At 42.9% G+C, this 137993-nt stretch overlaps 1 protein-coding gene across 5 annotated transcripts; it reads left to right on the plus strand.

Annotated features, from left to right (window-relative positions):
* Positions 1-48658: 48658 nt before the first annotated feature.
* Positions 48659-99081, plus strand: MRPS9 (mitochondrial ribosomal protein S9). 5 transcript variants are annotated; one of them, XM_045006519.1, is made up of 12 exons: positions 49406-49460; positions 50880-50911; positions 54630-54809; positions 66606-66668; positions 66746-66776; positions 71169-71248; positions 85734-85819; positions 90736-90811; positions 93131-93299; positions 94414-94522; positions 95359-95528; positions 98869-99081. In XM_045006519.1, the coding sequence occupies exons 1-12, from the start codon at positions 49421-49423 to the stop codon at positions 98958-98960; spliced, it is 1128 nt and encodes a 375-aa protein (XP_044862454.1). In that variant the 5' UTR covers positions 49406-49420; the 3' UTR covers positions 98961-99081. The 5 variants fall into 5 exon arrangements, with proteins under 5 accessions (XP_044862446.1, XP_044862454.1, XP_044862429.1 ...); XM_045006500.1 differs by lacking the exon at positions 49406-49460 and adding an exon at positions 49709-49778; XM_045006526.1 differs by lacking the exon at positions 49406-49460 and adding an exon at positions 50359-50380.
* The last annotated feature ends 38912 nt before the right edge of the window (positions 99082-137993 follow it).

Here is a 137993-nt window from a genome sequence, read left to right on the forward strand (position 1 = left end):
CCACGCACCCTCTCACCACACTGAGTAGGGTGACCAGGCAGCAAATGTGACAAATCGGGGTGGGGGTGTCCTTATAAAAGTGGGACTGTCCTTATAAAAAATTGGGACTGTCCTTATAAAAGTGGGACATCTGGTCACCCTAACACTGGGTCCCTCGCAGTAAAGCACCATTGGCCACACTACCTGCCTGGCTTCTGCAGGCTGCAGGACCCTAGATGGGGAGCAGTGTTGAAAATCTAACACATCCCTATGCTTATTACAGTGTTTCTCAAACTGGGGTCGCCGCTTGTGCAGGGAAAGCCCCTGGTGGGCCAGGCCGGTTTGTTTACCTTCCCCATCCGCAGGTCCGGCCTATCGCAGCTCCCACTGGCCGCGGTTCACCACTGCAGGCCAATGGAGGCTGCTGGAAGCAGCAGCCAGTAAGTCCCTTGGCCCATGCTGCTTCCAGCAGCCTCCATTGGCCTGCAGTGGTGAACCGCGGCCAGTGGGAGCTGCGATAGGCCAGACCTGCGGACGGGGCAGGTAAACAAACCGTCCAAGCCCGCCAGGGGCTTTCCCTACACAAGCAGCGACCCCAGTTTGAGAAACACTGTTCTTGACAGTGACTTCTTTCCAGCGGCAATTAAATGCTAGTATCGGTCTGTTAAATTTAGTAGCAATTTCAGCTGTAAGCCGCATCAAGTCAAGGACAGTTTCAGTCTCAGGGCAGTTTTTATTTCATGTTTTGAAACTGAGAGTGACTTCTATTCGAGATCAGCTTTTGTTGAAATAAGAAGGCTGCCTCTCTGTGGCCCCAATCCTGCAATCTGCTCTGTACACATGTACCCTTATTCTTACACAGAGTCCCATTGAAGTCTATAGTGCTTAGCATGGGTATTGGGGTCCCTCCACACAGATCAGACAGCAGGATCTCTGTGTGTGTGTGTCTGTCTGTCTATCTGTCTGTGTGTACGCGCGTGTGCGCCACAAAGTTTGGATCCAGGTCTGATCTTCCTGAAGTTCAGACCTGTACTTTTAGTTTGAGCCTTATAGACAGAGGAGCCAGCTAAAAGGTTCAGATCTGGATTGGAACTTCCTCAAAATTCAGAGGTGTTTGAATCTGGGGTGTTGGTTCAGGTCTGTCACTAAATTGTGTGTGTGCACACACATGTTTGCACATATGCATTTCACACACACACATGCAAAAAAGGGCTTCCCTGAACTTCTTTCTTTAAGAATCAATTTTACATTACCAGGTAAATTCTCTTTCAACTCTATTTGCATGGAGCAATAGTGACATTCTGTGGCCAATTAGATTTATGGCAGCTCATTTTTTCCCCATAAATACCTCAGGGTATAAGTATCCCATGATAATCTTCTGTTTTGCTTTGGATTTCTATCATGATTTGGCAGAAAGAAAAAAAGCATGTCTGATAATTTTTCTAATGTGGCATAAAATCGTTAGGGATTTCTTTAACCATAAATTTCAGACAAGTTCAAATGTTTTTGTACTGATTTTTTAAAAATTACAAAGTTTGATTGTAATGTAAATAACCAAAGGCATGAAAAGTATTTCATTATAGTATAATACACTGTTTAGATTTTGCTGTAGTTGGCTCAGCCTACTGTAGAAGAGGCTGAGGAATACATGTTCTGACCCAATAAAAAATAAAAAAGAGTGTTGTTCAAAACAGAACAGTGGGGTTTTTAGGCATTTACACACACCAACAACCCTAAACTGAACGCATTTTGTTGTAAACATGATATTGCACTTGACAGTTTCCAGTGGTAAAACACCAGATAATCCATATTGAAGAGATGCAAAGAAACAGTGTTTAAGGAGCAGAGCTAATCACCCGGGTATCTACAAAAGGGCCAAGGGGGAAAAGAATTGTCAGTGGCTTAGAGTCATAACTCAGCTCAGACATACACGGTACTAAAAGCAACTTGCTCTGTTTAAACAGTAGAGAGCAGCCATTGGAGTTTATGTTGTTCCTCTGTTTATTAAAAACGGATGGGAGCACTTGACAGAAAAATCAAACTTCTGGTCATGGCTCATTAATCTCTGTTGTATCTGTCAGATATGTGCATCTAGAGTTTCAACGAAGCTCTAGAATTGAGATAACTGCTGTGCTTTGCTATTTTCCCTAATTTTGAATGGGGAGAAATGCTGCCAATCTCCCACAGTGAGAGAGGAGCAAAAGGGGCTTTTTATTACCCTACTGCAATGGACATTTCTAAGCTATATACTTGGGACCTGAATTTCAGAGGCAGTGAGAACCGAAAACACCTATTCATTTCAACTGGAGATTTGGCTGCTCAGCCCCTCTGAAAATCAGGTTGAAAATCTGTAAAATCAAAGTGCAAAATCAAAAGTTGTAATCAAAGTGCAACACTGTTGGTGCTAATGTCCAGATTCATTACCAGATTCAGTTCCTGCATACAATAGTGTTAATCGTTAATAGTTCCACACAGGACAATGGAGCGACATCAGTGTAAAACCAGCATAACTGAGATCAGAAATGGGTTCAGAAAGTCTAAAATGAATATGATATGAAAAACTTCATTACAGATGGTATGGGGATCTAATGTCCTGGATATGCAGATTTTGCATGTAGTTCTATATGCCTCACATTTTTAAACAGAATATTACTGTCACACTATTTGGAGAGGCAAGATGGGCATGAGCCTGGAATTCATTCAGTTTCCTGCTCCGGGATGACCTTGGCAAGTCACAAAAGATGTGTCTACACTGGAGCCAGAAGTGTAATTTCAAGATCGAGGAGACACCCCCACTCTAGCTCTGATGGAGCTAGACTGCTATAAATGGCATGAGTGATGGGAGAGGATAGCCACTTGGGTACATAGCTAGGATCTTGGAGAGTATTGCACTTGAGGCAGCCCGCCTCTTATGTCACCACAGCTACACTTCTAGTTTTAGCTTGCCAGGTCAATCAGAGCTAGCACACTTTTTTGTATTTGAGCTGGAAATTACACCTGCAAGATCCAGAGTAGACATACCCTTAGTCTCTCAGTTTCCCATCTATAAAATAGGAATTATAATGCCTCCCTACCTCACACAGATGTTATGAGGATAGATACAGTAAAAGAGTGTGCAATGCTCACATACTACAGTGTTGGGGGCCTGTCACCTGCTACGTGGTGTGCTACACTGCCTGGCCCATTCGGATTGTCCCTTACTCACAGTATACCCACAGTCTGTTTCTTTTCCCTATGTGTATTTTTAATCTTTAGATTCCTGCTGTGCAGAACATAGAACAGGCATGTGTCAGAAGGACTCTTCCACCCAGCTTTCTCTGCCAGGTCCAGCTCTTCCTCCAAGCAAGCCCACTTCCCCACATCCTATTCCTGACAATTATATATCTTCCCTCATCGAGCCAATTACCTCACTAGCCCAATCATTGCCCCCAGTATCAACAATCTCACCATAACAAGTGAATTGCCTCCAGTTAAGCCTATAATCTTCTGTTACCCCATTGCCTAGGTGACCAGGGTGCTACAGCTAGCACTCTGTCACGGGGCCCTATTATCTAAGAGATTCAGATTGTTAAATGTTATTCAAGAATCAGTCCAATGCAAATTCTTATTTGTGCTTGGCACAATTATTGTTAGCATTAATATTGCAGCATATGTGTGCACACCCCTTAACCAAGTACTAAGAAGCCAGAATTCTGCCTTCTGGATCTTACAATATAAATGATAGATTAAATATACAACCTATAGCTCATGAGTAGCACCCTACCAAATTCATGGCATGAAAAATGTATCACAGACCATGAAATCTGGTCTGCTCCCAGTGAAATCTGGTCTTTTGTGTGCTTTTACCCTACACTCTACAGATTTCACGGGGGAGATCAGCGTTTCTCAAACTGGGGGTCCTGACCCAAAAGGGAGTTGCAGGGGGGTCACAAGGTTATTTTAAGGGGGTCGCAGTATTGCCACCCTTACTTCTGCACTGCCTTCAGAGCTGGGTAGCCAGAGGGCGGCAGCTGTTAGCCAGGCACCAGCTCTGAAGGCAGTGCCCCACCAGCAGCAGTGCAGAAGTAAGGGGTGGCAATACCATACCATGCCACCCTTACTTCTGCGCTACTGCCTTCAGAGTCAGCAGCTGCCACTCTCTGGCCGCTTAGCTGAGGGCCCAACTCTGAAGGCAGCACCGCAGAAGTAAGGGTGGCAATACCATACTATGTCATCCTTACTTCTGCGCTGCTGCTGGCAGAGGCTCTGCCTTCAGAGCTGGGCTCCCGGGCAGCAGCCGCTGCTCTTCAGCTGCCCAGCTCTGAAGGCAGCGCCACCGACAGCAGCAGCACAGATGTAATTGTAGCAGTACCGCAAATCCCACTATAATAACCTTGCGGACCTCCCCACACACACACAAAATTCCTTTTAGGGTCAGGACCCTACAATTACAACACTGTGAAATTTCAGATTTAAATAGCTGAAATCATTACATTTACAATTTTTAAAATCCTATGATCGTGAAATTGACCAAAATGGACCGTGAATTTGATAGGGCCCTACTCATGAGCAGAGTTTATATTGATAAGCTCAGGACACACCCACCCCACATTCCCCCCAGTTGCCATATCAAGGTTGGGAATAATATCTTAGTTTTCTCTTTGAAAATAATAAACCATGTGCACACAGTCCAGCACAAGTGGTGGAATCCATTCAAGAGAAGCCCAAGACTGGACTAGCAGGGATGTTGTAAGTCTAAAGGTGATGCATTAGCAGAGCAGTGTGGGGAAGTTTGCACATTGGCTCCCCCTTAGTATTCCTTGCTCTTCTTCCTTGCCTTCAATAATACTCTCCTCACTTTGTTATTTTTTTTAACATTTATCATTGTGGATATTTTCAGAGATAGGGAAACTAACTGTCAGTCGCTTTGAGGAACAGACACAGTGTTTAATTAGGTTGGGATAATTGTCAGTATATTTGTTTTCAAAGTCAGAACACAAACGGTTATATGTTGTCTGTTCTATTTTGAGCATTACCACTGAAAGTCAGCAAAGGGACAGAACAGGGAATCTTGGCCCTAGAGAAACCTTTTAATCGTGGTAACATCAGCAGGGTTGCTGGTTTCTTTTTAAGTTAAGAAGTTTTGGACTGAATTTTCAAAAAGCACAAATATATACATAGTAAGAAAAATAACAAAAGAAACTTAATGTTTCATAGTACAGAGCAGATTCTCAGATACACCTGATTTATACCACAAAGGATCTGTCGCCACATATGTAAAAAACATAAATTATATGGGTGGGATTTTCCAAAATGCTCATTGTTTGCCCAATTCTGCTTTCCTGGAAGTTAAGGAGACTTTTACCATAGATTTCAATGGGAGCAGAGTTTGGCCATTGCTGAGCAATTTGGAAAATCTCACCTTGTAAAAATATTTGTTTTACAACATTATTTATATAACTGCACATATTAAGAAATAGACCATCTTATTGTATCTGGAAGCTTATATTGTTTCACAAATATATCCTAAAAGACAATGAATCCAGTAATCTAAGAAATCTGTATATTATTGGGAGGGGTCCTTCCAATGCTGAAAGATAAGTCTAATTGCAGCTGATATTAAAATATTTATAATTGTTCTTATTAATGTGCATTAATCTGAATGTTATGCCTCTTGATTTGTTAATTAATGAAGACATAGCACCACATCTTCAGCTGGTATAAATCAGTATGGCGATACTAAAGTTAATACGGCTACACCAACTTACACCAGCTAAGGATCTGATCTAGAGTCAATATTGATTTGTTTTATGGTAAAATTTTCAAAAGTGTTCAGGTGCCTAAAGATGCAGATAGACACCTAGTGCTGTGGTCCCCAAACTTTTTAAGTTATACCCTCACTGCCCAATGTAATCTGCCCAAACCCCTGGCCTTGGGAGCTGTGGTTGGGAGTGAGGCCATTATCAGGGCCGGGGCTGGAGCTGGAGCTGGAGCCTTGGCTATCGTTGGGAGCCAGAATTGGAGTGGTGGCCAGGGCTGGGGCTGGGAGTTGGGAGCCGGGCCATAGTTGGTAGCCAGGGGCTGAGGCAGGAGCCAGACATGCGGATGGAGCCAGGAGTGGGACCAGGCCGTGGCCAAGAGCCAGGAGGCACGGATGGGCCGGGAGCCAGGGGCTGTGGCTGGGGGCGTGTCTGAGGCTGGAAGACTGGGGCTGAGGCCATTGCCAGGTCCAGGAGCAGAGCCACGGCCAGAGCCAGGAGCCAGAAGCGGAGCTGCAACTGAGCCACAGTTGGGGTCGGGAGCTGGGGCTGATGCTGGAGGTGGAGCTGAAGGCAGGGCCAGAGCAGAGCTGGGGGCAGAGCCAGGGCCGGCTCCAGACCCCAGCGCGCCAAGCGCATGCTTGGGGCGGTGTGCCGCGGGAGGGCAGCAGGCAGCTCCGGTGGACCTTCCGCAGACGTGCCGCAGAGGTCCACCGGAGCTGCAGGACCGGCGACTGCCAGAGCGCCCCCCGCGGAGTGCCACCCTGCTTGGGGCGGTGCAATTCCTAGAGCCGCCCCTGGTCAGAGCAGGGCTGGGTGGCACTCCCTTCCTGCCCCCCGTGGGGGCTGGCCCAGGCCACACACAAACATTCCTCTCTGCGTCCCCCAGGGAAGTGCACCCCACAGTTTGGGGACCACGGGACCAGTGGGATTTTCCAAAGTGCCTGAGCTGCCTAGGTAACTCCCATTGACATTGCTCAACATGTGAACTTCTACTTGATGTTGTTGCTTTAATATTTAGATACCAAAGTGATAAGTACCCAAGTATTACTACTGTTAGGTGATAATATAATAGCAGGATAAGGATAGCTGTCCAAACAGTGTGGGACACCAGTTCATCTTTAGCTGAGTGACAGTCAGAAAGACTGAATAGGCCATGCAGCCTTCATAGAGCTCTCCCATTATCTGACAGCTCTGAAATGAACTTGTCAGCCAGTAAGTGGAGACAGGAGGCCATCTGGATAAGAAATTCCATATGCTGATCAGGGAGGGATGGCACAGGGTAAAGCCTGCACAAGTCTTCTATGTACATGGGAGCTGGTTGTGGTGCTCCTAGAGCTGGCAATTAATGTCCAAGAGGTGCAGATTTGTGTGTTTGCTTTGTTTTGTTAAAATTAATGGATGAGGTGTCCATACCTGAACAGAGTGATGCAGCCTGACCCTCTCCCGGATATGCATTCTGCCATCAGAAGCAAGCACTAGCAGGCATCAGATCACCATGTGTTTGATTTGTATCAGTTCCTAATTTTATAAGTAGGCAGAATATTAGAATGCTTAGGGTTCAATTGTACCTGGCTTTTCATGCATGTGGAAGAGGTGAGGGCACAATGAGTCTACCACTGTGATAGTGTTTGCACTCCTGGAGCTCAAGAATTGCTCCATTCTGCACCTTCAATTCTTTGTTCCAAACCTCTGTTTCTGACATTAGCTGAACAAGGCACTTTCTCTCACTACAGAATATATCAAGGGCAGGACCATAGTTAGTGCCTTTGTGAGATGTGATTGATAATGACAGAATGGATGAGCAGTAAAACAGTGTTCTCTTTCTTGGAAGCACAAACTAGTGGTGCTATGCATTGCTTCTGTTTTCAGCAGATGATTACGGTACCAGATGTCTAATACAACCAGCTAGCTGCATCTGGATGCAAGAGTTTTGCTGTTGTGAGCTGATCTTTAATACATTCCAGATATCTTTTAGCTCTTTACCTCTTGTTACTGCTCAATATATTTCCTGTTGAAGCTACCCTGGGACTTGCCCAAACATACCTTAGACATATTTACTGAGGATTATTAAATTGAACATAAGCCTAACAACTATATATGTTATACTGAAAGTCAGCTCTTATGAGCTGATGCAAAAGCCCTCTGAAATCAATGCAAAGATTCTCATTGATTTATATGGGCTTTGGACCATACTGGATTTTCCCCAATGCCCCTATCCGTTGTGGCTGAGATGAAGCATACATTGGATGAAACTGATTTTGGAAGATGACATACAGGGGTGTCAACCTGTCTCCTTGGATATAAGAATGGGGTTTTGGTATTAACTGGAGCTGTTTCCTGTGAAAGGAGAGGTGTTCAGCTAACAGTGGGATACTTGGCTGAGGATGTGACCTGAACACTGGCAGGAAAAGGGGGAACAGAGATACCCGTGTAAAAAATACCTTTTGCTCTATACGATTTTGAGGTATTTGAAACAATACTTTGCAACAAGGCTTGGGACCTAGCTAGAAATGTTTGTGTAGTATTTGGAAATGTGTATTTTAACCCATCTTTCATTTGAAAATTTTCACTTTCTTTTTCTGTAATTTTGCCAGTAAAACCTGCCTTAACTTGAGAATCAGCTAAAATTGAATTTTGTAAACTGTTGTGGGAGTCAGTGACTGACAAGTGCCTAGGAGGGAAGTGGAATGTTGACTCTGTGAGGGGCAGGAACTAAATCGTGGGTGATGATTTGTGTACAAGAGTAGGGATGCCAACTTTCCAATTGCACGAGGCCCTGCCCCTACCCCACCCCTTAGCTGAGGCCCCCCCATTGCTCGCTCTTCCCCACCATCACTCACTTTCACTGGGCTAGGGCAGGGGGTTGGGGTGAGGGAGGGGGTGAGGGCTCTGGCTGGGGGTGCAGGCTCTGGGGTGGGGCTAGGGATGAGTGGTTTGGGTGCAGGAGGAAGCTCCGGGCTGGGGCCAAGGGATTTGGAGTGTGGGAGGGGGCTCAAGGCTGGGTAAGGGGGTTGGGGTGCAGGAGAGGATGCAGGCTCCAGCTCAGGGTGATGGCTTGGGTGGGGCTGGGGATGAGGGATTTGGAGTGCAGGAGTGGGATCCAGGCTGGGGCCAAGGGGTTTGGAGTGTGGGAGAGGGCTCAGGGCTGGGGCAGGAGGTTGGGGTGTGGGAGGGGGTGCAGGGGCTGGGAGGGAGTTAGGGTGCAGGAAGGGGTTCTGACCTGAGGCAGGGGGTTAGACGTGCAGGCTCCAGCCAGGCGGTGCTTACCTCAGGGGGCTCCCACTCAGTGGCGCAGCAGGGCTAAGGCAGGTGCAAGTGCAGCTATAATGCTGAGTGACTCATAACAGGGATGAATAGAGAATAAAATTACTATGACCTTTGTCTTTAACCCTTCTTGAATGTTGCTTATTTGAACGGTGGCAACAGTAACATTTGTCTTGAAAGCAGTCTAGTGGGCAGGAATGCACACTTCCAGTAATTCCTCACAGGCGGTGAAACCTGTTGACAATTTACTATTAGATACTGAATGACACTGGAGCTGTATGTATGCAGTGCTGTTGTAGCCATGTCAGTCCCAGGCTGTTAGAAAGACAAGGTGGATGAGGTAATATCTTTTACTGGACCAACTTCTGTAGGCGAAAGAGACATGTTTTTGAGCCACACAGAGCTCTTCTTCAGGTCTGGGTCTCAAAATCTTGTCTCTCTCACCTACACAAGTTGGTCTAATAAATGATATTACCTCACCCTCCTTGTCACTGCAGCTGTACGGTCAGACTGGTGCACCTGCCAGAGCATTGCCTGAGTGATAAAAGGAACACTTGTCAAAAACTATTTGTTGGGGAGGTTTTGTTTCATCTTTCTCCAGCATGTTGGCTTTACAATAATATTTGGCCAAAAATTCAACTGAAAATTTTATCGAAAGTTTGCTCTTTTCTATATTTCTCAAATTATGGCTTTGTGGCTTAAATATTCAAGGCCTGAGTCTCTGCTCAGGCACAGTGGAGTCAAGGGGGGAGGACGGTGAGGGGCTGGTTGCAACTCCCTTATTCTCAATGCCTTGGTACTAGTACGAATTAAGGCTACAGAGAACGGCTTTAATTATCACTGACATAAGTTCCCTCAGAAACCTTAAAACAGTGGAGAATCAGGCCTAGTGGCAACTCACTCCCATTCCTTCTCCCCTCCTCTTCCATTCCCTGCCAGTCTCCATCCCAAAGCTCTGCTCCCCTTCCTCCGGTTATACCAGCAGCATGTGGATCCCACCACAGGAGGTAGCAGAGCTGGTGCAGGAGACAGCAGAGCTGCCTCCGCCCACTTTATGCCAGCAGAATTTCCCTGTACACAGAAGCATCCTCTGACTACTTTAGGTTCCAGAAAATCAGTCCCCATAGTGGAGCTGTTATTATGGTTATTATTATTTAGTATTTGTATTACCATAGCACCTGTGAACCCTAGTCATGGACCTCATTTGGCTAGGCACTGCACACACAGAACAGAAAGACAGACCCTGCCCCAATCTAAGTATAAGACAAGAGACAACCAATGGACACAGTAGGACAAAGGAGCACAGGGAAACAATGAGACAAGATTGGTCAGCATGAAAGACAATGGTCTCAACACACCAGCAACCTAACCTTTGTCAATTTTTTTATAGGCGTCACAGCAGAGAAGAGTTTTAAGGGGGAAGCTGAAGGAGGATAATGGGTTAGTTTTTCAGATGTTTACATAGAGCTCCTCCCAAGCATATGGGACAGCATGGAAGAAAGCACAAGTGTGCCTGTCTGAAAATTTAACAAGTAGGCAACAGAGGCTGGTGTGGAGAGATCAGAGGCAGGAGTTGACTTCTCAACAGCAAATGAGAGATGATAGGTAGGGTGTGAATAGGCCATGAAGGGGCTTGAAAGTGAAGACAAGTAGCTTGGATTTGATACAATAGAGAAGGGGAAGCAAGTGCAGAGATGCAAAAAAGAGGGGAGGCATGGTCAAAGCGACAGACTAGGAAACCGATCTTTGCAGCAACAGAATGGATATCAGCAGTACTCTGCTCTGCTCAGTGTACTCTGCTAAATCTCTTACTGTGCAATTTCTAGAATTTTTGTAAATAAAAAGAAATTTAATACAAATTCACAGGTAATGTTTAAGGTTGGAGCATCTACGGCAACTACAAATAATTTAATTTAGTGGAGGACTGTAAATGACACAGTGAGTGATATTAGAGAGACAAGGTGGGTGAGGTAATATCTTTTATTGGACCAACCTCTGTTGGTGAGAGAGACGAGCTTTCAGCCACACAGAGCTGAAGAAGAGCTCCGCGTGGCTCCAAAGCTCGTCTCTCTCCCTATTAGAAGTTGATCCAATAAAAGATATTACCTCATCCACCTTGTTTCTAATATCCTGGAACTGAGATGGCTACACATACTCTACATACAATGAGTGATAGTTAAGCAAACAGGCATTACAATATAATATATACTGCATCTATATTCACGTTCTAAGATGAAGTGATGAATTCGGGGGTAATCGACCCCTGAATGAGGAGAATAGGTATATTCCTTTCTCTTGATGGTGGATGGGTGCACCAAATCTAAAATAAGTGTATTATCCTTTTTATAATCAATTATAATAACACACCTTAACTGATTAGAATTAAATCACTCTTTTCTCAAGATTAAATATTTTCTACTTTCTCTTGGGTATTTAACATTAAGCATCATTTTAATTAACACCTGCATAAACGCCATACTAATAAGTATCAGTATAGAACACGGTCAGTTTTCACAGTGGAGAGAGGTAAATAGTGAAGTCCCCCAAGAGTCTGTACTGTACTGGGACCTGAGCTGTTCAATATATTCATAAATGATCTGGAAAAGGGGGTGAACGGTGAGATGGCAAAATTTGCAGAGGATACAAAATTAGTTAAGACAGTTAAATCCTAAACCGACTGGAAAGAGTAACAAAGGGATCTCAAGTAACTGAGTGACTGGGCAAGAAAATGGCAGATGAAATTCAATGTTGATAAGTGCAAAGTAATGCACATTGGAAACCATAATCCCAACTATACATACAAAATAATAAATTAGCTGTTACCACTGAAGAAAGAGATCTTGGAGTCATCATGGATAATTCTCTGAAAACATCTGCTCAATGTGCAGCAGCAGTCAAAAAGCTACCAGAATATTAGGGATCATTAGGACAGAAAATATCATAATGCCACTATATAAATCCATAGTATCCCCACACCTTAAATACTTCATGAAGTTCTGGTCACCCCATCTCAAAAAAGGTATATTAGAATTGTAAAAAACACAAAGAAGGGCAACAAAAATGATTACAGGTGTGAACAGAGGTTAAAAAGACTGAGCAGAGGTTACAAAGACGGGGACTGTTCAGCTTAGAGACGACTAAGGGGGGATGTGATAGAGGTCTATAAAATCATTAATGGTGTGGAGAAAATGAATCAGGAAGGGTTATTTACCCCTTCACATAACATAGGAACCTGGGGTCACCCAATAAAATTAATAGGCATCAGGTTTAAAACAAACATAAGGAAGTATTTCTTCACATAATACACAGTCAACCTGTTGAACTCATTGCCAGGTGATGCTGTGAAGACCAAAAGTATAATTAGGTTAAAAAAAGAACTAGATAAATACCTGGAGATAGCTCCATCAATAGCTATTAGCCAAGATGGTCAGGGATACAACCCCATGGTCAAGGTGTCCCTAGACTTCTGACTGCCAGAAGCTGGCTCTGGACAACAGGGAATGGATCACTCAACAATTGTTCTATTCTGTTCATTCCCTCTGAAGCATCTGGCACTGGCCACTGTCGGAAGACATAACACTGGGCTAGATAGACCATTAATCTGACCCAATATGGCCATTCTTATGTTCTAAGTTAACATTTTCCAAAACATTAACATTTTATCGAAAACACCTGTAAAAACCAGCTTGGACTAAAGTATGTTGACTTTGGGGTTATGCCCTAATTTATCTCCACCTTGCCTCTGAATTGTCTCACTTCACTTTAGTCATATTTTACCAGCTGTCACTTGACTATTTTCAAGACTATTTTTAAAAAATAGATTTTTGGGCATAATTACATGTCAACACATTTCTATATAGACATAAGCAAGCATCATCTCTATAGGCTACAACGTTAAAGGGCCTTATTTACAGTATATGCTTAAATTTCAGAGCTAAAATTTTGCGTTTGTTCATACACCAATGGTATTTTAAACAATTTAATTTAATTAATTAAGAAGTCTGAGCAAGAACAGCTCAACTGCTTTCTCTTGTAGAGTGTAAAAAGACAAAAAATGAAACAAAACCACTTTTCCATTACAAAAACAAGTGTTTGTAAACTCTTATTGCGAATGTCTAATTTCTCAGTGGTTTGGAGTAGGAATTTGACATTTGACATATCTGTAGATCTCAGATATGCCTTTCGGTAACGCTATGTAAATCCATTTTGATTTAGTTAATTATAAGGGTTTAAATAATACTGTGCTTGCGTTCTGTTTTTTGTTATACTATAAACATATTTTTACTAACAGTCTCCCAGTATCTGATTGGCATTGTGCATACATGCATACATAAGTTGACTGGTAACTCTCACTTGGCATATGCTCTAAATATTTTGCTGGCTTTGCACATGTGTGTATAAGAAATGTGAGAGCAATTCTGGTTCTAACGTGTGGGTGGATGTGAATTAAGATCTGAGAGGCTACATATTTTATATTTGCTTGTGTGCTTAGCTATGCACACATGAAACCCTAACTTTTGAAAGGCTGGCTCGTAATGAGTGTGTTTCTGTAATGGATAATAATAGTAGTCCACAAACATAAATGTAATAAATATAAAACATACTAGTTGTGGAGCACAGCCCAGTTAAAATATTGCTCCTGAAATGTTATCTTTGGAATTTTCTGATCTGTTGTAATTTTAACTATGCAATCTTAACATTGTGTTAAAAGAGTTCTTAATGTAACATGACTGTAGGGGTATTTTCTTTCATTTTCACTGTTAACCCCTAAATGCCATCTTGGATTCCCATGAACAAAAACTTGGAATCCATATTGGGCATCCTTCTTCCCCATCCCCTTTAGTTTTGGGGCCTTTTCTCATCCAAAGGCGGGAAACTGGCAGGTCACCTGACTGTTAGTCTCCCCAGCCACTGGGACAATATATAAAACCTTCGCTCCAGTCAGGAGGGGCTGCCCATCTCGAAGGTAGCGTGTGCTGCTGCTGCTGTTCTAGGGAATAGCTAGTGCTGCTGTCTGTGTGATAGGTAGGCCATAGCACCATACTAGGGCTGTTGGGAGGGTTACTTATCTTGCACGCATGGACAGCCTGTCATCTGCTTTCCTGATTCTTCATCCACCCATGATGGCGCAGGGAAAGAAGATCTACAAAGGAGAGAACAGAGTCATCTACCTGTCCTGAGGCCCTGCTTCTAGTACCTGTCGGTTGACATCTGGATCCGGAGTCCAACCAGTTGTAATGGTGTAACTGTCCATCAAGCTGCAAGAGATGGTAAAGAAGCAACATCTTGTTCTTTGCTAGGCCTGATCTCTGTTTTATCTTGGGTCAGGGCTTCAAGCCTTTATCCTGTTACAGCCAAAGCCTGTTTATATTTGATCCCCTTCCCTATTACAATTGGAAGTCCTTAGTGTTTTACCGGTGTTACTCACCTTGTTTTACCTACTTGTTTAACTGTTGCCTGTTAATAAATCTGTTCCTTGCTTTGCACCTTATCTGTTTGTCAGTTTTCCTTGGGGTAAAACAAACCCGTTGATAGATGCGGGGTAGGGAGGCAAATCTCAGACTGGTTCCCCAGGCCAAGATATAAATCCAGTCAACAGGACAGCCTTGGGTATTTCAGCAGCAGCAGGGATAAAATCTAAGACTTTTGGATCTAAAAATGTGACCCTCTACTACCTGAGCTAAAAGAGGCAGTTCTGTGGGCTTACATAAATCTCTGTGATTAACATATCCTTTTGCATTTAATATAACTACTCATATCCTTCTTTTCACTTAGAACAGAAACACCAACAGACGTGGATGAGGGCAGATTTAGAGACTGCATTGCTTATTGTAATTGAAAGAGAGAGAGAGAGAACTTTTTTGGCATTAAGGAGGGCAAAATGGCTTTTACAGTGATGTTTTAATGGGCCCACAGTGTCTTGAACTGCACTCAGACATATTTGTAAATATTTTTTAAAGGGAGAAGAACTTTTTTGGCTGTTCTGTTGCCCTATTTTTCTAGCAATGAGCTTTGTTGTCAATAGCAATGGGGCATCCACATTAGTATTGGTGTAAGGAAAAGGAGAAGCTTTCTTTAAAGAGAGGAAGGGACATGTTGAGCTAATCTGGAATAAAAGGTTGTGAATGTAACTTAGAAAACATTTAACTGATATTCAGTTTATGACATCTAAATTATTATACTAATAAAAGTAAATTGTATTTTGATTGTGACTGAATGAGAAACATATCATATATATGAGGTATAATCAGTATGATCACATGCTGATCCCAGGACAACCTCATCCCAACATGTTACAAAATTACAAATAACATATAGTGCATGCTATTCTTCATAGTAATTTAAATGTCAGTTTGCTAAACGAACTTGAAGACAAATTTGCACTCCTTGAATGCAGAATCATTCCAATATTAATTTCTACTTTTTCCACTACTCAGAAGATAATTTTATACAAGAATCAGAAATACTCAGATCAAACAGACTCCTTAATGCTGCTGTCAGCTTCTGATTTTCATGAGAACCAAATTCTACCAGAAATAAAACAAAAGCTGCTGATTGTTTTACATAACTATTTCTAAAGTGCCATACTCTGCTATCTGTGTACCACATGCAACAATTACTTCTCTGCTTCTCCCAGAATATATTGTTTACTTGCAGGATTATGGTGGTAAACAGTTGTAGGAGATATTGCCATTTAACAGCCTTCTTTATTGGGGTAGACTGGGCCCCTAAACTATTTTGGGTGCTCGCCCCTTGCCTGGACCCTCTAGACTGCTGGTACCCCACCCTGCATGTGGGCCGGGGTCCCCAGATTATTCACTGGTTTTCACTGCCTGGTACCCCACCCTGTCTGAAGGCCTGGGTTCCCAGACTATACCTGGCTCTACCCTGCCTGAGGGTTGGGCTCTAGACTGTTGGTTCCCTGCCCTGTCTGAGGACTTGGGGCCCTGGACCACTCACTGATTGACCCCACCGGAGGGATTGAGCCCCAAGACTGCTAATTTCCCCCTTGTCTAAAACTGTTATTCCAGGGACATGACAGGGAGATTGACAGCAAGGGAGGGCAACACATGCCTACATCTTTACAGTGTGCAAATGTATCTGACCACCTCAGCCCCCTGACCTAAATCAGAGTCAATCAAAATCCCACTGGAGGTGGAGGCCAGGATATTGAAGTCTGTCTGTTTTGTTTCTCAAAAGAAAGCCCATTTGATATTTTAAATTCCCCTTTATCAGACACAAGTTTTGGGGAGTCTGTTGCTAACCCCCTATACAGTTTGAGAGTCTGTTTTTAACCCCTATGCAGTTTTGAAGACAACTCTTGCTTTCAGTCAAGTAACTCTAAATACAGGTCCCAAAAATGTATAAATAAATAAGTGGCCTGACTTTTGAAGGCCAACAGGAAGTGTAGGATTCAGCATCTTCAAAAATCAGGACACTTATTTTGGTGTCTAAATATGGTCTTTGGCACCTAAGTTTGACATTTTTGTCCCCAGTGTTTAGAGTTACTTGATTGAAAGGTGCCCAGATTTAGGCACCCAAGTTTGAAAATGTTGACCTGGGCTTTTCATCTACCTCATTAGTGAGTTGGCAGGTTACAGCTTGTTAATCCCTCCAGCAGATTTCCATCACAGGCATTTATTTAAAGAAAGATATTTGTTTAATATAGTTAGACTGCGGGAGAAACATTCAGCTTCCAGTTGATCAGAACAACTTCATAAACTGCCACTCAGAACAGAGGACAAAGATAATATCCCAAGAACATGCAGCCATTGCGCAGCTAGCAGAGCTCACCCAGCATCCTAAATATCATTTTCTTATTAAGCAGATAGGCTAGAAAAATTGCATCTTGTTAAACCACTCTAGTTAAATCATTGAAAACCCCTAAAGTAGGGCTTGTCTTCAATTCAATGTCAACTTGTGTTATAATTCCACTGTTGCCCCTAACTCAAGTCCCAACCATACTAAAAAACCCTAAACTCAAATGTAATGGTGTTCTTTACCTTGGGTTGGTTGGCCTAACAGATAGTATAGGCTAAAGCTTGAGTTAGTACAACTTGTTAGCTGTTAACATGACCTCTCCATAGTGTGGATGCAGGCTAGCTCCTTGGGAGTGCCTCTAGTCTTCCAATGCCTTCCCACATTTTCCGCCCACTCTGTTTAGAGTGGACAGATAAGTTCTCCCACATTTTATGGGAAAGCATTCAAAAAGTGGCTCAGCTTACTGCAGTGCCAAGGACCATGGAATATGCCCCCAGAAGTCTTAGTGACACACCTGAGTGCAATGTTAAGCCTGGTCTACACTACATGTTTAAACCGGTTTAAGGAGCGTAAAACCGATTTAACGCCACACCCGTCCACACTAAGAGGCCCTTTATATCGATATAAAGGGCTCTTTAAACCGGTTTCTGTACTCCTCCCTAACGAGAGGAGTAGCGCTAGTATCGGTATTACCATATCGGATTAGGGTTAGTGTGGCCACAGATCGACGGTATTGGCCTCCGGGTGGTATCCCACAGTGCACCACTGACCGCTCTGGACAGCAATCTGAACTCGGATGCAGTGGCCAGGTAGACAGGAAAAGCCCCGTGAACTTTTGAATATTTCCTGTTTGCCCAGCGTGGAGCTCCGATCAGCACGTGTGGCGAGGTAGTTAAAAATCAAAATAAAGAAAGAGCTCCAGCATGGACCATGCGGATGTGATTGCTGTAAGGGCAGGCAAATCTGTTCTATCAGCACTCCGTTACAGAAGACGAAATTCAAAATCATTTTTAAAAAATCTCCAGACAGACGCCATAGTAGGGACTCAGCGCACTGCTGCGTGACAAGCGTAACGGAAAGCCAAATAATCAAATGGACGCTCATGGACTGGAGGACTCAAGCTATCCCACAGTTCTTGCAGTCTCCAAAAAGCATTTGCATTCTTGGCTGAGCTCCAAATGCTTCTAGGGTCAAACACAATGTCCGCGGTGGGTCAGGGCATAGCTTGGCAATTTACGCACCCCCCCACCCACCCCCAGAAGTGAAAGGGAAAACAATCCTCTCTTGACTCTTTTACATGTCACCCTATCTTTAATGAATGCTGCAGATAGACACGATGCTGCAGCACTCAACACCAACATCCTTGCTCCCCCCCCCGCCATGGGTGGCTGATGGTGCAATAAGACTGATATCCATTGTCATCATCAGCCTATTGGCACATGGGGCAGTGCAAAAGGACTGGTAACCATGCCGATTAGCATCCGTGAGGTCGATCAAGGGCGCATGGCCCTAATTTTTCCTGGTAGATGGTGCAGTATGGCTGGTAACTGTCCTCATCATAGCAAGAGGGGGCAGAGCTCCATCAGCCCCCACCCTTCATGTGTAAAGAAAAGATTCAATTGCCCCTGGACTAGCAGCGGGATGCTGGGCTCCTCTCCTCCACACTGCTTAATGTCCTGTCTGGACTATCATAGCAGCTGGAGGCTGCCTTCCACTCATTTCTCACTAACAAGTCACTGTGTCTTATTCCTGCATTCTTTATTACTTCATCACACAAGTGGGGGGACAATGCTACGGAAGCCCAGGAAGACTGGGGGAAGAACGGAATCAACAGGTGGGGTTGTTGCAGGAGCACCCCCTGTGAATAGCATACAGCTCATAATTTCTGCGGGATCTGACACAGAGCAGCTGTGCTCTCTGGTTCTATGATACAGTGGTTCTCTAGTACACTTGCCCATATTCTAGGCAGGACTGATTCTATTTTTAGATACCAAAAAGGAGGGATTGACTCAGGGAGTCATTCCCAATTTTGGCTTTTGCGCCCCTGGCTGATCTCAGCCAGGGGCACTTATGACAGCAGCAAATGGTGCAGTGCAAAAGGACTGGTAACCATGATCATCTTATTACCAATTTATGGTATGGTAGATGGTACAGTATGGCTGATAACCATCTCTGCTGTCATGCAAAAGCAAAAGCATGCTGCTGTGTAGCGCTGCTGAATCGCCTCTGTGAGCGGCATCTAGTACACATATGGTGACAGTCACAAAAGGCAAAACAGGCTCCAGGATTGCCATGCTATGGCATCTGCCAGGGCAATCCAGGGAAAAAAAGCACAAAATGCTTGTCTGCCGTTGCTTTCCCAGAGGAAGGAGTGACTGACGACATTTACCCATAACCACCCGCGACAATGATTTTTGCCCCATCAGGCACTGGGATCTCAACCCGGAAATTCCAAGGGGCGGGGGAGGCTGCGGGAACTATGGGATAGCTACGGAATAGCTACCCACAGTGCAACGCTCCAGAAATCGAGGCTAGTCTCGGACCGCGGATGCACACCACCGATTTAATGTGTTTAGTGTGGCCGCACGCACTCGATTTTATACAATCTGTTTTGCTAAACCGGTTTATGTAAATTCGGAATAATCCCGTAGTGTAGACGTACCCTTAGTGAGGAATCAACTGCTCAAGTGTTATTTCACAGTGTGACTACTCTCACTCAAGCTAGGCAAACTGGAGAGGAGTAACTCAAGTTAACTGCAGTGAAGACATATCATAGATTCACTGAAGCCAGTTTTATCCTTGTTTAAATTGGTTTACCTTGGGTCAATAAATTACTAATTTAAAATAAACTGATTTAACCAAGGGTTGAACCAGATTTCATGAGGTTTTTGTACTTCGTTCCTTAGATGAACTGGTGAAACTTTTCTTTTAAAATAGACAAGGCCAAATTTATATCACAGCAGTAAATATTAACATGGTAGCATAGCTGTGGGATCATAGACCCTTTAACTCCTTAGGTTCTTATTTCTTGTGCTTTTACATTACATTACCTTATGCAATTGAGTGTCACTAACCCTACAACAAGTGGAACAATAAAATCACAGAAATATTGAGCACTTATTTGTCTGTAATTGGATTACTCTGGTGGACAAAAGATTGTGTACATCCTCCCTTCCGTCTAGAATTAAAATAATAGCTTGTAAATAAATAAGTAAATTAATTACAAGTTATTAAAACAAGGCAGTTTAACCCAATAAACCATTAGTTACATTTTAAATTCAAAGATGTACCATTGAAGAGAGGAAGGCCATTTCTCTCCTTTCACTGGTGTAGTAGCAGCTTTTGAAGGTGATTAACTGTTGTATGCTCTAAGATTTAAAGGATTTTTTAAAGGCATTTTATTGGGAGGATTCCTGATTTAAAGAGGTACTTCAGGAAGTAATCAGCTGTTTTACTGTCCTGTTGAGGTAGTTATTACTCTGCCAGTGTAAGCTCAAATAATATCTGTATCACTATAAGCAATGTAATAGTATACCATCTCAGAACAAACTGTGTGGAAAGCAGCCTTCAAAATTGCATAATCTACATAATAAAAATACATGATTAATAGAATGAGGTCACAGAGACAACACAAGTATCCCAGGCAGACAGTTCCGAGGAGAAACAAGCTTGACCACTATGTCATCATCAAATTCCCTATGACCACTGAATGAGTCAGCTCTGAAAAGATTGAGGACAATAATACCTTGGTCTTCATTTTCAATGTCATGGCCTATAAATGTTAGATCAACTGCCTTAGAACCCTTAGACTGTCTCTGTTTTCACGTGATACTGCATCAGTTGAGATTAGCAGAGGTGTTTGAGCTAACAGGTCCTGGTTTAAAAAAGGGGGCTGGTGGCAGGGTGTATTTCAATTATATTTTCTTCAGTTTAGAATTTATTCCAAGTACAGACACAGACTGAGTTTGTTGGCCAATGGGGCATGTGGCAAAGCCTATTTATTTTCTCAGGCATTTTCTGACTGAGTTTCAACTCTGGTCTCTAGTTTTCACATACAGTTCGGAAGCCAGGTTCTCTTTTCCCAGAAAGAACCACTGAAGAGGCCCCTTTTTGACTCTGTGCATTACCCAATATATCCAGAACAACAGAAGCTTTGAAAGTGGGCACGTCTGACAACCTTATCCCAAAAGGTTCTGAGGGGAATGTACCCAAGCTATCACTCAAAGTTACCACTCCAGCCACCTTATCCAGGTCAGTGCCAATCAAAATCCCAAGCAATGTTTGCAATCTTTGATGAAAAATAATGTAGTGTGGCTCATTCTCTCCATAGTTTCCATCTAAGTCTGTAACTAGTCAGTTCTGTGAAAGTCTAAACATGAAAGGGCTGACCTAGCCCGGGGACCAAAAAGAGTCTGACAGCCATGCCCCATGCAAATGTTTGGAGCCTATCTTCTTGTGATGAGTTCTAGTAATGCACTCCCACCTTTCCCTTGTTCATTGCTATGTGTGCTGGTGCAATCTAAATCTAGAACTACCCTTATTTTGTATAAATTTGTAAGGTTTTGCCAGTATGATGAAGTTGAGGTACATATTCCTTTTGCGTGTCTGTTGGAGATAGAAATGAAAGCCTTATGGACCAAGGGAGTATGTTATTGATCAGGGCTGGCTGCAGCTTTTTTGCCACCCCAAGCAGCGAAGAGAGAGAGAGGAAAAAAAAAAGCCGTGGCGGCAAATCGGCAGCCAATCCTTCCCTCCGAGAAGAACTGAGGGACCCGCCGCCGAATTGCTGCTGAAGACCTGGATGTGCTGCCCCTTTCCATTGGCCACCCCAAGCACCTGCTTCCTGTGCTGGTGCCTGGAGCCGGCCCTGTTACTGATAGTATTGTAGGCAGTATGAAAGTGCAAAGGAATGCACAAGTCTTTCCACTAAACATCTTACTTCCCTGCTTTTAATATTTTGGGTGGAAGGGCAGTGTCCTGCTGCAGTCAGTAAATTTGCTTGTTTGCTAATAAATATATACTTTGGTACCTATAAATAAGTACAGTCTGAGAATTCTCTGTACTACCCATTATGTGAATATAACTCCCTAATTTGTCTTTTATTTAATTCAGACATAGGGAGATTTTTTTTTTCCAAATCAGAATAGTTACTCCTGAACTGTTAGATCGCTCTATCTCCCTGAGGAGAAATGCCCCTAATTATCCCAATTACAGTATATTTTAGCTTCTGAGAATCTCATATTATACATTATGCATTTAACTTTTGGTGTCGTAAAATGTAAAATGTAAAGTATACATGATGTGCCTATGTGGACAACTTAAGATTGCCATTGCGATCTTCTCATTAACATTGTCTGACTTTTTATTTTAACTCTGCAACATGAGTATTACATTACCATATATTTTTGCATCTCATTTTTGAGACATTGAATTATAACATCAGACTGTACTAAGGTAAAAATAACCTTATGCTCTTCACCATTATCTGCCAGACACTGTCTCATCAAGTATGTTGGCTGGCCCACAGAGCCATATCCCTACTGGTGCTTAAAGAAGGTAGTAACAGACATCCCAGTAAAAAGGTCACAGCAGATGTTTCTGTGAGTACTTCTTTCATGGCAGCTATGATACATTTGTGAGAACTTTGAGGGAAGTTTTTCTGCCTGCAGGCACAGTTTGGTTTCTTTTTTCTAGTTATTCATTTTTAAGTGGTTGGACCTTTGCATGTTGCAATGACACTGACATCCCAGGAGTACTCTCAGCAACCGAAACTCATTCACTATTAACCTTTAGCTCAGGTACTGGTGCTTTCAGAGAAAGAACTGAATGATTTGGTTTCTCTGTAACTTTTTGCAACCCTCCTTACTGGCAAGTGAGTTATTCAGGGAAGTCCACTTCTGAAAGTGGTGATTCCACTGGGATTTCTTTGGAGATTATGCTAGATGTTTAACAGAGAAAAGACCAGAGGGTAAAACAGACTTTCTTTGTTTCTAGAGCTCTTAAGGCAATCTGGCTTCCAGAAGATGTTTGATTTTGTTTTTTGCTTTGAATTACATAAAGTTCATCTGTATTTTAGTTCTTTTTTTTACCAGAGAGATTATTTAGCCAGAACTTTAATATTTTGGAGATATTTGTGAAATTATCCAGGTCCCAATATAAATAAGAGATTTCCCCCCCTAAATATTGTTCATATAGATATTGTGAAAATATAATACATCTGTTCTATACTTAACAGATTAAAAAGTTTTACTGTTCTCTTTCCTTTTCTCCGCTTTCCACCCCCCGTTCTTTTCTGATCATCTTTTTGTGCCAACTATTCCTTACTTTTTTTTTGTATTTCCCTCATTCTCTACTCTTAAGACTGTGCAATTTCGAATGCTTATTTAAGAGAAAACCTAGTTAAACAACTTTCCGATCTCCTCTCCTTTATTCTTACTGTTTCTTTTATTTCTCTATCTTCTCTCTTTTTGTTTCTTTTTGTACTACTTTACCCATTATGTTATGGTTCATAAATGAAAAAAAAACAATGTGTTTTCTTAGATTTATTCATAATGTTTGTATTTTACAGCAATAAAATCTGTAATTTTAAAAATCAGACCTTGTTCTAGGAATAGGATACTGCAGTTATGTCAAAAAAATCTACAGTGAGTAAGACCCTGAAACATTGAAACTAGAGATGAAGAACCTTATGGCTGTTTAAGATATTAATATTCAGAAAACAAAGCAACATAAAAAATTAAGAATATTAGACATTAACACCAGAGTTAAGAATATTCAAGTAGTGGATATGCAGGAAACTTCAGAAGATGTGGATTCCCTTGGCTGCATCCAGGAACATTATGCTACCCCTATGAACATACTTCTATGGATAAAAGATATAACTACAGTTGGCAATGTGCTGAGAAGTTGTTTAGAAAAGATGGAAAGTTTTCATATAAGAATGCTTTTGATGCTTTGAAAATATTTTCCTTCCATTTGCTACAAATTATGGATTATGTAGAGCATGTGTACAGGGATGTATTAATTAATGTCCCTTTTTTCTTGCTTTCTCCTTTGATTTCACTGATGCGATCTTAGTTTTGATAGACATTTATTGTTGGTATAAAACATCACATTTATAAGTAGAAAGCTGAAAATTATTGGATGACTTTTCCAGCAGATTATAGGAAAGAGCATTTCTAATACTGTGATGAGCAGCTATGCATTTGAACTCACCAACCTTAGCCTACATGCCTGTGTCTTAAACAGATGTTTTTTCTGAGTGCTGTCTGCTGGATACTTTAGCTATCCTGTCACAGAAACAGGAAAGTATGTGCTAGTATCTTCAAATATTTTGCACACTTGCTGCAAAGACAGACATAATTAATATTCTGAAAAGAAACAAAATTCAAATAAAAGATCAAGTTTTAAAGGCAATTTTATATTGCATTAGATTACATTTCAAGAATCAGTGTTAGTGATCATATATTGGTGGCCTGTTTATAACTATATTTTGAGTATAAATAATGTAACATAATTGTCTAAAATATTTTAAAAGATCTTTTCCCAATGGGCACAAAGGGCTTGATTCTGTTGTCAAGATGTTGTACATGTCAGATATGCACAGTATATTTTGAAAAATTCAGTACTGTCTTGCAAATGCACTGGTACTATCAGATCTAACTAATCTGTCTAATCTAGGTCCTTCTAATGCTCCCATCAATGTAGTAACTATCAGCTATGCTGTGATGTATGCTCACATACCTGAGTGAAATTAAGCCCATACTAGATGAAATACATTTTAATTCCAATAATATTTACTGAGATTTTGAAAATATTTTTAAATACACAGATCTAAAATATTACTACTTTGGACTGTTACTGCATTCCCTGTCCTGAAGAATTTACAATCTAAAATTATAATGAATAAAGGGACGAAGGAGTGGATGCAACACAAGGAAAACATTCAAAGAAAATACCTTTTCCCCAGTGACATTTTTGTTGGGAGATCATGGTATTGTAGTATTGTTGGAACCTTAGGAAATGTATTGCTATTTGACACCTGAAATTGTCAATTCTTATCATGTTAAATCTAGAACATCCTGATAGCAACCCCATAGGGCTGTGTTGTAAAATGGACTTAAAATGGTGCATAAATTCCTGTTTTTCTCAAAAAACATGCGCTCCTTTGGTGTGTTATTTCACAAAGGGTTAGTTTTTAGGAACTTTGAATTTTCTGTGCACTTGTGGTTTGATTTCTCTTCATGTCTTTTGCATAGGAAGGGTTTGAAATTCCTGGGCAGTTGGACCATTGATACCTCTTAGAAAGCATTGTGTATCTACATAAAACTTGATTGAGAGGTGTATCTTGAGTAGAGATGCTGCAACAGGTAGGTCTTTTAAAAATTGGATGTATGGATTGATGTGCTGTTTATGTCCTGTGTGCAAAAACATTGTGCAGCTGCACATAAATGTTATTTGCAGCTGTGCATAAGCTTTATATGGCACTTATGTGAAGCTGTCATTGCAAAAAATCATGCGCAGCTTCTACATATAACAGAGAAGGATTTCATTTAAAGCTTCTTGCACATAAAAGTTCATGTGCATTTGCATTTACCTTCACCCCATAGGTCCCATACGTTCATGTAGAATCAAGCCCCCACTTAAGAATTAAAAAACCTAGGAAATTGAGCTACAAAAACTTGGTTGTAAAGGAGTTAGGCTTGCTAAACGTACCATATACCTAACTCAAACCCACAACTGGCAAGGAAATGAAAAATTAAGGCAACTAACAGTATCTATCTTCTTCTACTTCACCCGTAGGCACACACTTTACCATTTCCACAGCTACCCTACACCCTATACTACACACCACAACTAACCTTTGTGTGCCTCAGCTTCCCTGGCTGTAAAATGGAGATAACACTGATTCTGTGTATGATGGTGATAATTATGATTATTATTAAATCTGTTTTATTTTAGTAACAATTAAAATCTATGACTCTTGCTCTTGGTAGGATGGAGAAAGTTTAAGGAAATATAAATCAGTTGTAATGATCTTGAGACAAGAGTTTCTGATGTGGAGAAATCAGTATGTTTTCTTCAAGGAAAAAATAGTGAAATATAAGATTGCATCTCTACAGGTTCAGTCATCTAATATCATTCATGTTGATGCTGCATTTTCTACATGTGTAGAAAGCTGAGGGGGATTTAAAATATTTAAAACTTCATTATATACAATTCTCAATATTTCTTCGAAGCAAATTAAATCACACATTGTTTCTTGAAATGTTTAGAGCCAAATTCTGAAACCGTTACTTGCACTGAGTAGCATCTTACTTCACAAGTAGTTCCACTGAAGTCAATGGGACTGTCCAGCAAATAAAGTGTTATTTAATTTGAGTACTGGTATCAGAATATAGCCCTTAGTAAACATCTAAAAGAAATTTCAGAAATAGAAGAAAATATCTCCACATTTTGCAATATATATAATATAATTATTCTCTGCCTGTATAAGTTTCTCACGGGAGGTCACTGTGCTTCCGTTTCTGTTCACAATTCAGATCTTCCTGTTCAAAAACACATTTTGTTGATTACAGTCAGTTTTGTTATACTCCCCCATTGGACATTCAAGCTATCTAATTTGTCTTATCAACATTTAGATTCTCTTTTAAAGGGAGGTAGAATGCATGTTTTTCTAGATATCACATAGACCAGTGGTTCTCAACCAGGGGTATGAGGCCCCCGGGGGGAGAGGGGGAGGCACGAGCAGGTTTCAGTGCATCCGCCAAAATAAACCAGAAAGCAGGGCTGGCCTTAGAGTCACTGGGACCCAGGGAAGAAAGCTGAAGCCTAAACCCCACTGCCTAGGGCCAAAGCTGAAGCCTGAACCCTGCCGCATGGGGATGAAGCCAACTTAGCTTTGCGGAGCCCCCTGTGGTGTGGGGCCTTGGACAATTGCCCTGCTTGCTATCCCCTAACACTGGCCCTGGCTTTTAATCTACTGGATATGCAGAAAAACATTTTTTGTGGCTCAAGTGGGCCACAGAGTTTTTATAGCATGCTGAGTGGGGCCTCAGAAAGAAAAAGGTTGAGAATCCCTGACAGACTACATTTAATTACACTAGTTACAATCTCTCCTAGCCATGCTGATGCTTAGTTTCACATAATAATAATTCGTATATTTTATTACTTTGATCAATTGATATATTTTATTGAAGATTGCAAAGAAAAAATAGTGAAATTGGTGATGTTACTTCTAATATTTGAAAATGGACTGATTAATCTCTCAGTTGTATTGATTAGTTTTGTCTGGACCCATTGTTCATGTGTTACATTTCTGTTCCTAGACTTGATGATCAGGTTTCTAGCATGAACACTCATATTTACAAATTAAAAATATGCTTGCTACAAATATTTTCCAACGGCTCAAATTTTGATCAAATATTTGCAACAAACTTCTCACAAAAAATCTAAAGACTAAGATATACTTGCAAAAAATGTTAAGGAAAAAATATAAGGCACTACAGTGATGGATGTATAAATATCTAGGTTTGCCAGGTGTCTGGTTTTCTACTGGAACGTCCACTCAAAAAGGGGACCTGGCAGTGTCCGGTCAGCACAGCCGACTGGATGCTAAAAGTCTGGTTGGCTGCAGTAACCAGGCTTCACGACTGCGGAGCGAGCAGCAGCTGGAGCCACCTGGAGGAGCTGCATTCTGCTCAGCTGTTTACACCTGAGAGAGCCGTGGCTGGCTTTCGGACCAGGCTCCAAGAGATAGGTGCCGCCACCTGGGGGAGGGGGGAGAATCCTCCTGTCTGCCTCCGTTTCTGCCATGCCTTGCCCTGACGGCCATGGCCCCTTGCTATGGGGACTGACCCCTGCTGTGCCCCAATTGAGAAGGCAGGCAGGCTCTGTGTCAGCTTCTCCCAGCCTGGCTCTGCAGACAGTAGGTGAGTCCCAGGAGAGGGGAGAGTGAGTGGGGTGGGGGGTGGAGAGTGAGCGACGGAGGGAGGGAGGAGAGGTGTGAGCGGGGGTGGGACCTCGGGGGAAGAGGCAGCGCAGGCGTGAGACAAGAGTGTTCGGTTTTCAGCAATTAAAAGGTTGGCAACCCTGTATCTAGAAAACCAATAATTTCAAATAACAGATAAACTACAGAAAACTGTGATCTTTTTGTAGACAAATTTCAAACAGAAAAAGGCATAATTAATCTCCCTTCCATAATTCTAGTTTCCATAATGCCCACTATTTTCAGAGTCAGAACTTATAAAAGTGTCCAGAAGCAGTGTGCACACTTCAAAAACATTTGGCCAAATTAATCATCAGTTTAACTTCATTCACTACAGTGTCTAACCCCAATGGATGAAATGGCACTGGGACAAAGTGCTACTATAGACCAGTTTCTGATTTATGAGTAAAGTACACATCTGTATTTCTTAAACGTAAACACTATATCAGCTTGAGCAAGAGATATCATCAGGTAAAGATGAAGGAATAGCCCTGCCAAGATAGGAGGGAAAATGCCCATATCAAGTCAAGAGTAATAGCCCTATCAAGAAATGTCGTGAGAAGAGGATAGATGGGGACGTGTAGGGAATATCTGTACTGAGTACACAGCTCAGTCCTTACTCAAATGTCAAGAAAAAGCACCTCTAATGTGGGAGAAACACCTAAAGGCCAAGTCCTGCAAACACTTTTCAGTGGAACTACTCACAGGAATAAAGTTATATGCTTGAGTGTGTGACATACCCAGGGTACAAATCTAGACTGATGAAGGGCTGTGTCATCCCAGCCCTCTTAAGCGGGGTGCCCTTTGCACTGCTTTGCTGCTGTAGCCTGCAGTCTGGATGGCTCACGAGCAGCCTCCAGCATGTAAATCAGTCCCAGCTATGTCTGTATGTGAGCTGCAGCCTGCCACTAGCCTGAATTACACTGCAGGGTGACTCTAGCACACTCCTAGTCCCAGACTTTTCCTCAGAAATATATGGCTTGTACTGTACAGTCCTCTCCTCATACAAGCTCATATAAAGTCTGTCATTTTATTAATAGAAAATGACATGCACAAATCCTGTTATCCCAAATGGAGTTTCCCAAACACTTCAACCCAAGCACACTGGTTTAGATAAAACAATGAAACAAGTTTAATAACTCCAAAGAAAGGGATCTGAAGTGAATACAGGTAATGAGGCATAAAAGTCAGAGGTCAGAGAAATAAAGATAAAATGCCGCTAATGCCTAATTTTAAAAAGTGTGTTAAATCCAAAACAAAGTTTGTCTCATCACAGGCTCTCAATAGTCTTACTGGCCAAACTTCTAGGCTAGGACCCCTTCTTCTGTGTAACGGCTGCTTCCTTTGTTCCGTCTGGTGCCGTCAGTAGATGGACAGAGAGATAGAGGAGGAGGAGGGGTCCTATGGGGTGTTTGTCTCTAATTTTTATAGTGTCAGTCCCTCCCTTGGAAAACATTTCCTGCTGAATTCAGGAGACAAAAGGTTTACATGGGAGGATATCTCCTGCTGGTTTTCTCACCTGTTGAAACTCCCTGTGTGATTGATAACTTTGCTTACTGCTTCTATGCAAATTAAGCAGAGCACACATTCTTTTGTTTGAGACAGACCTGTTTGCCAACTTCCATTTGGGCAGGGCTGTAGTTCGGAACAGGTGTTAATAACACTATGTAATGGAATCTTATAACTTCACATACAATCTTGTTATCAGGACAATATTGACCAGCATATTATGATTTTTCAAGTGATACCTCACAAGGCATACTTTGCACAATAGTGTGCGAGAGGTGAACACAAGGGATACAGACCATCACTGAGTATTTGCAGGATCAGGCTCTATATGAGAAACATTTCAAAATCAATTACGCCAGTCACTCCCAGTACTAATCAGTACCTGGATATACAGTACACACACAAAGTTCCGCAGCATTTGTTACAGTGCAGGGGAGAAGTTGTCTTCACATTCTTGAAACTCATTTATTTAGTTAGTTTTAATAAAACCACAGTGGAAGCTAAAACTTAATATTTTTCCTGCACCAAATTTGACTTTCTCCTTGAGTCTTGTCTCAAGCGGTATCTACCCTCTTGCAGCATCAGCCACCTATGAGCTCAACATTGTGCCTGAGGTCAGTCAGTGATCATGACTCTACTGAACCAATTTCTAGGTGTGCAACTTAATCCCCTCAGACATCTGGCTCAGCTCATCCCTCCCCATGTTAAAAAAAAAGCTGAAAATACTATTTTTCAGGGGTATTTCCTGTTGTAATGTTTGGTCCCTATAAAGAACCTTACACGTATGTAACCCCCAAGGAGATTCCTGGAGCTCTGTCTGCTGGCAGCTCAGGGAGGAGGAGCCAAGGCAACCTCAGAGTCTGCCCAGCAACCAATAGGGAGTGGAGATGCCCCTCCCAGGGAGTTGAGGAGAGGGAGAAGCCATTTTGAGGGGAGGCTGGAGCCAGCCAGGGCAAAGGCCAAACTGGCTGTGTGGGGAGCTGGTGAGTCCCAGGCCTGCAAGCAGGGTTCCCCCTGAGAACTGGCCTCTAGGGACCTGACACCAGATTCCCCAGCTGGGTTTTCCTTCCTCACGGATGATTCCCAATTGTTATGTTCGCTGAGAAATTTCCCCAGCCAGGCTGGGTTCGCCTCCAGCTCCCCTGGTGAGACCAGTCCCCACATGGTAAGCACTGCGAGTCCAAGGCTGATTCCTGCCTGAGGAGGATCCCTGCCAGCGGACAGCAGCCCCTGGAATCGTCCAGCGTCATCCTCAACCCTGAAGATCATTTGGGGAGTTCGTGAGTGCCTTGTCTTTAGTTAGTTAGTCAGGGAATTTGTTTTGGGGACCCTCTACTCCCTGAACTGTGTCCTCAAGCCAGGGAGTAAGGGTTTGAGGATTTTATAATCTACCGCTTATTACACCTGTGGAGGGATTCACCACCTCCTCCCACTTGTGGGTCTTTTGGGCTGTACTGAACCCAGTCAGCCATACTGCTACACCTCTGCAGAGAATTGTATCGGTCATCAAGGACCCCAGCAAAGTACGCGTACCAACAGGACACTAGTTTTACATTTGTTACATCCCGACACGGGTATTTTAAGTGTGGGCACCGGTGACCCTAAAAATAGTGTTTCCCCTGTTATGTTGTATTGTTGCCTGTTTAATATAATTGTTGTGTTGAATATATTTTTATGTGTTGTGTTATTTCTTGGAAGTCTCCAACTATCTGGCAAATAAGTGGGGATTCCTCTGTAGTTAGAATTTTCCGCCCAAGCTGCCCTGGTGACTCTGCCAGGAAGGAGCGAGGGGGGTGGAGGCACCGCCAACTAATTTCATAACCAAAAAAGATTCACCCTACTGAGTGGGTGGCGGGATCCAAAAGAACCCAGACCTGTCCATCAGAACCTGTAAGTAGATTGTCAGTAAAGGAGGTAATCAGGTGGAGAGGGGTGCTACACGTATTTTAACTGTACTATCATATGTGGCTACTGGTAACCACCTATTTTTATATGTTTTTAATTGTATTTTATTTTAAATGGTTACACAGCAACCTCAGCATCTTGGCAGGAAAGTACTTTTAAAGATAAAAATAACCATCCTTAATAATTCTGTTGTTTAGTTCTTATGTACAGAGTGATATTTGCCAGCAGCTGTGAATGTGGAATCCTGCCCTTTGGGCACTGAGCCAGTAAAGGCTAAACATCTCAAAACCGCATCTTCTCTTTTGTTCTCCGATTCTGACAGGGCAAAAGTCTAAGAAAAGTGAACATACGAAAGTCATTCCATATAGGACCCGGTCCAATGCCCATTGAAATTAAGGGGAGGCCTTTCATTAATTTCAATGGGAGTTTGATCAAGCCCACAGGGAAGGTAATTAAGGCAGGGAGTTGTTCTTGGACTATGTGAAAGGTAAGATGTCTCTGACCTGTAGAGTGGGATGGAGGAGGGTTGAGCGCTGGCTCATGGTTAGGGGACATGGGCATATGGAGCGGGAGTGGGAATAGAAGGATATGTGATTCATATTTAAAACATAGAGGGTGGGCAAAAGTAAATGTTCTCTACCCAGTAGGCAGGGATGTGGAGAAAAATTAGTTGATTCTTGCCTTGCTTTTTAGTATTTAGAATGTTTAAATCTACAAAATTGTATTAAACAATGTATTGTCCAGAATTTTCTTTTGTGAAACAAAAGTTTCTTCACATGCATTATTTTATACAGTTAAGAATCCATGGTCCCCTGTGGGAACCACTAGAGACACCTTTTTGATTCTGCTCTGTCCAATGATTTGAGAAGAGTGGAAGCTGAGAAAGTGAGTAGACACACTTGGCCATCACATCTCGCTTACTGAGGCCTTGTGAAATGCTCTCCTAGGAAATGTTTTGTAATTTTGTATTTAAATAAACTAAAATGGTTTAATGTGATTTATTTTAACTGTATTTTAAATCTAAGTATACTTTGACCTTTTCAAATGGCAAATGATATGGGAAGCTTGGCCAAAGAGACAAAATGTCTGGCATTCCTTACAGAAAGATGGCACCTCGCTATCACTGCTGAGCTCTAGATAATGTATTTTCATCTCCCCACATTCAATTGTATGCTTAGTAGTGCATTACAAATCACTCGATTCTTGTGTAATCAGGATGTCAGTCAGTTTGTCAGTGCTTGCAGAAATTAAAAATTCTTTGATTTTTTTCTTTTTCTTTTCTTTTTTTTTTTGATCTTTATTTTGTGTGTGTGTGTTATTTTTTTACCCTACCAAGTTTGAAAAACTTCTACCACAATGTAGGGAGATGCAGATGCCTGCTACTACTGTGTGTGTGCACGCATGCTTGATATGCATGTTCTGGTTGTCATGTATCACCAGCTTCCCACCTCTAGAGGGAGTGATGTTTCAGACAATTTCTATTGACACATCTAATTTACAAGGTTTATGTCAGGTGCTAGAGTCAAATTCAGGCCTGGTCTACACTACGCGTTTATACTGAATTTAGCAGCGTTAAACCGATTTTACGCTGCACCCATCCACACAACAAAGCCCTTTATATCAATATAAAGGGCTCCTAATACCGATATCTGTACTCCTCCCCGACGAGGGGAGTAGCGCTCAAATCGGTATTGCCATGTCGGATTAGGGTTAGTGTGGCCGCAAATTGACGGTATTGGCCTCCGGGAGCTATCCCACAGTGCACCATTGTGACCGCTCTGGAAAGCCATCTGAACTCGGATGCACTGACCAGGTAGACAGGAAAAGCCCCGCAAACTTTTGAATTTCATTTCCTGTTTGGCCAGCGTGGAGAGCTCATCAGCACAGGTGACCACGCAGAGCTCATCAGCACAGGTAACAATGCAGTTTCCTGAGAATCGAAAAAGAGCTCCAGCATGGACTGCACGGGAGGTACTGGATCTGATCGCTGTATGGGGAGAGGATTCCATGCTAACAGAACTCCGTTCCAAAAGACGAAATGAAAAAACATTTGAAAAAATTTCCAAGGCCATGATGCAGAGAGGCCACACCAGGGACTCAGTACAGTGCCATGTGAAAGTTAAAGAGCTCAGACAAGCCTACCAGAAAACCAAAGAAGCAAACGGAAGGTCCGGGGCAGGGCCGAAAACATGCCGCTTCTACGCTGAGCTGCATGCAATTCTAGGGGGTCCGCCTCCACTACCCCACCCCTGTCCGTGGATTCCGAGGTGGGGGTGGTAATCGCACCCATGGCTAAGGATTCTGCGGACAGGGAAGATGAGGAGGAGGAAGAGGAGGACAAGCTTGCAGAGAGCACACAGCACTCCGTTCTCCCCAACAGCCAGGAGCTTTTTCTCACCCTGATGGAATTACCCTCCCAGCCCTCCCAAGCAACTATCCCAGACAATGAAGCCATGGAAGGGACCTCTGGTGAGTGTACCTTGTAAATATAAGACATGGTTTAAAAACAAGAGTTTTTTAATGATTAATTTGCCCTGAGGACTTGGGATGCATTCGTGGCCAGTACAGTTATTGGAAAAGTCTGTTAACATGTCTGGGAATGGAGCGGAAATCCTCCAGGGACATCTCCATGAAGCTCTCCTGGAGGTACTCCAAAAGCCTTTGCAGAAGGTTTCTGGGCAGGGCAGCCTTATTCCGTCCTCCATGGTAGGACACTTGACCACGCCATGCATGTAGCAAGTAATCTGGTATCATTGCATGACAAAGCCTAGCTGTGTATGGTCCCGGTGTTTGCTGGCATTCAAGCAACATCCGCTCTTTATCTCACTGTGTTATCCTCAGGAGAGTGATATCGTTCATGGTAACCTGGTTGAAATTCAGGAATTTAATTAAGGGGACAGAGATGGGCATTCCTACTGGGCTGTTTGCCTGTTGCTTAAAAGAAATCCTTCCTTGCAGGTAGCCAAGCAGGGGGAGGGGGGGTGATTGGCGCTGAGCTTTTTCGCATTTGGCTAGCAGGGATCTTCCCTGCTACCAGCCACGCGGTGGGGGGAGGGGTAAAGCGATCATCCCAGAGAATTGGATGGAGGGATGGTTTCTGCTGCTGCATGTTAACAGGAAAGAAGCAGCACTGAACGGGCTTTGCTTGCTATTTGGTAAAGGAGGGCACTGGATATATGAAGGCTGCAGAAGCCAAAAGACAATGCCTTACCATGACCGCATGCAAGCTGAATTTTGCTGCCCGGACCTGCCTCTGTGAGATCTCTAACACCAGAGCTGCAGGCACTCAATATTAAGATGTAAAATGCGACCTTGTAGTGAAATCACATGCGCTATGTAAGGTGAATAGTGTTGTTCACCATGAAAGAGTGTAAGCATTGTTCTGTAAAATGTATCTTTTTAAATACTTCTCTCCCTTTTTTCCCTCCCTCATGCAGCTGCAAATTTTTCAAGCCTCCCTACTCCATCCCGAAGACTATCTCAGATAAGGCGGCGGGAAAAAAAGACACGAGACGAAATGTTCTCGGAAATCATGGAAGTGACCCGCAAAGAAAGAGCTCATCTGAATGAGTGGAAGGACGTGGTATCAAATTACAGGAAAGATGCCAGTGAACGTGAGGACAGGAGGGACGCTCGAGATGAGAGGTGGCGGCAGGAAGATCAGAGGTGTAGGCAGGAAGATCAGCGGTGGTGGGATGCAACTCTGGGGCTGCTGCGTGATCAAACTGACATGCTCCGGCGTCTGGTGGAGCTTCAGGAACGGCAGCAGGATCACAGAGTGCTGCTGCAGCCCCTGAATAACCACCCTCCCGCCTCACCATGTTCCACATCCTCCTCACCCAGACGTGTAAGAACACGTGGGGGGGAGGCAGGGCCGCCCAGAGGGGGGGGCAAAGGGGGCAATTTGCCCCGGGCTCCGCAGGGGCCCCCAAGAGAGCAGCTGAGGCTCCCGTCTCCGCCCCTCTCCTGGACCCCTAGCGCATCAAGTGGTGTCCTCAGACAGCGCCGCAGTGTGTCTCCGCCTGGGCCCCTGAGCCCCGCCCCGCTCAGAGCCGCGTGGAACATGGTGAGGTGGGAGGGCACGTGGTGAGGGGTCGGGGCTGCGAGCTCTGGGCTGAGCTCAGCTGCCTCCGCTCGGCGTGGAGCTTGCAGCCCCGCCGGAGACACACTGCGGCTGTCGGGCGAGGCGCTGAGGGTCCGGGTGAGGAGGGAGCCAGGGGTAAGAGGCTGGGGCCGGGGGGGTTGGCTAAGGGGCAGGGAGTCCTGGGGACAGTCAGGGCACAGGGAGGGGGCAGAGGTTGGGGGAGCGGTCAGGGGGCAGGGAATGGGGGGGTTGGATTGTGGGTGTTCTGGGGGGGGTGGATAGGGTCAGGGCCGCCCGGAGGGGGCGGGGCAAGAGGGCGCAGGAGCTTCTTCGCTCCCGGTCTTCGCCGGCGGGGGGGTCCTTCCGCCCCGGAGCGGAAGGACCCCCCCACTGGCGAATTACCGCCGAAGCGGGAACCGCGCCGACGTGCAGCCTGGTCTTCGGCGGTAATTCGGCGGCGGGGGGGCCCTTCCCTTCCGGGACCCGCCGCCGAAGTGCCCCGAAGACCCGCGGCGGGGACCCCCCGCCGCCAAAGACCCGCCGAAGACCGGGCTGCACTTCGGCAGCGGGTCCCGCTTCGGTGGTAATTCGGCGGCGGGGGGCTCACGCTGCGGGTCTTCGGGGCACTTTGGCGGCAGGTCCCGGAACGGAAGGGCCCCCCGCCGCCGAAGACCCCGGGCCCCCGGAATCCTATGGGCGGCCCTGGGGGGAGGCTCCGTCCACCCGCCCACTCCACCCCTGTGGACAGCCCAACCAAAAGGCTGTCATTATTGTGAAATTTTTTAGTGGCCTTTTCCTTCCCTCCTATCCTCCTCCCAAACCACACCCGGGCTACCTTGTCAGTTCTCTCCCTCTTTTTATAATGAATTAATAAAGAATACATGATTTTTAAACAATAGTGACTTTATTTCCTTAAGCAAGCTGTAATCGAAAGAGCTGTAACTTTATTTCCTTAAGCAAGCTGTGTATGGCTTCATGAGCCATGGCATCAAGGGGAAGGCTGGGTCCCCCAGGATAACGACAGGCATTTCAACATCCCCAACTGTTATTTTCTGGTCTGGGAAGTAATTCCCTTGCTGCAGCCGTTTAAACAGAGTAGTGTTCCTGAAGACGCGAGCATCATGAACTCTTCCCGGCCATCCCACATGGATGTTGGTGAAAAGTCCCTTGTGATCCACCAGTGCTTGCAGCACCATTGAAAAGTACCCCTTGCGGTTTACGTACTGGGTGGCCTGGTGCTCCGGTGCCAAGATAGGAATATGGGTTCCATCTATCACCCCACCACAGTTAGGGAATCCCATTGCAACAAAGCCATCCACTATGACCTGCACATTTCCCAGAGTCACAACCTTTCATAGCAGCAGCTTAGTGATTGCTTTGGCTACTTGCATCACAGCAGCCCCCACAGTAGATTTGCCCACTCCAAATTGATTCCCAACTGACCGGTAGCTGTCTGGCGTTGCAAGCTTCCAGAGGGCTATTGCCACTCGCTTCTCAACTGTGAGGGCTGCTCTCATCTTGGTATTCTGGAGTTTCAGGGCAGGGGAAAGCAAGTCACAAAGTTCCATGAAAGTGCCCTTACGCATGCGAAAGTTTCGCAGACACTGGGAATCGTCCCAAACCTGCAAAACTATGCGGTCCCACCAGTCTGTGCTTGTTTCCCGGGCCCAAAATCAGCATTCAATGGCTAGAACCTGCCCCATTACCAGCAGGATCTCCAAAGCGCAGGGGCCCACGGTTTGAGAGAATTCTGTGTCCATGTCCTCATCACTCTCGTCGCTGTGCTGCCGTAGCCGCCTCCTCCTCGCCTGGTTTTGCAGGTCCTGGTTCAGCATAGACTGCACGAGAATGCGTGAGGTGTTTACAACGTCCATGATTGCTGTCTTGAGCTGAGCAGGGTCCATGCTTGGTGTGCTATGGTGTTTGCACAGTTCACCCAGGAAAAAAGGCACGAAACGGTTGTCTGCTGCTTTCACGGAGGGAGGGGTGAGGCTGTCCCCAGAACCACCCGTGACAATGTTTTTTGCCTCATCAGGCACTGGGATCTCAACCCAGAATTCCAAGGGGAGGGGGAGACTGCGGGAACTATGGGATAGCTATGGGATAGCTATCCACAGAGCAACGCTCCGGAAATCGACACTAGCCTCGGTACATGGACGCACACTGCCGAATTAATGTGCTTAGTGTGGCCGCGTGCACTCGACTTTATACAATCTGTTTTACAAAACCGGTTTATGTAAAATCAGAATAATCCCGTAGTGTAGACATACCCTCAGTCATTTCCCTCTGAACTGCTCTGGTTGGTGGTGAGAGGAATAAAATCTGTAGAAGTCATACAGAGGTTTTCAGACTTTTTCTGCATGCGGGGCCTGAGGAGAATGCACTCAACAGCAGACCAAAACGCTGCTGGAGAAAAGTGCTGCATGCTGTCCACAAGGACCAGCTGCTGGAGACAGGTAAGGTGGGGACCTGGCCACATGCTCCACCTGGCTGACTGTGCCTTCTGAGGGATGTTACTTGCTACCAGGTACATTAGACAATCCCTAGCTAATGGGGAGCACTAGACTCGCATTTGACCTAGCTCCTGCACAGACGCATCAATGCAGAGGAAAGAGGTTTCCTGTGCTTATTTCACCCCTTTGCACATCCTCATAGAACAAACTAGAGTTTAGCCCTTAGTTTTAAGTAGTAGAGCCCTGGAAAAGGATCACTTCCATGTGTCACGTGGATCACTTCTTCAGATGTTGGCACTGGCACCTGCAGGGTAGATTGCAAGTAGTGCTGTATTGATATAATATTGTAGAAGGCAAACAGCATCACCTTCTATCAGATCAGCTGGGGAAAAAATCTCTCTTCATGTTAGATATAATTGTTGCTGGATGCTTTAAAGGTTTTACATTCAAAGATTCAGTAGCTGAAAATAATTAGGAAGCAGATATAACAAAATAATTGTCTCCCTTATTTAGCTGTGATATCAAAAATTAAAATTAATACTCCCAAAATATTTTACCCAGATTCAATAAAATCACACTGTCTGGCTGCATTGCATAGACTTCTGCAGTGGAAAATTGGACAGATTTTTTTTTAATTTTCAATTTAGTTCTTAATGGCAAAGTATTTGTTGCTGTCTTACTCACAAGCTTTTTTGATGCACATCCCATGTTAATATTTGTTGTTCACTTTCATTTGCCATATCCCTGGAAGATGTGTTACACTTTAATAGTTTTATAAAAAAAAAGTTACTTTGGAATTGCTGAGAGCTCAAGCAGTGCTGCTGCTGCTGCTGTTTTATGGGGTGAGGGACAACTCAGCAGTTTGAGCATTAGCCTGCCAAACCCAGGGTTATGAGCTCAATCCGTGAGGGGGCCACTTAGGGATCTGGGGCAAAAATCAGTACTTGGTCCTGCTAGTGAAGGCAGGGGGCTAGACTCAATGACCTCAAGGTCAGTTCTAATCAAGGTATATCTCCTATTATCATTATCTTTCAAGTCTCACCTTCTTCTGCCTTATTGTTTTAGGAACTAATCCAAAGCCTATTATAATCAAAGAGAAGACTCTTCTTGACTTCAGTGAGCTTTGATCTGTGTCCTTGTTTTGGCATAATTCTAATTTCAAGAACAGAAGGGGCCTAACTCTCCTTGCACAATTATTTAAACCTGGGCGAGTGAAACAAAAAAGGATGTAAAATGTTCCAATGCTCCACTCACATTTACCAGCATAGCATTTTTCACCCATTTTACACAGACTATTATTACTGCTATTTGCAAACTACCGTAAACAACTTCTTGCAGAATTATAAATTACTGCACAATGTGCAAGCCAGTGGGTAATTAGGGCCAAGTACTCATCTTACTCCCTTTACTAACAGTACTCATGAAAATACAACTGCCAGCAAAACAGGCAATGTGCCTCATCATTGGTATGTCTGTTGTTCATATTTTAGCTTTGCAATTTATAACGGATATCTAAGGAGAAATCTACATAGTTTACATTTATATTCACTGGGAAAAAAACTGCTTGAGTTGATTAGTGGCAGATTACAGCAGAGTGAGTCCCAAAAGGATGTAAAATGTTATGAAGCAAAAATCCTCCACTTACTGAATAGATATGTGAATTTCTGAGTCCCAGCAGCACTCCATTCCCTCTGAGCTGTCGCTGTCCAGCAGCACCACTCCTTCCTCTCCCATCACTCCTGGCTTTTTTTCCCCCATGTGTATCGGCAACATGATTTCTAGAGAATGGTCTTAGGAGCCCATCCGTTTTATCAATCTGGGCCACGCTTAGCCTTAATCTATACTGAAGGGAATATAAAAAGTATTCAAAATTATGAATGGGTTTGTTACGTAGAGGGCAGGGCACACTCTGAACTGTCTTTTATGGTTACGTGAATTTGTTGTTCAGAGTGCTTACAGTGACAACTCCATATCCATAAACAATTCTCTGGAAGTGAAGACAGTATGTGAAAAAGTATGGTTTCCCTCCTTTTTACACTGAATGTATGCATGTCTCCAATACTTTCAAATCAATAAGGAAAAGTTTATAAATCTGAATAGATTCAATAAAGGAATAGCGATAAACTGCTCTCTGTGTGATAAAGAGATAAACCTACTACTGGTCTGAGTATCCAGGGCCGGCTCCAGGTTTTCTGCTGCCCCAAGCAGCACGCAAAAAAAAGAAAAAAAAGAAAAAAGCCGCGGCAGCGTGGTCGCACCGCTCCACTCTTCAGCGGCAATTCGGCGGCTGGTCCTTTGCTCTGAGAGGGAGTGAGGGACTTGCCGCCGAAGACCCGGACCTGCCACCCCAATAGCGGCCGGAGGGCCGCCTCTTGGTATTGGCCACCCCAAGCACCTGCTTCTTTATCTGATGCCTGGAGCCGGCCCTGTGAGTATCGAAGTGAGAGGTTATTTTTCCCCCAGTGCAGTGTTTCTCAAACAGGGGTTGCCGCTTGTGTAGGGAAAGCCTCTGGCAGGCCGGGCCGGCGTGTTTACCTGCCCCATTCGCAGGTCCGGCCGATCGTGGCTCCCACTGGCCAGCTCCCATTGGCCTGGAGCAGCAATCCACGGCCAGTGGGAGCCGCGATCAGCCGGACCTGCGGATGGGGCAGGTAAACACACCATCCCGGACCGCCAGGGGCTTTCCCTACACAAGCGGCGACCCCTGTTTGAGAAACCCTGTCCCAGTGTAAGGTGTGAGGCCTTTTTTCAGTAAAAACAGCAGCCATGAGCTAAGTTGCAGAGAGTCACATCCTTGCTTCCATCTAAATTGCACCGAAACAGTGTAATATCGGGCTATTAAGAAGGCACTCCTGTCCTAATAGTACCCACCATCACCAGATAAAGAAACAGATCTCAAGATGTTTGAAGAAAACTTTGTATGATAACATTCTGTCTGGCAAGAAACCACTTATCAACACTTGTGATTGTGGAATTTATAGTTCTGTATTGTTTTGCCTTTATGGTTCTTCTTCTCTATTGTTTATCTGTATGGCCTCTGTCTGATTCTTTAATTGGTTCTGTCTGTTGCATAACTAATTATGCAAGATTTGAATCAATTACGGTGGTGGAGCATGATTGGTTAAAGAATTGTTGCATAATGTTCTGGGATTGATTAAAGAATTGTTTCATAATGTGCAAAGATTGGTTAAAAATACTGTTTTGTAATACTTTCATTTAAAATGATTGGTTAAGGTATAGCTAAGTAGAACCCAAGTTTTAACTATATAAACTGGGGTCCAAAAGGAAGATCTAACTCCAGGACACAGCCCAGGATCAAAGCTGCCAGACCTCAACACCCTGCCAACCATACCGTGCAGAAGCTGGAGTCCCCAGATGATCTAATCTTGACTGGCCACCAAGAGAAGTTTATCTGCTTTATTGGGAGTCCTGAGCATTGTATGCTTAGCATGTGTATTCTGTTGATTAGTTGTTAATAAATATAGGTTAAGGATATTACTGTGTAAGGCTCTCTCATTGGGAAAGGGTCACGCAGACCCGTAGAACCCTGAGTCCACCAGGAAGGGGTATTAGCCCTGAGCCCATGGAGGAGTCATGTTGGATCCCTCACGTCCTGAGTACCCAAAGGAGAGGGTAGGAGAGTGAAAGCCCTAAATTGTGCAGGTAACACCTGAAGTTATAGAACCAAATCAAAATGTGAAAAAATAACAACAAAAAAGAAATGGGAAATTCAATGATCTTAATAATGCTCTTGATTTATTTGGCACCTTTCTTCCTAGGATCTCCAAGCACTCTATAATCATTAATTAATCTTATTTGTCCTACATAGTAGGTAAATATTATACCTTCCTCTTTACAGTAATGGTAACTGAGGCACAGATACATTAACTAACATGCTCAATGATACACAGCAAGCTAGTTCCAGAGCCAAGAGCAGAACTCGGAGCTGCTAAGTCTTGGTCTTCTGCTCTCACCACTAAGCAGTGCTTTCTCTCTGACTTGTTTAACTAGGGAGGTTTGCATGACAGAATCAGTGCACATTAGGGCTTAGTTGGAGTTGGGACAGAGAAGCGATGCAGCCAAGTCTGACACATCATTCCCCAAATGGCAATACTTCCAAATCCAAAACTTAAAATATCAGAAGACAAAACAAAATGCCCCCATGCTTCAGCAGCACCTTTTTATAATCTGTAAATGATATTGTATTCAAACTTATTGTACAATATAAACAAATACATTTTTTATCCCAATGCTTTGAAGTGGACAAGTCAAAATTTCATAGAAATTAAAATCAGGATACCAAAAACACTTCATTTAAAATATAATTTATGTGTGTACTCAAAGGAAACCTCCAATATGTCAGATGCACTTTGCTAGCATATAGGGATTCCATGTTTTAATTAGGAGTTGATGAAGAAAAGTGAATAGCAAGCAAATGGAACAGGTTTTAAAATGAGAGATTCAAATACTTGTTGAGAGCTATGTGTGCATGCAGACGTCTAACTACTCCTCTCATCTGGGACTTTCACTGTTTTCTTGATCAAGTTACTCCCCACTTTCTTTCTTACAGCCTTGTAGCTGCTGATGGTCCAGATTCATGGTTGCTCCACACGTTGTGCCGTCATTTACACCAGTGCAAGTTGGATGTAAAACGTTAACATTCTGATTTGGTGTTCTTACCAACAGGTCATCTAGACCTGTTCCATGCAAAGGTTACTTAACAGGATTTTAATTACTGTCTTATCTAATCCGTTTCAGAACAGGTCTAGTAATAATACCAGCCATCAGTTGCACCTCAGGTTTGTCTCAGTGAGGATTTTTGTTCTGGTGTGACTATACTAATGGACCTCTTCCAGTGCCACACAGTTGGAAACCCCTACCGTACTCACTCCACTGGGTAAAAAACAGGGTAAGTCACATTGGTGCAAATCCCTTTTACACCACTGCAGCATATCTATAGTAGGAGTTGGCACTAGTGCTGCTACAACAGTCTAGCTACACCCTTGCAAAACTCTGGTGTAAACCTTTTGTCTATGCTAGAGCTCCAACTGTTGCTACCACTGGTGGATCTGCACCAGTGATAACAATCATCATAAATATATGGGGGAGAAGTTTAGGGCAGACAACTGAAGAGCCACCAAATTCCATAATCCCAAAATGCTCACTTTCTAAAATAAGGCCCAGACACTGCATTTGGATCTATGTGAAGCACAGCAAATGACTTCAAATAACAGCAAATTCTCCCCATATATCTGCAAATTCTTATTTTTTATGGACTTCATGGGTTCATACAGGACTACCCATGTGCATAAACCTGGTGCAGTCCTGAGGACCTAGTACTGAAAAAATAATTACTATCCCCAGGGGAGTTAGAGAATTAAAAAACATTGAAAAAATACGGACAAGGGGAAAAGATATTTTGAAAAAAAATGAGATTGAGATTATGGGCCTGATCCAAAGATTTGCATTGATTTCAATGGGCTTTGGGTCACAAGCTTGATGAGGAGGAAAAGCTGTGTGAGGGAAAACACAAAAGAGAGCACTATTTCTAGTAAGATGTTTCTACTGATCTCTTGGCCTGTTTGATTCGCCTTTATAGTTTATGTGCTCATTTCAAAACACTTTCACCATAAAATAAAATGATGTGATCAATCTGCATTTGATGTTTTCATGTAAATTTGTTTTATTTTTGTATTTGATAAGTACTGTTGGAGTAATGATTCTTGAAATCTCTCTCACAACAGACTTGATTGACAGCCCCCTAAGTGCTGAACCTTTTATAGCAGACATAACTGACAAACCTAGCATGCACAGCCTGCAAATAGTATTGTATGGTCCACATCTGAGGACAGTGAGACCCACTGGAGGAAGATAGTTGTTCTAATTATTTGTTACAAAGCAGATTAATATACTATGTGTTGTATGCGCATTGTTGGGACAACATAACTTGTGGGCTATAATAAATACATTCCTTTTAATAATCATGAGAAAATAATCAGTACAGAACAGTTTGTATGCCAAAAGGTACATATATGTTGTAAAATGTTTGGAAAATGCCTCAGTGGAACAGAGTTTAAGAACATAAGAACATAAGAACGGCCATACTGGGTCAGACCAAAGGTCCATCTAGCCCAGTATTCTGTCTTCCGACAGTGACCAATGCTAGGTGCTCCAGAGGGAATTAACAGAACAGGAAATCATCAAGTGATCCATCCCCTGTTGCCCATTCACAGTTTCTGGCAAACAGAGGCTAGGGACACCATCCCTGCCCATCCTGGCTAATAGCCATTGATGGACCTATCCTCCATGAATTTACAGGCAGTCCTCGACTTTACAACATTCAACTTATGACAAACGGAACTTACGACGTTTCTGAATTGGCACTCTGATTTGACTTACGACAATTGGTTTAGACTTTACGACGTTTGGTCCCGCACTGGAGTGGATTGTGGTTCTGAGTTATGACATTTTGACAAATTAGGACGCAATTTTCAGGAACCAATTGTGTCGTAAGTCCGAAGACTGCCTGAATCTAGTTCTTTTTTGAACCCTGTTATAGTCTTGGCCTTCACAACATCCCCTGGCAAAGAGTTCCACAGGTGGACTGTGAGTTGTGTGAAAAAAAATACTTCCTTTCGTTTGTTTTAAACCTGCTGCCTATTTGTTTGTTACTGTTAAATTCCCTACATTCCTCTCCACTTAAAAACATGTATTCTTTTTTCTTACATGCACACCTACCAACTTCTGAAAACACAACGCTTTCTATCATGCCCTAAAAAATGCCCTGTGTTGGGGTGGCATGGAGATGCACTTCCTAGTTGGCACAGTGCTTTACAGAGTTTCAGGGAGCATAGGAGTAATGAGGCCTTGAAGAAGTTGTAGGATCTATTCCTTTCTATGCCCAGCCAGCTCTGCTGGCAAGGTCACGACGTAAGTCAGTGGGACTATGACCTCCACTCCTTAGCTTCCCCTTCGAAGAATCAGCACTGGACAAGCACAGGTGCTAGCCAAATGTAGTCCTTACACACTGTGAATGCAAGGGCTACCACAATTCCCAGTCCTTGGTCAGGTGTGCAATAAGAGGAGCCATTTGGGCTCTCTTCCCCCTTTCCTCACTGCAATAAATGTGTAGAACCTATAAATGTGGCTTAATCTATTCGCATCTCCATATTAAAAAAAAGTAATGAATGTGCAACTTTTTCACACATCACCAGTCTGTCAGCTCTTAACCATAATAATAAACATGTCTTTTCAGAGGGCTTTCACTAACCCCTCCCACTGCTTGGCTGCCTGCTTTCCCTAGTCCCTCACCAGTTCGTTCTTCCATCCTCTCAGCTGCTTGTATGTCCTGTGAAGGGGACCACATATGCAGCTACAACTGGGTAGGAGGAGACTGTAGCCAGCTACCATCTGATGGACAGCAAATGGGTGCATAAGGGGAAGGCTGAAGAGCACTGGACTGACCATTTTGATTCTCGTTGTCTTGGTCAGCTGTAAAAGTCAGAACAAGATCAGAAATTCAGATATTTGAAGCTGAATCTATCAACTGCCTCCATCAGCACTGCTTCAGTTTTGGTGCCTTTCTTGCTACAGGCATATTATTATGTTGGAAGACCAACAAACTTCGAAGTGTGTTTACCAAGGAATGCTGGTACATGGCCAATGGTCACTTGGTCACCAAAAGCTTCAGTGGAGTGATAAGGTGATAAGGTGATGGAAATAAACCAAATATCCAGCCAGACCACCCTAAGGACCTTGCTAGAAATTGATTTGGGTGGTGCTCAATCTGCAAAGAGGCTACATTAAGGTGACCACTTGTCTGGTTTTAAACCAGACAGTCCTCTTTTTGGATGGTTTGTCCCCCACCCAGTACTGAGACAAAATTGGATGTTGTTTTGTCCACTATGGGATGGGGAATGCCATTTTGAAGAGTGCACTGCTCCAACCCCACTGGCATGTTCTCGCACACGCAGTTTAAGCAAGGTCACGCTGGTGGGGCCAGGGCACCACGCTCTGGCACCCCCTTATGACAAGGTCATCTCAGCATAAGTGGGCCCATGCTGTTCCCAGAAGTACAAGAATGTCTGGTATCCCAGGAACATGTGAGTGGCCATCCTAGGCTATCTTCCTTTTGGATTTGTCATGATAATGATGAAATGGGAGCATAAACATGATGAGGGGTGGAGGTGTACTTTCAATAATCCATCTCAAGCAGTGAGTGTTTCGAAAAACGAGGCCTTGAGAGGTCTGTTTAAGAGCTGGTTGGAAAATGATAACAAAAGTTTTTGGAAAATGTTCATTTCCCCCTCTTTTGGGGGGGAGTGGCAAAATGCTATTGTCAAAATTCTCTGACCAGCTCTAGCTATATATATATATATATATATATATATATATATATATATATATATATATATATATATATATATATATATATATATATATATATATGTGTGTGATGAGCTCCACTTAGCTCTAAAGACTTGCCACCTATATACAGAGGTGGTGACAATATTAATGAAACCCTGCTCAGCAGAAGACTATAACAACCTCTAAATACAGTAGAACTTCTACATGCCAAAAATATAGTAAAACTCTAGCTAGCTGTTTAATACACTAATACAGTAAGGGGTTCTCAAACTTCATTGCACCACAACCCCCTTCTGACAACAAAAATTACTACACGACTCCAGGAGGGGGGACCGAAGTCTGAGCCTGCCCGATCAGGCTTTGGCCCCAAGAGTGGGGCTCGGGCTTTGGCTTCAGCCCCTGGTCCCAACAAGTCTAAGCCAGTCCTGGTGACCCCATTAAAACAGGGTCGCAACCCACTTTGGGGTCCCAACCCACAGTTTGAGAACCGCTGCACTAAGCTAAAATCTGATTTCAGCTATATGCATGCAATTCTCACAGAAGTAAATGGGGTTGCAAAAGTCAATTTATATTAAAATTCATTTTGAAAGAGATAGTATATCAAGTAGTTATATTTTAATGTGTTTTGATTTTTGCAGTGTGCTTTACTTAGACTGTAAGCTTATTGGGGCAGGCTCCACCTTTACATTACATATGTGTACAGTGCCTCTCATAAATGGGTCCTAATCCTTGATTAGAGCCTTTAGGTGCCACTGCAATACAAATAATAAATATTAGTTTTAAAGACACCAGAATCCTGCTAACTGTAGTCTGCCTTAGTTTTCAGATATATGTTAAATATGAAGATGTTTTATGTGTGTATGTTAGTGAATTTTAATATGCTAAGAACAAATGTGTAGGTTGGGTGATCAGTGCAACACAATGGTGAGTTAAAAATAGAATAATATCCTTTTCTTTTATTCTCTTTTAAATTTTTCATATGCATTTTCCATATTACTTCTTAATGCAGATATACAAATATAATTTTAAGCAAAAAAAAGTCTCTAACTTGGGATTGAGAAGAGAACTTCTTGTGGATCAAATTTCATTATTGTAAGGACAAAACCCTTGAATGCAGTGTTCCTGATGTGTGGGGGAGGATGTTGAGAGTCCACAGTAAGGTGATCATGGCAAAGAAAGAAAATAAAATACAACTGCTTAAAAAGTACAAAATGTTCATATTTACACTTTTGGTGCAAAACTGTATATTCTTGTGATCGCCACATCTCAAAAAAAGATATATTGGAATTGGAAAAGGTATAGAAAAGGACAGCAAAAATTATTAGGATTATGGAACAGCTTCCGTATGAGGAAAGATTTAAAAGACTTGGACTTTTCAGCTTGGAAAAGAGACGACGAAGGGCGGATATGATAGAGGTCTATTAAATCATGACTGGTGTGGAGAAAGTAAATAAGGAAGTGTTATTTGTCCTTGTCCTTCTCATAACACAACTAGGCATCACCAAATGAAATTAATAGACAGATGGTTTAAAACAAACAAAAGGAAGTATTTTTTCACACAACCTACAGTCAACCTGTGGAAATCCTTGCCAGAGGATGTTGTGAAGGCCAAGACTATAACAGGGGTTCAAAAAAGAACTAGGTAAGCTCATGGAGGATAGGTTCATCAATGGCTATTAGCCAGGATGGGCAGGAATGGTTTCCCTAGCCTCTGTTTGCCAGAAAGATGGATCCCTTGACGATTACCTGTTCTGTTCCTTCCCTCTGAAGCACCTGGCATTGGCCACTGTCAGAGGACATGGTTCTGACCTACATGGACCTTTGGTCTGACCTACTATGGTCATTCTTAGGTCATGACAGCAGCTTACTATTGTTTGTGAAGCACTTACAGCATGCTCCATACCATGAAGGCACAAGCGGAAGAGAAGCTGTGTAATAAGGCCTTTGCAACGTGAGGGCCACAATCCTGAGCAGATTTATGCACAGGAGTAACTTTATGCCCAAATCCCCTTGTGTCAGGGTAGTTATATGCTACTTGTCTGCAGGATTGGGGGCCTAATAACTGGAACTGGGAAAGCCTAGAGGAATGAGTAAGTAACGTGCAGGTTACACTGCAACCCATCAGACCCGCCACATGATGATTGTTGAGCTGCGACATCAAGCACCAGCGACAGGGCTGGAGATAAAATAAGGGACAAGCAACAATGCACCCGCTGGTGCCCCCTCGCCCACTGCGGCACCCCAGCCAGTCAGGCCCCCCGTCACTTCAAGGAGAACGCGGCGAACTGTGCGGCAGACGCTCTGCAAGGAGCATTCACCGTGACCCCGCCCTTTTAAAGCCAAGCCCACTCCGCATGCGCGCGCACATTCCATTCGGACGAACACCCCAGCTTGAGAGCGACAGCGTCTGATAAAGGGAAACTCGCGCATAGGCGCGCGGCCGCCCGCTTGCGCCACCACCAGGATCACGCGAGACTAACAAATCCCGCCTTTCCCCGACAGCCAATCCTCAGCGCGAGGGCGGCCGTTCCTTGGCCAAGCTCCTCCCCCTACAAGTGTCGAGTGTTCCAGTGCGCCTGCCCCAATTCCAGCTGTTTTCTCGCCTCTCAATGCGGCCCCTCCCCCCCCCCGGCTCAGCGACGCTGACAGGGCTCGGGCCGCAAACATGGCGGCCGCCGTTAGGCGCGTGCTGCGAGCGAGCCGCGCCTGGTGCGCGGCGCTGAGAGCCCGGGCGGCGCCGGGCGCACAGGTGAGAGCGCGGGAGGGAGGAACCGAGCGGCCCCGCCCCCCGGGCCGATTAAACGCGAGCTAAGGGGTCCGTGTTTGGCTCGTGTTCGCGAGACCCCGCCGGCCCGCTCTGCGCGGGGGGGGGAAGCCGGGTGCAGGAGCCGCCCCCGTGAGGCATCGCTGCCCCCGGGTGCAGGGGGAAGCTGGGATCTGGCGGGAGGGCAGCCGGCCTGGCCGCTGTTTTGGGTCCTTGGGCGGGGATCGCAGTGTGCCCGGCGGGCGGTCCCGGCATCGGGCTCGCTGCGGCGGGGGCTTTCTGGCTTCAGGCCGCCCCAGCCCCGGGCTACACGGAACAGTTAGTAGATCCACCCAGCTCGGGGGGTGGGGGGTGTGTGTGTGTGTGTGAGAGAGAGAGAGCAAGCAGGTCAGGTCACATCCCTGAGCGCCGTGGGTAGGTCACCCTCAACCCCGGTCTAGACACCGCCGGCGATTCCTCTGTCGACCTAGCAACTGCCGTATGGACGGGTGGATTGAGTAGAGCGATGGCGCTTTTGTCGCTGTAGGCGGTATCCGTCCTAGGGAGCCCCACAGTGCAGTGGCCGTGCTGCCGTAGGGCCCTTACCTTGGGTCTGGGAATTTACCCATGCAGGTTAAACCGCTGTCAGCTTGCTTTAAACTAATAGGTGTGTGAACAATAGTTGTGCTGGTTTGAGTAATTTGGTATAAACCAGTCTGCCTCTGTCTGTATACCAGGCTTTGCACATCATCCTCAGTCCCTTTATGATATGCAACTATGGCTATGTCTACCCTGCTCTTTTGTTGTTAAAACTTTTCTTGCTCAACAGTGTTTAAAAAAAAAAAACCCACACTCCTGAATGACAAAACTTTTAATGATGAAAAGCATGGTGTTGGCAGTGCTTTGTGGGAGACGCTTTTCTGGCCTGGGATGGCGAACCGTGGCCAGTGGGAGCTGCAATTGGCCGAACCTGCTGATACTGCTGGTAAACAAACTGGCGCAGCCTGCCAGGGGGCTTACCCTAGCGAGCCACGTGCCAGAGGTTGCCAACCCCTGGTGTAGACATAGCCTAAGACTGTTGATTTTAAGTCTGGGAGGACTAGTATGGTGGTCTGGTTTGTCCTCCTGCCAAGTGTGGGCCAAAGAGCTTCATCCAGGGTTTCATGCAGTAGAGAAGTAGTTATTCTCTATTATGTAAGTGACTGCTGACCAGCCCAAGAAGTTGGGGCAAACTAGAGCATCTCTTTAAAGATGCCCAAATCTTTGATTGAAGGACTTCAGCAATGATGGGTTGATAATCTTTTCATTGTTAAAAAGTTGACTGACTTCTAATTTGCATTTCCAGTTTGAAAAGCAAGTATAAATCAACCTTGAGATGTGTTTTAGGAGTGGTGTTGAATACTGTATTATAGATATATTAAAACATATAATATGCTCACTAATGATCTAGAAAAAGGGTGGAAGTGACAACACTTTCAAATGACAAAATAATTTAGGATGGTGAAAACTGAGGAACTCCTGAGTGACCTAACAAAGCCAAGCAATTAGGCAACAGATGGCAGATGATTCAGAATAGGCAAATGCAAGGTAATGTACATTGGACAGAGCAATTGGATCTATTTACACACATTGCTCGTTTCTAAATTAACCGTATCCATTCAGGAAAAAGACTTGGTGTCAGTGTGCAGCAGTGGTTAGAAACACAAGCAAAATATTAAGGTGTACAGTACAGAGAATGGAATAAAAATAATACTCAGAATATTGTAACACTATTATAATGATGGTACACTCTTAGTTTGAAAATAGTGTCTGGTGCTGGTCAGCCCATTGCAAAAATGTAGAGGGGCCAAGTGACAGGTACTGAGAAGAATTACTGGTCTGGATAGATTTGTATGAATAGGATTCACAACCACTGGTTCCAAAATCCAGGTGTTAATTGTTGTCTAGGTAGCCCTGTAATTGGAACTTAGTTAACAGTTCTGTTCAGAGGAAAAAACCAATTCACTTCAGTGGTGTGTTGTTTCCAGAGGGCTGATAGTAATGAAAAGTAATACAATTTTTGTTTCTTTCTCACTGACTTAAGCAGATGTGACAAAATACAAGGAGCAGATAGACTGGGTGAGCAGGTACCATTTTTAGTCACCTTTCAGAGAAGCACTTCACTTAAGTAAATACTGCTTCCTGTGAAGTGGCTTGGAACAGCCAATGTGAAAATTAATATAAAAATATGTTTTTTGTTGCTGACTCATTGTGAAGGATCCTAAAGTGCTTTAGAAAATACATAACAGAAACGAAGACTTGGTATTGATAACCCATAGACACCCTGGTAAAATGGACAGGTATTGACTTTTGGAGTCTGGTGGAGTATGTCAACTCTGACCATGTTCCAGGGAGTTCAGGGGGACTGATTCTCTACTCAGTATTAATCACTAGTTTTATGCCCATTTATCTCCACTGACTTGAGTGGAGTTCAAAGGTGAAAATTGATTTAACAGTAAATAAACAGGCCATAGGTATTTCAAACCCGATACTTAGACCTCTGTGCTATTACTTTCTAAATGAAAATAATCTAAAAGCAATTAGTTTCTGAGTGCTAAGGAATTGTGGTAGGCTGGAGGAAAGGCTGTTTCTTTTCTGATGGAATATTCTATTGTTTCAGGAGTTTCTTAACAGTTGTTTTTAAAAATGGTAAGAATAATATCTGCAAGAACGCTTTATGAAGTATATAATGAATACAAGCCTTTGACCTCCTTTATATTGTAGAGGAGTATTTTCTAGTTTGGCTTAAATACCAGAAGCATTCAACTTCACTTTGTAGTTCTTACCCAGATGACCCATGAAATTGTACTCTTATCCCAGAAGAGGTACCCTATACAATAGGTATTAATTTCCATAAGAGGCTGTTTTCTAATTCTGAACAGTTTGTGTCCAGGGACTTTTGATTAGTGATAAACTTAAACAAGAAGAATATGAATAGCTTGAGGGGAAAAGAAAAAAATGGAAAAATTACAATAAAAATGACAGGCATAATATGAAAGTATCCTGTTTAAAGTATGGCAGAGAGAAAGCAATCTTGGGCCTAGTACTGAGGATTCTTATGTTCATTAAAAAGAATTACAAATAACGAATATACGTGGAAAATAAGACTTAGTGAATAGCATTTTCTCCTGAAGTAAGTGTCTAGGAGATAATGTGTAGAGATACTTCAGTGTTTCTCTCTCCCAGACATTCACTAGAGCTTGAAACATAGAACAGAAACTGGGAATAAGCAGATTTCAAGTACTAAAATTCAGTGCTTGTCTCTAACTCCTGTTTTATCATCTTATTGTTGGCAGAGATTTTATAAGAAACCATGTTCATATACCTCAGTTTAAAAAACAACCAAATACTTACATTCATATCATCCTTTTCATCTAATGCAGTATATACTAAGTTTAATTCACCTACTTCAGGGGTTCTCAAACTTCATTGCACCACGACCCCCTTCTGACAACAAAAATTACTGCACGTTCCCAGGAGGGGGGAACAAACCCTGAGCCTGCCTGATTCCTGCCACCCTGGGTGGGGGGACCAAAACCAAAGGGCTTCAGCCCAGTCAGGGGGCCTGTAATCTCAGCCCCACTTCCCAAGGCTGAAGCCCTCAGGCTTCGGCCCCAGACAGTGAGGCTCGGGCTTTGGCTTTGGCCCCTGGCCCCAGCAAGTCTAAGCCAGCCCTGGTGACCCTATTAAAACAGGGTCGTGACTCACAGTTCGAGAGCCGCTGACCTATTTTATTGGACCGGGGCTGAATTGCCGTAGCTATTTTGAATCACACAGCAACGCTACACAGAGGTTTAGCACAGGAAATAAAGAATACTATATCCAGTTGAAATTGCAGGTAGATTTTGGGTAGGCAGACTGTAATTACCCTAGTTAGAATTTGGCTTGGGTTAACAGTGCTGCAAAAAAATGTAACAGAAGGACAGATTCTTCCATCTGGTGAAAGCAGCGAGGAGTCCTTATGGCATCTTAGAGACTAACAAATTTATTTAGGCATAAGCTTTCGTGGGCCAAATAAATTTGTTAGTCTCTAAGGTGCCACAAGGACTCCTTGTTGCTTTTGCTGATACAGACTAACACGGCTATCTCTCTGAAACCTTCCATCTAGTGCAGCATTTTGTACTGCAATGCTAGCACCATATGATCCTGTGAGCATTACTCCAATGCGAAGTGGTATTGAGCTGGTATAGATGCTCCTATTCCAATCCCACTTCCTGTTGTCAGCATTGCAGGGAAAAGTGGCATGGCCAGTGGAAAAAGAACATGACTAGTAGATCCCTACTCTAAGCCAATAGCCATTTGTAGTTTCAGCCTGTTGCTGCCATTAGCAGCCAGTGAAAGCTAGAATAGCCTTTAGGTTCCAATTTTGCAAATAAATGTATGTATGTAGTCTCATTATTTCAGTGGGACTATGCACGTGTGTTTGTGTTGGGTGTATAGTTTGTAGTTGCCAGTTATATCTGAAATGTTTAGCTGTATCTAGTCATATATTTTCTAGTTCATATATGTTTTTAACTCAAAATGCTGAATTTAAATGTAGATTTTTAAACCCTGACCTGGAGAGAAGACTCCTAGAAGCAAGAGGACAAGTCCATTCATTCTTCGGTTTCTGTTCTACAGCTGGCAATAAGGCTACTGACTAGCTACCTTTAAGTTTTTGTTAGTTTTATTATTTTTTTTATGTGGTGACATATACACGAAGATACAGTGAGACCACAAGTTCACACAGTAGGCCATTGACCAGCCATCAGATGATAACTGCTTCAGGTCACTGTTGAGCATGGTCTATTGAATAGAACTCTGATATTTTCTCTATTCCAAAATGTTCCCCCTCTGCTCTTTTATTCTTGTGACTTCTTTCTTCCCACAGAGACAACTCCAGTCATCAATTCTCAGTTCGGTTTATGAAATAATTTGACTGCAGCAAGGCTTTGTTAATACTGACATAGGACACATAAAGTAGTGCATAAAAATTGGCCTTAAGCCAAAATTGGGACGTTCCTGCTCTGTCAATGATGCTTCTGTTTCTCTGGCAGAGTGCTTGATTGAAATTACAGTTGTCTTACCCACTGATTATCTTGGTGAAAGAAAAACAAATCAGTCTAGCCATATCTTATAGTCTTCCACAAAAGCCAAAGACAAGTGTTCCTTGGATTATGAGCTGGAACCATGTTTGCTACTATTTGTTGATAGGAATTCCCCTAGAGAACAACATGGAAACTTTATATCTTAGTAGTTTCATTACACTGTTGTATAGCACTTGGAATAGCAGAATTAAGTTTGCAGTTCTTTTCATGCTTCATATAGAAGTTCTCTCTTTGTGAACATATATATAAATATATATAAACCCTTTGAGATTATTTGTGTGCAGAGAGATAAAAGAATACAGCCACTGTTTACTTACAATGCCTAAGCGGTTTATTTGCCTAAAATTTGTTGTTTTGTTTTCATCAGAGACTTCTTCACATGTAATAGAATGAAATGTAATATTAATGAAATCTGAGTGTATGTTACAGAAAACAAACTGAAATTGATTTAACATTTTTAAACATAGGTGCATACATTTGATAAAAAGACAATCCATTGTTCACAATTTATTTTCTCATATGAAAAGGATAAACTGTTTGAACACGTCTGTAAAAGGCAGCTAGAATAAATCAACTTTCTGAATAAGAGTGCCTTTTCTTAGTTTCTACACTACTGTGCACAAGTCATATTTCCCTTTTTATGCCAATAATTTTGCTTAGAGTTTGCTGTACCAATTCTTTTTTAATATTCTCTTTTTTTTTTTTGTTAGACATTAAGACTCATCTATACCACTACAGCAGTGCAGAAGAGAAATGTTGCAGCCTCAGGACCTGAAAAGTATACAGAGGCTTTTATTAAAAACCAGATTGAAGAGTTCAACCTAGGAAAAAGACATTTAGCCAACATGATGGGGGAAGATCCAGAAACTTTTACCCAAGAGGATATTGATGTAAGTACAGTTGCTCTGTTGGAGAAGTAATTTAGTATAGAGTTTCAGATATTGAAAGCACTTTACTTCAGCATGAGCCCCTCAGCTCTCCGTGAATTTTAATCAAACTGTCAGAATAAGAAAGAATACTACTATACATTGCAAACATTGCAACTGTGGCTGTGAATAGAGATTCTACCCCTGCTATGTGTGCGAGGTCAGACATCACAGTATAGAACTGTAGACCCATATCCCACTAAAGCACAGTAGGTTCTTTTTAAAGCTACTAATGGATAATCCTCTTGATCTGAGGCCATAGGAACCACTATAAAGGTTTATATAGCACTTGAAAACATTTACTCATCATTTGACCTGCTGTGTATATTTAGGTCAGGTTTTCTTGCATGATACCACAGCAGTTGATGTGAAATATCCTGTAAAATTTAAATTTGCATCAACAAGTACTTGGTTCAGTTTTACTTAGTAACTTTAATATAACCTCCTCCCCTCTGCACAAACTCCATTCTCCCTTTATTTGTGGCTCCACTCTTGTTCCACCACTTCCTAGAAGGTTGTTGGTGGGGAGAAATGTCCTTTTGGGTGGCCTTGTGTGATGAGGCTGCATGAAGTCTCATGACTGAGCAGCATATCATGGAACCAAAGAAGAGAAAATTGAGCTCACTGCATTATGGCCACTGTGGGAAGAGGGAAATAAGATGGTTTTCGAGGAAATGCCCACTACTCTACCTGTAGCAGACTTACAGTTGGAAAGCAGGTAGACTTAAGGTTAGGCAGCTTTTTCTGTCCTTCAGTTTGAGAAACACTGGTTAAAATATTTTGTTGGATATTTTCTTACCTCTTCTCTGCTAATATAAACTATTTAGGCTGCTATGAGTGCTAAGTGTATTATAAAAGATTGGGAACTGTTTTTGACTTCTTAATCATAAAAGTTATTTCTGTGTAAACAAATGTTTAGATTTACAAGTAGTTGCAACCAACAAAGAATAGTCCAATCTTTTAATCTTCCAAAAAGTTAAAATCCAATACTAGGCAAAATTTTATGTTCAAATAGATATATTAATTAGAACATCTTGCCAAATAAATTCTAATCCCATCTATTTTAAACTTGATTTTGCTCACTCATTGCATGCCTGGTAAAATAAGCTACTGTTTATGTAATAGCTGATTTTCACACAAGACATACAATAGCTTTGTCTTATTTTAATTTATATTTATAAAAAAAATGCACCTAATGCTTGATTCTCTGTATGAATTTTCCTCAGTAAAAACAATTAATATAAAAATGAACAGCATGCTGCCAACAGTTAGTTCTCTCAACAAATGACAATCCTTGGCTTTCCAACTTCTATTATAAAGATCACAAACTCAAAAAGCAATGTTCCCAGCTAATCTCTTGGACAGCACAGACTTCACATCCAGCTCACCTTAGGCAAAGGCCTGAGCAAACAAAGGGAACTTACTCCTTGTCAGTAAGGTTAAAAGTCTTGAGCTCTGAGCCGTCATATGCTTACAGCAGAGATGAGCCCTTTTTATTTTTTTTTAAGGACAGTAGTACTCTGAATCCATATTGAGGCTTAGATTTGAGACAGTGAGAATTTAATATCTGTATTTATTTTCATAGTTTACATTTTATTGCATTTGAAGCAGTGGATAGGCATGTTTTGATATTGATATCCTGATAGTACCCCTGGAGATAGAAATACCATTGCAGACCTTTACACCTGTATGTAGTCTTATTGACTTCGGTAGGACTCTGTCGAGGTAAAGGTGTGCACTGGTGAATCAATTTGCAGGACTGAGGCCTTAATGATTAACAAATGACTTACTTTGCTTGTTCTGGCTTTTATTAAATGATAAAATTTCCTTTCCCTAAATATTTTATTTCAATTTGGCAAACAGTTCTCTTTACCCATAACAGAGCTTGTCTTTGTTTATTTGCATGACATGCATGCACAAACTAGTAAAAACCTGTTACAACCTCCACACTGTGTGAGCTGTATTATTAACTTCTATGCTGATTGCCTGCAAGGGTTGGCAGTAGGAGGCTGTGCGTTGACCCACAATTCAGCTCCCTCTCTGCAGTCCAGGTTTCCTTTCCACACATGGGCCTGTTTTTGGAGGACAGGCCTCTATACGAGCTCAGGAAGTGGGCAGCAGGACCGTTTGATTGGGGCATGGGTTCTTTTCTCATGCATGCATATATGCCATAAATACACATGTAGAAGATGGAAGATCGCTCTGCACCCAGATCCCCAAGGGATACTCTGGCCATTTGTACAAAATGACTGAGCTCCACCATAAAGTAGGCTTATTTTGGAAATGAGCTTTTGTAACCCACATACCTTCTGGGTGTGGTGTTCTCTCCCGTCTAGTGGCAGCGAGACCACTTAGAGAGAGAGATAAAATGGGTCTGCTTTACAGCCATAGCTAAGAGCCAGTTGGCTTTTAGCTCATGCGGTAAAGGCTCATGCACTAAGCTCCAGAGGTCCCCGGTTCAATCCTGCTCACTGACGACCGAGGAATGTCAGCATTACACTTTTCCTTACTGAAGTGCAGGTGACAAGTATGGGACCAGTTCACAAATTTTATTTCTGAAAAGATGAAAAAATAAAAGCGCAGCATTTTATTTAGTATTACAGAGTATCTGCTGTGCATGTTTAAGTTGCTCACATACCTTCAGGTGTTGAAAATAGTTTGAGTGCATAATAATGTCTGCTATGCATAATTAAATTTCTGTTATAAAAATATAAAAGCTGCTTAGCACTGGCAGCAGAATTATAAGGCTTTACACTTAGAATAGTAATAATTCCTTCTGATGAGTGCTTATGTACCTCCATGTCTTCTACTGTTAATCAGTCTGTACAGTGCATTTCAAAAGTAGACATGAGACTCTGTCTTTGGCATTTTATATGTATTTTATTAAAAGTTAAACCTTGTGAATTTTAAAACAGGGAATTTTAAATTTATTACAGGGAAATAAGTTTACTATGTTTTAATCCTCTTGCTGGATGTTTCAGATGCAGAATTGCCTCTTACTGATGCTTTTATTTAGGAATGAAAAGTTAAGCTGTATATTACAACTAAATTACTGGGGGGAAAAAAGTCCAGCAAATTGATATATAACTGCAGAAGTCTACCAATTGCTTTTTAATTGGTATTATAGACCTTGCTCTGGAACCAGGATATTTTATTCTCCTATGTGTGAATATGTGGTATGAAGTTTCTCTAATTGATTTGCTTTGCCCATTCCATTTGATGTATCATTTTTCACAATATTTCATAATTTGTGCTCATTTCTAATGAACAGAGTCGTTAGGACAGGCATGTCTAAGTACAACTGACAGCTAACATTAGGTGCCAGATGCAGTTTATAAAGCTATGTAGAACTGCAGAGAACAGTTTAAATAAATTAGCACCTGTACATTAGTCTCACTTGCTGGTAATTTATAAGCGAATCAGTAGAGATGACATTTAGGTAAGTCATTGATCAAGTTAACAGCTGCATACCCACTGCCCAGCTGGGATACCTAATTAATAGAGATTGCAGTCCTGACCCAGTGCTTTTTCCCTGGTCAAGTCTGTAATCCTTTTATTTTGTGATGTACCTTTAACTTATAGACATAGTAAACAGTCTGCCTTCATTTCAAACTATCAGATCACTAATATTCTAGTTTAAAGCCAAAAATCTAAGCAAGATTAATATAAAAGCACCTTAAACCCTGTGATCTATTTATATCCTAGTATTTTTATTTTTCCTTTTATGGACTTGCTAAATGCTGTTCCAGATATCTGAGCACAATATAAAGCTGCTGTCTTTCAGTAGAGTTAGTTTAAAAAAAAAACGTAGAGCAGCTCTTGTATTTGATCTATAGATAAATGTTAAGCATCTTTTGGTGAGTAGGGCATAGGTCTTAAATGATAATTGACATACAGACTGACTTATGTTTAAATGTAAAACAAATGTTTTAAGGAAACTAGTTTCACTTGCAAATGTCTTTGTACAAGGGTAGGAGTTGTTCCCCACAAAGAATTTTGTGGCCTAAAGCATATTGATTAAATGAGAAACCCCTGGCTGACAATAATATGCTATTTGTGTGCCACAGAAGTTCTCCTTTGGGTAAGGAGTAAGACATTTTTAGTCCTATAATAGTGAAAAATGTATGTTGGACTTGGATTGGTTTTTAAAAACAACCAAGCACATTTAACTTTTAGAGGATATTGAGATTTTACCTAAAGAAACTCTAAAACTGTGAGTGCTATTCTGTGTAAAATGCTAGTCTCAAGGGAGTCAAATCTTCCTTACATAAGCAAAATCCCCAGAGAAGTCCACTTGGACTGGTGACTTCTGTTTGTTTGGGTTTGTTTGTTCTCCTCCTTTTCTAATATAAAAAATAAGCTGTTTAATATTTTGAGAAGTTGTTACTATGCAAATAGAAAGTTATTTTTTTCTCATAGGATACCATGTATACATTTTTCCATATGTGGTACCAGTTTTATAGACATAATGTTGATTTTAAAAGGTGCTTGCACCAATAGATTATTTTTTCAGATACGTTAATGTTTTTATTAGTGTAAAATTACAGCAGTCCCATACATGAGATTTCATTGTTACTTGACAGGTTTCAGAGTAGCAGCCGTGTTAGTCTGTATCCGCAAAAAGAACAGGAGTACTTGTGGCACCTTAGAGACTAACAAATTTATTTCAGCATGAGCTTTCGTGAGCTACAGCTCACTTCTTCGGATGCATAGAATGGAACACACAGGAGATATTTATACATACAGAGAACATGAAAAGGTGAAAGTATGCATACCAACAGGAAAAGTCTAATCAATTGAGATGAGCTATCTGTTATGCATACTTCCACCTTTTCATGTTCTCTGTATGTATAAATATCTCCTGTCTGTGTGTTCCATTCTATGCATCCGAAGAAGTGAGCTGTAGCTCACGAAAGCTCATGCTGAAATAAATTTGTTAGTCTCTAAGGTGCCACAAGTACTCCTGTTCTTATTGTTACTTGACTTTTTCTTCACATATCCCTTTAGCTTTGAATAAGAGTTTGTTGTCCTCAAATTATAGTAGGGTTTAGCAGAATTTTTTGAGGAAAGTTAAGTGATTTGACCAAAATTCTGAGATTTTTTTTTTTTTTGAAGGGCATTGTAACTTTTTATAGCGGCTTTTATTTAACACTTCAAACTTTCACTGCACATAAATCTCCACTAAAGAAACTTGTATGGAAGTTCTTTTTAAAAAGATATTGGAAACAACCACCATTATTAACATTCTTAGTCATTGCTGACTCAGTGAGAGCAACCGTTCCATTAAACATTTTAGCCCAAACGAATATAGTATTGAAAATGGTCTGAGCTGGAGTTGGTATTGGAGTCTGGTTCAAGAACTGTAGATTTCCCAGCATAACAGAGTTGGAAAGGAAAGTGGGAATCAGGCTGAGGAGGCTGGAGAGCAGAGGGAGTTGATTCAGTAACATCATCTAGGGAGCATGGGGCCCTACTGAAATGTTTCAAATTTTATGCCCTGAAGTATAGTCTCAGAACTGAACTGGTTTAGTACTCAGTGCTTAAAGCTTTATGTATGTAAAAGTAGAGTATAAGCATCAGTGTGTTTGATTCTTTAATGTGCTTGGTACTTTTTGTGTCAACTGTGCTGTAGCAAAGGCACCATAGGGAAGATTTAAGACTCCCCTAGAAAATACCCCCATTGCTGGGGGCTTCTCCGCTAGCCCTGTGCCACCTCCATAAATAGTTTAAGCACAGGAAGCATTCCAGAGTAGGCCATGGGTGAATTGGAGCAGGAGGAAGCATGGCCAGGGTGGACTTGCATTGTAACAAAGCTCCATAGGACCATGGAGGCAGGAGGACAGCTTAAGGGGCTCCCTGGCCTGTGCTGGGGAGCTCCATTGGCTTTGTAGATCCTGAAGACAGCAGACACAAACTGCCTCCCCTCTCTCCCTTTGCTGACTTATGAGTCTGACCTAATATTTTTTTGCCAATCCAGTTTGAATTAAGGCATGGATTTCTAAATGCCTGAAGATACAATTAAATGTGCATCAGATGGCAATAAACTGGGCCATCTGAGGTAAAAATTGAGGCCAGATTTTCTCTGGCCTTTGAGAAAATGAAGGGACAAGAATCTTTGGGTTGCAAATGGAGGGAAAATGTGCTTTAAACCCAGACAACAGAAGAAGGATAATACTGTAAATGAGGGTGCAGCATAGCTGCTAAGTTTTTTGTGCAGCTCCATGTCTGAGCTATTCTGCATTTTTGCAGGTAATTGGTTTGAGGGGCCACCAAACATCCACTGGATATGATGGAAACAAGTTTCAGTCCCTTTTGAGCTAGGGTGGATTCAAACTGGTAATCTACTGGTGAAAAGCCCACTAGCAATGTTTAAAGGTATCCAGTACCTCCCCAAGTGATAACTTTAAAAGTGGGTCCCATATAAAAGTATGCTGAAGGAACATGAGGGTTACCAACTCAAGCACTTTTTTTAAAGAAATGTTAGAATTAAATGCAACTCTTGAGTATATGCATTATGATTTGTTCTTTAATTATGTGATCACATTATATTTTTTCCCACATGGGCCATCAGCAGTTTGAACTCAGGACTCTCAGATCTATAAGAGAGACCGCTCTGCAACTTGAGCTAAAGGAGTAACTCATAGCAAAAGAAGGCTGTTATCCTAGATGGAGCTCTCTCTAGAGTCTCTTTGGCAGTGGGTTACAGAATTTTTCGTGAGACAGAAGTGGTATGTTGGATTTCAGGATTCTTGGGGTGCAGTTAATCTGAAAAGTAATGTGGTGGAGGGGGATAAAACTTTGTCATATTAAAAAGCTGTATTCTATTCCCAGCGGCAATTATAAGGCCTGTTCCCAAGGAAAATTTAATAGGGTTGAGAAATATTTACCTGCTGTCTATAGAAGTTTGGTGGTGGGGGTTATAGCTATCAGATATCTTAACATATTTGTCACTAGACTTTGACGTTATCCTCAAGACGCTGTTCTCAGCCTTATTCATATTGGGCTCCACTTCCCACTGGATTTCCCTTCCCATCCAATCAGTCTCCCTCCCATTTAGCATTAGGGGAAGGATAGGGTGGTCATGACTCCCAAATACCTGTTCACGACCCTCAATTTGAGAATCCCAGTCCTAAAGAAAACTTTGCAATTTGGTCTGGAAAAGTCTGTATGGAAACTTTCGTGTGTAGTGCTCTCTCTACCACAACTATTTCGGGCTTAGTAATGGAATATCTTAGAATTCATTGGTTTGCGTTTATATTTTCTGGGATTTACAGAATATTATTGCCTTCTAGATCTTGGTCTGATTCCTGAAGGGATTCTTGCATTGAAACTCTGTTGCAAGTTTGAAGGAAATCCATATTAAGTTAATGAAGCCTTTTCTTGAACTACACTAAAATGCTCTAGTTTCAGTTTTCAGAGAGATTTGTTATCATGGCAGTCTAGAGGCTGGTCCACCTTCTGTTTCTGTTACTAATAAATATGAAACTTGAGCACAAGAGCTGGTCAGAACATTTCCCCCAAAATATGCTGTTTCATCAAAGCTGAAACATTTTGTGATGATGTATTTGTTTCTTTGAAGCTTTCAGAGAGGGAGGGAGAGATTCTGTAGCTGGATGGTTAGGATGCTGGCATGGGATGTGGGAGACTCAGGTTTGTGTCTGTCTAATTTGGAGTGAACTGTGATTCTGCTCTGAATCAGGCACAGTAGGAGTTTGAACCAAGGGTGTTCCATGTCCCAGGCCAGTACCCTAACTACTACTAGGGGATAGAGACAGACGCATATCTTCCCCTGACATAATTCCATTTTTCATGAAAACATGCAACATCAATTGGTTTTATTCCCATTAGAAGGAAAACAAACTTCAAAACCTCAGAAGTTGCAGCAAAACAGAATGTCACGTTTACATTGAGTTTTCAGTCTCATACTAATAGTTACTGGTTGAGTCAAATCCTTGAGAGCTAATATACAGGATACCTTTTAAGTACACACACTGTCAGTCTCAGTAACCCATAATATATTCCACTAATATGTTGTTATATAAGGTGTTTGTTTAACATCAGTTGGCTCACAGCAGATTTCTCTATTGTCATTGTAATTAATCCCCATTTGTTCATAAATAGGTGTTCACCTACTCTCTGTGTGCACAAAATGCCCATCGACTAACAAATGGGAATTCAGCAGTCACTAAGAGAAACAAAATTACTATTTCATAAAATCGAGTTAATCCTTTTGTTTGCTTCAGAATTCTCAAAATTTCTGTTTGGAATACCAGTAGGGGATTAATGAAAATAATAGGCTAGGTCTTTTTACACTCCATGCATATTAAGTAGGTTGAAGCACTGACAAACCAATCCGTGGACATGGATTCAATTATCAGCAAGTAATAGCCTTAAGGTAACCTAACCAAGAAAGAGGTATAGTTCTTGAGAGAAGATTTTAACTAAAATTCTTATAATTTCATTTTTCTTCACTGTCCACTAAAAATGCAAGCAAGTCTACTGCAGTATTTTGTTCTGTTATTAGTGCTATTGTACAAATATATTGTATCTCTTTCTAAAAGCACTAGGCTCATACTGTTAATTTTGTGTCATGACTGAAATTGGCCATATTTAGTCCCACCTTTACCAAAACATTTATATATTTTTTTTTAATTTGGAAAAATTGGGTTTCTGATCTAATACATTATTTTTGCTTCATTAATCAACATTTTTTCAACCATTTTGGAAAAAAAAGTGCCATAGTAATAAATTGCTGAATAGGAATTGCATCCAATTGGATTTAATATTACTGCAAGGTACTTTGTCTTACAGTAGTGCCAGAAATGGTTTATAGTCTTTAATCTGCTTGCTAGACTAAATGATGTTACTTATTAACAGGGAGCACACACCACATTAAAATATTGGTTGAGTGGATGAAGAAATAAGTATCATGTACTGCATGTAGCAATAATCTTAATGATAAACCATGGTTTGCAAAAATGCACATTATAATGGTTTCCTGACTTGTAAGTGTCTCATTGACAGACCTTTAAATATCTTTAAAGGGAGACCTCATTGTTTAAAATTTAGTAATTGGAATAGAGTTTTTCACCTACAGGTTGCTGGTTCAAATTGAGCTTAGGTTATAGCGACCACCAGTTGTTCCCATGTTATAGTTGTTCAGAAGCCTGCGTATATAAATTTCCATGACAACAATCTTCACTCTTGACATTCCTGAAAAAGTGCTGGATCTAGGTGGAATGGAGATTCTCAGTGGTCTGCAAACCCTTAGTTATCTCCTGTGCAGATTGGCACTCTGTGGCAAAACAGTGTAGGGAAGCTTGTGCTGCCTCTGTCCATTTTGTCTATATTCTATTCCAGTGATTCCCAAACTGGGGTTTGTGAAATGTTACAGGGGGGGTCTCGGGGGGGGGGGGAAATCCCTAATGGCAGACAGAGCTGTCCCTAGGGATCCCAGGCAGCATGGGGCCAGCTGCCCAGAGCCCCTGGACTTCCAAGAGCTAAGCAGATCAAAGCAAACATATCTATCACACTGAGGAGATTTAAACTTCAAGACTTCTTATAAGAAACGGAAAGGGAGGTGAATATTTTTTGCTGTTTTTAAAATTAAATAGGCAGCCAGTATTGTTTTTAAAATTATTATGAAGAACAAGTTTAAGCTTTTTTGTAACGTGTGCTGTTTGCCTGGACTGCTCAAGACCTGAATGCTTGTGTAGGAGGAACTCTTTTGAGTGAGATCTTGGAAAAGTGAGATCTTGGAAGAGTGTTGCTGTTTTCATAATGTAATAAAAATACTGTAATGATAAATAATAAATAGTGTGTAATAAGCATGTCATAAAAATAAATTTTATATTTCCAAGATCACTGCTTTTATAATTTATACTCGGGTACAGGAGAAAATCCCTGGAAATACTAATTTTTAAGAGGGGTTTTGTGAGACTTGACGTGCTAGTGAAAGGGGTTCACAGGCTGTTAAAGTTTGGGAACCACTGTTTTATTCCTAGGGGAGTTCTGCACCACCGTGTGCACACACAGTTAATGTGCCACGCATAATTTTTTTCCACAGAAAATAACTTCTGCCAGAAAGTTGCTGCAGTTTTGCCTTTTGCCCACCAGAGGCTGCTGTGGCACTAGAAGAGAGCAGCCACTCCCAGGCAGGAGGAGCCCCAGCTATATCATAGAACTGGAAGGGACCTTGGAAGGTCATTGAGTCCAGGTCCTGCTACTTAAGGCAGGGGACAAGTACCAATTTTGCCCCAGATCCCTAAATGGCCCTCTCAAGGATTGAACTCCCAATCCTGGGTTCAGCAGGCCAATGCTCAAACCACTGAGCTATCCCTCCACCACCAATAGGGAGGGGAAGAGGTTGCCTGCCTGGCAGTGCCGTGCCTGTGGCGCCCAGTCAGGAGACAGGGGATATGGGGGGACCGACAGTGTGCGGTTTTGGGGGGGGGTCACAGACGGGGGTTCCTAATGGCTATTGGGGGAGGACAGTCTGGGGCAGGGGCTGTATGGAAGTGGAGGCGCTGGGCCACATGGCAATGGGAGGAAGGGGTGCAGGGCCACATGGGGGGGTGGCTACGGGACACAGACACATGGGGAAGGGGTGCAGAGCCACATGGGGAAAGGGTGGTGGCTGAGTGGGGGCTCAGAGATACATGGGGATGGGGAGGGAGGTGCAGGGACACATGGGGATGGGGGGCAGTGGGTGTCTGAGGGTGCAGGGATACATGGGGACAGGGACAGGGGTGCCTGACTGAATGGGAAGGCTAGGGGTTAGCCAGGGTCTGCATGGGGAAGGCTCCCGAATAATCCCTCCCTGGCCCCCCAAAAACCTATTCCATATTTTTCCCACCCACATCCAATAACCCTCCAGGTTCACTCCCAGGCTCCTCCCCTTCCCTCAGCTCCTCCTTTACCCCTGACTCCCCCAAGCCTTTGCCCTGCATTGAGGGGTGCAGGAAATATGTTTCTGTATAGTAGTTTAAATGAATTACTCAACGTTCTGTATTTACATGCCTAGTAAGGAATCTGTGATAGAAACATATCCTGAATTTTTTTCATTGTCTGTTTTATTACAGACATACTTGCTGACAGGTATTTTGAAATACATTACCAAAATAATTGAAACTGGTGTGATTGAACTGTATTATTTTGACAAAATATGCAGAATTTTTAATTTTTTGGTGCAGAATTCCCCCAGGAGTAATATTCTTTGAAAAAATAGAGAACTTATTCTCAAGAGCTATCAAACTGGCATTTTCACAAACACTGATGTTTGCAGGAAGAAAATTAAGAAAGTGATAAATGAAATGTGAAATCCATTCTAAGTTACAGCATTAGGTGTTTTTGAGATGGGTGAGAATTACTCTTTAAAAATCACTGTTTAGATTAAATAAAATTGAGGTTGTATATTACTTGAACCTTGCAACTGAGTATTTCTTGTAATAAATTGTCTGAATTTAAAGTTAATCTTTAAAGTAAAGAAAACAGTTCACTTATTGTAGACCCACTAGATTACCAACTACAGAATTAGATTTTTCTTATTTTTTCATTCTCTCTAAAGAATCCTGAGAAATTTACAGTTGCTTTTATTCTCAGAACAGCATATAGGCACATGCCATTTTTTGTTGTTGATTTGTCTGTCTCTCTGTGCTGTCTAGGTTTTTATAGCATGCTCATAGTAAAAATATCTGTAAGGAATTTGATTTTATTGTTACAGAACGAATATGTATCTGATCTTTGTGTGTTTGTTTGCAGAAAGCTATTGCCTACCTCTTTCCCTCTGGCTTATTTGAGAAAAGGGCCAGGCCTATAATGAAGGTAAGAACAACATTCAGTGAATTCGCTGAGTACTTTTAGCATGGCATACTAACTTTTTTTTTCTTGGTTTTCTACAGCATCCCACTGAAATTTTTCCAAAACAAAGAGGTAAGTGTACATAGCTATTCTTTCCAGGCTATAACAAAGTTTTTATTATCAGCCTCTGTTGTTTTCTTTCCTGCAACCCATTTACATTTCCTTTATTAATGTTTTTTAAAGCTGCTAATGAGGCACCTGAGTAATAAAAACACAAACCTTTCAAATGTAATATGAAATTTTACTGATCTGAGGTCCTGCACAAGTGAAAAAAGTACTGCTAGAGTGAGGGTATGTCTACATTACAATTGGAAACCGACGGTTGGCCTGTGCCAGCTGAATTGGGCATGGGCTGCGGCACTGTTTAATTGCAATGTAGACATTCCAACTTGGGCTACAGCCTGAGCTCTGGTACCCTTTAGAGCTAGGGCTCCAGATCAGGCCTGGATGTTTACACTACAGTTAGCCCCATAGCACGAGTCTGTGGCCAAGGATTTTTAATTGCTGTGTAGACATACCCCAAGGGACCAGTGACCTTTTTTAAGAAAAGATGTCTTGTGAACCACCATGGCTAGAAATGTTTTCTGCCATTGGGAAACATTTCTAATAACATAGAATCTGATTGAGAGCCACTGAAGTCCAGGGGAGTCCTTCAGTGGCTTTGGATTGACCCATAAAGCATTGCTTTTTTAGTATTTGGTATAAAATACAATTAAAACAAAACCAAAAAAACCCCAGGTAAACTCAGTGCTTGCGAAGAATAGCAGATTGACAGCCTTGGAAACTGAAGTGATCTCTTTATCCAAAGAATGGGCACATAACGTGCAGACTATTATCTGCCCTTAGCCTTGATCTGGCAGGATCAACTCTGCAGTTTCCATGCCTGTGCAATCTTTGGTCTCATTCCTAGTAGTGTTTTTTGTTTGTTGGACATCTGTTCAGTGGAAACTATTTAGACTACCAAAATCATTTTATATGGAACACTATGCAAACATTGCAACAACTTTTGGTTGCTACTGTCCTGAGCTTGAATTGAACGAGTATGTGAAAGTGGCTCTGGGGATGCAAAGCCTGAGTCCCCCCCAAAAACACAATTCTGATCCTCAGTAATATCTTATTTTCTCCCTCATATGAATGCTCATATATTAGCAGCTGCAAACCTTAAAAGCTAAAAAACCAACTTTTTATATCTGACATTTTAGAACATCAGCTTTCAAATGGTATAAAACATTAATTTCTAACTTCACTGCATTGTAAAATATAAGCTGAAATGTTGGAATTGAAGAGGCGGCAAGATGAAAATAATAAATATGTGATTCAAAAGTCTGATGGCCATTTCTTATTAACAGCACTAGACTACTAGTACATATGCTTTCAGGACTTATGGACTCTTTCAGATACTGGTCTTATCCTTGATTGTCGGGTGTCTTTGTATTTATATTCAAAAACAGCCTTGTCAGGAATGATCACCATTTTTCAAGGAAGTCGTTCAACTCTCTAAAAGTTATGTCTTTAAGAACTCTGAAGTGCAAAAATTCGAATTTGTACTTCAAAATGGTCCTTGAGCCACAATCACTGAGCAGCTATACCATTACCAGCCAATATAGTATCAGGCAGCAACATGAACATATACTTCTCACCCTATTTTTTTCAGTTTCATAGTTTTACAGACTTAAATACACAAACACTATCATAAATTTGGTCAATAACTGCATCTTTTAATAAAAGTTGAGTCTAACTTTCACATTGACTGACTGTGTTTTTTAAAAAAAAAAAAGAGGAGTACTTGTGGCACCTTAGAGACTAACAAATTTATTTGGGCATAAGCTTTTGTGGGCTAAAACCCACTTCATCAGATGCACCAAGTGGAAAATACAATAGGAAGATTTATATAACAGTACATGAAAAGATGGGAGCTTCCTTACCAAGTGGAGGGTCAAGACAATGTGATGAAGTGGGTTTTAGCCCATGAAAACTTATGCTCAAATAAATGTGTTAGTCTCTAAGGTGCCACAAGTACTCCTCATTGTTTTTGTTTTTGCTGATACAGACTAACATGGCTACCACTCTGAAACCCATGTTTTAAAAGAAATTGACCATGGTGAAAACAGAAGCCACTTGATTGATTTTAGTTGCAGTTGCTTATGTGATGTCTGAATTTGGCACAGTTTTTACCAGTGTTCCTTCTGTCTTTGCCAGCTAAGTTCTTTTCCTACCACTAGTGCCTCTGCCATTTCCCTCCCTTAAGCATAATATGCATTACAAAGAAAAGTTATCAGGTCTGTCAGAACTTGTTTTCATCTGCCTCTGATCTTTAACAGACTGTTTCTTCTTCATTTGTGATGAGATGGTTGGGATTTATTAATTTTTTCAGTTCATAAAAAAAGCAACGTCAGTTTCCTATTCCTGCTGCTTTTTCTATGTACATGGTGAGGGCAGAGGGGAAACAAAAACGTTGTTTCCATTTATAAGGGCTGGTCTACACTAAGGGGGAAAATCGATATAAGATACACAACTTCAGCTACGTGAATAACGTAGCTGAAGTTGTGTAAGTATCTTATATCGATCACTTACCCGTCCTCACGGCGCGGGATCGATGTCCGGGGCTCTCCATGTCGACTCCGCCACCGCCGTTCGCGGTGGTGGAGTTCCGGAATCGATAGGAGCGCGTTCGGGGATCGATATATCGCGTCTAGATGAGACGCGATATATCGATCCCTGAAAAATCGATCGCTAACCGCCGATACGGCGGGTAGTGAAGACGTAGCCTTAGATAGGATTTATTAGTGTAGGCCAGCATTAAGTAATCTTCTACTCACCTCAGTTTTATCTGTAGCATCCCAGCTTAGCCTCTTTTGAGTATAGACTGGGCATACCAAATTACTTGGAAGTTTTGTAATGTGTGCAAATGGCTACAAGAATCTGGCTTTGACTTTACTAAATTAATCTAACACGTTACCTAAACCGGGTCTAGCTTTGGTGACCGGGTTTAATACCTCAAATAAATCAACTCACTAAGTCAAGTACTCCTCCTATTGAACAATATTTGACAAAAAATGACTGATAAATATTGTCAGTGCTTGAAATGGATATCAGTGAAATCTGGGCTTTGTTGAAGTCAGTGAGAGTGTTCCCACTCTAGAAAGATTTCACCCTATATATACCTGTTAGATTTGAATTTCTACTATTAAAACCAGCAGAATTTAATACAAATAATATGATAAATTCATTTTACTAAATACTTTTTCTAAAGCTGCTTATAGTTCTGAACCCGTTACTTGCGCATTTTAGTTATCTTCTGTAAAGTTAGCATAGTGTTGTGCTACTTAAGAAGACCCTTGAATCAAGAGAACTGATTTTCACAGCTGCGCAAAATTATGGATTTTAAGCAGTTTTTTAATTTTTATCTATTTAAATTTTTGCAGTTTTAGGTAATTATGGGGGGTTGGACAATAATTATTTAATGAAAGTAGACATTGAAATTCAAAAAGTTAAAGCTTTATATAGTTAAAATGCAAATTGTCAACATCACATATCAAAATATACAAAGTAAATATCTTTAAATCAAACTCTAAGTTCCGAGGTTGCATTTTCCTTACTTTGCCGATTTGAAGAAAATATTTTTGTTCGTTTGTGAAATCGACATTCACCCATAAAAATCTAATCCATCCAAGCCTAACTATAATATCTTCTGTACATCTTCTCTGCCCAGCAGTGGCACTGGTAATTGCTTCAGATTCAATTTGTAGATTAAGATGACGTGTCACTGTAGGAGGTAAAATGACAGAAAAGTTTAATTTTAAAATAAAGGAAATTTTTATTAGATTAAAGTATCCTTAAATTATAAATCTGTTCATTTTTTATATTGCTAAAGCATCACATAAATGTTTTGGCTCCTGTGATTAGACAGATGAAATTGTTTTAACTGTTTTGCCTAAAAATATCTGCGTTCTGCACACTGTTCCCTCTAGAATATAGTTAAGATACATTATCAGGGCAATGTCAGAAAGTTTATTCAGAGGCTACCCATATAGTACTACTATTTCTAGAAGACTTTATTTTCTGTAGCTGTCAATCTGGCACCTTTCATAATCATGATATAGCGTATAATTATCTTTTAGTGTGCATTTCTGTCTAGTCTAAGTTTAGCACCTTTTGCTGTAATGCTATTACATAGATTCCTTGAGATTTTATTTAAGATATACAGCAGGGCTTCCATTATGTAATGAGAGATTTAGAATGTTATTAAAAATATCTGGTTGTATTAGCAGATTGAGGTGGGTTATAACAAAGTATGTTAAAATACTAGCTCTCCAGACTGGTTGAATACCCACGAAATGTCTTTACTCTCTGGTATTTTAAAAGGTAATTAGTATTATAAAAGAGGTTTATAACTGCAATTTAAATACAGTTATTTAGTTGTTGTATATTATTGCTTTTTTGTCTAATTTTGCTTTTCATTAGCAATCCAATGGGGAGAAGATCACCGTCCATTTCACTTTCTCTTTTATACTGGCAAGCAGTCATTGTATTCATTAATGCATGTAAGTACATTATCGTCTACGATAAATAATATTAACTCTAAGCCAAGTAAAACATTACATCAGAACTACATTGCAGAAGCTTCTGAATTTACCTAGTGATTTCATAATGGACCATAATACCACCACCAGAGGTGAAACATAATGTGTTTTGTTAAGTCATAATATTTATTCTTTCATTTAGAGAGAAGTTGTTGCCTAATTTAAAAGCGAATGCTGTTTGCCCTTTTTTGTTTGGTTTTGATTATGAATTAGGTATGAATATTCTGAACATTTTTCATTTTATACTGTAGTTTAATTTAGTATCAGTAAGGTTTAGCAGTGGTGAATGTCCATCCAACAGAGATGACCAGATTTAGGATTATTCAGTGTCATATTTAAAATACATGGTTTTCGTTTTAAAGAGAAGAATTGCAGAAATGTGCTGACATTTAATGTGAAGGAAATTTGTATTAAGTAGCTCAATATATTTATATTTTTAAAAATTTTTAAAGGTTTTTTTCGTGTAAACTTAATGTGCACTTAGGTTAGTATGGTGCAAGACCATGGGATCTCTGTCCATTTATTTTTACAATAAAAGCTACATCTGATAGAACACTGCTGGTCCTGACTTCTTTATTGTGTGTTATAAAGAGCTCTTTTGTAAATATGCTCATTGGTAGCACATAAATTCTTTGACTCCCTAGAAGAGCCTTAGAGAGAGATGTGTAGTATTTTAATATATGGTTAATGTAAGACAAAAAAAGACCCACTTTTGTAGTCAGGTGCTTTCAGTTTGATGCTCCTGTCAGATTCTGTTTTCCTCATTATGTACTCTTGAAAAAGTTATAACAACATTTATTGGACTTTTCCCAAAAATCAAATTCTGTGCATAGCTTTTCTTTATTTTTGAGAATTATCTGGTGTTTGTGCTCTACGAACCCAAAGGACAAAATCCCCACTTGTCAGGTACATTTATTTCTTGGAAAAAACCCTTTTTTCGTTTTTTGTTGACCTTGGGCAAATGAGCTTCTTGCCCTGGCAGAAATGAAATGAATGATAAATGTAGAGTGTGTCTTTGCTGAGTAATGGAGCTGCAGCATAGGCTTTCCACAGAGGTTTTCTCCTGCACAGCCTGAGGCAGCCTGAGAACCCCTGCTGTTCATTTAAATAGGTATGTCAAATCTGCCTCGAAACGCCGCTGGTTTGATCTGTGGTAATATTTGTGAAGGTTCCATATGGACTTGAGCCCCCTGCAGTGCTAAGAAATAATGTACAACGCTTCATGGTGCAGACGCAAATTTTCTCTGAAAAGGGATGCAATGCTGCGTTTTAGCTGTCGGAGAGGATGATGGAGCTGACGCGCTAGGCCTGTCAACTTGTTACACGGATGGGTTGCACGCAGCGAGGCTGTGGAAAATCTGTGCCTTTTAACTTTTCTACTTAATCACGGTTGTAGCATTGCCTTTAGACTGTATGCTACATTAATTCTCTTCCTGCCTTCTGCCTTTCATCCCAAGTTTCACGGAAAAAAGTAAAGCATGCAGGTCTTGTAGAGGAGCCTTATCAAACAGCTGTCATCTGACAAGCCATTTGCATTTGTTTTGGCTGAAACAGAGCAACCCAAGGGCAAGATGTTTTGTTGCATTCCATCATAATGAAGAAATTACAAATTTTACAAGGACCACAATTTTATTTTTAGCTCTTCCTAGCCTTTTAAAAAAAGGTATGTAAGATAGTGTGTATCCTGTTACAATATCACTTGATTAAATCTTCTTCAAATGAAATCTGCTTGACAAACAAATTTCATTACTGTAGGATATTTTAAAGTACCTGAGTGTTCTTGGGACATTTCTAAATGTGTCCATTAAATAGAATTATATAAAGCAGAATTAATTAAACAGGATTTAACATCCTTTTAGTTAAGCAGCTGCAAAAAAAGATGAAATCTGTATACAATGCTTAACATTGTTTTAATCTCTGATCAGGCTAAATGTATTATATAAGAATTATAGATTGATTTCTTTTGAACTACCAAAACTGTAATTCATACAGCTGGGAGAAAGAAAAGATTGCATGTTAATGCAGTATTTGCATGAATGACAATACTTTGTATGGATTTTTAAAAAAAATAAATTGCTACATAAAGAGTGATAAATAGGATAAAGAAATGATTATTTGGCCTAAATGTTTGTCAGTCACAACTGCATTTACTGACAGGGATCTCAGATTTTATTAATTGCAGTTGAGACAGCCAGTCACAGCAGTGCCATTTGTTTAGGTAATGCTAATAAAAAATGTTAGACATCTATTAAAAGTACTGAATACATATATTCACCATACATCTTATAAGATCCAGTTTATATGTGAATGTATGACTTGAATATTAAGTAAGACTTCTATAAAACTTGAATATCCTTTGTATTCACATTTCTCTCTTTGTTCTGCTTGTTGAATATAGTTTAGTCTTGGGGACGGGGCAGTTTATTCACCTCTTGATGTGCAAGGGATTTGTTGCATGTAACTCTAACGTACATTGAGAGAATTTAACCCCTTCACATGTGTTGTGGCTATTCATCTAATTCAAAATGTTGCACTTTGACTACGACATGGAAAATTGCTTTGTTCGCAAGTGGTATAGTCAGGTTTTGTAATGTGATGAACAAGACTAAATGTCCTATTGTATACATTTTTTGTTGGACAAATTTTGTAGCTTATGTAGTCCTGATCATTATTCCCTTCCAGAAATCTCAGTGAATGGAAACATCATTGTGGCCTCATGCTACGTTTATCAAAATTGTATTCAATGAAAATCATTTATATTGAGTGTTTCGATTAAAAAAAACTAAAAATAATATATCAAAAAATAATATACCAAAAAATATTCACTTTCAAGGTAGGCAAGTGACCTAAAGAATTTAATGCATGGTGTTCTGGGTGCTCCAGGCCTTTAAAACATGCCCTCTTTCCCCTCTTCCCCGCCCCACCCCCCAAAATAAAATAAAAAACTAGATCAAAAAATATACAAAGTTGTTTTTCATAAGCTGCTCTGTACTTTGAGGATACTTCTCAAAGATCCAGTTCTCACTCATTCCTGTCCTCAGTTTATTTAGTAATAATAATAAATCCTTCTTCAAAAGAGTGCATCCTAATGAAGATGAAGGATTTGATCCTTCCATTAGATGTGGGAGCATTTATGGCTGCCTAGTGTCTTGTAAAATCAGCTATTTTGTTTGCGTAATAGCTGCGTTTACAAGACAACAGACATGTACATTCATGAGTTTGACTAGTGCATCTTGAAGTGATTAATAAAACCTTCTGAAAAGTGAGAGTCTCTACAGTAGTTTCCTATAATTTTGGGGAAATGAGGATTGTTAGACGTAATTGTTTGGCATTATATATGATTATTTTGCAAAATAGCGTTTTAACATCATGATTGCATCTTACCCTCTTAAGTCCTGAATCTTGCCAAGTCTTGTAAAGGTAAGCACATGTATGCATGAGTAGTCCCATGAAGTAGTAGTACTACTCCTGTCCATAAAGTTTTGTAACCTAAATTTCACCCCATGAGAGAAATGAAAGTTGGAAGCAAAACCGAAAGGAATTGGCAATTGTTTTTGATGAGAAGACCTCTCCTACTGTAAGATGTACACTGATTGTAGGAGAAGTACTTTTTATATGGCATTCCATTTTTTCCCTGGTCTAGATTTTTTTTCATGTAGACAGTAAGTCGCTCTGATAAAACCATTCCAGAAAATAGGAACTCTTTCTAATAACTAGAAATGCACATACATGGAATTTCAAAACATGGAGGGGATCTGGCATTTCCAGAAATTCTCAGGAAAACCCTACTTTTTAATGCAGATTTGAAGTTTCCTTTTTTTTTTTTAAAAAAAAAAGTTGTTCTTCGAGTGATTGCTCCTATGCATTCCAGTCAGGTGTGCGCGCCGCGCATGCACGGCATCTCGGAACTTTTTTACCCTAGCAACTCCGGCGGGCCGGCTGGGCGCCCCCTGGAGTGGCGCCGCTATGGCACTGAATATATACCCCAGCCGGCCCGTCCGCTCCTCAGTTCCTTCTTACCGCCTGTGACGGCCAGTTGGAACTGTGGAGTGCTCTCTGTCCTCCACAACTCTAGCTCTCTCTTCTTGTTTGTACATAGTTAGTTTAGTGATTAGTTTTTACAGTTTGTTAGTTAGATAGTTAGTGTTAGATAAGGTAAAAGGGGGGGGTTTCCCCCTTTGCCTCCCCCGGTGCGGGCTCATGCCCAAGGCACCGGGCTTTAAGCCCTGCGCAGCGTGCCAGAAGCCGATGCCTGTCGGAGACCCGCACGACGCCTGCCTCCGTTGCCTGGGCGAAGGACATAGAACAGATAAGTGTTCGCTCTGTTCCACCTTCAAACTGCGAACTCGAAAAGAGCGGGATATCCGCTTAAAGCAGCTCCTGATGGAAGCGTCGCTCCAGCCCCCGGCACCGTCCGCGCCGGCACCGCGAGCTTCCTCGGTCCAGAGCGCACCGGCGGCACCGAGCCGCACAGGCTCCGCGGCACCACAGCCTCAGAAAGCGGCTACGAAGTCCCGGCACCGCTCGCTTTCGCCTTCGAAGAGACATAAGCTGGCAAAGGCACTTGCTAAGGCCCGCGCTGAGGACTCAGCGAAGATGATTGCGCCACCTGCGGCCCCCGCGGTGACCGTGCACAAGTCGTGCACCGGGCCTTTGACTCCGGCGCCGCAAGGGCCGTCGAGTCCGGCACCGCCACGCTCCCCGGCACCGACCGTGGTCGAGCCCCGGCTGCCTTCGACGCCGGAGACATTCTCTGAGGCGCGTGAGCTGATTCAGCTCATAGAGGCACCGAGCCTCTGGCCCCCAGCACCGCCGGTGCGGGCTGTCGTGTCGGCGGGAAAGCCGGCCAGAATGACCCGGCCGCCCTCTCTGGACAGGCGACATGGACGGCACACCCGGTCCCGGTCACGTTCCCGGTCCCATGGCAGATCTCCGTCCCGTCGCTCGCGATCTCGGCACCGCTCGCCATTGCGGTACCGCTCGTCATCGCGGTACCGGTCGTACTCCCGGCGTCGCACGAGGTCCAGGTCGCCATCACGTCGGCACCGGCGGAGGTCTCAGTCCCGACACCGTTCCCGGCACCGCAGGTCTCAGTCCAGGTCGAGCTCCCGGCACCGGTCAAGCTCCCGGCACCGTGACGGACGTCGCTCCCGGTCGCCATCCCGGTACCGAGCGGAACAGCATCGCTCTTCGCTGACATCCGGGCACGGACTGCCTTATTCGGCGGCGCACTCCGCCAGCGCCTCGGCACCTCCATGGCCATCCCGCCCTGCGTCGGTCGCTTCCGGGACGGAGGGCTACGGACACCTGCCGCCCACCCCACAGAGCCATCCTCAAGGGGCACAGCCGTGGGGATTCTGGGTTCCCTGGGCCCAGTATGAGGCTCGGGGTGCCCTTCCCCCCGAGAGCCCTCGCGTCCGAACGCAGGGTACCGGAGGCGACACTCAGCTGACCGGCCCCTTCACCACCAGGCGCGGGTTCCATACCGCCTGAACCCCAGGGGCACGCACAGCCCGACCCTCCTGACGAGCAGGCAGCGGATCCATCTTCGGAGGCGGTCATCTAGGGCTTATCCTCCTCGTCCTCACCTGATGAAGCGGTGGCCGGAGCGTCAACCAAGGAGCCTCCGCCCATAGACTTGAAGGCGCACCAGGACCTACTTCGCCGCGTGGTGGCGGCTATGGCTCTACCGATAGCGGAGGTCCAGGAGGACGAGGACCCCATCACGAATGTCATGGGGGCAGAGGTTCCAGTGCGCGTCGCACTGCCATTCGTGCGCACAATTCAAAAGAATGCCACCACACTATGGCAGACGCCTGCGTCCGTCCCTCCTACGGCCCGTGGGGTTGAACGCAAATACTCTGTCCCTCCCACGGGCTATGAGTATCTATATGCTCACCCGACCCCGGACTCGTTGGTCGTCCAATCGGTCAATGATAGGGAGAGGCACGGCCAGCCTGCCCCTGCGCCCAAATCGAAGGACGCGCGGCATATGGACCTACTAGGCCGTAAGGTCTATTCCGCTGGCGGTCTGCAGATGCGGATCGCCAATCAGATGGTCCTCCTCGCCAGGTACGTCTTCGACATTATGGCGTCCCTGGCGAAATTTACGGAGCTCCTGCCAACAGCCTCCCGCCAAGAGTTCGCGGCGATGTTGGACGAGGGAAGGAGATCATCTAGGTCCTCCATCACGGCCGCCCTCGACGCTGCGGACTCCGGAGCTCAGACCTTGGCCTCCGGCGTGACGATGCGGCGCATCGCCTGGCTGCAGTCCTCCACCCTGCCGCCGGAGGTCCAATACACACTGCAGGACCTGCCTTTTGACACACAGGGTCTTTTTTCCGAGAAGACGGATTCTCGGATCCAGACCCTGAAGGACGGCCGTATTGCAATCCGCACTCTCGGGATGCACACGCCGGCGACGCAGCGCAGGTCCTTCCGGCAGCAGCCCTCCCGGCCCTTCTATCAGCAGCGATATCGGCCATACAATAGCCGGCGACCGGCCCAAAATCGCCGTCGTCCTTCAGGCAACCGCCGTAACCAGGGCCAGGCCTCGTCCAAGGCCCCTCACGGGGCCAAGCAGGCCTTTTGATGGGACGCTCGAGGACGGCCCATCACTCTCCCTACCGGATCCTTCCCCGTTATTTTACAACCGCCTTTCCCATTTCTTTTCGGCGTGGTCCCAAGTAACATCAGACAACTGGGTGCTTCAAACGGTCCAGTCGAGATATCGCCTGCAATTTGTTTCGCCCCCACCTTCCCACCCACCCTCCCTGTCCCTCTTCAGGGACCCCTCTCACGAGCAAGTCCTCTTACAAGAGGTTCAGACTCTGTTGAGCGTGGGTGCCATAGAAGCAGTGCCTCAAGACAGGCGGGGCAGGGGATTCTATTCCCGTTATTTTCTCATCCCCAAAGCGAAAGGGGGGCTACGTCCTATCCTGGACCTTCGCGAGCTGAACAAGTACCTGCTCAAGCCCAAGTTTTGCATGGTCACCTTGGGGACCATCATTCCCTCTCTGGATCCGGGAGATTGGTTTGCCGCCCTCGACATGAAGGACGCCTACTTCCATGTCGCAATCTATCCTCCCCATCGTCGTTACCTCCGGTTTGTGGTCAACAACACCCACTACCAGTTCGCCGTGTTACCGTTCGGACTCTCCACCGCCCCGAGGGTATTTGCCAAATGCATGGCGGTAGTGGCCGCAGCCCTCCGACGTCGTCAGATACACGTCTACCCGTATCTCGACGACTGGCTGGTTCGAGCTCAGTCCCGACAACTCGTGATGGACCAGATGACAGAAATCCTGTTTCTCTTTCAGCAACTCGGTCTTCTCATCAACGCCGAGAAGTCCACATTGATTCCGGCACAGCAAGTGGAGTTCATCGGAGCGGTCCTCGACTCCACGGTGGCCAGGGCCTGTCTCCCTCGCGCTTGACACCAGACGATGGTCTCCATCATCCGGGACCTCGTCACCTTCCCGACCACGACGGTGCACTCCTGCCTCCGCCTCCTGGGCCACATGGCTTCGTGCACGTATGTCACCGCGTACGCGCGGCTCCACCTCCGCCCGTTCCAGTTTTGGCTCGCGTCGGTGTACCGGCCTCATCGAGACCCCATCGACATGGTGGTCATGGTCACCAGGACGACCCTCGAGTCCCTCCGCTGGTGGCTCGACCCGGAGGTCGTGTGTGCGGGAGTCCCGTTCCATCCTCCTCGCCCATCCGCCACTCTGACCACGGATGCCTCAGCACTCGGTTGGGGAGCTCACCTGGGCGATCTTCATACCCAAGGTCTGTGGTCGCCCCAGGAGCTTGCCCTGCACATCAATGTCCGCGAGCTGCGAGCGATCCATCTGGCCTGTCGCACCTTCTGCACCCGCCTGCAAGGCCGCTGTGTAACAGTGTTCACGGACAATACAACAGCAATGTTCTACGTGAACAAGCAGGGCGGAGCCCGATCCTCCCTCCTCTGCAAGGAGGCGATGCCCCTGTGGGACTTCTGCGTGACCTACTCCATTCACCTGGAAGCGTCCTTTCTTCCGGGAGTGCAGAACACGCTGGCCGACCATCTCAGCAGGTCGTTCCTCTCCCACGAGTGGTCCCTCCGTCCAGATGTCGTCCACACAATCTTCCGGAGGTGGGGATTTCCCCAAGTAGACCTATTCGCCTCCAGGGAGAACAGGAAGTGCCACCTGTTTTGCTCATACCAGGGTCGCTCGCCAGGCTCCCTGTCGGACGCCTTCCTTTACCCCTGGACGGATCGCCTCCTCTACGCCTTCCCTCCATTCCCGCTCGTGCACCGAGTGCTCCTGAAGCTTCGGAGGGACAGAGCCCACGTCATACTCGTAGCGCCAGCCTGGCCGAGGCAGCACTGGTACACCCTGCTGCTCGAGCTCTCCGTTCGGGAACCCATCCCCCTTCCGTTGTGGCCGGACCTCATCACCCAGGACTTCGGCAGACTCCGCCATCCGAACCTGCAGTCCCTCCATCTCACAGCTTGGTACCTGAGTGGTTGACCCACGCGGAGAGGGGCTGTTCTGCAGCCGTTCAGCAGGTCCTGCTTGAGAGCAGGAAGCCTTCCGCTCGCTCCACTTACCTAGCGAAATGGAAGAGATTCGCACTCTGGTGTGATCAACGAGGTCTCAATCCGTTCGTAGTCCTGGTCCCTACCATCCTGGACTACCTCTGGTACCTTAAGGAGCAAGGTCTTGCGGTCTCCTCCTTGAGAGTTCACCTGGCGGCAGTGTCCGCCTTTCGTCCATCCGTGGAAGGTCGGTCCATCTTCTCGAACCAGATGGTTTCCCGCTTCCTCAAAGGCCTGGACCACTTGTGCCCGCCGGTGCGGCGTCCTACCCCGACATGGGATTTGAACCTCGTGCTGGCCAAGCTGATGGGTCCTCCGTTCGAGCCCTTAGCCACGTGCTCCCTGCTCTACCTCTCCTGGAAGACGGCCTTCCTTGTCGCCATTACATCAGCAAGACGAGTTTCTGAGCTCCGCGCTCTGACGGTTAGCCCGCCATACACCATCTTCTATGGGGACAAGGTGCAGCTTCGCCCTCATCCGGCCTTCCTCCCGAAGGTAGTGTCAGCTTTCCATCTCAACCAGGAGATCTTCCTCCCGGTGTTCTTCCCGAAGCCGCATACCTCGCCTCAGGAGCAACAGCTGCATACCCTCGACGTCCGCAGGGCGCTCGCTTTCTACATCGAGCGGACTAAGCCCTTCCGGCGTTCGCCCCAGCTGTTCGTAGCGGTTGCTGACCGCATGAAGGGCGAGCTGATATCCTCCCAACGGATTTCCTCCTGGGTCACAGCGTGTATCCGGACCTGCTACGAGCTTGCTCGCGTGCCACCATGCCGCCTCACCGCTCACTCCACGAGAGCGCACGCCTCGTCGGCTGCCTTCCTGGCCCATGTCCCCATCCAGGACATCTGTCGAGCGGCCACCTGGTCTTCGGTCCACACCTTCGCCTCCCACTACGCGTTGGTGCAGCAGTCTCGAGACGACGCAGCCTTCGGCTCCGCGGTATTACACTCCGCCACGTCTCACTCCGACCCCACCGCCTAGGTAAGGCTTGGGAATCACCTGACTGGAATGCATAGGAGCAATCACTCGAAGAAGAAAAGACGGTTACTCACCGTAGTAACTGTTGTTCTTCGAGATGTGTTGCTCCTATCCATTCCAGACCCGCCCTCCTTCCCCACTGTCGGAGTAGCCGGCAAGAAGGAACTGAGGAGTGGACGGGCCGGCTGGGGTATATATTCAGCGCCATAGCGGCGCCACTCCAGGGGGCGCCCAGCCGGCCCGCCGGAGTTGCTAGGGTAAAAAAGTTCCGAGATGCCGTGCACGCGCGGCGCGCGCACCTGATTGGAATGGATAGGAGCAACACATCTCGAAGAACAACAGTTACTACGGTGAGTAACCGTCTTTTTCTAATTTTTAGTTGTGACTATGAACTTTTCAAGTCTACGAACAGGCAGGGTGAAACAAAAGAAGTATGAACTACACTCATTCATCTCAGTAGAGCTTCTGAGCCTAATGATTATTCAGGGTCTCCCTCTACACTTGTTGCTTATTACCCAAAGCAGTTTTAATTACAATTTAAAATCACTTCAGACTAAGGCCAGTTTACAGTAAATTTACAACTGTATTTACTCCCTTTCTCTCCTTACAGCAGCTCTCATCCCAATTGTCTTTGTACTTAGCCCAGGATTCTAGTACTATCTGCTAACCTTTCCAATAAATTATGTGCAGATTAGGATGCAGTGAGTAAGGCATTCCAAATCCTGGTGGTTCTCTAATAATCTCACTTCAGGATCTGATGTGCTCCAGAATCCACTTTGCTCTTGGCTCAGTAGGGAGGTAGATAGGTGTCCCAGCTGCCTCAGTGCATTTGTTTTCTCACCAGATAGGAAGATACTGTATGGCTATACAGGAGAAGAGAAGAAGCTGTAGAGTCAGGAGTCAAGCGAGCAGCCTTCCCATATATTTACAAGGGCTGCCAATCCAGCCCCTTTCCTAATTGACAAGCTCTATCTAGGTCAAACCTTTCAATGGCCAAAAATCTCTTGTGCATTCCCAGCTTTACTCATTCTACTTCCAGAAGTCTTGGGTCACTCATAGGAACCCACTTCTTCATGCCCTCTATTCTATTGGGACAAGCCTCATAAAGTGTGTCTACAGTGCAAAGAAAACCCCACAGCATTGAGTCTCACAGCCCAGGTCAATTGACTTGGGCCCTTGGGGCTCAGACTGTGAGGCTATAGTAGTGTAGATGTTCCCACTTAGGCTGCAGCATGGGCTCTGGAACCTAGCGGAGGGGAGAGGTTCTTGGAGTCTGAGCTTCAGCCTGAGCAGGAATGTCTACATTGCCATTTTTAGCCCTGCAGCCTGAGCCCTGTGAGTCAGTTGACCCAAGCTCTCAGACTTGGTTCCGTGGGTTTTTCTTTGCAGTGTAATCATATCCTCAGTCACCTGACCTGCTATCAAGAAAACATTTAGCCCCAGAGAAGAACCTAAGCTTTCTTGCTTTTACCTGACACTTCTACCTCATAGATTCAAAAATTTTCTATCTATTCTCGGGTAAACCTCACACCATCCAACCCTACTCTGTGAATGTTTTTTCTTGATCGGTGACTGCCTTTTAACCCTGTTCATAACTGAAATGCACAAGTTGCTTCAGAGTGGCATGAGATGCTCGCTCTCTGAGTAGCACTTTCCATATCTCACTAGCCTACAAAGTGAGAGACCAGACCAGGTAATCACACCAAGGTATCTCACAAGGTATTGCGATGTAGGAGCAGTTTATTTCAGTCTTACAGATATTTTGAATAATTACTTCCTGTGTCTTAGGATATCCGATGTTAAAATATAGAAGTACACACACATAAATGCCACAGATTGGGAGAAAATTCTACACTGATTTGATCATACTTGATTGATTTCTTTTGTGCCTACCCCCAAATTAAAAAGTTAGTGGAAGGCTTACTGCTACAGTTCAGTCTGGTCTGTGCTGTGTCTAAAGCAGTGGGGTTTTTTTGTACTTCAGAGGTTCTATACACTTCAGTTGCTGTTCCAAAAATATTTATTTTGCTTATTACATTATTATAAATCTCAGCACCAGCCTTTTAAACTGATTCCAGAGATTCCTTTTAAACTGATTCCACAGCCATTTATTTAAGTGCTGTGAGTGCAACTACTTTAAAAAATCAGTAAACCTATGGTTAACTTATTATGATACTTTTAAATATCTGTATATTTTTATTGCAACCCTACTGGGAATGTGTATTTATAGATAAAGAAACTTTTAAAATCATGATTGGTGGGTGCTTACTACTGTAAGGAAGTTCTTTATTATTTAAGTGTTAAGTGGTATTTAAGTGTTGCATCAGCATCTTTGTTCACTTATTTCAAATTATGATATTGTGTATTTTAACAATTAGCACTTCATGTTGTAGTTATTACTAAAAACTCATAGGCTTTCCTACGTTTCATCTGTTTCACTGTTTTAAATTTTTTTTCTTTTTGTAAAGTAGTCTATAAAATGTAAAAATGTAATCCTTGCCACTCCACAATAATTGCAGCACTATAGTATCTCCTGTCCTAAGTATAGGAAGATACTGTTGTTGCTGCAGATAGCTGGGGCTGTGAATGTTGAGGTTTTTATTAGCACCCATTGTATTTCATAAAATAATTGAAGGGAGTACACAATACTCATCCATAAGGCTTTTGTTGTCAGCACTTGCTAATTTAAGTGGGTTCTTTGGAATTTGCAGTATTTAGTTGTAATACCACCACTTCTGTTTTTCTTATAAATATTACTTGTTGCCCAAAATCTTCACTTATTTTACTTAGAATTAAGTTGCTGCTGTATCTCAAAACATTTGACGTTTCTTTTTAGCATGAACACTAAACTTGTGGGAAATTTAGCTTCATCAGAAAGCTAGATTCTTGAAGAAAACAATTAAGATTGAGAGTACATACCAATAACCTCAGGCTTTAAAAAGAATTACAAAAATGTTAAATAATCAAAAACAAACACTAGAAACTCAGGAAATTCAGAATTAAAGTTAACCCTAACATTTGAAAGTATGGAAATGCACAGTTATGGCAAACAGACAGCCTTAACTCTGCTCCTACGGGTATGCTCTGGGAGGAAAGGAGAAGGGACTCTGACTCAAACTATCTATTGCTGCAGGTGAACCAGTGTTAACATTGGGGGGAATTTTTTTACAAAATTTTCCTAATGTAGAAGTTTTACTAAATGGGTAAGAAATCAATTAAGGAAAGCTAAAAACCTATCTAAATGTGTTTCCTCAATCCCTCATTTTATCTGTGCAAGGAATCTCTAGATAAGCATAGAGTATTCCAACAAACAAAAGGGCTAAACTGTATGTAAATAGTAACACTGAAACTGAATAGTTTTGAATCCTTTCTCCCTTGCAATACCGTTTTTTGTATATATCAATATATAACCTAAACTAACAAATTCATTATTACACATTGAAAGACATAAATCCACACCGTGTAGAGGTCAAGCATAGGAATTTATTACACACAGCGCTGGCGGAGTGTCACCTTGCTTATTAGGCTCAGAGACACTGTCAATCAGTTGATTACAATAGAATATATAGATTTTTTTTCCATGGGCGGGGGAAAGTGACAGAGTAGGTAATTCCACACCCCGGGATAGGTTTTGCAGCAAGACAAGATAGCACGTTAGCCAGTGGTTAAAAGGTTACATAATATCTCTGCCCATGGTCTCAAGTTAGCAAGTTAACATTTAATTAATACTTTGATAAAATTTTATTAGTATAAAATATATATGTTGAATTCTGATTTGGGGTCCATAGGAATGGAGCAACTCCTTTGATTGTCCAACAGGTACATTCCTAGGGGTTAAAGCAAAGAAACAGTGAAAGTATATGACAATACAGATGGTCTCCTTTATGTCTTAAGGCAGGCATTGGTCCCTGGGAAGAGAGGTGGAAGGATGCCATATCTTATACTGACATGTACCAACTTTTCATAAACTCAAGGTTGGATCTGTGGGAAGAACGTTCCCTACAGAAGACACTGACACAATAGGAACAGGGATCCTTTGTTCAATTTGAAACATTGGATGAAACATAATTATTCAGTTATTGCTTCAACATCTGGCATTTCTATTGACCAAGCATATCTTAGCAAAGGCAGTTATCTTGTTTACCCCAGCTTTCTCTTAGCTAATCACTATTTGCTAGGCCTCTGGTCTCTTGACCAAACTCTGGACTTTGGGTCTAGAAAAGAGCTGGCACAATCCATATACCAGGTGGTTATATAAAATGCACATAGATTTTAACCCTTCACACATCATGTTTGAAAATACCAGTAATGTACTTGCTATACTGTATGTGTTGCTTGCTGAGTTTTTGACAGACTGGTATTTTTAAAAAGCAGATTTATTTATGCACTTCCCCAAGCACAAGGAAGCCGTGATCTCAGTTGAGGCCTCTAAGTGCTACATAATACAAATATAATAAATATCATAACCAAAATTAACAGAGTTGCATGGAATACACTATATAAATACTTATTTTTTCTAAAAAGGCAGTTCAAAGTTCAAGCCAGTAATTGTGTTTATATAAATATAGATATATTGCCCACCTCCTTTTTAGTTTTAAGAATGACTTAAGCACCAATCCTTCAGACGGTTACGCACATGTTTAACTTTACTGCCATGAGCAGTAGTGAGTGCAGAATCAGAGTCTTGTATACATTTTGAACCTGCAGTGTACTTTTAACTGTTGTTAAATACTGTAGCCATTTTTACAAACATCTTTTTGTACACTTCAGGATGTTTGGATAATACATATACATAGATAAGTAATGTGTGACTGTTTTGTTATTTCAAACCATATAAACAATAAAATATCTGTACCCTTTAATGCATATTTCTGTATATTTTAGGAAATGTATGGGAAACTGCTAGACATTCAGAAATACCAAGACCACTTGAGAGCCCAAGGCTTACTTGCTGAGAACAGAAAACAAATGTGAGTTTCTGGCTTGCACTAATATTGGTGTCCGGTTTCTTAAATTGCTTTAATATTTTATTTTAGCACTTCTTGCAATCTTGGTTTCAAACATTTTTTATTTGATTTTTGGAGAGACAATTTTGAAATAATTCATGTGAAGTAACAGTATTGCCAACCTCAGGAGATCAAAAACCATTAGTCAGACCCCAAAAGAACATGAGATGATTCAAAAAAGAATGTTTTTTAATCTTTATAACACCTGTATACTCATCTACTTCTCTGCCGACGTGTGTGAGATAATTTCTAGTTGGAACATCAACCTTAAGTCACAAAAAATGCACACCTTTCTCTGACTGCTCAGATGGAGACTCCACTTAGCGTCCCCTCATTCCTAAAATAGGGGAACTGCCATCCATTTCCTATTAGTGTCTCTCCTTCTTAGTTTCCCACCATATTCCTTCCTGTACAAAGGCCATAGAATGGAGCTCAGAAAGCAATGAACATCCAAGAAACACAAAGCATTCTGACTGTAGATCAAGTGTTTCAATTATTGTTCAGTAAAGATTTATATGAGCTACAAAGACAAGAGATGCTGCTGAGATGGGGGGGCCAATCCATACATGAAGGCAGGGCTCAATGGCAAGGCCAGGTGTGTGTCGTCAGCCCCACGAGCTCTTGCACTAGGTTCTAAACGAGGGAGTTTAGCCCTGGAGATAGCAGGAATGGAGGAGTATCTCATATCATGTGAGCTTGTCCTGCAGGTGCCAAAATCCCATGACTCATGATGAATTCATAGAGTTGGCAATACAGTTAACATTTCAGTCATAAGACCAATCATTTCTGATCATAATTCCTAATTATGGATAAGTGATTCAACACTCAAGGAATCTAATAGGTTCCTTATTGTGTTTATATTAACCATTCCATTATTAACTTCCTCCTCTTTTTCTTCCCAGTGCCAACATATTTAAATAGTTTCCCCCTCTTCTCTCTTAGCTTCTTGCCTTTGTTTACCACATAACAGAGACTAGAAGAGGATGGAGAACAATAATTAAATATTCTTGTTGGGTGAAGGTGTGTTGAGTTTTTTTTCACAGAAGGTTTTCATGGTAGATGGTTCTATGTTCAATGGCATTTTCCTTGAGGATTTTACTGAGTTATTGAAAGTCAACAGAAAATTCCTGGAAGACCATAATGGTCATTTGTCTGTTAATGAGCCTTTTTAATGGCTGCAGTCAGGATTGCTTGTCAGTCTTTGAAATTAATCAATATTATAAGACCTGGGTGCAGTTTGCTTCCTTTGAGGAATCCAGAAACTAGGATGTAGTCGCCCAGTTGTGTTTTGAGAATTTTTTTTGTAGTAATTCCTCTATAGAGTGAGTGGGTAGTGAGGATGGGGTAGCTCAGTGGTTTGAGCATTGGCCTGCTAAACCCAGGGTTATGAGTTCAGCCCTTGAGGGGGCCACTTAGGGATCTGGGGCAAAATCAGTACTTGGTCCTGCTAGTGAAGGCAGGGGCTGGACTCAATGACTTTTCAGAGTCCCTTCCAGCCCTATGAGATAGGTGTATTTCCATATATATTATTCAGAGAAGGCTTATAGGGTTGGAGAAGTTCCACTGAAACCAAGGAATCTGTGTCATATTCTCACGGTGCACTCCCTTTTTCTCCCAGTTAAATGGATGCTTTTTCAGGGCTGCAGTTCTTTCATGATGCACCTGCTATGAGTCGTCAATCCAGCATTATGTAGTATTCCAATTCTCCATAATGATGATCTGCGATTTTAGCCGTTAATTTTGTGTGTTGATTTTTTTATGGGTAAATTGCAATGAAGAGTGCATATATCTTTTTTCTTCAGCACTGTAGTTTGGGGTTAAACTACTTCAGTGTACTTTGCTATGCTTTTCCACTTTGGTGGCTGGGACAGTTGTGTTAGCATGAGACATTTGTCTTTAGCAGTGGTACAGTAGTTTTTTATCTTTGTTTCTTAGTTGACTGAAGTCCACATTCCTTTGTGATTAAAGTTTACTATGGTGTGTAGAGTTTATTCATCATACCTTTCTAGGAGAGACCCTTTAGGATATATCTGCACAGCCTTTTGGAGCCTGCAGGAGTAAGCCTTCCTGCCCAGGTGGACAGACTCAGGCTGACATTCTAAAAATAGCTGTGTAGAAAAAGCTTTGAAGTTGTGGCTTGGAATCTGAAGCTCCAACCCAAGCTGCAACTTCAAAGTCTACATCGCTATTTTTAGAGCACTAAAATGAATCCCTGCTTGCCCAAGTCTGTCCACCCGGGCCAGAAGGCTTAGTCCAGCTAGCTCCAAAATGCTACGTAGACATACCTAAACCTGAGCAGGCAAGGGGAGAATGAGGTTGGAGTTCATAGTGGTTGCTGCTGAAAAATAATCTGATTTAATGCCATTCCTTCCAAAAATTTGCCAATTGTTTTACTCATGTGAATAATGGTGGTCAACATTTCTTTCGTGTTCTAAAAACCCAAGTGGTTGGAAGGATTTTTTTTTCAAGTTTTCCAAAAACATGTGCCTCTTCCACTGGGACAAGAATAGGTAATTTAACTCTAAAATGAAGAAATACTTTTTTCAGAGAATTGAGCATCTGAAAATGGGCTGTTATATAAACATTTTGCAATCTTAACTACAAGGCTAGGCCCTGATCCTGCAGAGACTTAAGCACACATATAACTTTACACATGTGAGTAATCCCATTGACTTCATTGAGACTACTCATGTATAAAGATAAGCATGTATTGAAATCTTTGCAGGATCCTGACTTCAGCTGCCAGTGAAAACAGTAATGTTGTCAGGCAGTAGGGAAGGTCATTTTAGGCCCTGATTCAGGAAAGCACTTAAAGACTTGCTAAAGTTAAGTATATTCCTGAATAATGATGCTTCCCGGGATTGGGACCTTTACTTGTGGCACTAAAAATATTAATTACATTTATTGTTTCTAACAAATCTACAAAAGCAAAAAAATAAGAGTTAAGGCTTCATCCTTGGGTCGCCTTGTAATCTCACCCCCATTACTATATGAAGTATGCTGTTTCAACAGCCAATGTTTGAACACTTTTTTTGTATAATACCTACATGAAAGGGGCATATTTGGGACAGCGCTTTGAATTTCCTTTCTTTTATTGGTTTAACTTAATTCAGACCTTAAGGCTGTCTCTCTTCACTGGACTGTTCTCTTTAAAATTTCCACCATTGCTACCACTAGCGCACTTCCTCCGTTGGTAGCAACAGTGGGAGAGCTGATACAGAATCCAGCACTGTCATGTTGTCTAACCTAGCTCAGAGTAGGGCCTGGTCTACACTACGAGTTTAGGTCGAATTTAGCAGCTCTAAATCGAATTAATCCTGCACCCGTCCACACAATGAAGCCATATACTTCGACATAAAGGGCTCTTAAAATCGATTTCTGTATTCCTCCCGACGAGGGGAGTAGCTCTGAAATCGACATTGCCGGTTCGAATTAGAGTTAGTGTGGACGCAATTTGATGGTATTGGCCTCCGGGAGCTATCCCACAGTGCAACATTGTGACCACTCTGGACAGCAATCTGAACTCAAATGCACTGGCCAGGTAGACAGGAAAAGCCCCTAGAACTTTTGAATATCATTTCCTGTTTGCCCAGCCTGGAGAGCTGATCAGCACAGGTAACCATTCAGTCTGAGAATCAAAAAAGAGCTCCAGCATGGACCGAACGGGAGGTACTGGATCTGATCGCTGTATGGGGAGACGATTCCATGCTAGCAGAACTGCGTTCCAAAAGATGGAATTGAAAAAGTCTCTAAGGGCATGAAGGAGAGAGGCCACAATAGGGACTCACTACAGTGCCGCGTGAAAGTTAAGGAGCTCAGACAAGCGTACCAGAAAAGCAAACGGACGGTCCGATGCAGAGCCGCAGACATGCCACTTCTACGCTGAGCTGCATGCAATTCTAGGGGGGGCCGCCACCACTCCCCCACCCCTGACTGTGGATTCCGAGGAGGGGTACTCTCTGCCATGCCTGAGGATTTTGCGGACGGGGAAGATGAGGAGGAGGACGAGCTTGCGGAGAGTACACAGCACATCGTTCTTCCCAACAGCCAGGATTTTTTTCTCAGCCTGACTGAAGTAGCCCCCCAACCCTTCCAAGGCGGTATCCCGTACCATGAAGCCATAGAAGGGACCTTCTTGAAAAGGGCATATTTGGGACAGTGCTTTGAATTTCCTTTCTTTTATTGATTTAACTTAATTCAGACCTTAAGGCTGTCTCTCTACACTGGACTGTTTTCTTTAAAATTTCCACCATTGCTACCACTAGCGCACTTCCTCCATTGGTAGCGACAGTGGGAGTGCTGATACAGAGTCCAGCACTGTCATGTTGTCTAACCTAGCTCAGAGTAGGTCTAGATGACATGGTTAAAATGTCAGTGGCTACTAGTTCCCTTCCTACATGAGCACCCCCACATTGCTGCCACCAGCAGAGCTGCACCAGTAAGAGCAAGGATCAACAGGGGAAGATCTAGTGTAGACAAGGACTTGTTGTCTTGAATCTAGTTTTGTGTGCATTTTGTTTTGCTGAAACCTTGTGGGCCAAGTTTTTAGAACTGAGTTATAAATCTGTGGAAAATTAGCTTATCGTGGAACTGCTGATTGGCTTTTAACTTCAGTAGCAATAATGAGTGACACTTAAGTAAAATTCATAATTAACTCTTGATGCAATGAATTTAATAAGTGTAGTTATCATTCCTTTCATAAGAAAGAGCTTTTATAACTAACTTAAACATTATAAATCCTATTTACATAGTGAATATCATACTGTTTTGCAGTAGAAAATACATTTTCAAACCAAGCCTGACTGTATGTATGGTCCTTTGTGATATAACTCTAATTGCATGGTTAATTAAAAAGAGAATATATGTGATATTTTAAACAGAAACCTGATTGGCAGCAGATGGCTGATTAAGGAGGAATTGGAAGAAATGTTAGTGGAAAAACTGTCAGATCATGATGTGAGTAATTAATCTTTTTAATTTAAGGGACCTGTATTTTAAGAATACAGACTCCGGCTGCATCCCGAAAAAGTATGTCTTGGAGGCAGCTGCTTTTTTTTAAAATATCGTCCATTTCCCCCCCCTCCCCCCCCCAGCTCCTCACCTAAGTAAATGTTATGTTTGTCATATTGTCCTCATGCATGCTACAAAAATTTCCCACCATTGTTAATGTGATCCATTTCCACCAGTGGTAACATCATTGGGAGCCCTTGTGTAGATGTGCCATCGCTGGGTTATATAACCCTGCTCAGAGATGGTCTAATTAACACAGTGCTTAAAACCCCATTGGCATTGAGTAGGGCTCATCTATAGGGCTCCCAATGTTACTATTATTGATGAAGTTGAACTGATGGTAGTGATGGTGGAAAACTTTTGCAAAATTTCCTTACTATAGACAAGACAGACCATTATCTGCAATATTCTTGCGTCATATGAAATTGATTCTGAAGAACTCTGCATCTGGCACCTTACTGCATGCATCTCCAAGAACAAGTCCATTAACTCACTATTGCAGCTGGTTCCAGGGGTGAGGAATAATGCTGATGTTTCTATTACACTGAGGTTTTCCAAATAAGAACAGAGATCCAAAAATCCAGATCCAGTCTGCCTGTATGACCATCTAAGTTATGTCTTATCTGTGGAACCTTAATTTCCCAGTGGAATTTGTAGTTTGAATTGGGCTGCACCAGACAGAGTTGACAACCTTTTGTCTAAGCATTCTAGATATTTTATCCTCTACATCCTTCATTGCTGTGTATTCCACCATCCCTTAGAGATTCAGACTACAGACCATCTCACTGGCAATGGAAGCGGTCCTCAATTTCAGTATCTCTTGTAATATGGATTTTCCTGTTTATTTTCCCAAAGCCCCAGGAATTGTTCCGCATTCACAAGTATACTCAGACATTTTAGTGTTCCTCCCAGCTTGTCTTTCTACCGTACCTCACACTTCCATGAAATATCAGTGGGCTAGAAAATACCATACTAGGGATTGGCCTGTGAATAAATACAAAAAAGCTCAAAGGCTCAGCCTCTGGAAATAAATTGAAATGTTTGCATGTATTGAGTTCTTTAGATATTCGCTGTACTCTTTTGCCTGCTTCATTTATCTTATGTTTTGTTTTGCAGCAACGCTTTCTGTGGTGCTTGCATTAAGATACTAAACAAAATGGAAGCAATTGATTTTTTTTTTTTCCCCTACATGCTCTGAGAACTGTCGGAGGTTTTCCTCATTTACAGCTTCCACAATTTGATTTTTTCCCCCCACTTTTAAAGGCATTTGGAGCATACGTGTTATGCTAATGTCTTTTTTTTTTCCCAAAAACCATTGCCACAGAAATTTGCATTAGAACATTGGACTGAAATAAAACAAAAAACTGAGTGATATCAAAATATCTACTGATACTGCTAATTTATTTGTAAGAAAGTAGCCCACTGCAGAAGATGCTGGAAATACAGCATAGGTAAAAAGAATTCTCAAAAGTAATTTTAGAAATACCCTATAAGTAGGAAAAAAGCATAAAAATTTTCTTATACACAATGGCATCCTTATATTTCTTTGTTACCGATGGTCCAAAACTCCTGCAACTAATGCCTTGTAGCAGGCCATCCCAGCTTTCAGCACAAAGGGGTTAATGCTAAGGTGTTTAGTTTCTAATCACATGTTCAAGAACTAGGGAAAAAAAGCACACAGGAGCAAAGGATAATTTATTTCAAGAGGTTGCCCTTTAAGTCAAGTGTCTCTTGAATTTTTAAATATCTTGATTGTTCAGTTTTAAAGGAAATCATAAACATTAAAGTAACTCAGCTTGAACAGCCGAAGAAATATGTTTCCCATATGTATTATGAAATATAATCATTGAGGTGCAGTTTAGTAAAATAAAATTATTTCCATTTCTATAGATATATTGGAAATGAGTGGGAAAGCTTTTTCTCCTCTATTCTAATAAAAAAAATTCAGATCCAAGGCCCATTAGAAGTTTTCTTTTAAAATTAAGATGAACTTAATTCTAATATAATAATCCTGTATTACAGAGAGGTTGGGTGTACTCTGAATTCAAGATTCATTGTTGTCTGAAGAAAGGATTAGATGTCTTTAGTCACACAGAAAATGATGCATTTGCATGCTGTTTTCGAAGCAGCATGTGGATGCAAAAGTGTCATCTTGTCAAAAATCATCAATAAAAGCAAAGAAGAAAAGATCAAGTATATAAAAATAGAAAGTTTTAGCAAATGCAATTTCACCTGCATCTCTTAATGAATTTTTATTCTCTACAGTATTTGATGTGTATTCAGCTGCTAGAAAGATTAGTGACGTTGCCATGTTGTGGCATCGAAGAAGAGTATGTACTAAAGTTTCGCAAAGAACTAGCTATACAGTTAAAAAAGGTGATGATTGAGCCCCTGCAATATGATGAGCAAGGAGTGGCCTTCAGCACTGGGGAAGGTAATAATTTCAAGTTTGTCTGTCTGGTTGAAGTGGTGAAGGTCTCCAGCTGAGACTCAGAAATTTCTTTTGTAACCTCAACACTCAGCAAAGTCTTGTATTGGTTGGTGCATTTCTTTATTTCATACACTTGTATTGATATTTTACAAGTCTTTCATGGATGTCTTGGTATCAAAATGGAAGTGTATGGCACAAATGTCATTATCTAATGATCCATGATCTACGTTAGAGCCTTCAAAATAATAGTAAATCACTAGTTGTTGAAATTAGTAGATATGGGTACTCGGCATTGCATTATAGCCAGTTTTCATAAGTTCAGTAACTATCTTATTTTCCCTTTAAATACACAAAAGCACAGATCTGTTTCACAGGCTAACAGGTTTCCGAATTCATTTATCAAACAACCTTTTTAACGTTACCAGAGCTCAGAGATGTAAACCAGACTCTTTCTTCTGGGCTGAGATTTTGTGTCATATTTTAGGTTAGAGCTAATGTTTTCACAGAGATATAAAACTCTGTAGATAGTTTACAATGAAATCTTACTAAATGTGGACAAAAAAATTGTAGCAGCACTGTTCATACCGGTATAATTAATTTGTACGTACAGATTCATAAGAACATTCTTTATTAAACTAATATTCTACTGTACATTTTTTAACAAAGTATCTTAATTTTTTCACAAAATATGTTTATTATTAGCTCCTGCAGTGATGCTTCATATGAGATGGTAGATATGGAACATGCACAACATTGCAACAAACAGCTTTAGCACCTCACGTATCATTACCGCATTCAGTCATCTTTCACAGTTACTTTTTAGTGTTCAGAATATTGCTTCTCATCTTCTAAAGTAAAACTGTTCAAAGTTGCACTGTGTGGGATATACTGATGGTTTTGTCCTTTTTCTCTTATTTCCATGAACATTAACAAAATGATAAAATCTATTTAGTGCAGTAGCATGCTGCTTATATTTACCGCCCCCACCCCCTTTACCTCCAAAAAGAAAATCATTGCTGCTGTATGAAAATATAAGATCTACTTGGCTTTTTTTGCATTTCATATGCTGAAAAATAACGAACCCACAATAACAAAAGGATGCTTTGTTTATTTTAAGGCAAAAGAAAGACTTCGCGAGCAACCGCAGTAGTTTATGACAATGGAAGCGGAAAAATTACCGTGAACAGAGTAGATTATTTATGTTATTTTCCAGTGATGCAAGACAGGTGAGAGCACCATATATCTGTTTTAACATTAACAATCTAAACAGAAACCATCATGCTTTAGTAGAGCATTTCAAGTATTCAAAACATCAAAAAGAGCTAATATTGTTTATTATTATAATTATTGTAACTTGATCACTGATTTTTTTTCCTGGATGTTTCTGCATGGATCTTTAGCTCTATGAAGCTGACACTGTCTCCTAAGCATCTAGTTTAAGAAGACTTCACCTTGTTTCCATTTTTTTTCTCATGATCATGAGAACTCAAAGTGTATCAGCTGAGAACTGTCTGTCATCTGCCTTTTTTCAAGGAGGGTTGCAAAGAATAAGAATACAGATCATTTTGGTACTTTAGTTATGGGATCTGCTCAGCACAGAGAAACTCTTGTGTTTACTGAAATACATCTGTTTCCTGAGAGTCCCAGGGGCAGTAGTCACACAGTCATACTCCAGCATATATCAGTAGAATACAAACAAACAATGTAATTCAAGACACTTCACCTAAAATTTCAGACTGCACACACAATTTCAGTTCATCTTACACTGACAAGATTTCTGAAGATAAACTATAAAAAGTTTCCTTAGAACAAGCCAATGTGGGTTTATTTTATTCCTCCTGTTAGCTATACAATTCAAACACCTTGTATATTCCAATAATCTAAATGCATAATAGTCCTTTCACATCTGGTTTAATATATTGACAAAGCAGTACAGGGAAGCTTGCATTTCTTTAGATTACATAGGTTAGGTCATCATTTAACACTCTCATGAACTAGCAATGTTGTATATAATCTGCAATTTATAAAAATTAAATACTGTGTGTATCTTATATTTTTCCAGAGAACAGCTAATGTTCCCATTCCAGTTCCTTGATAGACTTGGAATACATGATATGGTCTGCACTGTCTCTGGTGGAGGGAGGTCCTCACAGGCTGGAGCAATCCGTTTAGCCTCTGCAAGAGCACTATGTAGTTTCATCACTGAAAATGAAGTGGAATTTATGAGGCAAGGTATGAGCATAAGTAGGAAAGAATGCATAATTCCAACAGTAATATGTGTTTACCCACTTTTCCAGTAACTGGCTAAGATTAATAAGTTTAAGAGCATGACTCTCTGAAAACACAGAAGTGAGTAATTCCATTGAAATCAGTGGGACTACTCATGTGCATAAGTATTTTCAGGACCCAGACTTTAGTCATGAATAGTTTTAATAGTCAGTCTTCCTGACATCTTTCAAATGACCCAACTCTATGTCCTCTTTCAATAACCTCTGCACCTGTTCATGAGATGTTAGGGTCACAGTCCCAGCCTGAAAACCTGCTTAGGCTGCATTCTGTCAGTGCAGAAACACAATATGTGGTAATATATCAAGTCAGAGAAAAACCTTGAGTCCAAATTTTGTGGGAGGAAAAAATTCCAAGATTGCTAATCAGTTGAACAGAAACAAATCTCATATAGTCTAAAGGTTCTTGACCCTGCATTCAAGCACCAAATGTTAGGGCTACCAGTAGATTAGTTTCAACTTCATCTGAAGGGGATGACAAGGAGCATAATTATAAGTAGGTTACTTTAAATAGGCCAGATTAGAGGTTCCTCCTCTTTCCCTTATTCAGAAGGCACCATTAAAACAACCACCACCCTAGGTAGCTGCAGTAACTGATATCTTCCTATATGTAGAAGATGCCACACTATTACAACAATGCAGAGTTAGAAACATTGAGTTTTTAAATAGACTAGAGGGAAATATGTTGAAAACTCCTACTAATAATGAAGGCAGCATAATTCTAAGGAAACTTTTCTCTCTGCTTAACGTGCTTCTGAATTACTTATTCATAGATTCCAAGCCCAGAAGGGACCATTTGGATCATCTAGTTTACCCTCTGTATAACACAGGCCACAAAACTTCCTCAAAATAATTTGTAGCACATATCTCTTAGAAAAACATCAAATGTTGATTTAAAAAATGCCAGTGATGGAGAATCCACCACAACCCTAATAAATTGTTCCCATGGTTAATTACCCCTATCATTAAAAATTTATGCTTTATTTCCAGTCTGAAAGTGTCTAGCTTCAGCTTCCAGCCATTGGATTGTGCTACACTTTTCTTTGCCAGATTGAAGAACGCAGTAGTAAATATTTGTTCCCCATGTAGGTACTTAAAGACGGTAATCATGTCACCCCTTAATCTTCTCTTTGTTAAGATAACTAGATTGTGCTATTAGAGTCTACCACGAGAAGGCGTGTTTTCTAATCCTTAAATCTTTCTCATGGCTCTTTAATCAACATCCTTCTTGACTTGTGGTTTCACCAGTGCCAAATACAGAAGTAAAATAAATAACCTCTCTACTCCTACTCAAGAAACCCCTGTTTATATATGCCAGGATTGCATTAGCTCTTTTGGCCAGAGCGTCACATTGGAAGGTAATGTTCAGCTGATTATCCCCCATGGCCCCCAAATCTTTTTCAGTCACCACCAGTGCCCACTTTTCAATGTGGTGGGGGTGGGGAGTCGACCAGTAGACCCTCAGCTCTGCCCCAGGCCCCGTTCCCACTCCACCCCTTCCTCTAAGGCCCCAACCCCACCTGCCTCTTCCCATCCCTGCCCTGCCTTTTCCTGCTCCATTCTGCTCCCTTCCTCGAATGCACCGCATCCTCACGCCTCCTCCCTCTCCCCCCAAAGTCTCCCACACACCGCGAAACAGCTGATTGCAGCAGGCGGGAAGCGCAGGGAGGGAAGGGTTGGCACTGATCAGCAGCACCCACTGGCGAGCAGGAGACGCTGGTGGGAGGTTCTGATGGTGCGTACTCAGCACCAACCATTTTTCCCCGTGGTTGCTCCAGCCCTGGAGCACCCACGGAGTCGGCGCCTATGAGAATCACTGCTTCCTAGGTTAGTCCCCCATTCTATAAGTACAACCTACATTCTTTGTTCCTCAATGTATACACATATATTTAGCCATATTAAAGTGCATATTGCTTGCTTATACCCAGGTTTCCAAGCAATCCTGATCTTTGTATCAGTGAATTGTCCTCTTCATTATTTACCACTCCACAATTTTTGTCATCTGCAAACTTTATCAGAGATGATTTTATGTTTTCTTCCAGGTTATTGATAAAAATATGTAAAAGTGTAGGGCAAAGAAACAATCCCTACAGGACCCCACTGGAAACATACCTGCATGATGACGATTCCCCACTTACACTTACATTTTAAGACCTTATTAGTTAGTCAGTTTTTAATTAATGTGTGCCATGTAAATTTTATATAGTTCTAGTTTTTTAATCGGAATGTCATGCGATACGAAGTCAAATGCCTTACATAAATCTAAGTATTTTACATCAATGCTATTGTCTTTATCAACCAAACTTGTAGTCTCATCAAAAAAAGATGTCAAGTTAGTTTGACAGGATCTATTTTTCATAAACCCATGTTGATTTGTCCCGTATCAGCCACTCTATTATCTTGCCTGGGATCTATATCAAGCTTGCAGGCCTAGACTTAGCCAGGTCATTCCATTTACCTTTTTTAAAAATTGGCAAGTTACCTTTCTTCCAGTATTCTGGAACTTCCTCATTTCTCCAAGACTTGTTGAAAATGAACATTAATGGGGTACAGTGAGCTCTTCATCCAACTCTTTTAAAACGCTTATTATGTTATCTGGACCTGCTAATTTAAAAATGTCTAACTTTAGTAGCTTCTGTTTAACATCCTCCAAAGATGCTAGTAAAATGGAAGGAGTATTATCAATATATGATGAGTCTATATCATTTGTTTTTCTCCAAATACAGAACAGAAATATTTATTGAACACTTCTGCCTTTTCTATATTATTATTGATAATTCTCCCAATACCATCTAATAGTGGACCAATACTATTTAAAAGCTCCTTCTTTTTGTCCTTAACTCTGCTAGCCATAGATTTCTCCTTGTGTCCCTTTGCTTCCCTTACCGATTTTTTTACAGTTCCTAACTTCTGATTTATATTCATTACTATCAACTTCCTCTTTCTTCCATTTGTTATATATAATTTTTTATAGCTGTCTAAAAGTGAATTCAAATATTTGAACAAATAGCATGTCCTTTACATCACTGGGGTGATTTTTGTAAGATTTGTAATGTACAAAACTCAAATACTGTAACCGTGTTAAAATTCTGTGAGGTTTGACTAAACTAAATTCCCTTTTGTTGGTTTCAAGCTGTACCTTTGTCCTCCTTTTGGGCCTAGATGTTGCAATTCATGTGGTATGCAAAGTCACCAATTGTTCTGAAGCCCTCTTCTCTCTCTCACACACAAAATATATTAGTGGATGCTGTACTTCATAAAATGACTGTCTTCATATTGTCCTGTAGCTGGACTACTGACAGCTGATCCACGTATCAGGGAACGAAAGAAGCCTGGTCAAGAGGGAGCCCGCAGGAAGTTCACCTGGAAAAAACGCTAAGTCTAACTGGAGCAGATGTTAAAAGTTTTATGTGTTACAACAGTTTCAAAACATCAACTGTATGATTTCTTTATAATCACTGTTGTGTAAATATATCTGGTAATAAATTTTTTGTTTCTAATTACTGTGTTTTTCCTCTTTTAAAAAAATGAATTTCTTTAAGTTGCAGTCAGTTCTTAAAAGATTTTAAAAGTTGCAAATTGTAAAGTCTTTTGTCTGAACTGAGTCTGAAATGAAACTTTAAGGCCAAAATAATTACACCTCCCAGCTGCTGTGTAAACATACCCTTAATGATGGACATACCAGATGCTTACTGTGCCTGGATGAGGAGCACATAACAGAGAGAGATGCCATATGTAGAGCCTTTTCTAAGAGAATCCAGAGAGCTACTGAGTCTTCTCTGAAAATGTTCCTGATGGAGAGATCAATGCATCCCTCTTTAGACCCCAGAATGCCTGGGGCAGAAACTTCTAAGCACTCATCATCAAAAACCATGCCCTAAGTAGCTCTTCTACTTAGGAAGTAGAAAGAGTTGCTCCTAAAAACCTATCCTCCTCCCCCAGTAAAATCTCGGGGGATGGGAAGGAAAAAGCACCAAGCACACAAAAAGAAGAAATCTAAGTTTCTTTCACCAGGTTCTTCCTCTAGGAGCCACAAATCCTCTCGATCCTCAACTGAAAGGGGTAGTACAAGATCCCAAAAGGGTCCCTTTGGCATACAGACAGGTAGCAGTCACCATGCCTCTAAACCGACTTCCTTGGTACTGCAAAAGTTGCCCAGTACTAAGATCCCCGGTACTGTCAACTCTGGTACCAATGCTATCCTCCTGTCTGACTTCAGCACCAACTGATTTGGTACCAAAATCCTATCTGGAATCCAAAGACCTACTGATATCTACCAGATTCCTCACTATTTGCAGTAATCAAGGCACATCCTTCAGTACCAATCGCTGGCCCCACACTGATACAGAAGCAGCACACGGGCAGTCTGAGGCAACATTATTCATTCTAGACCTCAGGTTCAGAGGGCAGTAGTAAGATTTCACTAGTTTGTTCTCTGGGGTCTAAGTATTCAAGCCAGTAGAAACTTGAGATGGAGTTGAGGGCTGAGTTTTATTACCCTGGACGTGGAAACTCAGAGGGAGAGTACTCTCTACTATCTTTCCCCTTGACCAATCTGTCCCTTATACTTATGAACACCTGGGTCTTTACTGGGCTGCATCATGTTAGAAGACCAATGTCTACATTCCAATCTAGTGCTAGGTCCCTTTCACCACCACCTCACAGGGGAGCTGTACAGCCAGCGCAATCTGCTCTTTCTGTCAGCTGAATAGACTGGTAATGGCTCTTGTGAGGAGTCACAGACAGAGGACAATCTCGTCCTGGCTCCCATATCATCTCCTGATTGGGCTGGGACACCAGAGATTCCAGTGGAGGTCCAAGAAAAATACACAAGCTCCTAGACATCCTGCACATCTTTGTTCCTGGATCTCTTGCAATGCCCATCACCAAGGGACATTTAGAGCCAGCTAAATTGCTCTGGCAGATGCCTGCTGCTTTGGCACCAACATCAAAAGGGGCAGAACGTCACTATCAAGTGCCTTTCTAGGGCTTTGGGGAACTTTATATGCGCCCCACCTCGGGGTCACTAGTTGTCACCAATTGGGAGGTCTTAGCAAAGTCAACAAAAATCAACTCAGACAAGGAGCCCAAGAAATTATATATAAGAAAAGTGGTATCTCTGAAACTTTCCACCTTTCAGGAGCAAGAAACACAACTGCAGATATCTTCAGCAGGGATTACATATACCAACATGCATGGTCAATCAGGAAGGAAATACTCTTCCAGATCTTCCACCAGTGGGGGTAGACAGTAATAGATTTATTTGCGACCAACCTGAACAACAGAGATTTTGTTCCAAGTTGGTCTGCAGCCTGGGTTCCATTACAGATGCCTTCTTTCTCCCCAGTCCACTCTACCTCCAATATGCATTCCCACCAGCTCAGCTCATCCCAGGAGTACTGAAAAGGGATAAGGCAGACAATTTCAATGCCACCAGGTTGGCCAAGACAGTATTGGTTCAGGGACCTACATCAGGTCACTAATATCTTTGCCTCTAGTCAAGGTTCTCCTGTTCAGAACCAGGGTAAGTCTGTATCCCAACCTCCAATCTTTCCACCTCACTGAACAGATTTCTGTTGAATACTCATGAAAGATCATGCTTCCAAAATGTTTAAGCCATCTTAGTGAGCAGCAGAAAACAATACACTAGAGCTGCATATGTAGCAAAGTGGAAGAGGTTCTTCAATCTGGGCACCATCTCAAACACTTAACGAGATATACAGTGATACAATTAAACAGGGAGGCAGCTTTTATGTCCTCAACTCAGCACACAAAAAGAGTAGGGGGACATGCTATCCACTGGTATTGCTGGCAAAAGTCCCCCTCGAGTGCACTGGGCACCCACACACCTGCAGTGCACAACACATATTGAGGAACAACTGTTACTGTACAAGTAAATAACTTTTTTGTGTTTTATTCCCTGTCCTTCCCCCCCCCCCCATATTTGTATGATATTTGGAGCACCACCACTACAGACTTCTGCGCCCTGGAAATCATAGAGATGAAATATTACCTCCAATTCCAAACCTTCCCCAACGATCACCCACCTTCCCTGTCTCTTTTCAGAGATCCCTCTCACAAGAACATGCAACATCAGGAAGAGCAGCCACTTCTAAATCTCAGCTCAGTAGAACATAAGAACGGCCCTACTGGATCAGACCAAAGGTCCATCTAGCCCAGTATCTTACCTTCTGACAGTGGCCAGTGCCAGGTGCCCCAGAGGGAATGACCAGAACAGGTAATGATCAAGTGATCCATCCCCTGTCGCTCATTCCCAGCTTCTGGCAAACAGAGGCTAGGGACACCATTCCTGCCCATCCTGGCTAATAGCCATTGATGGACCCATCCTCCATGAATTTATCTAGTTCTTTTTTGAACCCTGTTGTGGTCTTGACCTTCACAACATCCTTTGGCAAGGAGTTCACACAACACAGTGTCTGTGGAAGAAATACTTCATTTTATTTGTTTTAAACTTGCTATTAATTTCATTTGGTGACTTCTAGTTCTTGTTATGAGAAATAGTAAACAACACTTCCTTATCTACTTTCTCTACACCAGTCATGATTTCATAGACCTCAATCGTATCTCCCCTTAGCCATCTTTTTTCCAAACTGAAAAGTCCCAGTCTTATTAATCTCTCCTCATATGGAAGCTGTTCCATACCCCTGATCATTTTTTGTTGACCTTTTCTGAACCTTTTCCAATTCCAATACATCTTTTTTGAGATAGGGTAACAACATTTGCACACAGTATTCAAGATGTGGGTGTACCAGAGATTTATATAGATGCAACATGATATTTTCTGTCGTCTTATCTATCCCTTTCTTAATGATTCCCAACATTGTTTCCTTTTTTGACTGCCGCTGCACATTGAGTGGATGCTCTCAGAGAACTTTCCACAGTGACACCAAGATCTTTCTTGAGTGGTGACAGCTAATTTAGACCTCATCATTTTATATGTATAGTTGGGATTATGCTTTCCAATGTGCATTACTTTGCATTTATCAACATTAAATTTCATTTGCCATTTTGTTGCCCAGTCACCCAGTTTTGAGAGATCCTTTTGTAGCTCTTTGCAGTCTGCTTAGGTCTTAACTATCTTTAGTAATTTTGTATCATCTGCAAATTTTGCCACCTCACTGTTTACCCCTTTTTCCAGATCATTTATGAATACCGGTATGTTGAATAGCACTGGTCCCAGTACAGACCCCTGGGCACACCGCTATTTACCTCTCTCCATTCTGAAAACTGACCATTTATACCTACCTTTTGTTTCCTGTTTTTTAACCAGTTACCAATACATTAGCCTTTCTCAGTGTATAGATCTAAGATTAAGCAGTTGGGCTCAATAATAAATGGGACATATTTAGTCAAAATCAGAGATGAGTGAATGGACAAAATATCTGTATTGAATTGCACAATTTTTTTTTCTTTTTATTAGATTTTGCCATCTAAAAAATAGGAAAGAAAGCCTCAGGGTTCAAAAACCAGCAAAAAACAAACCAATCAACCAACCCAGGAATTGGTCAATCTGATTTAATTATATTATCTTTATAGATCTGGGAATATCCCTAAGAGTTGATGTATCCATCAAATTCAGTTGCTTCATAGCAACTTCTTAGAGCTCTAAACAATTTCTGCTATTGGAGTGGAAAGTTTGAAAAACAAAAATATTAGGTAGTACAAATATACAATAAAGAGAATAATAGTTTGTATTTTTATTTGTACTAGGTCATTCTAAACAACTCACTTATACCTCCCATTTGTGCCAAAACTTTGGAGTTTTGTGATCAGACTCATTCAATTAAGAAGGAATGTTACATCACTAGGCTGAGTCTAGTTCCTGGAATTGAAATGAGGCTTCTCAATCTAATATCTGGATCAAAACAAATCAACCACAATTCAGACAGAATTTTCTATGGGCCTGAACCTCAGAAATGCTGAGCACTCAATTGCTATTAACTTGAGTGAATGTCATAGGTGTAGGCCTGTTGTAAGCCTGAATCCGAGGCCCCCGCTAACCCTGAGCAAGCCATTTGACCTCTCTATGCTAATCAACTCTACTCAGAAAACAAAACATGAAGAGGAAACCCCAGGATCTTACTGCAAACCAAGGGCTTGATCCTGCTTCCACTGCTATCGGTGGCTAAGCACTTCAGTGAAAGTAGGATCTACTGCCAGATGACACACATGGACGCTAGTTTTCTGCATACATTTTCAGGAAAGCAGTGTCTGTTGGGACCATGCCTGTGTGTACTCATAACCCCTCAACCTCAGGACATAAATGGCAGAGCAATGCCAGATGCCTCTCAGTTCCCCATGGTCTCTTACCACCCACAGTAGTGAGACTGCACTCAGCAGTGTCTACCTACTATCCTGTCATACTCTTTCATTGAATCAGTTTTGTAAATATTTGTAAATACTAGAAATAAGTTTAGTTTTTAAAAAATCATTTTTTTTGTGTACTATTTGGCACTGAGGTGCCTTCCCGCCTAATCACCAAACCTAAACCCTCCAGCTTCAAGCTATGCCCATTGTACGATGGACTTATTTCATCTTTTCTGGGTGAGAGCCATGTCTCACGTTCTGTTGCTTTGTATGCCGGCCCTTTTCTGCCACAACTTGCCGCCCTGGAGGTACTTTGCTAAAGCTCTACCTACTGGAGCAGTCCACGAGGGAAGCATCAGATTCCAAAAAATGTTTCTAATACCAAAAAGGGACTCTCTTCCCAGTGATACCGTTCCTTCAACCTGCAGGAAGGTCCTCTCCTGTTGCCAGTACTGAGAAGGGGCCAGCAACTTCTTTAGGCAGCTGACTTTATGCTTTCAAACTGAATTTGGCCTTGACTGGGAGTTCTGTGCCAAGGACTGGTGCTGCCTCCACCATACTGTGGCAGGGAAAATCTAAGCTGTGCTCTAAGAGTGATTCATGGCACCAATCCTCTTCCCCAGAACTGGAAAGAACAAAAGTTTTAAAGAGATCCACGTGCCTTCCAATCCTTTTAAACCACAGGTCCTGAAGCCTGATCACTGAGGACAGGCCGGTGGGACTGATTCTTTGGCTCGCCTGCTCTGTGTGGAGCTAAGTCCCTTCTGGCACCAAAGGACCCCATCTCATGAGGGACAGCTGAGGGGAGAAATGGGTAGTTTACATTTTCTGTGGTTCTTAGATGAAGTACCTCAGGAGTTCAGAGGGAAGGTTTCTATTGTCACTACTCCCTTATTCCCAAAAGAAAAGAGGAAATGTATCCTATCCTTGACTTGGGGAAACTAAACCAATTTATACACTGACTCAAATGGAGGCAGGGGATGATAGACACTAGCCTCCATCATCTGCTCACAGAAGTTCAAGGATTAGTCCATGGCTTTTGACCTTCAGGAAGCTTATTTTCACTTTTAGCTATTCATTCAGCCAGTTTCTAATGGGACACTACCAAATACAGGGTGCTGCCTTTCTGCCTGTGTAACACCTCAGATATATTCACAAAATGCTTGGCAATAGTGGCAGCACATCTGCGATGACAAGTCTACTCACACTTGGATGAATGGCTTCTGAGAGGGAAATCCACACAGGAAGTTTCCAGTGTGCTGCCTCCAGTCCTCAAATTATTCCATGCCTTAGTGCTGAGAGTCAATCATCCCCTTACTTCAACCCAGTCCGGAGGGTTGGAGGGGCTCTTCTAATTTCAAATCAGCAAAGGCATATCTTCCTTTAGACACAGGACTGGCTCTAGGCACCAGCAAAGCAAGCACATGCTTGGGGTATCACAATTCCAGGGGCAGCATTCCGGCCATTCTTTTTTCTGCTTGGGCAGTTGCATTCTCGGAGCTTGGGGTGGCAAATTTTTTGCTTGAGGCGGCAAAAAACCTAGAGCCAGCCCTGTCTAGACAGGTTTCAGACAATCACGTTCCTGGTCTCCATAGTCAAGAAGAACCCAGCAACAATAGCAAGAAAATACCTCAAACTATTACATCACATGGTACTGTGACACCTCTTGCCAGACTTCACCTCTGCCTTCTCCAATGCTGACCAGCCCACCAAACACCATGTGGCCACTCATCTCATGAAACCAAATCCTATTTTATCCTCCCTAGACTGCTGGACGAATCCCCAGATGGTCTACCAAGGGGTACCATTCTGTACCCCTAGCTCCATGGTGATACTTATTATAGTTTCTTTCACAGCAGGTTGGGGAGCCAACATAAGCCACCTAAAGACTTAATGCATACGGTCCTTCAAAGAGTCTGAAGATCTTGGTATTTTCCTTCCCCTTCTCCCTGACAGTCAAGTAGCCCCTTACTGGGTGAGACATTGACTCTCAGACTTGGTCTGTCCACACAGTTGCTAATTCTCTCTCCAGTCTACCAGAACTGATGACAGGTTTTCCATTCAGATCCCACATCTTTACACCTGACCGCTTGGAAGTTGGCTGGCTGAGTACAACAGACAGGGATTGTTCCATAGAGATCTCAGAAATCCTTATAGAGTGAAGGAAGCCCTCTCCAAGATCAATCTATTTTCCAGCGGGGCTTCACGACAAGGTCTCGCCCCATTTCAAGCTTCTATTCCTAAAATTCTGGATTAAATATTCTAGTTCAAGATATCAGGCCACACCACCAGGTCTATCTGGGTCCATTTGGTTGCCATTTCATCATGTCTCACACACCCCTTAAAACTTATGCAGGGTTCTCTTATCCCACAATTTAAAAAACTCTAAAAGGATGGGTTCATGCTTGTCTCCTCTTTCCCCTTAACGTTTTTCTTATGGACCTCCCCTCTCCTCATCCCCATCTCCCCGTCCCCGCCCCACAAACACTTACCCATGTGCTCTCTGCACCACCTCATACTCAAAACTACCTTTCTGGTAGCTATCTTCTCAGCTAGGAGGGTTAGCAAAATTCAAGCACTAATTGCAGACTTTTTACACTATCTGCCACAGAGATAAGCAGTGTTTAACTTGTAATGAAAGAGGTGCTGGGGCTCAAGCAATTTTTTTTTTACATTCATAACTGATTTAACAAGCCCATAAGTGCCAGGGCTATGAACTGCCAAGCCTAGAGGTGCCAGGCTCAGCCCTGGCAAGTCCTGGCACAAATTAACCACTGGAGATAAGGTAGTGCTGAGGCCCAAAGCTAAGTTTCTTACCAAGATGGTGTCTGATTTTCATTTAAACCAAACCATCAACCTGTCCATTTTCTTCCCCAAACCCCACTCAAATCTGAGGGCCCACTTTGGCTCAAGATCCCTTCATTAGTGTTTAGACAGGATAAACCCATTCAGGAAATGTATGTGTGGCATTGGGGAAGGCTATGAAAGTCAGTTTATCTCTTCCCAGAGGTTGTCCAAGACCTGGCATATATGTGAATGTTCAGTGGAGACGGGGTTGGACAGTACAGAGGAACACTTCAAAGGGCTCAGGGACTGGAGTACACCTACTGCTAACTTGCAAAGCAAAGGAAGAGCTGGCATTGCCCAGAGGAGAGTGTTTGGGTGGCTAGCAGGCTGGTGATATTAGGGAGCTGACACCCAGTTAAATACAAGCAATTCTCCGTTTTGCTGGTGGCAGCGGGGTAACAAGGTGTATCTCAGTCCTGGGCTCCCTGAGACCCATCAGACACACTCCCCATCTTTGCTTCTTTGGAATCCATGTCTCCTGGGATTCTGAATTGGTGAAGGAACAAGAATGTTTGTGCCTGCTCTGCCCTTTATGCCCTTGGGGGGCTAGGAGGCCAAGTTGGCCACAGGCATGGCCCCAATGGAGACTGCTATTCAAAAGACTCTAGTTCCATATGTATGAAGCACATGCAGGGCCGGCTCCAGGCACCAGCATTCCAAGCTGGTGCTTGGGGCGGCATTCTGCAAGGGGCGCCAGTCCCTGTGTTTTCGCCCCAAAGCAGTGCACTGAATTGCCGCTGGGGACAGCGGGGGCAGTCCGTGAGCCTTTAGGGTGGCAGGCGCATTTCCGGGGTGGCAGCAATTCACCAGCAGCTTCTATGTTCAGCTGTCCGCAGCGGCTTCAGCTAAACATAGAAGCTGCTGCCGAATTGCCGCCACCGGGGAAATGTGCCTGCCACCCTAAGGGCACAGGGACTGTCCCCGCTGTCCGGCGGCAATTCGGCCACTGCTTGGGGCGACGAAAACTGTAGAGCCAGCCCTGAGCACATGCACACCGAGAATGGGATCCATGCAGACACAAACCTCTCAAAGAGCCACAGTTACTGACCGGTAAGTAACTATTGTTTTTCCTTTGGCACAGATGCACATAGGTAATGGGTAAGGATATGATTTGCTCATAGAGGTCCTGGATTCCATTACTTTAACAGATGTTCGCAACTGCTTCGGCTTTGGCTTCTGCCCTGCTTGGGCTCCGGCTTCAGCCCCACTGTGACCATACCCGGATTTTGTACAGTTTTACCATGACTGCTCCATGAATTTTGCCTAATTTTACTGTGACAAAATTGTATCCGTGGTAATGAAGAAAACTCCACTTCAGATAAAGGCCTATTTTCTCAGTGTATGTAACTCAGCATTAAACTTTCCCATGGTATTCAATCCCTCCTCTTCAAATCCATGGAGCCAGTGTTCCTGCCTCTGCCTACCTTTTCCTTGCTGAACTGAAATCACAGAGTAAAAATATTTTAAACTGATGGGAAAAAAGAGAAGTTTTAATTCAGGAAAGCATCCTTATTCAGGAAAGGTGCTTCAGCAGATGCTTAAATTTAAGAATACGCCCGATGGTTTTCCTGACTCTGGGCCTAAAAGTATAAATGTGCTTGGCATGCCTTCTGCTTAACAATGTATTGGTAATAAACATCCTTTTCCAACCCTTCCTGAGCCTACCCTCAGAAGGTGTGTGTGTGTGTGGGGGGGACAAACAGATGGTGACGCAGCAAATATTAGCTTTACTCCAAGACAAAATGAATGTTCATTAGAGTCCAGTTCCAGTAACTTTCACATTTCTTTTTAGGGAAGTACTGATTCCTAATGCAGAACTGTATGAGGATGACATTTTCTGCTCTCCATTAGTACCACACTTTTGTCACAAGATGGAGCAATTTACAACCTAATGAAACCAAGGATATTTCCAAAAGGAATGTTTAAGTATTCAGGAAGAAAATAATGATGAATTTTCCACTTACTGAAAGTACAATGAAAGGTTAATGCAAATGTAAACATCTCTTGAAGATATTAATGGATTAATTCAGTTTTTGTTTCTAAGGCTTTTGGCAGGTAACCTTCCCTAATTGTTGAAATAATGTTGTGCAATAAGGCTAGTTTTCAGCAGACTCATTTCCATTTATAAATAATTTCTTTAAAGGTACTTGAACCCATGAAATCACTTTCTCTTCTGATATCAGAGGGGTAGCTGTGTTAGTCTGGATCTGTAAAAAGCAACATTCCTGTGGCACCTTATAGACTAACAGAAGTATTGGAGCATGAGCGTCTGATGAAGTGGGTATTCACCCATGAAAGCTTATGCTCCAATACTTCTGTTAGTTTATAAGGTGCCACAGGACTCTTTGGCTACGGCTACACTTGCACTTCAAAGCGCCAGCGCTGGGACAGCTCTCTCCCAGCGCTGTCCGTACTCCACCTCCCTGTGGGGAATAACGTACAGCGCTGGGAGCCGCGCTCCCAGCGCTGGGGCTTTGACCACACTGGCGCTTTGCAGCGCCGCAATTTGCAGCGCTGGAGAGGGTGTGTTTTCACACCCTGCTGCAGCGCTGCAAATTTGCAAGTGTAGCCATGGCCTCAGTCACTTTTCTCTTCTGAGAAATATGTAGGTTGATGTTTGAAACCTGACGTTGGAGCAGTGGTGCTATAAGAACCACCACAAAGTTAAAAGAAGTAATCTCTTTTAAAACTGAAAGTAATATTAGCCTGCTGGTGAACAGACATGACCCCAATGCGGATCACTGGCCTGCAGAGGGCGCTCCTGGATCAAAGAGCTAATTCCCAAGGATGACCAGCAGGAGGTGCGGCAGGGGTGAGTCTGTGCTGTGCTACACCATTTAAGACAACAATGAACTTGAAGATGCCAATCCAAATCTGAGCCTTCCCAGGAATGTGGCTTGACTGGTTAAAAACTGAGTCATGCATGGACATGTGGCTTGCCCACGTGACTCCAAAACTCCATCTTGGAGCTGGACTTTGCATAGGAGAGAGGAGGGGGGTCTCCACCTACAAGAGAGAGTCTACTTAAACCCCTGGGACACCCCTCAATTTTGTCTTCAGCTGGCTAAAGAGGGAGCCTCTCCACCCCCAAGGATACCTGAAAGAAACTGGAACAAAGGACAGTAACTACAGGGGGGGGTGAGTGATTGCTGAACCCAGACTAGCAGGAGACTAGTCTGTAAAAGGAAGCATACTGGAACTGGTAAGGGTTTTTTTTTTTAAATCAGTTTCTTAGACATTGATTTGCATGTTCTATTTTATTTTACTTGGTAATTCACTTTGTTCTGTCTGTCACTACTTGGAACCACTTACCTCCTACTTTCTGTATTTAATAAAATCACTTTTTACTTATTAATTAACCCAGAGTATGTATTAATACCTGGGGGAGCAAACAGCTGTGCATATCTCTCTATCAGTGTTATAGAGGGCAAACAATTTGAGTTTACCCTGCATAAGCATTATACAAGATAAAATGGATTTATTTGGGGTTTGGACCCCATTGGGAGTTAGACATCTGAGTGTTAAAGACAGGAGCACGTCTGTAAATTGCTTTCAGTTAAACCCACAGCTGTTAGGGGACATGGTTCAGACCCTGGGTCTGGGTTTGCAGCAGGCTAGCAGGTCTGGCTCAAACCAGGCAAGGCCCTGAAGTCCTAAGCTGCCAGGGCAGGAAAGCAGGGGCAGAAGTAGTCTTGGCACATCAGGTGGCAGTTCCCAAGGGAGTTTCTGTGATCCAACCCGTCACACCTAAGTCCAGGATCTAGCCCTTCAATCAGGCACCTAAGGTTCTGATCAATGGGAGTTCAGGGGATCTGAGCCTAATTCCCATCCCTTTCCTCTACATTTCACTCCTGACTAGTTTAGAGCTCCATGCTCAGTTTTCTGGCCTCCGAGAATCCCTACGTGCCTAACTCACTGTTGAGAATTCCACTAGACAGCAGGGTGTGCAAGTCCATTTGTGATTCTAGCCCATATGTCTAATATGATAAAGAATGATTGAATCTGCTGCATTTTTGTGGAATATTTTGATTTTTATATAAACAGATTTGCAAAGTTTGTTTTAAAAAAATGGCATAAACTTAATTCAGAATTTTGTGGTTCTATATCATGACAGACTTGCAAAACAAAGCTGAATACTAATTTCTGGCAATTTAGCGAAGTAATACGATGCATCAACTTTCTATCTCACTAGTGTAAGGCTTTTAATGTTGCCCTAGGATGTGGAAAGTTCTGCAATTAAATCTGCACTTTTACCTGTACAGTTTATTTCTTTCATAAAATGCTCATGCATATAGAAATTAATCATTACTGAAAGTATTTATTTATATAAACACTTTTGGAGGCAGGGAAAGGAAGCAAGTGGGACAATCAATTTTCTCAGCACAAAAAAAATGGTTTTCAAATCAGAATGCAAGAACATAAGAACGGCCACATTGGGTCAGAACAATGGTGCATCTAGCCCTGTGTCCTGTCTTCCGACAAAGGCAACGTATAGTATTTCACTCACAATATTTTTCAGATATCACCTTTTCATTCCATTCATGCTGACCTTTTAATCTATCACCAAAGTAGCTAGGTGCTATACATAAAATGAAAATTGCATTGATTGTACCTAAAAAAAGCTCCACAGATTGTGTGCAATCTTGAATGGGTTCAAGGTTTGGGGGTTGGCTGCTAAGAGGATGTTGCCATTCATTCTGCAGCTCTTTCACTGGGGTATCTGCCTGTGCAAAGAGGTGAATTTTGCACTGTGTCCATACATTGGCAAGCCTTGGCCACATCCTGATCTCCACTGGTCAGGAATGACACAGCCAAGGCCCTCCACTCTTTCCACTGATGCCTACGAGTCTCACCTTTGAGGTTGTTGGCACAGTCGGTTGCTTGTAGCTGCTGTGATTTGGTATGGATGGAAAGACCATCACAAGGAGAAGTCAGGCAGGGGTCAGCAACCTTTCAGAAGTGATGTGCTAAGTCTAATTTAAAGTTTCACGTGCCAGTAATACATTTTAACATTTTTAGAAGGTTTCTTTCTAAAAGTCCATAATATATAACTAAACTATTTTATGTAAAGTAAATAAAGTTTTTAAAATGTTTAAGAAACTTCATTTAAAATTAAAATGCAGAGCCCTCAGGACTGGTGGCCAGGACCCGGGCAGTGTGAGTGCCACTGAAATCAGCTCATGTGCTGCCTTCAGCACGCGTGCCATAGGTTGTCTACCCCTGGTCTAAGGGCTTTGAAGCCAGAGCCAGCACTGTGAACTGAATCTGAAACTGATTAGAGATTCAGAGCAAAACCCAGAGTGTCTGGAGCAACCTCTCTTGTTCATTCTCCTTAGTAGAAGACCAGTTGCAATTTCTATATTCCCTTCATGCCAGTCGCAGATAGTGCTCATTGCTATAATCTAGGCTGGAGGTTTCAGAAACGCCTACGGCAATTAGTCTCATTGAAAGTCAGTGGGAGCTGGTCGCTTAAATCCCCTTCAGCTTGTCTACATAATGGAGTTATTCAGGAATAGCTATTCCACATTCAATTCATACCCTACCCTATTCTGTAACTACTTTCATTTGTAGACAAGTCACAAGGCTCCTTTGAAAATCTAGTCTTGAAATGACAAAAGCATGGATCCTTGTATCCAGATCTCTGTGTGTGAGGAAGGGGGGTGTGCTCTTTGGGTGGTCGAAGAGAGAAGCTGTTCCTAACCACCATAACTATTAGATATCAATGGAGAGAACTCCAATATAACCCTGCCACTGTAGACTATCTTGACAATTAGGAGATGATTCCCTCAGCAGGTAACCGCAACCACCTCCTCAAAATACGTTCCCCTTCATAGTAGCACCATTTCCATCTTGTCTGGATTTAGCTTGACCCAACCACTTTTTTGTTCAGCCTCCTGTTCCCTTCCACTGCCTGGGACAGCTGACAGCCAATATAGTCTGTACTTGAAGCACACTGCAAGTAAAGCTGTTAGAATAACTGGTTTTTTGATTTGGTGGCAGTCCTAAAAATCAGGAAGAAAAAAGACATTTTGGGTTAACCTAAAATAAAAAAATTGAATTTTTTCGCAAACTGAAAAGTTAAAAAAAAAAATCATATTGGGGTGAGTAAAACATTTCATTTAATTTTTGAGCTTTTAAAAATACTTTTCAAATAAAATTCAATAAATTTCTAATGAAAGGTAATTCAGAATGGAAACATTTCATTTAGAAAATATTGAAACAAAGTTCAGATTTTTTTGGATTCTTTTAGGGTTTGGGTTTTTTTTACCCAAATAATTTTGTCAAAATGAATGCATGAAATGTTTTAATTGACCCAAATCTGCATTTTTCAATGAAAAAAGTTTCAGGCAAAATTTTTTGCCTAACTCTAATAGTGAATACTACTGACAACAAATAAATATGCAGTGTTGTTGTAGCCCTGTTGGTCCCAGGATATTAGAGAGATAGAGTGGGTAAGGTAATATCTCTTATTGGAGAGAGACAAACTTTTGAGCATACACAGAGCTCTTCTCCAGGTGTAAGCTCGAAAGCTTGTCTCTCTCACCAGCAAAAGCTGGTCCAATAAAAGATATTACCTCACCCACCTCGCTTCTCTAACAGATAAGCAGGAATGAATATAGATAGGGTGTGCATCACGGCAGAACTAATATTCCTGAGGAAACATTAACTTTTTGAATTTCCTAACTTTCAGGTGCTTGATATTATAATGTCTTATTCTTGACTTGGATGTTGGCATAGAAAGTATGCTTATTAAGTTTGCAGATGATACCAAACTGGGAGGGACTGCAACTGCTTTGGAGGACAGGGTCATAATTCAAAATGATCTGGACAAATTGGAGAAATGGTCTGAGGTAAACCGGATGAAGTTTAATAAAGACAAATGCAAAGTGTTCCACTTAGGAAGGAACAATCAGTTTCACACATACAGAATGGGAAGAAACTGTCTAGGAAGGAGTACAGCAGAAAGGGATCTAGGGGTTATAGTGGACCACAAGCTAAATACGAGTCAACAGTGTGATGCTGTTGCAAAAAAAGCAAACGTGATTCTGGGATGCATTAACAAGTGTGTTGTGAGCAAGACACGAGAAGTCATTCTTCCGCTCTACTCTGCGCTGGTTAGGCCTCAATGGAGTATTGTGTCCAGTTCTGGGCACCACATTTCAAGAAAGATGTGGAGAAATTGGAGAGGGTCCAGAGAAGAGCAACAAGAATGATTAAAGGTCTTGAGAACATGACCTATGAAGGAAGGCTGAAAGAACTGGGTTTGTTTAGTTTGGAAAAGAGAAGACTGAGAGGGGACATGATAGCAGTTTTCAGGTATCTAAAAGGGTGTCATCAGGAGGAGGGAGAAAACTTGTTCACCTTAGCCTCTAAGGATAGAACCAAAAGCAATGGGCTTAAACTGCAGCAAGGGAGGTTTAGGTTGGACATTAGGGAAAAGTTCCTAACTGTAGGGTGGTTAAACACTGGAATAAATTGCCTAGGGAGGTTGTGGAATCTCCATCTCTGGAGATATTTAAGAGTAGGTTAGATAAATGTCTATCAGGGATGGTCTAGACAGTATTTGGTCCTGCCATGAGGGCAGGGGACTGGACTCCATGACCTCTCGAGGTCCCTTCCAGTCCTAGAGTCTATTATTATTCATTATTTATATTATGGTACAACTGAGAGGCCCCCATTTGTGGCCCCATTTTAGCAGGTGTTTTACGAACACATAGAATGTCTCTGTCCACAAAAAAGGGGTACAGTCCTCATAGGCAAAACAGATGAAGGATATGACAACATACAAGCCAATGGTCAAGGATGTTTTTGGCATTTGTCATGTTAAATACAAGGTGTTTCTGTTATTTTAGGGTCCTCGGCAAGGACTATATAATGAGATAGAAAAAAGGGGCTAGGGAAAGGGGTGGGCTTGAGAGCCTGAGCTCCAGCCCAAGCCATAACTTCAAAGAGCTGCCTACACAGCTATTGTTAGAGTGCTATCACTAGCCTTGCTAGCTGGAATCTGTCAACCTGGACTGTGCAGACATAACCTTATTGGTCTCCTCAGAATCTCCCCTCTTGTTTGTCCAAGTTACCTGACATTATAGGGGGAGGGGGATGGTAAGCCACTGAGGTTTTGTATATTTTAATGTAGTCAGATTTTGGACAAAGGCTAGCACTTTCCAAAGTGCCATGAGTCTAAGTATCATTTACGTATAGGCTCCTAAGTCACTTAGGCACTTCTGAAAATTTTACCTGAGATCTGTGGATTTGTACATTTGAAGTTAGGCATTGATCCCAAATTGTCTAGGATTGTATTTTTCTTAATGGCCTTACAACTTTTCAGTAGATACAACTTTCACATTAGTGGGGAAGAAGCTTTTTTATGTTGCTTCACTAGGATCACAGTGTCCAGATGGTAAATGGAGAAGCCTTCTTCAGTCATTTAAAAACCTACTTAGACTATCAGCTCTTTGGGGCAAGGACTGTCTGTTTGCGCTGTGTTTGCATAGCGCCTAGCACAGTGGGGTCCTGGTACATGACTAGTTGCTATGGTAATATAAATTATAATAATACCTTGGAATTTTTGGGTCCACTCAATTACTCTTGGACTTTGCAAGGTAAAGCAGTAATATATGATACTGAATAACTCAATGACAGTGTTTCAAACTCCAAGTCAAAAGAGACATGCCGTATACCAGGGTGTCGCATTTCTATAGTCTTCTGTATTCTTGGTGCTTGACTACACTACCAAAAAAAGCATCGCAACATTTACAAAACACTTTTGGTTGGCACTGAAGGTTGCACCAGCAGTGCTAATACCTTTGCATTAACTTGAGCTGGTTTTGACAAAATTGCTTTTCCAATTAAACAAACGTTTTTGTGGAAATTATTTTCTTGAAATGTTCCAGATTTTCAGTGAACAACTTGGTCAAAATTACCATTTTTGGAAAGTTCCAAGAAGATAAATGTAAATACTTACCATGGCTCAGCATTGGCATGACAGTTTGGGATGTGGCTGAGAACCATTTCACTCAACCCAGATATCTGAGGGAGACAACAGACAGAGGAATAATACTAGTAAAACAACAGAAAACTCTCACATCCAGTCACTAGTCAAGCTAATCCCATTCCTCACAAAATCTTAGATCTCAAACACAGGTTACGGTGACTTTCCCATTTGCCTCTGAGGTGGTGCAGTTTTCTATCATAGTGCCTTTAGAGATCACCTCTCTCCTGGGCATGTTACGCCACGTGAAATCAGCTGAGGTTCCTCTCTCCTTGGAATGTTACAGGTGAGATCAGCTGAGGTTCCCATAAGGTGATGTGTTGCCAACTCTCATGATTTGATCACGACTCTTACAATATTTGTTGCTTTTCTTAAGGCCCCTTGGAATCTGGAATATGAAAATCTCAACTTTTTTTTTAAAGTATGTTTCTACCTTGGTTGCAGTGAAAAGCTTGAGAACATGAACCCTAAATGCTCAAAAACCCAAAGACAAATAAATTCACTCCCAATTTTATTATTATTTTTTAAATCTCATGATTTTTAAGCCAATCTCGTTATTTTTGTAGGCTGATTTCGGAATGGTTGAGGGTGGTCGTACCGAGAAGTCCCTAGACTTCCATGGCTAAGGGCAGGGTATTCCCTGCAGAGAGTCCTTGACTCTGGAATCAGCTTTTCCCCTTTGAGCTGACAAGCCCCCAGTTTGTTGACTTTCATGATGTGCTGCCTGGCCCATTTATTTATTCAGGGTTCCCTGAAGTGATGGGCCCAGTGTATTTCCTTTGTACAGATGAGGGTGAGAGTTGTTTTTATTTTATTGCTTTTTTTAAAATGTGTGTATGGGTGTGTGTCCTAGAAATTGTGACAGGAACACTATGGAAATCAACGAGTTAAATAAGGGCTTCCATTTATGTGAAACTCATGTCGAGAGCTTATGCAGCTTAGATTGGCTTGTTTAGCCACAAACCAGTCCAAAAAAGGGACAGTTGATCAGTGCTGGCTCCAAGTTTTTTGCCACCCCAAACAAAAAAATTTTCCTGCGCCCCCCGCTCCCACCCCATTCCAACCCCTTCTCCAAATCCCTGGCCCTGCCTCCTCCCCTGGGCGCACCACATTTCCCCTCCTACCCCTCCTGCAAGCCTGGGAGGGAGGGGGGAGAAGCGGAGTGGTGGCGCGCACGGGGGAGGAGGCGGAGGTGAGCTGGGAGGGAGTGATTCCTCTGCCCCACCCCCACCCCCAGTTACTTCCTGCAGCCCTCCCCGCACTGCCGCAGCTCACCTCCGCTCTGCCTGCTCCCCTGAGTGCGCTGCCGCCGCTCTGCTTCTCCCCCTCCCTCCCTCCCTCCCTCCCAGGCTTGCGGTGCAAATCAGCTGTGTTGCAGCAAGCCTGGGAGGGAGGGGGGAGAAGCGGAGCGGCGGCGCGCTCGGGGAGCAGGCAGCAGTGGAGCTGAGGTAAGCTGGGCGGGGGAGCAGTTCCTCTGCCCCTCCCCAGGTTACTTCTTGCGGCCCTCCCCGCGCCCCCCACCGCCGCAGCTCACCTCCGCTCAGGGCCGGCTTCCGGCTTTTTGTGCCCCAAGCACAAGACAAAAAAAAAAGGAGCCGGAGTGCCGCCCCTTGGAAAGTGCTGCCCCAAGCACATGCTTGGAGTGCTGGTGCCTAGAGCTGGCCCTGCAGTTGATTCAGCCTTCCTGCTTATTTTTAGCAAACAAAGGACAAAGCCACATCACTCGATCAGGGATATTGTTCCAGATTTAGAAAACCTGAGGACTGTGCCCAACAGCTAGGCAGGTGCTGAGCTGTGATCACTGCTCCTAATTGATTAATGTGCATATGCTATTATTGCTATTCCTTTGGCTCCCCTACCTTCACCCCACCCCACTTCTCTCTTCCACCTGTTGTTGTTGTTATGACGTTATGAGCTTAAAGGGGAAGGGATTGTCATTTCCTGTGTTTGTGCAGTGTCCAGCACAACAGGGTCCCCATCTGGCTGGCCCCATAGGCAGTATTGCAATAAATACTTGGCACTTATGCAGATAGAGCTTTTCATCCATACATTTCAAAGCGCTTTATAAATAGATCAGTATCACTATCCCTATTTTACAGATGGGGAAGCTGACATTGAGAGCTGAAGTGATGCCCCCAAGATACCCAGCAGGTCAATGGCAGAACCATGAATTGAACCCAGGTTTTGAGTCCCAGCCCAATCCTCTGTTAATAATAATCAATGGCAAAAAAAAAATCCTATGTTAATGCAGAGTTAAGGTTGCGTGGTGGTATGTTGTCCCCTTGCAGAACGCTGAGTTGAGCAAATATCTGAACAATGGTAAATGTACAGTTAAGGTTGCCCATGCAACCTTATGTCCTGTTATCAGCCCATGCAATCTTAACTCTGCCCTCTTTCAGCGATGCCCCATTATGTTCTGTTACCACACATACCCTTTAGTCTGGCAACTCCACAGTAGCTGAAATGCACCAGCTCTTCACTTTCACAAGTGCATTATTTAGTGTAAAATTATTTACACTTTTACATTATATTATTTGTATTGTGGTAGTTTCATTGATGATCAGGGCTCTGTTGTGTCCCAAATAGCTTATCATCCAATACCAAAATGCTTTATTTTAATATAAAGCTTATAGAACCAATAAAAAAGAAACAGGTCTATTGTACCAACTGAGAAAAAAATATATATGTTGTATAAAGAACTCACAAAAAATCAAAGCTCAATCTTATTGGATAGAAATCTGTATTTGCATTGAAGGCACCAGACTTTTTTTCTTTACATTTTCTACTTACCAGTATCATTAAAGAAACATGGCGGATATTTCACAAGATGAAACCCAGCTTATATTTATTATAATGCTGGCTCATCTCCTTAATCACTTGGGCATTCCATGTGTGTATATGTAAATGTCAGTTGTGCTGGATGTGGCTGCGAAATTTGTCATGCTGACACATTTTCAATAAGCCTGAGTGGAAAAAACCAAGACCACCTCATGTGGGAACTTTTACCAAACATTTCTTTGGAATGTGTGTGTGTGTTCACTTTAATAGGAAGCAAAGTAAGTAAGCAGATATATAAAGCAAATAACTGTTTAGTTCAAAGCATTCAACTGAGAGGTTCCTAGCTGTGTCAGTATTTAAAGCATAATGTAGAATGTAAACTGAGAATTACATATTTCTAGTGACACGGAGCAAAGCATTTTGGAATAATGCTGACTCTATACCTATACCTACAACCCAGTATTAGGATTAGGCCGGGTAAGAAGTTATATATGTCCTTATAAGTTGCTTATGGTTTTAACATTTTAAAAAGACAGCTAAATGGAATTGGGCCAAATCTTGGGCCAAAAATGTAAGGATGAAAATATATTGTACTTTATAGGGGTTTTTTTCTTGTTGCTTCTTGAATTAACATTGACTTGTTTATGCATTAAGTGGATGAGTTTCATAGGTTTACTATGCAAACACTAATTACTTTATCGAAAAGAACCCTGTTTTCAAAGACAGTGTTTCACAAAAAATTCAAAGAAAATGTATTGAGGTCTGAGCTAATGATTTTAAGAGCACACATTCAGAACTCTAGCAGAGTTTATTTGGGTCTGACACAATAATTTTTTCAGCTTTGCTGGCCTCTTGCTTCCCTATGATATTTTCTGTCTTCCCCTGCCAACATCCATTGTTTATTAACTGTTGGTAGATCAGATTCAGTATAATCACTTAGTAAGTTTTTCGCCTTGTCCTGCTTCTTTTCTCTCTCTACTCCTTATCCCTAGGTGATCTTATATGCTCAGATAGCCATCAGATCTATGCCAGTAACCTACTAATCTACCTTCCCTCATTGCACAGTCTGATTCTTTCTGACATAGTATATGTCCTGTTATCAGCTCAGGTTCAGCATGGCAAAAGGACCCCTTTCCTGTTCCTCCTTCACCCCAGTCATGGAGGCTCACTCCCCCTGTGTGATTGTTTTTGTTTGTTTGTTTGTTTAATTACACTCCCTTCTCTCTGTTTACCTGAAAACCAAGTTGCCAAGTCCTACTGGTTCTTTCTCCATGCCATCTTGAAAGTCTCTGTTGTTGCTGTGGCACTAGAAATGCTTGTTGACACCTTGGTTATCTCTCTCCTGGACTACTGCAACGTGCACCTCACAGATCTCCCTGATTCCCGTTTCACCTTCTACCCACTCCACTCAGAATGCAGTCGCTAAAATTACCTTCCTTGTCTCCTTCTGAAACTGTGGCTCCCTGCTTTTGCACCCCTCCATTGGCTTCTTCGCAGGTCAAGCTGCTTGTCATCTTCAAGGCCCTGCACAAATCTGTCCCATCTGCTCGAATTTATTTCCATACTCCTACCATGCCTTCCCTCCACCAGTGAATCACTTCTCCCTTCATCTCCTATCTCTTTCATCTTTATGCCTTCCTCCATACTTCCCCTTAAACCGGGAATTTCTTCCCTATCCCAGTGTGGCAGGAGCCCATTCATTCTTTCAAATGCCTTCTCAGGCCTCTATTTCAAGTCCTGGAGCTCTCCGGTATATTTGGAAGATGGGTAGCAAACAGGCGAGTAATGAGAACAGAGTCTAGTTAATCATAGAAAGGAGAGATTATCCTTTTCACAGCAACAGTTCTCCTTTGAGTGAAGGTCTCTGTGTGTATTCTACATGTGAGTACACATGCACGCCATGCGTCCCAGTCTGGAAATTCTTCAAAGCAATGTCTGTTGACCCACACATGCACAGTAGCTTCCCTCGAGCCCCCAGATGAGGATGTAAGAGGCAGGGCGGGTTAATGCCTCTCCTGTTCCTTCTTACTGCCGCATGGCCTGAGTCGAAATTGTGCCCTCCTTCACTCCATGCATAACCTGAAAATTGTAAATAGCTTTTATATCTTAGCATGGTAGTTATAGTTATTGGATATAGTATAGAATACTTTCTCCCCTCATCCTTCCTTCCCTCCGCCCTCCCCCAGAAATCCTCCCCAGACCCAGGATATGCCCAGAGTCCCAGGATTCAAGAACTGCACATCCTGCCCTCGTTCCTTCTCCATCGGAGAGGAGCATCAATGGTGCCTATACGTCTGGGTGAGGCACATATCTCTGCAAAGTGCAGTATCTGCCGATCCTTCCAATCCAGCACTCAAGAGGCCCAAGAGCTCCAATTGGAAAAGTTCCTGAAGGAGGATCCTGTACCCCCCTGTAGATCAGTCTCAGCCAACCAGCAGTGCCCCTCCATGCACATGCCTGAGAGTGGAGCCTTTAACATTGAGTCTCAGGGACTCTCCTGACAGCACCCCCTGTGAGAGTAAGGGACACTCTCAGAGGCATAAGGGCAGCCCCCTGCAGAGAACTGTCTGAAGAGTTTCCCCAGGTTGGGGGAGACGTCGCATATGGAATCCACAGAACCAATGCCACTGAAAACCCTCAGACTGGAGGGCAAGGGGCACAAAAACAGGGATTTGCCGGTACCAACAGTGACTGCTGTACCAAAGTGGAAAGATAGACTTTCGCCAGCCTCATCTACGAGTGCGGGTCCAGGCTCATTGTCAGTACTGCCTCGTTTCTCCAAAGACCATTTGGCTGCGACAGATGAGCCAGGTCCTTTAGGCATCTCTGCTGGAACTCCCTGGTCTCCAGGCCACACAGAGACCTTTGTAGCACCAGAGGACATACTCCTACCCTAGTTACAGTCTCCACTCCTTTCCGGCCCTACCCTCCTGAGGGATGTCCTCACTCCAGAGGACGAATCGTTGCCACTGTCTCAGGAGCAGTTCCATCTGCAACCATTGGTCAGGAACGACCGCTGTTACCGACTGAACTGTCCTCGGCACTGGAGGAGTCCAAGGAGATAGCTGCACCAATATCTCCAAGGAGGCATAGGAACCCCGACAGACAGTCGAGAGGCTATGCTTACCGTGCCTCCAGATACAATGCCCCCAGGGACTGTTGGTATCGAGTCCCATGGGGCCCACCGCAACTGATGGACCCCTCCTCTGACCTAATTGGGGCCCTTAGGATCCCTCTGACAGGTCTCTGGACCCCTCTCAGTGGGTCATACCACTCCTCTCCTCTCATCAACTGGAACCATCAGTGCATGAGGAGGAAGAGCTGGAACCAGTTCTGCTGGTACTGACTGTCCCAACAGGGTCTCCCTCATCATCTCCAGATGATGGCATGACTCTTAGTCACCTTCTCCACCAGATGATTACGGTCTGTACCAGCAGCTGTTGCAAAAGATCACTAATGATCTGCAGAGCCCATTAGAGGAGATCCAGTTTTAGAACATGATTAAGAACAGTGTGCTGTGTGGGTTCCAGCCTGGTGGCAGATATGGTTGTAGGCTCCTTTGTGGATGGGGGAAGCAGTCCCTATTAAACCTCTCTGTGAAGGTGGCTCGTTCTGCTGGAAGCATGTAGTGTTCTGCAACATGTTAGAGATCACTGACATATTCCTTAAACTAAGGAAAAGAATTAGTATTTTCAGTGTTCACACTTAGTTTTTGATGCAGCTTGCATGCTGCATAAATCTGTTCTCCTCTCCCCCACATAAAGCCTGTTTAAGAATCTAATATTTATTCTAATAAACATGAAGGCAGCTCCCTTTATCCATCTCTGTAGATAATACTCATCCCTTCACTGTGAAGACAGATGTGAAACATTAAAAGTGCTATGAAGAAGCCTAAGAAAATGTGTGCTTCAAAATGTTTATTACACAACCACTTAAAGCATCTTCTGAATCATGTCATTGCCCTCATTTCATTTGTTCCTTTGGTTCATTTTTTTCCCCTTGTGCCATTTTCCTCCTAAAACTGTTCTTGCTGCTTCCTTATTATTCAGATGTATAATTAGAAATCCATTATTATGTTTTATGGAGATGTAAAGTGTAGGAAGAAAGCAGCATAACTACTTTTTACATACTGCATGCAAATTATCCACCTTGTGTATTTTGGCAGTGGCTCTGAATGTTCGGCAGATGTAGTTTTCATTTCCCTTGGAGCTCTGTTTACCCATTTTATTGCTAGTCATCAAGCAGAGCAGCAGAAAATATAAAAAAGAGGAGGAAAACTTTCTATACAAGGAGCTTAATATGTGTGGATTGTAGCTTTTTGGCTGGAATGTATATACATTAATGAGCTGCACCTACACAATGATTTTCATGGCTATTATATAAATTGATGGCCGTAAAACATACGAGTAAGAAATATACCATACAAGAACTGTCACTCCAAAATTACAATTGTTACACTAGCATTTTGTAAGATATGATTTTAAATATTCTGCCCAAATAAAGTATGCGTGGAATAAAGGAGATGGAAATACAGCGCGACTGTTTCCTTTGTACCTCAGCACTGAGAATTTTAAAAAAGCGTGTTTCCTGAGCCTGCTTCCTCTAACTGAACATATTTATGGCCTCATAAATGTCAGTAGTGCCTTGGTTACCTAGGTGGTTTGATGTACTTAGAGCCTGATGATGTCTTTTTCTGTGCGTAAATGTGGCACTATGGTATCATTCATAATGTGCATACTGTATATCATACCTTGTCTGCCTAAGTGATGTGATGTACACAAACGAACAAATTCTGGTCTCAGTTGTGTCTGTAGAACCTTGGCCCATTTTATGGATGTTCACTACAACTACCTAGTGCCTTGGCTGTGTAATGCACATATTACTTTATACTGGTGTTGGTCACTGTATCTGGGACAACTGCATGGAAATAGCTTTTATGAGACAGCAAAAGAGCAACATTTCTTCCACAATTACTGCCTTCTTTTCCTTAAGGTATTTGGAGAGGGGATGGCTTGAGGGGAAATAGGGTATTTGTTAATTGAGGTATCATGGAGCTATGGTATGTAAATGTATTATAAATGCATATAATGTATAGATGCACATAATCTGTGGTAGTGGATTTTAGCAGTTCAGTGTAAATTTGATTCCTGTGTTCTAAATATTGGAAGTGCAATGGGTGAAGTCCTCCTATGTATGGTTTAAAATGAAAATAAAGAAAGAATGTCAGAAATTTACTATCCGACTCTTTTTGTCAAAGGGGTATTCATGATAGCTGACTGCACTACAGATAACATATAGTCTTTTGCCAAAATGAACAGGTCTTTGTTTTTTTCCTTAAGATGTAATTTCATGCATCTGACCATAACAGTGCAGTATTTCAGAGTATTAGGTCATGTCTATACTTACAGCTAAATCGGCACTGGTGCGATCAATGCAGCAATGTCGATTTAGCGGGTCTGGTGAAGACCCACTAAGTTGATAGCAGAGTGCTTTTCCATCAACTTCTGTACTCCAGCCCCCCGAGAAGCGTAAAGTAAGTGAGTGGGAGAGTGTTTTACGTTGACACAGTGCAGTGTAGACACTGCTTAAGTTGACCTAAGTTATGTCGACTTCAGTTATGTAAATTACGTAATTGAAGAAGCGTAACTTAGGTCGACTTACAGCTTTTAGTGTAGACCAGCTCTCAGTTCCCTTTCAGTGGTGGAAAGAGGAGGAAGCAGATTTTAGAAAACCAAACAGAACCATTCCCTTAATGCTACAACATTCACCTGCCATATTATAAACATAAGAATTAAGGATGACTGTTTCTTTTTTCACTGGACTATTATATTTGTATGAACTAGTTTGCATTAGTAATGGCACGTAATGAAAGCCTTTTGTCTGGGAACTGAAACTATGCTTTAGTTTTGAGGAAGGGAGTTGAATTGCTTGGATTGATTTGGAACCCCAAAATTATGCAAGAAAAGGATGGTCCAGTGACAGGTTTCTAGTCTGCAACTTAAGAGACCAAGGTCCAATTCCTTGTTCCATCTCCAGACTCCCTGTGTGATCTGGGGCAAATCATGCAGAGCTGGACTCTCGGCTGGAGTTAATCAATAGAGCTCCAGTGAAGTCAATGGATTTGCACCAGTTGAGGATCTGCCCCTTAGCCTTTCTGGCTTCAGTTCCTGATCTGTACAATAAAGATCAACTGAGTACTTCCCAACCTCATAGGACAACTGTGAGGATAGATGAATGATTGAAAGGTGGTCAGATACTGCAGGAATGGTGGTGATAGATATAGATATGTGATAAAAGATGTCAGTGAGGTAGAATGGGCTTTCTTCTACTTGCAGGTATGTGTCTTGTATTTTGGCTTTTTTGCATAAAAGGGGGAACTATGATGCCTTCTTTCTCATTAGATAAATAAAGGCACCTCGAGGACCTTTATGTGATTCCTATAAAGGAGTAGAAAATTAGGAAAGTAACTTGATGAAAATAGCAAGATCCATTATCCTCCTTGTTGTGTATTTGGTTGTCATGGTTTTTGGTTCCTATGGTAACTGAGTTAGATTATTAGGGGATAGCTCAGCCAGCTTCAGCCGGCTGGGTGAGTTCTCTGAGTCTGTAAATAAAATGGTGGTTTTGTTAGCTGTCTGCTGTCTGGCCTCAAGTGATTTCTTCCTAAACCAGATGCCCCCAAGGATATAACAAGTGGCGACGATGGATGGGATCCTGGTGCTGCTCCAGTAACAGAAGGAAGTAGAAGTCAAGGTACAAAACAAACAAATAAAAATACTGCTTGTTTGCACTGACTGTGAAAGTGAAACTAGAATCATGGCTACTCTGACCAGGCCACTGGAACCTTTTGATGAGAACATAGAGCAGTGGCATGTGTATACTGAGCGTTTTGAGCTTTTTGGTATTGCAAATGACATTACAGAAACAAAGAAGGTGCCAATATTCTTAAGTGTTGTAGGGGCTAAAACCTACTCCCTGCTACGCAGCTTACTACACCCTGTTAAGCCTGAGACTAAATCTTACAGTGACACTGTGGAAGTCCTGGGGTCCCATTTCTCCCCAAAACCACTGGTAATTGCTGAAGGATATAGGTTCCACAAAAGAGACCAAAAGGAAGATGAAACAGTTGTACAATTTGTAGCCATTTTAAAAAAGCTAGCAGAACACTGTGAATTTAAAGAGATGTTAAATGATGCCCTGCGTGACAGGTTAGTGTGTGGCCTGTACAGTGAAGCTATACGGAAGCGCCTACTGACAGAGGCTCAGCTTACCTTACAGAAGGCTGTTGATATTGCTGTCTCCATGGAACTGGCTACAAGGGAGGCACAATACATCGGTGCATCCCCTAGGGTGCAAAAAGTGTCACAAGAACTGACCCACAAAACGGTGCAGAGTCAAGAATATTACAACTGTGGTAAGCCGGGTCACCAGGCATCGGAATGCTGGTGTAAGGACCTGGTGTGTCGACACTGTGGCAAAAAGGGACACATTGAGTGTGCCTGTAAACAAAAGAAAAGGAGGCCTGTGGTCTGGCCGACAAAAAGAGGAACCTTGCATACCCTAGAGCAGACCCAGGATGATCAAGGTGACACCTCAGCGCAAGAGAAAGTGCCACTGCATGTTTTGTCTTTGGCAGTGGGCTCACATGAATACTGGGTAACCCCGTTATTGGACGGCAAACGTATACGCATGGAACTGGACACCGGTGCAGCCGTCTCACTGATCTCCGAGACTGTGTATAAAGAAAAGCTACAGCATCTTCCGCTTAAGGCAACAAAAACTGTTCTGAAGACGTATACGGGAGAAGCTGTGCCTATGCTGGGCACTATTGATGTTAAGGTGGAACTCAATGGACAGGTGGCTAAATTGCCACTGTTTGTGGTGAGAGGTAACTACCCAGCCTTAATGGGTAGGTCTTGGCTTGGGAAGATTCAACTGAACTGGGCAGAAGTGCACCGGATGACTAAAGAAGAAACCAGTCTAACCCCTATACTAAGGAAACATGCTGCTGTTTTTGGAGATGATTTGGGAAGTATGAAGGGAATCACTGTGACATTGAACATTAAACCTGACAGTCCACCAAAATATCTGAAAGCCCGAACTGTGCCATATGTCATCAGGCCAAAAGTTGAAGCAGACCTGGAGCGCCTGGTCACCAATGGAGTCCTAATACCAGTTACCCATAGCTCATGGGCCACTCCTATCATTCCAATAGTGAAGAAAGATGGCTCTCTCCGGATTTGCGGTGATTTTAAAGTCACTGTCAACCCAGTGTTGTGTGCAGAGCAATACCCGCTTCCCCGCATCAATGACCTCTTCGCAGGCCTGGCTGGGGGGACAAAAGTTCAGTAAGATTGATCTGAGTCAAGCATATTTACAGATGCACGTCGATGAAAAGTCCCAAGAGCTGTTGACTATTGTGACTCATAAGGGGCTTTATCGATACTGCCGCCTACCCTTCGGAATAACATCTGCTCCCGCCCTGTTCCAGAGGGCTATGGACCAGATCTTGTGTGGCTTGTCAGGAGTTCAGTGCTATCTGGATGATATCCTGGTCATTGTGGAATAGTGCGCATGAAGGAAATTGCAGGAAGCTATTTTTGGTGGCCTGGATTGGACAGTGCTATTGAAGAGAAGGCAAAAGCTTGTATGTCATGTCAGGGTGTGAGGAATGCACCCCAGTGGGCACCCCTACACCCATGGGACTGGCCAGAAAACCCGTGGCAACATATTCATGTTGACTTTGCTGGCCCCCTTGAAGGAAGCATGTTCTTGGTGGCAATAGATGCCTATTCTAAATGGCCAGAAGTCTCTATAATGCAGTCCACTACTGCAGAGAGTACTATCCAAAAACTACGAGGACTCTTTAGTCGTTTTGGTCTGCCAGAACAACTTGTGAGCGACAACGGACCGCAGTTTGTCTCTCAGGAGTTTCAAAATTTTATGAAGGCAAATGGGATACACCACATCACGTCAGCACCATATCATCCATCCACCAATGGATTAGCTGAAAGATTTGTGCAGACAATGAAAAACGCTTTGAAATCAGCAAGGGGACAACACTCCATTCAAAAGCGTCTGGATACCTTTTTACTTTCCTACCGAAACACACCTCATGCTACAACCCAGGCATCTCCGGCCTTTCTAATGATGGGACGACAGCTGCGCGCTTGCTTTGATCTGCTGAAACCTTCTGAACCCAGACAAACTGTGCAACATCAGCAGCAATATCAAGTCATCAGACGGGCACCCAGAGCAAAAGACCGAACCTTTAGCCCGGTTCAGCCAGTTTTGGCTCGGAATTATACTTCCAGAGCTAAATGGGTCCCGGCCACAGTCATCACTCAAACAGGACCTGTTTCCTACACAGTCCGGACTGCAGAGAATCTTACCTGGCAGCGACATGTAGATCAGCTGTTGCCAGGTCATGCCAGTCCTCAGGACACATCTGCAATTGAGGGGTCTGACTTCACCTCTACTGGTGAGACACCGAATCATGAATCACCTATTCCTGACTGTCCTCCTCCATTACTGCCGGCGGCTGAGATGCGCCTTTGCCCAGCACGAGCTGATACCACCTCCTCACCCGTTCGTGCTGCGGACCCTGAGCCCATGGTACTTTCGGGTGCAACAACACCAGAAGTTCGCCGTAATCCACCTAGAGACAGAAGGCCTCCTCATCAGCTGGATCTTTAGCTAGGGCGAACCCATGGTTATGGGGCAAAATAATCCCCAGGGTTTAGCCAGGAATGGAGGCAGTCTACCCTCCTTCTCTAGTCTAGTGTGTGCTTTATTTAGGGGATGTTCTTATTAGGGGGGGAGGAATATGTTGTGTATTTGGTTGTCATGGTTTTTGGTTCCTATGGTAACTGAGTTAGATTATTAGGGGATAGCTCAGCCAGCTTCAGCCGGCTGGGTGAGTTCTCTGAGTCTGTAAATAAAATGGTGGTTTTGTTAGCTGTCAGCTCTCTGGCCTCAAGTGATTTCTTCCTAAACCAGCTGCCCCCAAGGATATAACACTCCTCCTTTCAAACCTGCTTTTTCTTCTTTTTCTAAGAAAAAATGTGCACTGAATGAAAGGTAATAAATTCACAGCCTTGGAGAGTAAAGTCTTTTATCCATGCACAGGACAGGCATAGCACACATGGCACTACAGGCTACCTCATACCACCCTGTTAATGTGCCTCATCTCTGGACTAGAGGGAGCATCTCCCAGGGTAAAGCATTGTTAGATTTGCATGTCATTCCATTTGTTCTCTGCAGTCTGAGACTAGTGATTGGTGAGCTTTAAAGATAAACATCTAAAAATGTATATGTCTGTCTGAATTAATCTCACCCTTAGAAGATGGCATCTTTGTGGTGGGTGTTCACAGGAGTCCCACTTGCCTCTGATAACGGCAGTCTTTGTGAAGCCTCTCCCCAAAGCTAGCCTCTGAACAGCCTATCTTCAAAAGGAAGATGCCAGAGCAAGAAAAATATCCAAAGGGGTGGAAGGATGGACTCCAGAGGAGAAAGTAAAGTGCTAAACATGAGTAACTTGGTGGGAGGAGGTACAGTCTGCAAATATTTGAAGGGCATGAACACAATCGTGGCTAAGCTCTGGGGAAAGAGAGAAATTATTTACATAACCAATGGGTGCAAACCTGGAGGAAATTAAGAATAGGAAAGGTAAGCCTGAATATCATGACAGATTCCCTGAATGTTAGATCCATTGTGTGACAGTGACCCTCATAAGGCTTTATGGAATGTATATATGACATAACTAGAATGTTTTATGCTACATATGCCATGTAACATATCTCTGTAAAGGTTTGGATTAATAGATTCAGTAGATCATATTTGTATGCATGTGTCCTTGTATTCAAAGTTATGAATATTGGCTGTGTACTTGCTTGATTTTTAAGTAAAGCCTTTGTAAAGCATTTGGTCGGCTTCTTGAGAAAGGAATGTGCAAATTAAGTGCCCAATCAAGAAGCACTTAAGGGACAATGGATCTTGGAAGGCTCCAATCCACATAAGAAGTCTACATGAGGACATTCAAAATAGCATGTGAGCAATGACTACTGCCTGTAAAAACTGAGTCATGCATGGACATGTGATTTGCCCAGGTGACTCCAAAACTCCATCTTGGAGCTGGACTTTGGAGAGAGGAGGGGGTCTTCACCCACAAGAGAGAGTCTGTTTAAGCCCCTGGGAGACCCTTCCATTCGGTCTTCAGCTGGCTAAAGAGAGAGCCTCTCCACCCCGCAAGGATACCTGAAAGAAACTGGAACAAAGGACAGTAACTACGGGGGTCTGAGTGATTGCTGGAACCCAGACTAGTCTGTAAAATTCCTCTAAGGGTGAGGTTTTTATCTGTACTCAGTTCTCTTACTGTATTAGACTCAGACTTGCTTATTTTATTTTACTTAGTAATTCACTTTGTTCTGTCTATGACTACTTGGAACCACTTAAATTCTACTTTCTGTATTTAATAAAATCACTTTTTCCTTAATTAACCCAGAGTATGTATTAATACCTGGTGGGAGGAGGTGGGCAAACAGCTGTGCATCTCTCTCTATTACTGTTATAGAGGGCAAACAATTTATGAGTTTACCCTGTATAAGCTTTATACAGGGTAAAATGAATTTATTTGGGGTTTGGACTTTGAGCATCTGAGTGTTAAGGACAGGAACACTTCTTAAGTGGCTTTCAGTTAAGTCTGCAGCTTTGGGGCACGTGGTATAGACCCTGGGTCTGTGTTGGAGCAGACTGGTGTGTCTGGCTCAGCAAGACCAGGTGCTGGAGTCCCAAGCTGGCAGGGAAAGCAGGGGCAGAAATGGTCTTGGCACATCAGTTGGCAGCCCCAATGGGGTTTCTGTGATCCAACCGTCACACATTGGCTGTGGAATAATCTCCAAGGGAAGTGATGGACATGTCATTGACTGGGACATTTTAAAATGGTAGTATGCAATGTTGCACTGGAAAGGAGATAGGCCTAGTAAATCATCTAGTCTAACTCATCTCTAAATTCTCTAAAGTGAGTGAAATATAACCATTGTGATAGACTCAGGCCAGCTGAGAACAACAGAGTAGTAGAAGGGAGATATACTGGCCACTGGATAAGCAGTTTTCTGTTCCCTGAGTGACCAGAGCAGGGGCTGCTCCACGCTAATGAGAACATCACCTGACTCCTGCTAAGAGTCAGGTGAGGCTGTTAAGCACCAGACTCTAATTAAGGCCCCTCTGATGCTATAAAAGGGCTCACTCCAGTCAAGCCAAAGGGAGCTAGAGGAGAGGAACTGGGAGCAAGAGGCGTGCAAGAAGCTGAGAGTGAGTAGGCATACTGTGGAGGACTGAGAAGTACAAGTGTTATCAGACATCAGGAGGAAGGTCCTGTGGTGAGGACAAAGAAGGTGTTTGGAGGAGGCCATGGGGAAGTAGCCCAGGGAGTTGTAGCCATCGCGCAGCTGTACCAGGAGGCGCTATAGACAGCTGCAATCCACAGGGCCCTGGGCTGGAACACGGAGTAGAGGGTGGGCCTGGGTTCCCCCCAAACCTCCCAACTCCTGATCAGACACAGGAGGAATTGACCTGGACTGTGGTTTCTACCAGAGGGGAAGGTCTCTGGGCTGTTTCCCGACCCACAGGGTGAATCTGTGAGGTGAGCAAATCCGCCAATAAGCGCAGGACCTATGAAGGTAGAGGAGGAACTTTGTCACACCATGTAAAGAAATTCTGGCGTGCTTTTATCAGACATGCCCACTGACTGGTGAAATCTCAGCTCTTGTTCTAAATTATATGTAGATAATGATTTGCGATAATGAACCACTGGAACATTGTGCAGGCCAAAGGTTGATCCAGGTGAGGTGAGAGATGCTGATTACAGTGCAACATAAAAGCGTGTAGCAGTGGACCTGTAGAAAAGGGGAGTGCTGTGATTTGTTTTTACCTTAGGTGCTATTATCAGGCTAGTAGTGCACCTATCCTAAATCTATTGATTGTTGTTAAGCATTGTTTTGTATACGGCCTCCATGGTTAAAATGGCTTCTTCTGTTCCCCTATTGAATAATACTAACACCTTTCTGTCTTCCTATTTTAAGCCTCTTCACGTTGATTTACTGAAGTAGCTGCACATCTCTCACTGCCACCAAGATCAAGTTGACATGTCTGAATTCCTTAGAATTCTATCTAGAGTGCAGAAGAACCACATGAGCATGGTTTGGGTGTTTTTTTTTTTCTCCTCTTCCTTGGGATGGTTTTCCTAGAAGGACAGAAGGAGATTTCTCAGAATGTACTGGTCACATCCAGAGGCGGCTCTATGTTTTTTGCCGCCCCAAGCACAGCAGTCAGGCAGCCTTCGGCAGCGTTTCTGCGAGATGTCCGCCCTGGTCCCGCCCCTTCAGCGTATCCGCCACTGAATTACTGCCGAAACTGTGGGACCAGCGAACCTCATGAACCTCATGCAGAAACGCCGCCGAAGACAGCCTGACTGCCGCCCTCACAGCGACCGGCAGGCTTCTCCCCCAAGGCTTGCTGCCCCAGGCACGTGCTTGCAGTGCTGGTGCCTGGAGCCATCCCTGGTCACATCCTGTTTAGCGAAGCATGTGTAGAGGTCAGTTGTTGCAAGGACTTGGAACTTTCCTTCTTCCCTTTGCAGGACTTGTTCTCTTAATGGCTTATTGATACAATCTGCTCAGCTAATAAGTTAAAAGATGTTGTTTTTAATGTAAACTATATGTAATGTAAACAAATGTAAACTGACTTTCAGATCCCAGTTTGTCTGGGTTCTATACTGCTTATGCAACATCACCATGAATAAGGAATCTTCAGGCCAAATTCTGCCCTCCTTTACATTTGTGCTACTCCAGTGTCTTCAAATTCTGCCCTCAGTTACACTTCTGCAACCCCATTACCTTCAGCTGAAGCCTTGGCCCTCTAAGTGTAGGCCTCAATCCTGCAGACTGCCTCTACACTTGCACTTCTTGAGGTGAATAGCTCCATGTTCAACTTTGGGGACCAATTTGCAAGGCTAGGGTCTGAGGCCTTGTCTATGCTGGATGTTTGCCATGATTGCAGCCGTTAGTGACTAAGCAATGGTGTAGCTGAACTGATGAGAATCAGTAAACAAGCAAAACTGCTGTTTGCATTGGTGACGCTTACCCTTGCTTGAAAGAGAAGGCAGAATTTGAAGACAGTGGAGGTGCAGATGGGTCGCATCAGTGCAGTTATACTGCAGGCTGGCCACTCATGGCTGCAATTAGGCAAACCCCCAGTGTGGACAAGTTCTGTTGGTGTGTGAACCAGAAAGAATCCGGCTCGTCCCATAACCATGTTGGCTCTGCAGTGCCAACAGCTGTAAAGACTAATACAAACTACAGTATTTTTAAATCACTAAAGTAAGTAGATACAACTCTGGATAGACACAGGAAGCAGAGGAAGCAGGTGTCATTTTTACATAGCAACTTTTCAGAGCAAAATTGCGCTTTAATGATCACTTTTAATTTGAAGGCAGTACTGTGTAAAAAAAATTGAAGTGTTTTTAAAATTCATTTGATCCAGCTGGAGCTTTCACTTCCTCTTTAACTTTTTCTTTTATTATTTAAAAATCTTAATTATCTGAGACAAAATTGGTAAGGAAATCTGCAGAATCTGGGGATTCCACAGAGCTCTATCTGCAAACACTCATGCTATTCACTGTTGCCAAATAGAAATGTGCCAGCATTGAAATACCCACCCACTCCCTCCTGCTGCTGCAGCGAACTAATAAGCACATTGACTACATTCATTTAAAGAAAAATGCTGTTCTTTTAATCTTTACATTCTGCAGGCTTTAGATTTCTGATTGTGAGTAATGTCATGTTTATCACACATCAGATGGTGCAAAAGCTACTTGACACACCTCAGTGCATTAGGTATTTTAGAAAATGCTTTAAGGGTGCCAGCCAGTGGAAGTAGCAGAATATCATAATTGCCTGCAAGTTGTCATGTACCTTTTGTGTGCCACTATCAGAGCGAATGAATCAGAGGCCTCTGAAATCAGAACTGATTGTTTGTTTTGGGGGAGAAGAAGTGCTAGTCAGGTTCACCAGCTGACCTTGATAATCCTGAAGCCAGCTGCTCCAATAATAGCAGACAACAAACGTACGGTATTCAACGTCTTCCACAATATTTCCACACTAAATCATTCCGACAAGGCTCACATTCTATCTTCACTGATGTATAAAATTATAGATTTAAGTTAAGACTGGACGACTCTATGACAGAAGTGGGCAACGTGGGCCACATCCAGCCTGTGGGACTGTCCTGCCTGGCCCTTGAGCCCCTCCCCTGCTGTCAACCCCTCTGCTGCAGCCTCAGCTTGCCATGCCGCCAGTGCTCTGGGTGGCAGGGTCGCAAGCTCCTGCTGGGCAGCGCGGTGGCGTGGCTGGCTCTAGTCAAGTGGCGCGGCTGCCAGTCCTGCTGCTCTGAGCGGCATGGTAAGGGGGTGGGGAGTCGGGGAGTTGGATAAGGGGCAGGAGGTCCCGGGGGGCAGTCAGGGGACGGGGAGTAGGGGCCGGTTGGATGGGGCAGAGGTTCTGGGGATGGGGAACAGGGCAGGTTGGATTCGGGTGACCAGATAGCAAATGTGAAAAATCGAGACAGGAGATGGGGGTAATAGGAGCTTATATAAGAAAAAGACCCAAAAATCAGGATTGTTCCTATAAAATTGGGACATCTTGTCACCCTAGGTTGGATAGGCATGGGAATCCCAAGGGGCTGTCAGGGGGCAGGGGTGTGGATAGGGGTTGGGGCAGTCAGGGGACAGAGAGCAGGGGGGGATGGATAGGAGGTGGGATCCCAGGTGGGAGGTTGGGGTGGGGGTCCCTGGAGGGGGCAGTCAGGAGACAAGGAGCCAGGGGAGTTGGATGGGTTGGGGGTTCTGAGGGGGGCAGTCAGGCGGTGGGAAGTGGGAGGGGGTGGATATGGGGCGGGTGGAGGGGCAGGCTGTTTTGGAGATACAGCCTTCCCTATCCAGACCTCCATACAGTTTTGGAACCCTGATGTGGCCCTCAGGCCAAAAAGTTTGCCCACCCCTGCTCTATGAAGATATATTCTAGTTCAAACACAAGCTGATGGTCTTGACTGGGTGAAATTCTTTGGCCTGTTATGGAGAAGGTCAGACTAGATCAGTGGTGTCAACCAGGGGTACGCATACCCCTGGGGGTATGCAGAGGTGTTCCAGGGGGTGCATCTACTCATGTAGATATTTGCCTAGTTTTACAGCAGGCTGCATAAAAAGCACTAGCAAAGTTAGTACAAACTAAAGTTTCATACAGACAATCGCATGTTTCTACTGCTCTCTATACAGTACACTGAAATGTAAGCACAATATTTATATTCAAATTGATTTATTTTATAATTATATGGTAGAAAGGAGAAGGTAAGCAATTTTTCAGTAAGTGTGTTTTGGGACACTTTTGTATTTTTATGTCTTGTTTGTAAGTGAGGTGAAACTTGCAGTATTCAAGGGGGTACAGTAGTCTGGAAAGGCTGAGAGCCATTGGACTAAATGACCATAATGGCCCTTTCTGACCTTAAAATCTATATCATGTAAATGTCACATGTATATGAAATCTGGAGCTGGGCTGATTCATTATTTATGGTTGTTAGACTAGGGTGAATTTCAGGATGTATGAGGAGCGTTGCACTATGGGTAGCTATCCCACAATTCCCGCAGACTCCACCACCCATTGGAATTCTGGGTTGAGCTCCCATTGTCCCAGGTGGTTTTGGGTACATGTCGTCAGTTGCCTCTCCCTCCATGAGAGCAATGGTAGACAATCGTTTCGCGCCTTTTTTCCGCTCAGCTCAGCCGCCACTGTTGTGTCCTGGGTGCTGCTGGCAGCAGACGGTGCAATAGGGCTGCAAACCATCGTCACGCTTCCGCTGCCACTCTGCTCTCCTGCAGATGCCCGGGAAACAAGCAGACTGGTGGGACTGCATAGTGTTGCAGGTGTGGGACGATTCCCAGTGGCTGCAAAACTTTCACATGTGTAAGGGCACTTTCATGGAACTTTGTGACTTGCTTTCCCCTGCCCTGAAGTGCAAGAATACCAAGATGAGAGCAGCCCTCACAGTTCACAAGCGAGTGACGATAGCCCTGTGGAAGCTTGCAACGCCAGACAGCTACCGGTCAGTCGGGAATCAATTTGGAGTGGGCAAATCTACTGAAATCTACTTGGAGTGGGGGCTGCTGTGATCCAAGTAGCCAATGCAATCACTGAGCTGCTGCTATCAAGGGTAGTGACTCTGGGAAATGTGCAGGCCATAGTGGATGGCTTTGCTGCAATGGGATTCCCTAACTGTGGTGGGGCGATAGATGAAACCCATATCCCTAGCTTAGGACCGGAGCACCAAGGCAGCCAGTACATAAATCAAAAGCGGTACTTTTCAATGGTGCTGCAAGCTTCTTGCTTCATGTCACTCCTATCCATTAAAGTTACATTCCTGGTAGTCATCACCTCAGCCAGGAGGGTTAGTGAGCTTGGGGAATTGGTGGCAGATCCTTCTTCCACTATATTCAGTAAGGACAAGGTTTCATTATGCTTATATCCTAACTTCATCCTCAAAGTAGTCTCTCAGTTTAATCAAAACTAGCCTATCCACTTATCTGTGTTCTTCCAAAACCTCACACATCCTCAGTAGAAAAGAGTCTCTTGTCCCTCGACATTCAGCAAGTCTTAGTATTTTACTTGCAGGGAATGAAAACAATCAGGAAGTCCCCTAGACTATTTGTTGCCATAGGGGAAAGGGTCAGGAGTCAGGCCATATCTCAAAGAATCTTGACATGGATCTTAGGCTGTATTTCACTATGCTATCAGTCTAGTCCTTCCCCTTCTCATGGGGTAGGAACTCATTCCAGAAGAGCACAAGCAACATCTATGGTGATGCTTCAAGAGGTCCCTCTACTTGATATTTGTAAGGCAGCTATGTGGACCTCAGTCCACACTTTTGCTAGACACTATGTCTTGGTACAGGACTGTTCTGCTGATGCATCAATCTGGGCCTTAAAAATCTCTAAGGATGGAGATTCCACCACTTCCCTAGGTAACCCATTCCAGTGCTTCACCACTCTCCTAGTGAAACAGTTTTTCCTAACTAGTTGCCTTGTGGTTGGGGTTGTGGTGGGCTTGCCTTGTGTGGGAGTGGGTTCTAGGTTTTTTGTTTTGTTTTGCATTTCAAAGGTGGTAGCCTAGTGTGGAGGGGAAACTAATCTGCACTAGATAGAGAGCGGACGGATGTGGTTAGTTGTGAATGTTTAGAGCAGCTGAACTGGCAGAGAAAAGGCTTGAAAAACCAGTGGCCAGAGGAACCTGCTGGGGTGAGTCCAAGGAGTGAGGATGAGACAGTAAGGAACACCGAAGCTAATGAAGTTATTTCTGAGCAGAGTCTGTTGCTTCTTTATGTACTGACTTTGAAAGACTATGTTTTTGGATATCTCTAGTGTGACATTAGGATCAGTTTGGATTCCTTCTGACATTCGGCTGCCCCTCAGCCTACAACAAGGCTGTCTGTGATGAGGGAAGAACTTATCTCCCACTAGCCACAGTGTTGGATTAGGTTGTAGAGGATTATTATAAAACCATTCACTGACTCACCCTTGCCTTGCTTGTGTAAATGAAATTGTGCCCAAAAAAAGAAAATCACATTGTGGCATGGCATGAAATGCTTATTCCATTCTTCTTTAACAGTCTTGAACTGTTTCATCTGAGCAGCTGAGAGGCTTCTGGAAAAGAGTATGTGTCTGCTTCAGATCCAATTTTACAGAGCAGGGTATTAACTTGTTTCTTCTCTGATTGCTGATCTAACCCCAAAACTTGATGGAACTATGGAATCTGCTTACCCAGACTGGCCATTCCTCCTGGTGCAGGAAATAGGCTGAGTCAGAGGTAGCCATCTCTGCTGTTTTACCAGACTGTTGATTGTTCCCCCCTGCCCATAGGTGCTGGAACTAGGGATGCTGCTGCACCCCCTGGCTTGAAGTGGTTTCCATCATATATAGGGTTTACAGTTTGGTTCAATGGCATCCCCACTATACAAATTGTTCCAGCACCCCTGCACCCCCCTTTTTTCTTGGTTGCCCCTACATGGAGTAAGGTAGCCGAATCATTAAAGGAAGAAAACTGGTGCTGCTGTGGGCCTACACTTTAGAAGCCATAGATACAGGGAGGAAAATACCTCAGGATGCCCAGAAACAATACCCATGTCAACCAGTATAGTAGGGAAACTAGAGTGGGAATAACACATTACGCTTGTACCAAATGCCAAGCCCTTGTTCTGTTGCTGCCTAGGAGAGTCTCTCTTCCTTTTTGCCCAGAGTGAAGGCATAGCTCAGCCACATGGAGCAGATGGGTGCCATTTCCAGAAGAGGCACACCAGCTGAATGGTGTACAGGCATAATGGTCCCAAAACCAAATGACAAGGTTCAGGTCTGTGTAGACGTTA

This window comes from Mauremys mutica, chromosome 1 (assembly GCF_020497125.1).
Source record: "Mauremys mutica isolate MM-2020 ecotype Southern chromosome 1, ASM2049712v1, whole genome shotgun sequence".
Taxonomy (NCBI): Eukaryota; Metazoa; Chordata; order Testudines; family Geoemydidae; genus Mauremys; species Mauremys mutica.

Bases quoted from the DNA above. Each gene is read 5' to 3' on its own strand.
- MRPS9 (XM_045006494.1), top strand. From the start codon at position 49,668: ATGATGAAAAGCATGGTGTTGGCAGTGCTTTGTGGGAGACGCTTTTCT. The intron at 90,812-93,130 runs GTGAGTAATTAA...TATTCTCTACAG, and splicing joins AAAAACTGTCAGATCATGAT to TATTTGATGTGTATTCAGCT. The intron at 95,529-98,868 runs GTATGAGCATAA...ATTGTCCTGTAG, and splicing joins AGTGGAATTTATGAGGCAAG to CTGGACTACTGACAGCTGAT.